At 41.1% G+C, this 144,179-nt stretch overlaps 4 protein-coding genes across 4 annotated transcripts; 3 read left to right on the forward strand and 1 right to left on the reverse strand.

Annotated features, from left to right (window-relative positions):
* The first annotated feature begins 19,286 nt into the window (after nt 1–19,286).
* Nucleotides 19,287–34,961, forward strand: LOC134671804 (phosphopantothenate--cysteine ligase). The gene is made up of 6 exons (XM_063529630.1): nt 19,287–19,553; nt 22,500–22,777; nt 30,576–30,888; nt 32,192–32,377; nt 34,621–34,723; nt 34,813–34,961. Exons 2-6 carry the CDS (start codon nt 22,512–22,514, stop codon nt 34,959–34,961), a joined length of 1,017 nt encoding a protein of 338 aa, XP_063385700.1. The 5' UTR covers nt 19,287–19,553; nt 22,500–22,511.
* On the reverse strand, nt 25,703–29,114 carry LOC134673176 (uncharacterized). The gene is made up of 3 exons (XM_063531134.1): nt 28,982–29,114; nt 27,642–28,598; nt 25,703–25,836 (listed from the first exon to the last, which is right to left on the reverse strand). The coding sequence occupies exons 1-3, from the start codon at nt 29,097–29,099 to the stop codon at nt 25,718–25,720; spliced, it is 1,194 nt and encodes a 397-aa protein (XP_063387204.1). The 5' UTR covers nt 29,100–29,114; the 3' UTR covers nt 25,703–25,717.
* Nucleotides 34,962–44,390: 9,429 nt separating the features above from the next.
* Nucleotides 44,391–77,975, forward strand: LOC134671812 (uncharacterized). Its single transcript, XM_063529641.1, has 10 exons — nt 44,391–44,497; nt 46,959–48,291; nt 48,549–48,747; nt 49,901–50,059; nt 51,566–51,637; nt 55,364–55,460; nt 71,324–71,422; nt 76,657–76,805; nt 76,889–77,062; nt 77,367–77,975. Exons 1-10 carry the CDS (start codon nt 44,495–44,497, stop codon nt 77,539–77,541), a joined length of 2,460 nt encoding a protein of 819 aa, XP_063385711.1. The 5' UTR covers nt 44,391–44,494; the 3' UTR covers nt 77,542–77,975.
* A 62,307-nt stretch (nt 77,976–140,282) lies between these two features.
* LOC134673187 (uncharacterized) lies at nt 140,283–144,068 on the forward strand. The gene is made up of 2 exons (XM_063531142.1): nt 140,283–140,848; nt 143,809–144,068. Exons 1-2 carry the CDS (start codon nt 140,356–140,358, stop codon nt 143,997–143,999), a joined length of 684 nt encoding a protein of 227 aa, XP_063387212.1. The 5' UTR covers nt 140,283–140,355; the 3' UTR covers nt 144,000–144,068.
* The last annotated feature ends 111 nt before the right edge of the window (nt 144,069–144,179 follow it).

The raw sequence follows: 144,179 nt of genomic DNA on the forward strand, positions 1-144,179 counted from the left end.
TGCCGTAGCGGATGCGCATCAGCTCTGGCCTCGCGCGCCCGCTCCGCTTCTTCTTTTTTTCGCATAACTTTTTCGCAAAAGTTGTGGAACGCCGCCCAGGATCTCTCGCTGACCAGGATTTTTGCTACTATATTGTGCAGCGAGAGATCATCCACGTTTAGGACCATTTCTAGCTCCCATCTCTCAGGAGCCCAGGTTGGGCATTCCACCATCGTGTGGTAGGCAGTGTCGTCTTCGTACCCGCAGTGGTGACAAACCGGCGAAGGTTCCCTCCTTATTGTGTACAGGTAATGACCGAAGCAGCCGTGTCCAGTCATTACCTGCACTTGTCTGTACGTAAGGGTACCAGTTTTTCGGTCTAGCCAGCTGTCAAAAGATGTGAGGAGCGCCGCTATGGTATACGTACCATAGGGTTCGTCCTCCAGCTGGCTTTTCCAACGATCCCTCGCTCTCTTCTTTTCCGCATCAAGCCGAGCCTCCAACTCCCTGGGAGCCAGACGCTCATCGGCGATGCGTAACTCCGTCCGCTGGTTGTACCTCTCGGCCAGGAGTCGGGCGTCAAGCTCCCACGGTATGGTGCCGGCGAGGGCGCAAGCGGCTGCGTGCCCTACGGTCTTATACCCTCTTATGATGCGTTGCGCAATCACTCTTTGCGGCCTTCGGAGGAGGGCCCTCGTTTTGCTGTTAAGCCTCCCGGCCCATATAGGTGCCCCGTATAGTGCCATGCTGCGAACGACGTTCGCATATAGGCGTCGGCATGGAGCTTGGGGGCCTCCTACATTGGGCAATAGACGGCTCAGCGCCGAGGCGGCACCAACGAGCCGAGGAACCAGGTTGGTAAAATGTTCCTCGAACTCCCACTTGCTGTCCAAGACTAGGCCCAAGTATTTGATGTGGGCCCTCAGGGGGACCGCCTCACCCCCTACTGGGATCACATCGTTGGGTCCTAGTCTCCAGCCTCTTCTTTTGAAGACCACGGCGTCGGTCTTATTGAGGGACACGGCAAGCCCTAGGAGGTTGATGCGTCCCACCGTGAGTTCGGTTGCGACAGCGGCTCTCCTCAAGGTCTCCTGGAACTGTTTTCCCCTCACGGCCACCATTGTGTCATCGGCATAACAAATGGTGACCATGCGGGGAAGCTGCTCTCCTCGTATTGCCCAGTCGAATCCGATGTTCCAGAGAAGGGGCCCCAGAACCGACCCCTGTGGAACACCACATTCCATCCGTCTTTCAAGGCGTCCGCCTCCCGATTCATAGAACACAACCCTATCAGTAAGGTAGTGCTCTATGATCGTCCTCAGATAGAGAGGGACGCCGTGGTACCGGAGCGCCTCTTTTATAACACCGTAGGGGAGAGAGCCAAATGCATTGGCAATGTCTAGAGACACTGCTATGGCTCCCTCCTTTTTCTCTGCTGCCAGAACGCTGAATTTCTTCAACGTGCCTACTGCGTCTATTGTAGACCGCCCCTCGCGGAACCCAAATTGATGGTCACTAATGTTTGGGCCCGTGTCCTCCAGATGCTTAGTGATACGCCTTGCTATGATACGCTCCAGCATCTTTCCAGTTTCATCTAGGAGGACGATGGGGCGGTATCCTGAAGGAGAGTCAGCTGGACGACCCTCCTTTCGCAGCAGGCACAGCCTACCCTCCTTCCAGCAACGAGGGAAAATTCCCTCTTTGAGGCAGTCATCGAATAGCCCGCGAAGTCGGACTCCGAGGTGTTTCAATGCCAGGGAGAGGACTCTCCCTGACACACCATCCGGCCCAGGAGCCTTTTTGCCGGCTCTCATTCTGAAGACTGCTCCCGTGATTTCCACGTCCGAGATTAAAGGGACATCCGGGAGGCCCTCCGATTGTTCCACTGGGAGAGCCATGACGGGAGGTGTAAAGTCCGGTGCCACCGGGAAGAGGCCCTCAACAACTCTTCTTAGTAGTTCCGGCCCTAAGGAATCCATGGGTGGAGCATGTTTCATTTTGTTCCTCACAATTTTATAGGGTCGCCCCCATGGGTCCCTGTCTAAGGTTCTCAGGAATTCCTCTCGGGCCTCATCCTTCCGTTTGGCTATGGCCGTTCTCAATGCCCCTTTGGCAGCTACTAGGGCCTCCCGGAGTATCTCTTCCTCTGCCGCTGTGTGTTGTCGGCGCCTGCACCTTATGAATTTACGGCGTGCAGCATTGGCGGTTACTCGGAGGGCCGCAATTTCCTCCGACCACCAGTAGACCTGTTTTCTGCCAGTTGGTTTCTTTACCCTCGACATGCCAGCATCGCACACCGTGGTGAGCGAGGTACGAAAGCGGGCTGCCCGTTCTTCAACCCCGAGGTCTACTGGCGGGGGAGCGCACCAAGCCTGTATCAATGCAGCCTCCTCAATCATCTCTTTATCTAGGCTAGCCAAGGACCACCTAGGGAAGCGGCCATTGGGACGACGCCTACCCGCTGTATGCGGTAGACCCTGTTGTGGAGCCGCTGGAGATGGAGAGATCCTCATCCTGATATAGACGTGATCGGAGAGGGTCTCTACATTCTCTAGTACACGCCAGTCCTCAATGCGATTGGCGATAACAGGGGTTGCAAGAGTGACGTCTACAATGGACCCTCCCTGCTGTCGCACACATGTGTAAGCGTGACCTTGGTTTGAAACCACAAGCCCCATCGCTAGCACCCAATCCCTAAGGGTTTCGCCCCTCACGTCTGTAACAGGGGAACCCCAGGCTGCGCTTTTAGCATTGAGATCTCCCATTACGAGTACCGGGGTTGGCGCTAACCTCCTTATCAGCCCCCCCAGATCGTCTAAGTAACCCTCGAATTGCCATAGTGGCCTATTGGGGGAAAAATAAGTGCCGATTATTATAATATTTCCCCATTTGGCTGCCGCAATTCCTGGACCTTTATGAACGGCGATCAGGGGAGGATAGTCCCCGATAGCCGGTACCATTATGGCCACTTTCCGATCAGTTGCTCCTACCCAGTTGGGCTGAGGAGGAACACAATATGGTTCCGCTGCCACAGCCGCGCCAATGCCCCACTCTGCTATTACCTGCATAAGCAGGTCTTGGGCACGGGCGCAGTTGTTCAAGTTGGTCTGTAGGAGTTCGTAAGGGCGTGGCAACATTACACATCCATGTCTTGTCCCTCGTCAGCCCCATTGGCGGATCTCTGATCGGGCCCCTGGGGCCGGATGGGGTCTTGTCTACCCTTAGTCGGTGGAGGGCAGCACGCTTGGCCTCCCATGTAGTGTCCGGCTGGTTTTTTGGCCTGATGACATACCGCGCAGAATGGCGCCTCGGTACAGCCGGACGCCTTATGTCCCGGCTTGCTGCACCGGAAGCACGTGTTCCCTCTGTCTATTTGTGAGGGGCAAGTAGCGCGAGTGTGTCCCGTCCCCATGCACTTATAACAGCGGAACGGTGCTGGATCTAGAATCCGTACTTGTGCACTCGACCACCCCACAAGCAAACGCCCTCCCTCTACTATCTTTTTGGCGGCTGTCACCGGGCATTTAATGAGGGTCGATCCTGCCCCATTAAATCCGGTACGGATTGCACCGACCTTCACTTCGTCAAGTCTGCAATCACCCTTCGCTGATATTGCCTCGGCTACTGCCTCCGTGGTTGCAGATTCCATGAGTCCTGATATCCTCAAGCCCGCCATTTTAGTTGGCCGGTACACCCTCGCGTCGTTGCCAATAAGGCCCTCCAATTTGTCGCGCAGGATATCGGCTGCCCTGCCATTGTCGGTACCAGAAACCTCGATGATACGCGCCCCATCGGCCGTTTTTCTAACTTTCACGTGGTCTATCCCCACCTCGGCTAGACCAAACGAGGTCGTCACCTTGGTTAGGATTCCCGCATATGTAGCCTCAGATTCTGGTTTGAGAGCTACTACTATGCCCGCCGTTGATGGAGCCACCAATTTACGTGGCTTCGGCTTTGGATTAACAGCCGATTGGCCTGCTGCAGCTGTTGGTTTTTTAGTTTTCCTCTTTGCCTTACGGCCTACTACTTCCGTCCACGTCGGAGCAGCAGTCGTCGATGGTGGGGGCGGCACCGTCTGAGGGACCCTCTTCGCTCGGGGAGCGGGGGTGGGTTTTGTCGACCTTTCCGCAGGAAGGGGAGGTGCCACCCGGGGTACCTGCTTGGTAGCCGCTTGTTTGTTCTGCGGCAATTTTGGTCCTGGTGCAGTTCTGGCAGGAGGCATCAGCGTTGACCCCGACGATGCTACAGATTTATCTGCCGTTTTCCTGGGCCTTGCGGCAGGAACAGGGGCGGGGGCAGGCAACGGGGTCCAGGGATCATCCGGCAAATCAACCACGGGGGCTGATGGAGAAACCGTCGCATCGGCAACCTCAGATGCCTTTCTTCGGTCCGCCGCCAGTGGCGGGCGGACGATCGGCGCCGGAGGGAGGCGGCTCTTTATGTCGTCTAAGCGGGCATTAACCATATCCCCAATCGACTTGAATAGACTCGCCTCTAGCTCCTCCCTAAACTCAGACAAGGCATCCGTTACCGACCCCAGGATCTGATTAGGCCTTGCACTGTCTGCTGGAGTATCCTTCTTATTCCGTTCTGAAAAGGCCTTTCTAAGCGCTTTCATCTCAGTCGTCGCATGAGCTAGCTCTTCCTTCAGTCTTTTGTTATTCGCCCGAAGGACATGGACCTCTTCATTTTCCTCTCTTGAGTCCATGTTATCCATAGCCGTTACTATCTCCCGGCACGCCTTGTTAATGCGGCCGCGGATTGTTCCTTTTAAATTCATACATTTGCTGACTTCTGCCAACACCCTCTTGGCTGCCTTGCGGGCCACATCCGCCTCGTCTCCGTCAGCAGCCGGAGACTGAGGGCCTTCCGGCACCAGGCTGTACTCCATTTCCAGCTCCTCATCAGAAATGACCTGTTCGGATGTTTGGTCCTTCATCCAGCAGGAGGCTGGCCCGCGAGATTGGGACGCATTTCCGGTATCTTTTTCACTAGTATTCATTTCGACCCTTCTTTTAAACAAAGTTTTGGTCTTGGCCTTGGAAATACCCGTGCACGCTCCGCGAGTCTTGCCCTTTCCGTTTTTCCCGCCTCTACGTGCTGTATTGACTTTTGGCAAGGTCCCCAGCCACGTATCCTCATCCGATCCAGTATGGTACCGTTTTTGGGCCAGCTGTTTTTCCCCCGATTTCTCGCCAGCATTATCTATAAGGATAACCTCTGGAAGGTCGTCGGAGTCCGTCGCATCAGACAGTCGGCGCATCCTCTCTGACCGTTCAGTCCTGATTTCCTTCTGACTGTCAGCCATATTTGATTTGGTCCCTGATCCCTCTCCTCTTTCGTATGGGCTCTGATCCCTGCTATTTGCATTTGAGTCCATCGCTTCGTCTGGACGTAGCGACACTCGGCAGCCCCGCAGCCGTAGCTGTGCTGGCGTCGTGTTAAGTTCTAAAACGACGCCGTCCCTCTCATTTTCGGCGCCAGAAGCACCCACCATATCTTCAAGATTTGTTGTTTTTGTGTTGTTTTTATTTAGATTATCCATTCAATTCCCACGAGTAGGGGAGACTAAATTTCCACAGGGGCAGAGATCCCCGTACCCAAGCTGTGGCCCTATATACTCTGTGAGGTCGGGCGGTGTCACAGGTTGGCCACTAATGGCTGATGCACACCCCAGCCGCTCTAAAGAGAGCACCCCCGCACGGTGAACCGCCATGCGAGGGATTGTGGTTTTTTATTGAGGTTATCTCCTCTTGACCCGGCCGACCAAGGCAAGGCCCTCGGTCCCATCAAAGGCTGCTAGACATGACAACGACACCTTATCATTTGGGATAACGAGTTTGGGACGGTGGCCGAAGCCTGTCCACCCGGTTTCTACACTGAAAGCGGGCAAACCCGTCCTGCTCTTGATAGTGTCCCTCACTCTTCGCCTGCCCGGTATGGGTAGCCCTGTCCGGTATAGCCTAGGAGATCACAGAGACACTCCAAGAACCCCCCCCCCCCCCCCCCCCGGATAACCCCGGGTGTCGGGTTATTGGCAGCACCAGTAAGCAATCCCACGCGCAGGAGATCACTTACCGTTGCCCCCAGGGCGCACCAGCCATAAACCATTCCCTTGACTGCGAATCCGCAAGGATTAACAGAAATTGGAATGGCCCAGACCCTCGTGGAGGTTACCCGACCTAGCGCCCCAACCTAACTCAATACCTAACCTAACTCAATACCTAACCTAACTCAATACCTAACCTAACTCAATACCTAACCTAACTCAATACCTAACCTAACTCAATACCTAACCTAACTCAATACCTAACCTAACTCAATACCTAACCTAACTCAATACCTAACCTAACTCAATACCTAACCTAACTCAATACCTAACTTTTTTTACGTGGAGTAATGCATTTAGGCATTCCGCCTAGCCGGGGAACTAGGACGGATATGTCGGACTCGTGGCCAAGGGGCCAAATACCGACTAAACCCTCCACGGTATGCCCGTCTCGCAGCAATAGTGACGGTGAACACGGAATCGCAGAGCATTCTACCGCGAACACCGCCTGCTGCCGACAGCCGAGGCTGTCCCCTCCTTGGACCCGAAGGCCCTGGAGCCGAAGCTCCCCCTCTCGAAGGTAGTATGCAGGGCGACACCACACACTGATCCCTCATGACAACCTCCACGCCGGGAGGAGATGGAAAAACCCCGGGTTCCACCTCCTCAGGTTGTCTTAGCGATTTTTTATAGAGGTGGTCATCCTCGTGGCCACCATGCCGGCGCCGGCCAGCAGTGGCAACCCCCCCGGCCGTCATCATAGGCCCTCTGCCTAGACGGTTACGGGGACCGCAGTTTTATACAGGTCAGCGGCATTCCTGTGCCCTCACGCGCCCGGCCCGAAGGCCCCATCCGCGACCGTAGCCGCCCGGCCCGAAGGCCCCCTCCAGCACACACTCGGGTGAACTCTCCCTAATTGAGAGGACACCCTGTGCGGAACCCCCTCAACCCCCCCACGACAGGACATTGGCAGCACCGGTAAGGAATCACTTGAAAATCAAGAGATTATTTACCGTTGCCCCCGGGGTGCACCGTCCAAGAACCCTTCCCTTACCCCCGGATCAATTAGATCAAGAGGAATGAGAAGGGACCTGGCGCTCTGGGAGGTTTCCTGTCCGTAGCACCCCAACCTAACTCAATACCTAACCTAACTCAATACCTAACCTAACTCAATACCTAACCTAACTCAATACCTAACCTAACTCAATACCTAACCTAACTCACTCAATACCTAACCTAACTCAATACCTAACCTAACTCAATACCTAACCTAACTCAATACCTAACCTAACTCAATACCTAACCTAACTCAATACCTAACCTAACTCAATACCTAACCTAACTCAATACCTAACCTAACTCAATACCTAACCTAACTCAATACCTAACCTAACTCAATACCTAACCTAACTCAATACCTAACCTAACTCAATACCTAACCTAACTCAATACCTAACCTAACTCCGAACCTTACCTAACCATCCCATTTGTAAAGCGTGTAGGTGTTCCATAGAAAAATTTTAACAGCGTGATCTATGTCCAACGTCTTGGTTGAAAAGCGCCATCTCTGGGTTTTTTTTTTCCTTTATAACATTTTATATATAAAGTTTTAGTTCTGTTGTTAGGGTTCCGTAGCCAAATGGCAAAAAAACGGAACCTCTATAGATTCGTCATGTCTGTCTGTCTGTCCGCATTAAGATTTTGACACAAAAATACCAAAAAAAAAAAAAAAAAATTTTGGGGGTTTCCTATACTTAGAACGGAAACTCAAAAATTATAAATATTTTTATGCGTGTGGGGTGTCTATGGATAGGTCTTCAAAAATGATATTGAGGTTACTAATATTTTTTTTTTCTAAACTGAATAGTTTGCGCGAGAGACACTTCCAAAGTGGTAAAATGTGTCCCCCCCCCCCCTGTAACTTCTAAAATAAGAGAATGATATATCTAAAACAAATATATCATGCACATTACCATGCAAACTTCCACCGAAAATTGGTTTGAACGATATCTGGTAAGTAGTTTTTTTCTTAATACGTCATAAATCGTAACCCTGGTACGGAACCCTTCATGGGCGAGTTTTTTATTCACGTGGCATTGAGACATTGCACTCTTTACTTCTTTTTACTCAGGGTAGGTTCACTGGCTATATTAACAGGAATAAGAAAGTTAAGCGGTTAGGGTCGGGCGTCGTACCAATAAACCATACGGAGATATGTTGCTCTAACTAACCAGAACAAGAAAATAATAGTCGTTTTGGTACCAAGGTTTTGTATGTTGTAAGTTGTAAGTTAACAGTTTTTTTCTCTCTATGATACAAACATAGGGGTCTCCTTTTTTAAGGCGGTTAACAACCTTCATAAACAAAATCTGTCTTAATTTCTATTGATATTTTTATTAAAATACATTTTTGTAACGCGAACTTTTCGAATTTCATCGATAAGACTATGTTTAGTTTACAATAAGCCTTCTAGATGGCGCTAGTAGTCCTCGGTACCGATGTAAACATAAATAAACAATATTTTACCTTTCCTGTAGCTTTGAAATTCCGAAACCTAGTGTTTTGTGTAGCCTATAGATTTTTATGAAAACGAAACGAATGTGTAAATCAAAATTAGTGAAACTTAGTCAACGTAATATACAAATTTCATCAATAACTAACTAGATGGCGCTAATAGGCCCATTTTTACTATTTTCTGAAACTACTAGATTATCGCACGCGCTGATTTAGTAAGATAATGTTTGTATTGTTTGTACAGTAACGTGTAGATAAAGGATATAGAATTACGATCACTCAACTGTATATAAGTACGTAGTTAATACGGAATAAATTATGTAGTTGATATTGTAGTCAACGGTAGCTTTACTCACCTAGCCGCATTCCTCTAAACTCCCCGTTCAAGACAGCCTATAAGGCAGATGGATAACTACGGACCTTACAGTCCACACACTGAGCGTGCACCAGTCATGTTCAAAATAATTTCAGTTGACCTGTTTATTAACAACTATGACGACCGGGCCTAATTTTATAAAGCTACAAGTTACAATTTACAAGCGGAAGTCTCTTTCTGACCCTATGTGTTAGAAAGAGACTTCCGCTTGTAAATTGTAACTTGTAGCTTTATAAAATAGGCCACTGTCTGGCCTAGTGGGTAGTGACCCTACCTGTGAAGCCGATGGTCCTGGGTTCGAATCCCAGTAAGGGCATTTATTTGTGTGATGACACAGATATTTGTTCCTGAGTCATGGTTGTTTGCCACCATTAAACCATTAAATATTACATATTCCACTAATAAAATCAGCTCATTATGGTTGCTCGGACAAGACTTGTTTATTCAACTCAATTTCATTCAAAAAACTAAAAAATAAATGCATTAATTCAATTTCATAATAGTAAACTATCAACATAAATATGTATTAGTTTTGCTCTATTTAGCTGTAGAAAACTGCTGCTGCTATTAGCTATTAGTGCTATTAGTTAGTTGTGTTAGTGTTAGTTAATAGTTAGGTATTGCCATAGACAAAGGAAAGCATTTTTCATTTCACTTTTTTCCATTCATTAATTTTATTTTCAAGCGATAATGTTTTTTTTTACAGGTCTTACAGTACCTATTGAAGAAAAAGAGCTGGACTTTATCTTGGCGTAGAACATATTAGTCTATTGTAGATTTGTTTAGTGGTGTCAAGGCGACGCCACCAGGATCTGCCGGCTCATGTGCCACTCGCGGGCGCCGGTCGCTCGGCAGCAGGCGCAACAGCAGCGCGGAACCTGCAAGTCGAATAAGTATAACAACAATATGTGGGAACACACTTGGATGGCTAATCCCACAACGCAGCAAAATAGAATCGACGCGCGGGACGCGCGGGGGGTTAGCGTCCATGTATGTTCTCACGGGCCCCGCCACTTCTTTCTGTACCTTTATTGTGGAAACACGCCAATAAATAATATATTAGTAATAACATCGGAGTTTTCAATGGGTCACCACCTCTCCTAGACCTTGAGTGTGCGACACCTAGACCTAAGTCGCACATTTCTAATTATTAGGAGCTGTAATAGCAGGTGCTACTTGCACGTAGTTCAGGGGCTTCAAAGCAGCAGGCCGAGCCGGCAATGGCGCCCGAGCAAGTGGCTGGCGAGCTGGATGGTGAAGAAGCCGCACAGCCGCCCGCCCGTTATCGTCAGCCCCACCGCTAGGCTCCTGAAACGTTTATTCGATTTTATAATCTAAGCATTCATTTTTGGTAGTTTGCTGCTTAAAACCGACTGAAAACCGGTTACACGCATTTGGACATCCAGATAGTTTAAATATGTACTCTATGTAGGAAGGGACACATTTTCGGTGATTAAGCCTTTATAAGGCAAAGGGAACATATTTCCCACCTGATTTCGAACTTTATTTCCAAGTGGTAAGGTTCAATTTTGCACAATTCCCGACACTCTAATGCCTTATAAAGGGTTAATATACTAGTTACAGATTACAAAAATGACTATCGTTTGCGCCGTGGCGAACAAAATCCTGCTGTCTCTCTATCACTCACCATATTCGTGCGATAGAGAGCGAGAGGCGTTTCGTTCGCTACGGCGCAAAGGATTGTCATCCTGGCTAGGCCTCCAGGAGTGGGTATTAAAGGAAAAGGTGTTTAACGATTTCGGAACGGTCGAGGTAGCGCACGGAGCTAGACGTCTTATCTTACCATCCGTTAAAGAGTCTGGGGCTACCTCAAGTGTGTTGGGAAGAGCGAGACGGCGATGGCGGTGTAGGGCCCGACGACGATGATGCCGACGACGAGGCCGGCGTAGAGCGCGAGGCCGACGGCCGCCGGCGGGCCCGCCGCCGCCAGCGCACCGCTCGCGCCGCACGCCACCACCAACCCCGTCACCGAGTTGCGCCGCCCGAAGCGCCCCACCGCCTGCACAGTGCATGGTGCACGTTACAACATTTTACCTGAGGGTCACGCAACGCACGCGCGTGTCAGGTGCGTACACGTTTGTTGCTGATGCCACAAATTATAGCGATTGTCGAGCGTGCACGCTCATGACGCTCGAAGTGTTCGTTACGTGGCCGGGGCTAACGCGCACGTAGGTAGTAATGTAAAAAGCTTTTAAAATAATATAAATGGATTTAAAAGCTGGGCAGTAAGTATATTGTAGTTACCAGACTGAGCACACCGTTAGCGATTAACTGCAGACTGCACGCCGCCAGCAGTATCAGCAGTGCCGACACGTTAATGGAGCAGGAGGCACCACTCGCGGCGGGCTGTCAATTATAACAAAGCAATAGTCAAAGCACTTTTCTGTTGGCTGCTGTAGAGATGTGTGTATCATGTCGCAGGTTTTTAAAAACTCACCTCGGAGAGTGCTCTTGTCTCGGTGTGCAGGCTTCTCTCGATGATAGCGCAGAGCGTCATATCGGAGCCCTCGCCCGTCTGCAGCAACTTCGTCAACTGGTTCGATATCTTCGGCAGCCAAATTAGAAAAGCTCCGACACTAAAACAGCGACTCTTCAATCTCAATAGACTTATAAGTATATCAATTTGTTAGGGCTATGATCTGTTACCATCTACCTATAATTTCAAGATTTTCAAGTCAACTTAACGGGTGTCAACGCCAGTTATTGTCTAATATGGCGATGAAGCTATCATCACCCCAAGAACTCTAACAGTTTACAATGCAACGAGCCGATTACCGAGTGATATGTGTAACGTACAACTGCATGCCGATGAAGAGCAGCGTGCAGATGGCGGTGTACTTGCGCAGCGGCGCGCGGAACAGCGCCGTGACCCGCCCGCGCCCCGCCGCCGCACCCGCCCCTGCCTCCGCCTCCGCCATCTTCAGCTCCTGGGAATCTAGAAAGACCCCCTGCACCTGCAACCAAAAAGTGTTGGGTAAACCAACCAAAAAGTGGTTGATAGTTGGTTTCGAGTCAGCGAGCGAGTAACAGATAGATAGCGGTTTGATCTAGATGATCAATTTGGACTTTTTATAAGAACATTGCCACGCTGCCTTGCATCAACTGCGCAAGCGTGCTTCAAGGACTCACCTGAAACTTCTCGTCCACTTTATTTATTTTATGAATTAATTCCAGAATTTTCATGGCACCATCCTCGTCGCCTTTGGTGAGTACGAACTTGGGACTCTCTTGGATAAAGAGCCATATTCCCAGCCCGGCGACGATGGCCGGCAGCGAGTACGCCAACATGAGCGTCCGCCACGAGTTCCAGTAGATGCCCAGGGCTGGGAGGTGGTAGGAGAACGTCAGGGGTACGATGGGGATCGCTAAACCTGCCGTAACCAATAACAAAAGGGAGCGAGTTTAAGATTAGCAGGTGATCAATTGATGTATTCTGATCACAGCAGGGTTCGACACTGTATTTTTCAAAACCCCAAAATAGCTTAATATTTTCAATTATTTTACATAGGACTGAATCATAAATTTAGTCCTACCTACTTAGCTGTTAACAGTATTATTAGATTGTCCCATTAAAAATAAATAATAAACCAAACAACGAAAAAGAACGCATAAATACCGGTATTTTTGTATGGAGAAAATACTGGTTGCCGACCCCTGAATCACATTATATCTACAGAGAAATATCTGCGCAAGCGTACAACTACAAACACAACTACAACTGCGTACAAACTAGAGGTCGTTAGCCTTATCAGTTACCTACTCTACACATGACATTATTAGCAGCAGTGCGGCCAGTGTGGCGGCGGAGTAGTGCGCTTACCTGCCATGACGCCCTGCGAGCACAGCATGGCGGTGGCGACGGCGAGCAGCGCGCGGTCGCGGCTCGCGCGCGGCACGGTCTCGCTCAACAGCGTCATCACCAGCGGATACACTCCCGACCCTCTGAACGAAAATTATACTACATATGTATTGAATTGTTTTGGCACAAGTTTCATCATTTAAGAGCTCAGAGTACTTACAGAAAGCTGGTAGCGCACTGCAGCAGCAGTAGCAGCTGCCAGGAGGGCGCGAGGCTGGCGGCCGCGTTGGTCAGCGCCGCGCCGCTCAGCGTGCCCAGCAGCGCGCGCCGCCGCCCGCGACGGTCGCCCAGCCAGCCCCACACCACCGACCCCACCACGCCCGCTGGCAAATAACGCAATCACTTCTTGGTCTTCAGTTCTTCACCAGCCACAGACTGACATTTATTCAGATGTAAAAAAAATTACATATATTTTGGTTTTTATTGATCCAATATAAGTTTTTCCGTATGAAATACCCTTGGAAGACTATATATGCTAATTAATGGTTGAAAATCTTCAATATTGACAAGGAATTTTGTGGAATTGTACAATAGTACATAGTACGGTTATATTACAGTAGGTAGTTAGTGCACTAGTAGAGTAGTAGTAGAGTACACTCACCGACGAAGGGTGTGGCCAGCATGGCGGCCTGGTGGCGGGGCGCGGCGCGCACCTCGCAGGCGCCGGGCGGCACGAGGATGGCGCCGCCGTAGCACACGCACGAGTACGCCAGCGCCGCCGCGCTGCCCAGCCCCGAGCTAGGCTCACTCACCGACGAAGGGTGCGGCCAGCATGGCGGCCTGGTGGCGGGGCGCGGCGCGCAGCTCGCAGGCGCCGGCCGGCACGAGGATGGCGCCGCCGTAGCACACGCACGAGTACGCCAGCGCCGCCGCGCTGCCCAGCCCCGAGCTAGGCTCACTCGCCGACGAAGGGTGCGGCCAGCATGGCGGCCTGGTGGCGGGGCGCGGCGCGCAGCTCGCAGGCGCCGGCCGGCACGAGGATGGCGCCGCCGTAGCACACGCACGAGTACGTCAGCGCCGCTGCGCTGCCCAGCCCCGAGCTAGGCTCACTCACCGACGAAGGGTGCGGCCAGCATGGCGGCCTGGTGGCGGGGCGCGGCGCGCAGCTCGCTGGCGCCGGCCGGCACGAGGATGGCGCCGCCGTAGCACACGCACGAGTACGCCAGCGCCGCCGCGCTGCCCAGCCCCGAGCTAGGCTCACTCACCGACGAAGGGTGCGGCCAGCACGGCGGCCTGGTGGCGGGGCGCGGCGCGCAGCTCGCAGGCGCCGGCCGGCACGAGGATGGCGCCGCCGTAGCACACGCACGAGTACCCCAGCGCCGCCGCGCTGCCCAGCCCCGAGCTAGGCTCACTCACCGACGAAGGGTGCGGCCAGCATGGCGGCCTGGTGGCGGGGCGCGGCGCGCAGCTCGCAGGCGCCGGCCGGCACGAGGATGGCGCCGCCGTAGCACACGCACGAGTACGCCAGCGCCGCCGCGCTGCCCAGCCCCGAGCTAGGCTCACTCGCCGACGAAGGGTGCGGCCAGCATGGCGGCCTGGTGGCGGGGCGCGGCGCGCAGCTCGCAGGCGCCGGCCGGCACGAGGATGGCGCCGCCGTAGCACACGCACGAGTACGTCAGCGCCGCTGCGCTGCCCAGCCCCGAGCTAGGCTCACTCACCGACGAAGGGTGCGGCCAGCATGGCGGCCTGGTGGCGGGGCGCGGCGCGCAGCTCGCTGGCGCCGGCCGGCACGAGGATGGCGCCGCCGTAGCACACGCACGAGTACGCCAGCGCCGCCGCGCTGCCCAGCCCCGAGCTAGGCTCACTCACCGACGAAGGGTGCGGCCAGCACGGCGGCCTGGTGGCGGGGCGCGGCGCGCAGCTCGCAGGCGCCGGCCGGCACGAGGATGGCGCCGCCGTAGCACACGCACGAGTACCCCAGCGCCGCCGCGCTGCCCAGCCCCGAGCTAGGCTCACTCACCGACGAAGGGTGCGGCCAGCATGGCGGCCTGGTGGCGGGGCGCGGCGCGCAGCTCGCAGGCGCCGGCCGGCACGAGGATGGCGCCGCCGTAGCACACGCACGAGTACCCCAGCGCCGCCGCGCTGCCCAGCCCCGAGCTAGGCTCACTCACCGACGAAGGGTGCGGCCAGCATGGCGGCCTGGTGGCGGGGCGCGGCGCGCAGCTCGCAGGCGCCGGCCGGCACGAGGATGGCGCCGCCGTAGCACACGCACGAGTACCCCAGCGCCGCCGCGCTGCCCAGCCCCGAGCTAGGCTCACTCACCGACGAAGGGTGCGGCCAGCATGGCGGCCTGGTGGCGGGGCGCGGCGCGCAGCTCGCAGGCGCCGGCCGGCACGAGGATGGCGCCGCCGTAGCACACGCACGAGTACGCCAGCGCCGCCGCGCTGCCCAGCCCCGAGCTAGGCTCACTCGCCGACGAAGGGTGCGGCCAGCATGGCGGCCTGGTGGCGGGGCGCGGCGCGCAGCTCGCAGGCGCCGGCCGGCACGAGGATGGCGCCGCCGTAGCACACGCACGAGTACGTCAGCGCCGCTGCGCTGCCCAGCCCCGAGCTAGGCTCACTCACCGACGAAGGGTGCGGCCAGCATGGCGGCCTGGTGGCGGGGCGCGGCGCGCAGCTCGCTGGCGCCGGCAGGCACGAGGATGGCGCCGCCGTAGCACACGCACGAGTACGCCAGCGCCGCCGCGCTGCCCAGCCCCGAGCTAGGCTCACTCACCGACGAAGGGTGCGGCCAGCACGGCGGCCTGGTGGCGGGGCGCGGCGCGCAGCTCGCAGGCGCCGGCCGGCACGAGGATGGCGCCGCCGTAGCACACGCACGAGTACCCCAGCGCCGCCGCGCTGCCCAGCCCCGAGCTAGGCTCACTCACCGACGAAGGGTGCGGCCAGCATGGCGGCCTGGTGGCGGGGCGCGGCGCGCAGCTCGCAGGCGCCGGCCGGCACGAGGATGGCGCCGCCGTAGCACACGCACGAGTACCCCAGCGCCGCCGCGCTGCCCAGCCCCGAGCTAGGCTCACTCACCGACGAAGGGTGCGGCCAGCATGGCGGCCTGGTGGCGGGGCGCGGCGCGCAGCTCGCAGGCGCCGGCCGGCACGAGGATGGCGCCGCCGTAGCACACGCACGAGTACGCCAGCGCCGCCGCGCCGCTCAGCCCCAAGCACCGGTACTTGTAAGCGCCAACACCTGTACATTCTCATTTAATACTAGGCTCTTATTCAATTATGGGAGTTCCAAAAAGAAACAAGGGTACCTACTGACTCGAATGCCAAGAGGATAAGTCAAGTTATTATGTTAGTGATAACTGATAACTTCAACCTCGTGCGGTCTACTATGGCTACACTAGTAGTGCGGCTCCCTTCGGTCGTGTTTTAATTTATAGCCTCTTGTTGCGAACTCCCTACTTTTTGCACTTGTACCTATTGTGAATCGTGATATACCTCATGTACCTACTATTACCGTTGTAAACCCTTTTTGAAACCGTATGTTACAATTTTACAAATAATTTATGTATCTTCATTTTACTTACTTTATAGTTTGACCTAATGCACCGATAGGCGGCGTTAGTAGTAGCGGTCTTGTATAGTAGATTGTTAACCAAGGGTTGAAAGGCACCCATTTCTGTCGAGGTAGTTTGGCGCTCGAACGCAGTGAAAGCGCCAATAGTCCGAGATAGAAATGGTGCCTTTCACCCGAGTTAAACACTCTACTTTTCATATCGAATGCGAGGAAACCAAACAAGACAAGGCAATTTCGCAAAATCAGTAATGGAAGTACCTAATAGATCTACGGCCATGATTTATTGTCCTTAGGACTTACTTGCAATCGGAGACTTTACATGTATTGTGTGAAGATTAATAACCCCTAGCGAAAATCATTTAGATTGCAATATTTACGAAAATACACATTTTTTAACAAACTGCAGTAATTTTAAAATGATTTGTTCATTATAGTATGAAAATCAGTGGGATTGCCTCTTACTTTTTAATTTTATACTTTTTCGTTCTAAAAGCCGCAACAGACTATCAGACCGCACCGCGACCTTGGTGCACCGCACCACGTAATAACATAATAAAAGTATTTTAAATATGAAATAACAATTTAATTACTAATATAAGTAATTTTTATCTTGTATTTTATTTATTTTCATGAATATAGTGCTAAATAACTTTAAAAATCAATTTAACATCGTACACACGTTTAACTGTGGCTGTATAAGATTCTGCCTTTGCTCATTTACGCAAGTGTAAAGCCCCCTCCAGACTATGCGCGTGAATCGCGGGCGAAGCCGCGAACGCGAGTGTGGAGTCGATTTTCGCAGACAAAAAAAAGGATCAACGTGGGATTAGTAAAATTAATCAATTACCAATTGTTCCAGGCGAGGAAACAAAGACACTATTTTTCCATTTTGTTTCCGCCCAGTTGTTCGTAGGATGGGGACGCAGAGGAGTACACCACTTTTCTGCACTAGAGCATAAACGTATCACTTTCTGCGCACCTTTTAGAACAACAACGACCCACTTTCAGAGCATGAGATATGAAAAATTTATTTCGTTTGATGTGGTTGGCAATTAGCACTAAAATATGTGTGTAGGTACAGTGTGTTGTGTTACTTTAGGACCTCGTCCAACCCTACTTACCAGTGCTATCGAGTGCTTCTTCGAAAGGTACTTTAAGGATTTTGTCGTGAGCCATCATATAAACTTCAAGGATTCAATCAGTTAAAACAGCTTCACGCGGCATTCATATTTAAGTTGTTATTTTTTATATAATTATATTATAATATATTATGAATCACTATGAAATGCGAATACTATCGACAGGGGCTTAGGCCGGGCGTGTATTTTGTGTTCATTCGAACATCAAACGCTCTTTAAACGGATAAGTAAATTTATTACAGATTACAGTATCGGCTTGATATGACGCGGTATCTGATGGGGGATTAAAGGCGCCAGCTTACTGTACGTGTCTTGTGTACCTATAGAGCTGGTCAAACCAATTTGTCAGTCAGTAAGAACCAAGAAAACTATAGGTACTCATCCTTTTCTTTTGCATGCTAGTACTAGTGTTTTTTTTTTATGTAATAGTCAGCAAACGAGCAGACGAGCCGCCTGATGGGAAGCGGTCATCGTCGCCCATGGACATAAGCAACACCACAGGAGCCACTTAAGCGTTGCCGACCCTTGAGAACCCTAAATACCCTCTTCTTGAAGAATCCCATGTCGTAGCGCAAAGGAAATACCTCGGGAGGCAAGTCATTCCACATTCTGTACGTTCTGGGAAGAAACGAGCGAGATGCCCGCTTATTCTTGGTGTGCCATGTATCTAAGAAGTGGGGATGAACTTTGCTCCTTTGGCGGGAGATGCGGTGATAAAATCGAGACGATGGCACCAAATGTATAGTGTATGACAAAGATAGTATGATTCTCTCTGTCTATGATTGAAATGAGACAGTCCTTTGACAAACTTACATATACTGATGAGTGAATTGCCGCCGAGAAGGCATGAAGCTGTAGGTAAGTATAAGAAATTAAAATGACGTGTAGTGAATGAGGCGCTCCTATTATTTTAACTTGTAAACGAATTATAAACGAATCAAGTGATGACCAATAGCAAGGAACGTAGTAGTGTCGAGGTGGACGGGCAGATCATACACTATGTTGACGAGTACATCTACTTGGGCCAGCTAGTCTCTTTCAGTAACAGGCAAGACAAGGAAGTTGAGCGCCGTGTTCAAAATGCCTGGAAGAGCTACTGGTCCATGAAGGAGCTGATGAAGGGCGACCTTCCTATGTCACTGAAGCGCAAACTCGTTGACATATGTATTCTGCCTGTTCTAACCTACGGCGCTCAAACTTGGTCACTCACAGAGATTCAGAAGTCCAAACTGAAGGTTTGCCAACGCGCCATGGAGCGCAGTATTCTAGGTGTTAAACTAACTGATCACATAAGAAACACCACGCTGCGCTTCAAAACCCGCATTGCTGACGTAGGCGAGAAAACCGCTAGGCTCAAATGGGACTGGGCCGGTCACGTCTACCGCATGCATCCGGAGAGGTGGGCTAGCTTAGCCACCAAGTGGATGCCGGTAGAGGGACGTGGCCGCGGCAGGCCCAAACGGAGATGGCGAGATGACCTGGACAGCTTCCTGAACAACTGGCCGGAGGAAGCACCAAATCGGGAGTCGTGGAAATTAAGGGGAGAGGCCTTTGCCCAGCAGTGGGACACTGAAATAGGCTAGGAAAAAAAAAAAAAAAAACGAATTAGAACCAATGGGATTACTGAACTCTTCAATAAATTTACATGCTAATGTCGATCATTCAGGCGTTCAAAGACAAAAGTTGTTTTATTGACCGAAGCCTTTGTGAACGTCTCCGTTTTTTAATATAAAGTAAAATAAAAATCAGCAACGGAATTCCGTTTAAACTTAAACACTATCATTTTATGAAGATTGCTTCACATTAATGTAATGGTATCTTACCCCGTAAACGCGTCAGCAGCTGTCAAACAAGTGTCAGGTAATCGTGATAACGATTGATAGCGCTTTCTTCCAACATCTCTTATTAAAAGCGGAGTGTAAAGGTCGGGCTGCCGGCCGACGCCGAGCGACGTCCAAGGACACCGCAGTCGCAGTCGCTATCTGCCGTAAGTCGCGTAGGCCGTGCTCTGCTCGGCTGCTCGCGCCCCTCGGAACGCCTCGCGTGAACAGGTGTCGGTCGGCGCCTGCATTGATTTTTCTATAAAAGCAGCTGGTAAATATTAGTTTTTGCTCACTTAACTAAATGATACACCGCTTCGTAGAGGTTATTCTGAAGAGTTCGTGACGTCAACACGTCTCACGTCTCCTCGGTTTGCCAAGGTATATTGTAAAAGGTGTTGCATAAAATAATGTTGAACATTTTTGAATAAATGTTCATGAACACTTTTGACTGAATGTTGATGTGTAAACAAGACATAGGTTCGTTCATAAGCTTATCAATATTTTCTTTAGCAGGTGGTGTAATGTTTTGAATTTGGTTGCCAATCGGTATTCAGTTTAACACTTTCACAACCTGGCAAAAAACGGCGCACTACCCCAGAAACTGGTCGTCTATATCTGTGTACAAAACAACCCGCTCGGTGGGTTGTCCGGCATCTGTGCAAACATTAGTGCCTACCAGGCGGGTTCTCGGTAGTCAAAGTGTTAAAGATGGACTAGTAGTATGTAGGTATGAAGTAAGTATTAGTAAAGGCGCGATATGGGGAACATGAACCTATTATTACCTTTGTAAACCCATAACCATGCAATAATATTCAACTTTGCAAAATACATACAGTCAGTTAGTATGCAATGTAAGTATATTGGGACACTTGTTACATTACATTGCATAACTAATTAATTTTTCCCTTGGCCTTTAGATATTATTACAATCATTGAAATACAAAAGGGAAGTCTTGCTTTATACAAGCATAGAGACTGCCTCATGGTAAGCGGTTACCAAAGCCTATGGACACTTGCAAGTTTAATGATATTATATTACTACCGCATTGCTGACCCTTGACCTCTTTTTTTTAAAACCCCATATTGTTCAAAGTCAAGCTTGTCATAAACATTACACTTATTAGTCTTGTCACTTTCAATTATCTAGCTTCACTGCATACATGCTAATTAACATGGAAGTGCAGTCATAAGTTAGTATGTATAATGATTAATGGTAGACATATACAAACATATTGAGTGTAGGCGTGGTTCAGTCTGATTGATTGCAAAGTAATTGCTCAGTAGAAAAATCTCGACTCTAGAAGTACTTCCTCTCCATTGCATGTATACGCAAGCAAGAGGAAGTACAGTCAGTAGGTAGTTAAAGTGTGTATAACTAGTAAATATGTTTGGCAGTAACTTGTTTTATAATAATCCTGAGGAAGCTAATACTGTTAACGAAAATGGCGTCAGGTGTCTTCTTCTTTCCATCCTGTTACCCCCTGCTGGGGTGTAGGGCTCGAATCTTTTTCTTCCACTGACTCCGGTCCTGGGCAGCCTGGGTAGCCTCCTCCCACCCCATCCCCAATACACCCAGCTCTTGCTCCACAGAACGGCGCCAAGTCGATTTAGGGCGACCATGTTTCCGTTTGCCGGGCATCTTCCAGGTCAGGGCCACTTTGGATAGGTGGGTGTCAGGTTTCTTGAGGATATGTCCAATCCAATGCCATTTCCGCGTCTGGATCTCCTTGTGTACGGGGGCTTGTCCGGTTATTCTCCATAAGTGAGCGTTTGTGATCCAGTTAGGCCAAAAGATATGTAGGATTTGCCTTAAGCATTTGTTCACAAATACTTGGAGTTTTGTCATTAGGTCTTTGCGGACAAACCAGGTTTCGCACCCGTACAGTAGCACGGCCTTTACATTGGAGTTGAAGATCCTCACTTTAGTTCTTCTCGTTAGGATAGAGGAGTGCCACATAGATTTAAGCTGGCTGATTGCAGCTCGGGCTTTGTTTATTCGAGTTTCAATGTCAGCCTCCGTTCCTCCACTCTGGTCGACAATACTGCCCAAATAGCAAAAGCTCGCCACTTGTTCGATCTGGTTTCCCTTAATCAGCAGCGTAGTTGAATCGGTGGTATTCTGGCGCATTTCCTTTGTTTTCTTGTAGTTAACGCGCAACCCTTCCTTTTCAGCCTCCTCTGCTAGATCTTCCGCTTTATCTTGGAGTTGCTCACGCGTGGTTGCTATAAGACAGAGGTCATCTGCAAAGTCGATATCCTCGAGGTCTTTTTCAGATGTCCAAGGCAAGCCTCTTCGACCTTTGCTGGTAATACTGCACATCACGTCGTCGAGCACCATCAAAAATAGCAGTGGGGAGAGCAAACAACCCTGTTTGACGCCTGCTGTGACATCTATATTCTCAGTGAGTTTACCCTTGTGGAGCACTCTACATGACGATCCATGATAGAGTGCTTTGATAATGTTGATCAGCTTATCTGGCACACCGTTAAGCTTCAGGACCCTCCATATGCTTGCCCATTTTACCCTATCAAATGCTTTTTCAAAGTCCACGAATAGGGTAAAAACCTCACACTGCATCTCCAGACATTGTTCTAGGACCATTCGCAAGAGGTTGATCTGGTCCGCACATGAACACCAATCCACTGGCGTCAGGTGTAATGATACAAATCAAAAGGCAATTAATCATGATTGTATTGAAAAGCAAAATCATTGAAGGGCTAACGGACGAGAACACCTTTATAACCGACCCTAATTGTGCGTGAAACGTGCTCAAGGAGGGCCAAGTCGAATAACAGAGGCCCTATGACGGCAAATCCCTGTAATGCCCTATTGGGTTACAACCGGATTATTATTATACGTCACACTCACTCCATCGCTACCGCGCCGCGTCGCGCCACTTTTCGGCGCTCCTACCTCCATAGCAGACCCGCTCTTATCCGTTTGTTTAATTACGCGAGTGCAAGGACCAATTGCAATATAAGGCAGCAAGGGATGTGAATGCCCACTATTGCCCTAATCAAAATTGAACAAAATATTGGCATCAGTCTGCTGCACTAATTTTGAAACAAGGCCAACACCAATCCACTGTTGTATCGCTTCGTGCTAGCCATATGTGACGTCCCACGAGTAAAGCGCCAGCCGCCATAAGGTATCTTTTTCCGTGGACCGTCACAGTGCCCTTGTGCAGTGCTCTTGTGCGTGTTGTTGCAGAGTGCGGTGCATGCAGTAGCGCGGCGCGATGGCGCACGGCAGCAGCTGGGAGGAGTTCTTCGCGCTGCACCTGCCGCCGACGGACTTCGAGGACAACCGGTCGCTGCTGAAGGAGTTCTGCTCTAGGCACTTGCGGCAGGGCACGCGCGTCGCGCTGGTCACGTCGGGCGGGACCACCGTGCCGCTGGAGCACAACACAGTGCGCTTCGTGGACAACTTCAGCGCCGGCACGCGCGGCGCCGCCTCCGCCGAGTACTTCCTGGAGCATGGCTACGCGGTCATCTTCATGCACAGGTACCTACGACAACTACCCGCGTTTCATCTATTAAGCTCCATCCCACCAAAAACATTTCATGTACATTTGGTGGCCAACACTCACTTGCTTTTACTGTAAACAAGTTATCAGATCTCAGCAAAAGCCAAGCCCCTAAGCCCTGACTTTAGTGACTTTACTAGGTTTGGCCGTTTCATATCATTATCTTCTATTCTATTATGTTTAGAACATTTATCTTGTCAATTATCTGACGAATCTATATCTGAATTCCTAAAATCTTTTCTCCTATCTTTGCATTCCCTTATCTTATTTGTCATAATGATCAGTTGTCCTAACACTAAAAACCCTAATTTTATTATATTGATAAAATAAGGGTTTTATTGATTACTTAATTATTGATTACTTATCCTAATAGTATTCAGCAATTTTTTTTTTGTTTTTTGCGAGGGTCGCAGTTCTAACCCTAACCTAATTCACTTTTGTGGCAGCAAGTTCTAAAACCTAACCATTTTTCAGAACCTTACATACATTATGGATAAAAATCGTTAGGGCATTTGCCCATTAGGACAAACCAGTTAGGGCAAGCGACTTGGACAACGTTGTTAGGGATTCAGAATGACACCCTATCCTATCTAACAACAACCCCCCAAGCTCGTGGAGCTCGCAAACTCTATCTATAGGTAGGTAGTGCCACGCCTTTTTCGTTTGTTCTTCTCTGTTTTGACGGGGGGACTGCCGTGCTCCCAGATCTATTTCAAGAGTTTCTCACATAGGTACCTAGGTCTACCATGTGTGCAAACGGATCAAGAATGAATTATATGGGATAAGGAAAAAAAAAAAAATAATTTATTCAGGTGAAATAAACCCTATTTTACAGACGTTTTTCTTCTGCCAAACTGCAGGGCAGTTTGTTGGCAGAGATCTCTCTTCAGTCGTTCCCTCATTCCTGAGGATCGTGATCACTAGGTTTCACATCCTTGATCAGCTGTCTCCATCGGTCTCGATCCATTGCTGCCCTCACTGCTTGATGGAATTTGCTCGAGGAAGTGGCTTCTCTAACTTGGTCAGTCCACCTGGTTGGCGAGTGACCGCGACCTCTCTTGCCTTTCACTCCACCAATCACGACCAGTTTCGCGAGACTCTCAGCACCTCTTCGCATTACATGGCCAAAGTATGCCAGCAATCGATGTCGGCAGATGGTGGACAAACGTGTTTTGATGCCCAGTTGGGAAAGAATAGACGCATTTGTGCGCTTGGCCGTCCACGGTATCCTAAGCATTCGCCTCCAGCACCACATTTCGAATGCGTCGATTATTTGTCTCTCTCTTGCCAGTATTGTCCATGTCTCTACTCCGTACATGAAGATGGGAAAGACCAAGGCTCTGACCAGGCGGGTTTTCGTATGAAAGCTTATACTACGGTTTTTCCAAATAACCTGAAGGCGCGTCATGGCGTCTTTAGCCATTGCGATTCGGCGCTTGATCTCGGGAACGCAGCTTCCATCATTGTTTATCTGAGATCCCAGATAAGTAAAGCTATTTACCCTATCAATACCCTGGATTTCATGGGAACCTGTCAGCTTGCCAGCCCGATCTACCACCATGACTTTTGTCTTCTGCATGTTCACTGCCAGCTCCAGTCTGCCGCTTTCTACCTCTAGTCTATCCAGTATCATCCTCATGTCCTCGATGGTTGTGGTGAGTAAGACTGTATCGTCAGCATAGCACAAGTTGGAGATACATTTACCGCCGACCATAAACCCTTTCTGCCAGTCTTCAAGGGTTTTTCGCATTATGTATTCTCCATATACATTGAAGAGTAGAGGGGATAATATGCAGGCTTGCCTCACACCGCGTTGCGTTTGGAACACATCAGAACAGTCGGTGTCTATTTTGACGAAAGAGCGATTATTGACATAGAGGCTTTTTACTAGGCCTATGAGGTGATCAGGCGTACCCATGTCGGCAAGCACCTCCCACAATTTGTCCCACCGCACAAAATCAAAGGCCTTATTGTAGTCTATAAAACAAAGAACCACCGGACTATTGAATTCACGACTTTTCTCAATGATTTGTCGGACATTTAGGATTTGTTCTCTCGTCCCCTTCCCTTTGACGAATCCCGCCTGTTCCTCTGGAATTTGAAAATTGAGAAAGCTCTTGAGCCTTGAATTTATTATATACAGTATTATCTTACTGACATGAGGAATGAGTGCCAAGGTTCTATAATAGATGATCAAACGAACTTCTCGAGCGAAGTTCGATCACTATTATATGAGTCGTTTCATTCGAAGATATAACATTTACCAGGTAGTCCTTTAAACCTACAGGCGACTTTTGCACTATATTAAGAGACAGTCATTTGACTATTGAACTGATTTTAGTTCATTCATTCATTCTCCTACCCTTCCCGTTCGTTCCACCCTCATGGTTGCTCATTATCTTTAGAGAAAATGCAAAACTTTAACATTTGGGGTCACATTAGGGTGGGGAGGGTTATTATATCTTCGAATGAAACGACTCATATAATAGTGATCGAACTTCGCTCGAGAAGTTCGTTTGATCATCTATTATATTTCGTTCGTTTCATTCTTCAGATATAACATTTACCAGGTAGATGTTTAGAGTCTTAAAGTTTTGCTTAGGTGGAATGAAACTATAGATAGGTACAAAATCGTATTTTTATTAAATTTTTTGACGTGACCCTATTAGTCAGTCATCTAATATTAACATTTATTCATAATAATAAATCATCTAATGATGATCAATAATCTTATTATCTAAGGATTGTCACTTGTACTGGCAAGCAAACAGATCTCGCAAAGAGTCCTTCATCCGATAGAGGTCTATTATAGAACCGCGCAAACGACGTAGTAGATGCCGCGGTCCAGCCCGCGGTGCGGGATTTCGGGGAATTTAAAATTTCAATAAAATTAACGATGCAAAATTATGTAACTTCGTTTATGTATAGTTTTGTCGGAGAGTGATGCCAACATCAGTGGGAAGCCTCTTCGACTGAAGGACTGTTGCAGAGCTTCGCGACCCCCAGGGTAAGCCCCTTGTGTAGGGGGTGGCAGTCCCTGTAATGGGAATGAAGCAAGTTTTTATTCGGGTTGAGAAACATTATCTCCGAACTAAGGAGGCTCCGCATTAGGGGAAACCACGGTTGCGATGGCCAATAAGGAAACACTAGGATTCCATTTGCTTGATCGTCTACGATCTTTCTAAGGCATTTTAAAATTAACGAAAAAGGGGGAAAGGCGTAGAAATATTTTTCACCCCAGTTAATCGTAAATGCGTCGACCGCTATCGCATCTGGGTCGGGTTTCCATGAAACGAAATTTTGGCATTTGGCATTGGAACGAGAAGCGAATAAATCTATTGTTGGTTTACCAAACCGTTGTACTATAGACTCAAACGCTCTGTCTGACAGTTCCCATTCGGTATCAGGGTTAACTATTTTTCTAGACTCTGGATCCGCAATGTTTTCTTTTGTATTTATATATGATGCGAAGATCAATATATTACGCTTCTCGCACCATTGCCAAATTATACGAGACAAATCGTTTAGGTGTGGAAACTGTATGCCCTCCATGCGGTTTATATAGCTTATGGCGGTAGTGTTATCCACTCGCAACAAAATTGCACAGTTAGTCATATTTTTAGCAAAGCTCTTTAATCCAAGGTAAACAGCCAGCAATTCCAAATAATTTATATGAGAGTCCCGTTCCGAACTTTTCCACACGCCATTAACCTTATTTTTCCCGCAAACCGCACCCCAACCGGAGTTGGATGCGTCACTGTAAATTTCGAGTTGAAAACTAGGATATCTCATGTAATTATTTGATGTTATAATATTGTTTAACCACCAGTTAAGATCGTCCAATATGGAACAAGATGGTTTCATTTTGGCGTCAAAATTATTATTATTTTTTAATAACTCGACATATTTTAGCCTTTCTAAGGTTTGCGTATAAACCCAACCATATTTAACAGCGGGGCAGGCTGACACTAAAACTCCGATGAGTTGTGAAAAGTCTCTAATGGTACATTTAGGCAGCCCTAGGAATTTACGAACCATTTGTGCAATTTTATTTCGTTTATCATCGGGTAAGGTAATGGTCAAATTTTGGGTGTGAAAGTTAAACCCTAAAAATTTACAAGTTTGTTCTGGATGTAAGGAACTCTTATCATAATTGATAACAAATCCTAAACATTGTAATAGCTTTAAGGTTTCCTTAACATTATTTAGACATTCTTGAAAGGTATCTCCTATGCACAGAATATCGTCCAAATAAATGACAGACTTACAGCCTCGAGATCTCAAATTAGATATCACTTCTTTCATTATCTTTGTGAATACTCTAGGAGCTACAGATAAACCATACGGCATTGATGTAAATTCGTATGTCAGATTATTAAATTGAAATCTCAAGTACTTTCTGTCATTTATATTTATAGGTATAAGCAAATATGCTTCTGACAAATCTATTGAGGCTAAAAAACCATTTTGAGGAATGAGTTTTGAGGCCGTGCGATAATCCTCCATCTTGAAATGACAGGGAGCAATAAATTTATTGAGACCTTTCAAATTTAGGATAAAACGCTTTCCTCCGTTAGGTTTTGGGGCAAGAAAAACCTTAGATATATATTGGTTTTTAACTTTAGGGCACTCAGATATGGCTCCTAAATCTAACAGCTTTTGTATTGTTAATTTCATATCAGCTACTTCACTTTGTTCGAGCATGTTTGATGGAACAAATGTTTGTTTTACGTCCGAGTTAAATGGGATTGAGTAGCCATATCTGACCCAATCTAAAACCATGTCGTTCGATGTTATTTTTAGCCAACAGTTATAAAAATGACTTATTCGACCGGCATGTACCTGCGTTACGGTGCCTGGGCACGTGTCTTGGTCGCGGGGGGTGTCTTGGCTGGTTGCGGAGCTGGAAACGTCCGCCGGGTGTAATTCGTCTGCCTGCGAGCACCTCTCCGCCCCCCCTGTTCGACGCGTAACGAGGAGGCGCTGACCAGTTTCCCGAGTACGACGCTCGACTTGTTGACGGCTGTGCAGGCGCGGGTTTCTTTGGGGACGTTTTCTTGATTTGGAGACCTTGTTTTTCAATGGTGTTCGCTGCCTTGATTTTCTCGGACAATTTATTACCAAACAGGGTATCATCACGTTCTGTGTCTTGAATAACTTGCAAGAACGTCTTATCGAGACTAGGTGTGATGAGTTTTATGCGGCTTTGAGTAGATGACGCATGAAGGTCACACAGAATAAGGCAGCCGTTGCTGAGGTGTTTCATAGCTTCGATTCCGTTGGAATCTACACCTTTAATTAGAATATCCATGGCCTTATTGACGGCAGCGATCCCGTGGCCAAGTTGTTGCTGCGCTGCAGCTAGGTCTTTGTCTTGGTTCCGGACCATATCGGGTACGGCTGCTGAAACCTCCACGTTTAATTTTGGTGCTTGTAGCAATCGACAGTTGTCGGGAACCAAATAGTCTTTTCGGATTTTATCTTTGGCTTCATTTGTCATACCTTTTTTGAGTAACGGTAACCAAAGTTTCGATAAATTATCGTGGATTTTTTCACCATACTCGGGGATATCCTCGGTCGATTCCCCGAGAGCCAGCAGCATGTCCGGGTCAAGCTCGGGTTGAGCTGACGACATGGGTAAATCTGCCTGATTTTCATGAGCAGGAATCTCGTTATTATGGTCCGATATCGGTACATCACTATGCTGTTCCGGTACGAGATTTTCGATGTTTAGCTGTGGTTCCTGTATAATAGGGTCATGAGCCGGTACGGAACCATCTGGATTTTCCATTACAACATCTAAAACAAAAAAGAAGTGAAAAAAGTGAAGTGAGAAGTGTAATGTCTTCTCCGAGACCACGGGGACAACGCCGTCCTCGAAACGTCGGAGGTAAATCTTAAAACTTAAATACGCGATTAAGTCCCGTTGTGCAGTTTGATAAGAAGTGATTATTACATTTTATGGAAAATATTTTCTCTTGGGGGTAGGTTGAGAAAATATTTGTGTCGCAGAGTAGCGCGCATCTACTGAAGATTGCGCGCATTGTTCTGCTTATTTGCATCGTTGGAGACTCGCGGTCAACCCCGATGTTATATGATCATAGTTAGAGACTCGCAGTCAATCCCTATGTCGGCTCATTTTAATCACTTCTTACACTAAATAATAAAAAAAAACAACTTACCTTCATCCTCCGATGAAGACGAATCATAAATGATCCTGTATCGTCTTTTATGATCTTCAAGACGTTTAATTTTCTCACGGTAATATTTTAACTTGTCTTTAGCTGTGCGCTTCGACATTTTTGTAGGTAATAATGTCGTAGCCGAGGAGCTAAAGGGCGCGTGCGCTCGTCGCCGTGCACGAAAAAAGAATGAGCAACCATGAGGGTGGAACGAACGGGAAGGGTAGGAGAATGAATGAATGAACTAAAATCAATAGTCAAATGACTGTCTCTTAATATAGTGCAAAAGTCGCCTGTAGGTTTAAAGGACTACCTGGTAAATGTTATATCTGAAGAATGAAACGAACGAAATATAATTGCTGCATTCCTTTGTAGAACCTTTTTTGTGCAGAGGGACGAATACTGATTCCGTCCATGCGACGGGCCATCTTCTGGTCTTCCAGACTGCATCGCAGATGTCGTGAATGAGATGCGTGGCTCTGGGGCCCATGTTTTTAAGCTGTTCTGCAGGGATACCGTCTTTACCAGGCGACTTTCCGGGTTACAAAGTTTTTTATGGCTAATTCGATCTCTGACATTAAGATATTAGGTTCCTCCTGTGACAGGTGTTGAGTCGTTTCTGGCATAGATTGGTCAGTGTTATACAGCTCAGCGCAATACCTCCTCCAGCGATTCAATACTTGGTCCATCTCTGTAAGAACGTTCCCACTCTCATCCGCTATAGAACACGTTTTGACTGTGCGTGATCTGGTGAGTTCTTTCACTTTCCTAAAAAGATCTTTGGTCTCATTTCTACTGGAGTTTCTTTCCAGATCTGCACAAATGTTGTTGATATGCGTGTCATAGTCCTTACGGCATCTTTTTTGGACTTCCGCGCTTAGATGAGCATAGCGATCATTATTTTCCTTAGAAGTTAAGCCTTTTTGTTTTAACTCCCTCCTTTGAACAATGACATTGGCGGTCGCCGCTGAGATGTAATGCTTCATCGCCGATGTTGGGAGCACGTTCTCTTTAGCAGACTGCGTAATAATTGTCTGCAGTTTATTCCACGCAATACCTGGATCTGTTTCGTTTATAATTGGATGTTGGGTCAATTTGTGTTCTACAGCTCTCTCGAAGCAATGGGCATCAACTCGTCTTATGCTGGGTGCATTTTTGGTTTTCACTAACTTCTTTAACCGAAGTCGACAAGTAGCCACCAGAAGTTGTTGGTCGGTTCCACAATCAGCTCCTGGGTACGTCAAGGCATTCATAACTGACGATCGCCATCGGATTCCTGTAAGGATGTAGTCTATTTGATTTCTGTACCGGTCACCAGGCGAGATCCAGGTATATAGGCGTCTAATGTGATGCTTGAAACAGGTATTAGCGATAATAAAATTCTCTTCACTGCAGAATTGTAGTAGACGTTCCCCCCTGTCGTTTCTTTCTCCAATGCCGTATTTACCGACTACTCTTCTCAGATGTGCATCGTCCTCAGTTGAGCCAACCTTGGCGTTGAAGTCATGGGATAAGGATAAGAATTATAATAACGTTTTGAAGTCGATCGGCGCACATACACGTACCTACACTACATGTATAGATTGTGTGACAGACACAAGAGCCTGGAGCCGTTCACGCGGCGCTTCAGCGCGCAGAAGCTGCTGGACATGCTGGAGCTGACGGAGCGCGGACCCAGCACGTCCATCAGCGTGCGCGCGGACTCGGTGGACGTGCTGGCGCCGGTGCTGGCGCGGCACCAGGCGGCGCGCGCGGCCGGCGCGCTGCTGGCCGTGCACTTCACCACCGTCTCCGACTACTTCTGGCTGCTGCGCGCCGCCTGCGAGTGCCTCGCGCCGAGGGGGCCCCACGCGCTGCTCTACCTCGCCGCCGCCGTCTCCGACTTCTACATCCCCAAGGAGGTCATGGTGAGACCGCTTTCCTTTTGTTTATCACCTAGCTGAACAGAGATTGAAGGAACTTGACAAACAATCTTAGAGCATGTAGTAATTGGAGACGCCTTGGCTGTCATTTTCTGTACAAAGCAGTATGCCGATTTTTGCGGGGGAGCGGCACATCAAATGTATGGCTAGCTATTTGTACATGATTTGAACGTAACGTACAAATAGCCATGTCAGATAAACGTCAATCCATACACAAGTTTGGTTTTCGGCAGAGGGGTAATAAGCTCTTAACTTCGAGCAACACCGGCTTCCGACACATCGGAAGGGAGGGGCCCAAGCGATATCTTACCGTACAAAATATCTTTCAGCCATTTTAAAAATTTTTTCGGGGGGAAAGTTGCACACAGTCGCACTTCTCACACACTTACATACAAAATCCAATCTGTAATGACGACACAAATACATAGAAAATGACACTCGTCAAAGACAAATCTTGCAAACCTCGATCTCTTTTTGTGTACGGACGAGTGACAAGTGTCACAACACGCAAACTAACTCATTTTCGTCGATGTATTCTGAGAGATAAGAAGTCGGATTTGTCGCTCGACCGATCCGCATTTTGTATTGGGCGAGCAAAATCAATAAATACAACAATTACACGAGACTAAAATATAATAATTGTGTTTAAATGTAATTAAACGTATGATATGTAAAATAAATATCACATGTGAAAAGTAACATCTTCTTTTTGTACTCGTAAATTTGTTGCCCCAGACCTCTTTTTACGACAAAAAACCGAGCACTTAGCCATTTTTCTGCTGCTGTGTTCACGCGCGCATCTGGACTCGGTCTAGTGAAAAATCCGAGCGCAACTAGTTTTATTACCCGCGCTAGATCAGTTGATCTTGTACCTAGGCAGAGGGGAAATAGTGCGAATGCCGCCTCCCTTCCGTGTTGCTCGAAGGTTCTTAACGATTGACACTTAAAACCGATGGATCGCTCTGATGATCTAAAATTTGAATAGAGATCCAAAGATTAAGGATTGGCTTGAAATTCCATTAATCGCATTTCAAGTAGGCTTGTTAAACACGTAAATGCCCTGGAAACCAGCGCATCCTATTAGGTGTACATTTCTTTATTTAATTTGCTGTACCTAATGTATATTTTTACGCCTAATAAATATTTTCTACTTAATAGGTACGTTTCCATCGTCGTTATAGGCACATGTTGTTAGGTATGGTGCCGCCGCCGCCGCCGCCGCTATAGACCGACCGACGGGGCGGGACGACGTGCGGGTGTAGTGTAGTATAATGTTTGTGTTGCGCAGCCGACGCACAAGATGCAGTCGGAGGGCGGCGCGCCGGTGATCCAGCTGCAGCTGGTGCCGAAGATGCTGGCGCCGCTGGTGTCGCTGTGGGTGCCGCGCGCCTTCGTCGTCTCCTTCAAGCTCGAGACCGACGAGGCGCTGCTGGTGCCCAAGGCCAAGGCCGCGCTAGACAAGTACAAGCACAAGGTACTATATAATACATACATACAATAAAACTTCATTTTATATAATTTAAATTACGAGTACTTACAGAATTATGGCCCGCCAAGTGCAAGCAGTATTATTTTGTCAGTGTCTTAGGGATCATAAAGATCTAAGGTAAATAAATGGGGATCACTTCAGACATGAACTGGGTCACGCTAAAGCTATACATATTCGCAGGCATTTTGTAAGAATTCGCCGTTAACAAACGGCGTCGGCATTTCACAAACGTGTCGCCGTTTGCAAATTGCAATATGTTAGTGCGCTCAATAACGTCAACGTCAAACGTTGTGGGTTTCGCTAGGGTGAGCATGGATTACAAAAAAAACTTAAAGCAGGGGGAGGGATGCTCATTTTTTGGCAATTTTCTTAAATAACTTCGAACCTATGTATTTTAAAATTATAAAAAAAAATGTCCATCTTTGGGTCACTAATTTACATATGTGTACCAAATTTCAACTTAATTGGTCCAGTAGTTTCCGAGAAAATAGGCTGTGATAGACGGTCAGACAGACAGACGCACGAGTGATTCTATAAGGGTTCCGTTTTTTCCTTTTGAGGTACGGAACCCTAAAAATGATATTAGAAATCTCACGCTTATTCTTTCTTCCGTGAGAAACCTCAATATCATTTTTAAGGACCTATCCATAGATATCCCACACGTATGGGTTTGATGAAAAAAAAATAGAGTTTCAGTTCAGTATGGGGAACCCCCGAAAATTTATTGTTTTTTTTTTATATTTTTGTGTGAAAATCTTAATGCGGTTCACAGAATACATCTACTTACCAAGTTTCAACAGTATATTTCTTATAGTTTCGGAAAAAAGTGACTGTGACTTACGGACGGACAGACAGACAGACATGATGAATCCATAAGGGTTCCGTTTTTTGCCATTTGGCTACGGAACCCTAAAAACGCTGGGGTGTCCATCAAATTGGAGTTCTTGGATGGTCCCATAGCACTGTTTCTTTTCAAAAAATATTTCCTTCACAACTTAATTCTAGGCGGTTTGCCCTTCGGGCATCTGAAGCTACCTAACAAACCTAACCTACCTCCGCAGGGCTCCGTCTAGTTAAGTTGTGAAGGAAATGTTTTTTGAAAAGAAACAGTGCGGTGGGACCATCCAAGAACTCCAGATTTGATGGACACCCCAGCGATTTTCATTGTTTTGATGTGCAGCGCCACGCGTGGTAAAATAAAGAACTAATTAGACCAAAATGCCGCAGCAAATCACAAACGTTTGTAAACGGCGGATGTCTTACATTTTGCCAGCGACATATACATTTAAATGACAGGGATACGAGGTGGGACCGTTCGCTTGGAGAGTGGTTTTCCTCTTTCTTGTTTACACACAGTCAATTTCACCAGTAGGTACGCAGACCAGGCAACATAGGATGATGATGGTTCGGCTTATCATATAAGACCCGGAATTTGCTGGTCCTTTAACTTACGGAGCATGTCTTCATGGAGGTCACTAGCACGTGTGTATCATGGATCTTCATCAAGCATCTCCCAAATGCTTTCTGAACTCGTGTTACGCGGAAAATTAGCAGCTGTTTTCAATGCCATGTGTCATTGTCTCTCTAATTCAGGCAACCTAGATTTACTCACCCTATTAGGGTGGAGTTGAACTATGCCATAACATACCTAATCTATTATTAATAACAGAGTCGCTTTTATCACTTTAATTTTTGTCTCCAGCAAGACCTTACTATACCATCCTATAATTGACGCCAGCATTCCGCGAGTATATTAACCTATTTAACAGTATTTTTTAAATGTTCTTTTATAACTAATCTTTGGTGTGCTTCAAGGTGTACTCCAAGCACATGGTAGCAGGCTCCCAGTACCACGTCATACTAGTAGCTTGTTCTGTCCCCTTTATTATCACCGAACCGGTCATTCTCATCTCATTCCCCGCTCTTTACTAGCTATTGATAACTAATTAACCTACGAAATAGATAGCTTTTAAAAACGTAATTAATTAGAGAATGAGCCAAGTAGAGGTCGAACTAAATACAGTGAAGGGCTCTACACATATCTTCGTACATAACGAAAAAGGCAGGACAAAAAAAGGAGCGTGAGCGTATGGGGGTTTTGTTTTCATCATATATTTTAGCTTCAGAATTTGCGGGGTGCGCCGTTTCAAACAGGTTTAGAGATATCGACAACAGTTGTACCTAAGTAAACGGCAAGGCGATCTTATATGCTTGTCGCGTTGTCGCAGATCGTGGTGGCCAACCTGCTGCAGACGCGGCAGACGCGCGTGCTGCTCGTCACCAAGAGCGACACGCAGGAGATCGTGCTCAGCCGCAGCGACCTGCTCGCCGGTGAGTGCACAACGATCATTAGAGTCGTCCCGTTCCGTCCGAACGATGAACTCGGCAACCGTTGACCGCCGCGTCGTCGCGTGTTGCAGGCGCGGACATCGAGATGGCGATAGTGGGCGCGATCGTGGCGGCGCACGACGAGCACCTGGAGGCGGGCGGCGGGGCGGGGGTTGCGGGGGTGGCGGGGGTCGGGGTGGCGCTGCCCGCCAGCGCGGCGCCGACGCCGCCGGTGCGCTGAGCCTCGCGCGGCCGCACCCGCCGCCTCTACCTCACCGCGGACTAGCGGCCGCCACGAGCCACGCCACTCCACATTGTGCACACGATGACACTTGACTGCTCTTTCTCTTGACGCTAAACTTTAGATCGTTTAAAACGAATGTAAACTATGGTGATCAAAATTTTACAAACATTTCGGAAATTTGAATTTAAAATTGGTGGTGTTCGTATTGATGATAAATGATAATATATGCGGTGTATTCGTGTCCCAAATGTAATCGTCTGTGTTATATGTATTTAATAGAGTACCTATCGTTAGTGCGTGTTGATGAATTTCAGTAGTGTAGGTATCGTGTCAAATTGCAACAGACGATATGTACACCTACACGTACCGTATGTGTACCTACACGTTAGCGCTTAGAGCATTACGATCAGGACGACCTCTGTTGTCAAAAAAACAAAACAGAACCTCGACGTTGCTTGTGCTCGAAGTTAATGGAGGTAACTATAGCGTCCGCATTCGCTTTTGAAATTCATCGACGCGGCGCTCTGTAGTAATGGTGACAGTGAATATGTATCAAACCTTTTATTGTATTATTTATATAGAATAGAATAATGAGTAGGTAATGTAACATTTGTGACGTCACCAATGTATAGGAACCTTCTCGATCGTATACCTATCTTTAATACGTTCCTCCTGATGACGTCGCGCGCCTTCACATATACATGATCAATAGAGTTAGTGCATATATTGGAGGGAGACTGCCGGTGGTCGGAGCCGGGTCTAGTTGTAAGCGTATTTATTACAATGTATTTACAATATTTCCTAACCTAATCCGATCTGCGTCTTGCATTCTTCAATACGGAACATAAAGGGTAAATACACCGGACGGTTGAAACACTCATCGTCCGAACCACTTGCAGATACAATGTGCGATAGTATCATAAAACTGTTTTCAGCTGATGTCAAAAGTGCTTTATTCTTACCAAATTCCTTTTCCTTTCGTTTTAATTGCGCTTTCACAGACAGAACATTGTATTGTGGATATGAAGCCTTATTGCGAACGCGAACAAATTTTCGGGAATATTTGCACGGGTTGCGCGCCATCTTGACTAGAATTCGATCGCTGTTTATAGCATTCGCTTGATTTTGCTGATTGTCACTGGCGAACACCTGTGACCAGACTTGAGAGCGACTAGAACATGTTACTGTTTTCCTGAACCGGTAACAACACTACCGTGACCGAGACGCTTTACGTCGGCTAGAAACCATATGCTTCTTGCAAACTATCGATTTGAGTGACTGGCTAGATTGCACGTCTGAGAGAGGTGGTATCGAGCGATGTGTATACAATAGGTACTCGTATTCGAACAAACCTCCACTAATAATAAAGTTGGGTAGAGTGTGACGCGGCACGTGTGTCGTGTATTAAGGAGAAGGCTGTAGGTGCGAGGCCAAGCGATGTCAGGGAAGTATTGTCCCGGCGGCCTCGTGGGGCCCATTCCGTTGACTAAGTACCTAGAAACCCTGTGGGGCAAATCCTCTCACACTCACGTACCTCGCCTGCAAGTTCGTAATCTTTTTGAACTAACACACGCGCACTTTACATTATACATAGCTAGAAATACATATATAGGTATACCGGAATGCCAGATCCAACAGAGGTTTTCAATGGTTTCTGTTTTGTACGAACTCGAATAGGCCTGGTGTCCGGTGCGGGCCGCACTCGGCGCGGGACTCTGACTGTTAGTGGTTTTATATACATTTTTTGATGTTGTGTTAGTGTAGATATCATATTGTTCTCCACTATATACGGAATTATTATGAAAGTCGTTTGGACCAGGTATAGAATTTGTAGGAGCTCCGTTGCGCGGCCGACTAATGCGGCTTTGTGTGATCGAGGTTGTGTTGACAGAGGACGCGGGCCGCGGGCCTCTCGCCACTCGGACTCCGTTACTACAAAGCTGTATTAGTTATCCAACAAGCACGAGGCTTAATGATAAATTATACTACTTATGTACTTGTACTATAATTTTATATAATCGACTATGGATTAGAATTACCTATACTATTGTTCTTAAAAAGAACTCATATTTGTTGAATTTTCTCTCGTTTCCATTATTTTATAAATTTTAACATATCATGAACGAATCGATCATACACAATTTATGGTTTCCATTTTTCTTCTCTTTAAAGAATCGTTGTTGATAGTGTTTATAAATATAATATGTTTTAAAACAGGATGCCAGAGAGTAAACAATGGAATAAGATGTTAATTCACATAATATCACTGTGCCCCTGCCCCGGCCCGGCCATACATACAATACCGGCTTAGCTATCGTCAACTCTAATTATCAACTTTGTTATCTATATACGAGTAGGCACCTAGTTTGCCAACTATTATGTATGGTTGCTCTAATTGCTATTGTTTATACTTTGGCGAGTCGTTCTGTTGTTATTCTCGCAGTTGTTCATATAATATACTTAAATGAACAACTGCGTGGATAACAAATATGTACAATAATAAAATTAATAATGTTTAATTCGACCTTTTCTATAAAACTATAAGGCGAATAAATAATGTTAATCTTTAATTTTGTGTTGGGTGTATCGCAGGTATGTAGCGTTATTTATTAGGTAAGTACCTACTATTTAAGTAGCCTGTTAGCATATACGTTATTGTATGGGGTCATCGGAATCAAATGTAGGTATTTTACGATTATGCTGTTAAGTTTTATTTGAATGTATCGGATGTTAAGATTTTATTGCAATAGTCGTGTAGTGTCTGCTCCGAGACGAGCTAGGCCTCGTGATCGCGCTCGGGGCGCCGGCGCCGCCTAACATCCCAGACTTCCAGACCAGACCGACACAATACAAACGATTATTCGTGTAGGTACACTGGCGTTCAAAAGTGTATGGAGATGTTTCAACAGTAATGTTAAGGCAACGGTCGATATCTATCCAGCATGCACTTTTGAACGCCACTGAAAGTACATTGAGAAAATAAGCGGAAACAACACGTTATGTTAGGAGTACCTATAATATATGAATTGCCAGTATATAGTGTTCCGCTGCGGGATTGTGCGCTGAAATGAAACATACCTACCGCCCGCACTTACCTATACCGGGTGTGACCTGTCGAGCAAATAATTAAAACATAGATTGTACTCCTCAAACGATGACACTTTTGTTCAACAACTTTTAGAAATTATGAAAAATTTAGAGTCCCTATTTTTCATACAAAATAAATATTATCTTCAATGGACGCCATCGCCCCGCCATATCATTGCGGGCATATCATGTACAGCCTACAGTTAAATTTTTTGCTCGTATTACAGGCCACCCCCGGTATATAGTATGAGTGGTGGGTAAAGATAAAACATGTTATGGCTGGCAGCCCGATCTAAGCGTGTCAACTTTACCGCGCGTTTCACAAAAAACATAAAATTGAACACTGCTTATGACTTCTTCCATCTTGCGGCGTCTTTGAGGTTGGTGGGTCGCTATTTCCAACGTGCATAGGTATACACTTACTTACTATGACATAAATACCGAAACAGTATAACTATGTAAAATACCAATATACACAAGAATTGTATACCTACATGTTTTATTATATTAGTTAAACTAAATGTGCCCGCGGCCGCGCCCGCGTGGATTTCGGTCTGTGTCAGTAAGCGGCTAATTCACCCCTAATTTCTTTACCTTTCTCCTCGAGGCGGAACTTAAAGTAAAATTGGCAGATGGAATGTAGTCCAGCTAAAATATTTTACATTAGGTACCTACCACTAAAAATACCTACACTCCAAAATCAATAGTTTTTTTCACCCTTATCCAAGTTTTTTATAAGATAAGATAAGAGTGATTTGATAGAGTAAGTAAGTAGTAGGTGTATATCGGAGGATACAGTAAGGTATAACTACCCGGGTAAGACCGGACTATTTTCCGGCGAATTGGAAGGACGTTAATACAAAAAACTATATGTGACGTTCCACGGCAAAAGGTACCTTACGGCGGCTGGCGCTTACGTCGCATAGCGCCGCAATAATATTGGAGCGGCGTTAATAATAGCGTAAGCGCCACCCGCCATAAGGTACCTTTACCCGTGGGACGTCATATATTTACTTATTTCTCACTAACTTTTACGTCCGAATGTTTATTGCAAATGATACAAAAGAAAACAAACTTTTATTCTTAATTCACTTTCTACCCTTAACAATTTATAGTAAGTAATAATAATAATAGAAGTAATAATCTACACTCAGTGTTGAATTACATTTATTTCAAGACATCAAACCGGAAAACCCTCTTGGACTAAGATCGGACTAATTGCTAATTAGAACTCTAAAGCAAGGAGAATACTGTTTTCATCTATGCTGGGCAGGGGCACCCCAATACCCAGCTTCTCCCTCTGGACCACATCCAACGAAGAGCGATTCGAATTGTCGACTGCCAGCGTACCTATTTCGGTTCGGCTTACATACCTATATGTATTTCTGCGCGCAAACCCACCGGGAAACGAGTGAAATGAAATGTAGGTATTTACCGAAGTAGGCCAGTCAAATTAGATTGTTTTCCAGGAATTAATTCCCAGCAAGCTGGAAATCGTCTTAATACCTTAATTTGGTCCTTAATTAGTGTAATCCGAGTTTGCTCCAATCCAGGAGTTGTGGAATTTTTTTTGTTCTTTTTCAGTTTTTGCTTGTAGTTCAAAAACGGTACGTCCGACGGAAAATTCGCTCTAATCATGACACAGACAAAACATCCTCCAGACTGAGCATAGTCGCGCTACCCCCCTCTGCCACGCATACGGTAATTTTACTCCATGTTCGAGTCGAAAGTGTCTTTGTGTGACGTCCGTGTCTTTGAACGGACCAATCACGGCACGGGACTTCGCTCACCTCGTCCCGCGGACCCCCGCATTTTTGGCATCACCGGTTGCATGAAATAATTGCTCTAAACTCGGTCTAGAGGATTCCTAGTCTATGAATCATGATAAAAATTTACATCTGAGGATCCGAAAAGTACCTTCTAATCATGAATTCGTAGTCAAATAGTGTAAAAATGGCCACCACTTTGATTTTCTTTTTTTCTTGGTATAATCATAGAGAAATATAGTAAGATAAGAGTGCTCACTCCATACATCAGTTTTGGTACCAAAAATATTAGTATTTTCATAGTCGACATCCAGCATCGAGTAGCGGAATTATCAGTACTGCTACTTGACAATAGATGTAGCGGCGACCGAAAAGTCTAATGCTCAACAATTTTCAGCTAATATTATAAACGGATTAACCGGAACTCTATTTACAACTCCTTCTGCTTCTGATATTAGTTGTAAATTGTTGTTTAATACAATTTTCGTTGGTCGCCACTTGAGAGACATCTAGTATCGAGTAGTGGTACTGATAATTCCGCTACTCGATGCTGGAAGTCGACTATGAAAATACTCATATTTTTGGTACCAAAACTGATGTATGGAGTGAGCACTCTTGTCTTACTATATTTCTCTATGGTATAATGGTGCTAAAACCATTGTTTACAACCACCTTGCTGGTAATGCCATTGATTTTGACGGTGGGTTCCTTCTACATCGAGTGGTTTTGTCAGTCCAAGGTAAAATATATCTCCCAAGGCTCCCAAAAATCAGATTATACGCATTTAGGAGCAAATGAAGGGGACATATTCATTAAACAAAATTACATACATATATATTCATTAAGTAACGCCTGATTCTATTCACTATTTGGGGGCATATTCCTCAAAACGCCTTTTTAGGGTTCCGTGCCTCAAAAGGAAAAAACGGAACCCTTATTAGGATCACTCGTGCGTCTGTCTGTCCGTCTGTCACAGCTTATTTTCTCCGAAACTACTGGACCAATTAAATTGAAATTTGGTACACATATGTAAGTTTGTGACCCAAAGACGGACATGTAACGTAAACAAATGAATTTTAAATATGGGGGCCCCTTTTGGGGGAAAAATAAGAAAATTAAAACTTATAGTTTTTTAAACTATATTGTGTTACATATCAAATGAAAGAGTTGTGAGAATCCCAAATATTTTTTTTATAATTTTAGAATAAACAGTTTAGAAGTAATTCAAGAAAATAGGCAAAAAATTACCATTCCCCCCACCCTTTATCTCTGAAAGTACTAGATCAAACATTTTGAAAAAAAAATAGCATACCTATAGATGACAGGAAAATCTATTAGAAATATGTGTGTATGTATGTATGCATGAGTCGGACTAATTATACTTAGTTTTTAATCCGACCCCTACGGGTTTTTTAAAGGCAATTCAATCACGTTTCACATATAAAAAATACATTTTTAAAAATTGAGTAATGTACGGAACCCTTGGAACGCGAGTCCGACTCGCACTTGGCCGGTTTTTTGGATCTAATTTGATTGGCCTAAAGTGCGTGTGGTTTAGAAATAATCTGTCAGTATCTTCTTCACCCTATCGCTAACACAATAGAGCTCAATATAATACCTACTTCATGTTTATGTAATGGAAATAGTTCAATGGTGATACTCATATTCATATCCGTATAGCAATTATCGAAGGAACGAGCGAAGCGAAGCGAAGTTCTTACATTCAACTTGGAACACGGGCAACACGCGGCTGGCTAGGGGCACGTCCCGGCATTTCGATGTTTTTAAGCTGAACTGTCAGAGGATAGTTTGATGGACAATTGGACAAAAACTTAAGTAAATTTGTTCTAATTTAAATGAAATTGGGTAAACATGTAGTTGAGGACATTATATTTTAATCATTAAATTATGAGCAGGCTCGATAAAGGGGTTATTAAGCTAGAAGAGTCTAGAAGGCTAAAAAGCTATTTGTGAGGGATCTTGCTATTCTGCTCATCTTAGGGCCCCCCCACATCTGGCGTCTTTCGAGCGTCGGCGTCTACAATTCTATGGCCGACGTCGACGCAACGTCGACACAGCGTCGACGCAACTGCGCAGCGACGTCATTTTCCATAGCGCTGGACCGACGCCGACAGACGCCGACGCTCGAAAGACGCCAGATGGGGGGGGCCCTTATTTGCAAGAGAGTATGGTCGTGTTTGGTATCAAATGAAAGCTCTTACACATTTATAATATTCTTTTTAAATAATTAGCAAGATAAAACGAACTAAAATAAACATAATATAGGTATAAATTTAACATTTGACAAGAAACATTAGGGCCCCCCCACATCTGGCATCTTTCGAGCGTCGGCGTCTACAATTCTATGGCCGCTGCTCGACGCAACGTCGACGCAGCGTCGACGCTACTGCGCAGCGACGTCATTTTCCATAGCGCTGACCAGACGCCGACAGACGCCGACGCTCGAAAGACGCTAGATGTGGGGGGCCCTTACACACAAACTTTGATCTTAGCCAAAAGGCCGAGAAGACAGTGACTTAAATATATCAGTTAAGGACTCCACACTCCACAGACCTTGCAATAAATAGCACGCGATTTTCGATGCATTGCCGACAGGTGCATTATCGCTATATACAGTTTTTGGCAAACCGCGAGTTCTACTAGTGTAAATATGAAGCACTGTAAAAGTACTGCAGCACAGTAAAGAATATTCTTTGCACTGTACCACCTGCGGTAATACTAAAATAGAGCCACACGAATTTAAGAATTTAAGGCAGAGGGGGTGGGGGGTCCTCTATAACCAAATTCAAAACATAAAAAGTCTATTTTCGTAATTTTTTACATCGACGGTTCTGGCTGACGCAGTTTTTGGACCGTTCTCCTATACTTCTCTTCTCGCTCTCGAACTATCACCATGGTGCAATTTCCAACTGTCGCCGAACCAGTCGCCGGGGATGGTACCTAGTATACATACATACTTACTCTACTTATAGTATTAAGTCGCGGCCACTATTTTATTAAAATAGTGAACCTATGTTTACAAATCACTGAAACCATGGAGTATAGAGTACTTAAAACATCTACCTTCCATAGTTAAAATGCAGTCAAATGATAATGTCCATTTAACATTTGACGATTTTGACGCCTACTGTTGAACATGCGACCAAAGAGAATATAATATGCGGCAGAAAGGGAGGTTGCTTCGTGGCACATCTGACCGAAAGGGCCATCCAGCCCCCCGGCCCCGGCTTTCCCCGGCCCTGGTGAGGAGTCCTAGGTATGTTCATGTATTGTCTAGGTACTGTATGTTAGCACTCGTGGGTGATGGGTATCTCGTTGTGATATTGCCGCCCGCCGCCGCCGTGCGCCGAGGGCGAGTATTTTACTACACGTGAATAAATACTTTGACATATTTTAATGTATAATATTGTTTCATTGCTATATATTCCAAAAAAGAACCCTTTGATTGATATAAGCAGCTCGGCAGTCAGCGTATCCCGCATGTCTGGACGCACCCTTTATACCTATCGTAAGTGGTCGTAAGTACCTATTATATATAATAGGGTGTCATTTAATCGATCTGCAGAATTTTCATATTTTGATGAACAAAAATATACTATATTTGGTCAGGCGAAATTGATAGGTACTTGGTAAGCAAGTATTTCTAAACCAGTTCGCAATTAATAATGTCATACTGAGCGGCTTAAATTTTGATTTGGTTAGAAAATTTGAAATTTGAGCGGTAGTAATAGTAAGCGATCCACCATTAATCAAATATTGATAAGCAATCAATGGGTAAGCGAATTATTTCATTTTGGATTAACTGATTCGCATAAATTGGTTAGCTGGAAAATCTGTTAATCAGCATAGGTATGTCTAACTATATAACCTAACCTACGCTTTGCGGATCAGTTGATTTTTTAAACAAAATAATATTAAATGTTGGTTTTCTTAAAGGCCGCAGTTATAACCTAACCTAACCCACTTTTCGAGTAGCAGTTGATTTCTGTGAAGGTCGCAGTTCTAACCTAACCCAACCCACTTTTCTAGTAGGTACCTACCTACTAGTCCAGTTGTGGTGGCAAATAAGTAATCATCGAATGAAAAATGTACGCTCACGATTGGCTGCTCGCATCACGTGGACTGATTTCGCTCCGCCTGCAACTCTGCCAATTTTTCAAATCAAACGTAACCCACCATATTATATCATAACCATTACTTTAAGTAATATGCATACCTCTCATCAACTAAACTGCCTAAAGACATGTTTTTTCTGCCAAGCAATTTTTAAATCTTGCTGATCAAATTATAATCTTGCAGCTCAACTATTTATTAAGCTGATAATTAAGTAATGTGGACCGTTTGTTATAATAATGTTTAATTTTTTTTTAAACGGCTGACCATTTATTTACTTCCCTATTGCCTATAAAAAATACACAAAGAGATATTATATATCATAATATCATCTATGAAGCTCGTATCGCAAAAGAAAAAAAAACGCCTTGACGTTCTCTCGTTTCAAAGTCGTTATGTTGCGTCAAAATTGCACTTAGTTATAATAAAACGGCTGCGACGAGCATGTTGGCTCGCGCCTGCCACTCGCGCCGCTAACAACATGTTTGTGTCGCGCGAGCCGTGCCAAGCTCTCCCGCTACAATCACTTCTAGTAGTTGGATCATGGTAAGTTGGCCCCTTAGGCCTCGGACTAAACTCAATTCATACATATATTCTGTCATATAAAGCGCTCGACCAAACCCGTGTCACGGATTAATAATTAATAGTATTAATACGGTACCCGTGTCTTAAATTGCCGCTCGAGCGCGCGCTCGTCGCATCAATTGCGTCCAATACACGGCCTTACATCTGTAGGTACCTATCTATATAGCACAATCCATACTGAAATGTAAATAACCCGTTGGCGCGATTCGGGCAATGAATTAGAGATTAACTAGATACGATATAGTAAAGATATGTGACGTCCCACGGGTAAAGGTACCATAAGGCGATTGGTGCTTATACATAGTTCGTTTTTTTAGCATTAAAAAGAACTTGCAAGAAGGTAAGCGATCTTGACATGTCTTTTAATTAAAAAACTCTTTTTAAAATTCAAAAACTATTAGGTACTTATGAAAGCAGAAGAATATAAATGATCGTATTAGATTCATAATTGTGTATTTGCCGTAACTTATTTTTAAAATGTGTTTTTCAATTAAAAGACACATCAAGATTGTTTACCTAATTTCTAATGCTAAAAAAAACGAACAATTTTTACGTTGGTCCAATATTATTGCGCCAAGCGCCAGCCGCCTTACCTTTTGCTGTGTAACGTCACATACTTAACTTTACTATTTCGTATCTAGTCAATCTCTAATATCCATCGCGGCGCCAGCCGGTTGGGGTTAGGACTTAGAAAATTCACGACCATAATTTCGTCACAATAACATTGCCACTTTATATGTTATTGCTATTGCATATTATTATATTAGCGCTGTCGCATGATGACATAGGCTTGTGTCAGTCACGTGAGAGAGTACCAGTAGACCGGGAGATAGTGACACATTTTACTGGGTCATTTGTACCAGTATGGCGGTTCGTCAGGGGTCTAAGCATGTAATGAAGGAAAGAAAAATGATGGTCATAGCGCTGGTACCGGCGGCCCAATCGCGTGGGCGTTAGTCGAACGTGTCGGATAAAATACGAGTGTCGAACGATTTGTTCCACAAAAATCCTCGTGTTATTCGATAGTCCATAAAAAAGAAGTAGACGGTAGCGTAATGCCATACTTCTCCGGTGTGACTTACAGCCCGCCATACTGAGGCGAACACGTTAATTTAAAAACAACAATTCAATCATTTGTGCCAAGCTAATTTTTGCACAGGTGATCATAGTCGAGCAGCCATTCATGGACATCACCATGCCATACTTTTCGGATGGTTCCAAATGGCCGCCATACCGCCGCAAAGGAGTTAATTTTTTTTTATTGCTAAACGATTTGTACCAGTATTGCATTTAAATTTTTGGAAAGTATTTGATAAAATGTGACCGTTATTATAATTGCCATACTTATAGTAGGGGGAAAAAGTGCTGCCATACTTGAAAAACTTATTTAATCGACACGTTTCAAAAATACGACTATGTATACGTAAAATAATTTTTTACAGCATGGCATCGTCATATTCTGTTTGTTTGGATACAATTATACCTAAAAAAAAATATTTCAGATTATAACTACGGGGCGGACGACTGTGAGACTTAAGCCAAGACTTAAAACAAAAAACAATTTTTTGACGATTTGTACCAGTATGGCATTTGGATTTTTGGAAATTGTATGATGCAATGTGACCATTATTATATTTGCCATACTTCTAATAGGGGGAAAAAGGGGCACCATACTTGAAATAAAATAAAAATATTGTACACATTTGCCACCTCCTACAGGTATGGCATTATGAGATTTCCATTTATGATCACACAGAAAGTCTTGAAAAAAAATTACAAGATGGTACAAATCGTTTAGCAATAAAAAAAAATTAACTCCTTTGCGGCGGTATGGCGGCCATTTGGAACCATCCGAAAAGTATGGCATGGTGATGTCCATGAATGGCTGCTCGACGATGATCACCTGTGGAAAAATTAGCTTGGCACACAAATGATTGAATTGTTGTTTTTAAATTAACGTGTTCGCCTCAGTATGGCGGGCTGTAAGTCACACCGGAGAAGTATGGCATTACGCTACCGTCTACTTCTTTTTTATGGACTATCGAATAATACGAGGATTTTTGTGGAACAAATCGTTCGACACACGTATTTTATCCGACACGTTCGACTAACGCCCACGCGATTGGGCCGCCGGTACCAGTGCTATGACCATCATTTTTATTTCGTTCATTACGTACTTAGACCCCTGACAAACCGCCATACTGGTACAAATGACCCAGTAAAATGTGTCACTATCTCCCGGTCTACAGGCGAAGTATATTATTATAAGTACCACATGATCTATGGATAATTTTCGTTTAGGTTTGTATAATAAATAGACGACAGACAATAGACATATGAGGCATTTACGGCGTAGAAATTGTAGTAAACCGTATCCCGAAAAGTTTAGTTTGTTGAGAGAATGTCCTTCCTTCCATTTCAGGAGGAAGAATGCTTGGGTGGTGAATTGATTTGCGTCGTAAACAAAACAGATTCCGAGAAAAGCATCGCGACGACGAATGCGGACTTTCAAGAGTGTACGGAGGAGTCGCAGGCCTGGGATAAGGAGTCGCGGTCGTCGGATAAGGGGTCGCGGTCCTCGGACAAGGAATCGCGGTCCTCAGACAAAGAGTCGCTGTCCTCGGATAAGCAGTCGCGGCGCACATATGTGCTAGCGGCCGACAGCGAGAGTGACCCAGCCTCCCCCTCCCCTTCTCCCTCACCCACCCGCGCCCGTCCCGCCCTCCTCTACGATGCCATCTCTCTCAGGAGTACATCCATTGTTAGCCAGAACAAGAAATTCACCATTAACGCCGCGGAGCCCATTCAAGAGGAACGGTTCGCAGACGCGAAAGACCTGCTACCCAACTGCCAAGTCGTCGATGATGACCCGGACGCCTCGCAACTACTTATAGAATACTCATTGCACGCCCAGGAGACCTGTACTCAGACGAGCAAAACTATACTCGAACTAGCTCAGACAAATTGCGTAAAATGTTATACGGACAGCAATGTCATTGAAACACAAACCTCCCGCGTATCCATTGTCGAGAACAAAACTATAGAATATAGGATAGAAGTAACGGGGTCGCAGACGCGATTCACGAGAAATGAAATTCCTTCGAGAGTGAGCGGCCGCGCCGGCGTCCGGCACCCGCTCGTCGGACTCAGCCCCTCGCGATGCGGCTCCGATGATTCCGGCACACTGAGGATAATCGACGACGAATCGGAAACTAAATCGACAGAGGAAATTGAACAATCCGACCTTAGTGACAATAATACTTCTAAATACGATACTTACTTCACTGATTCACTCGAAGACGACCACACCCGGCACGATGACAACAGCGACGCGAGCATCCCGAAATCCGTAGACCGAGACGTCGAGGAGCTGTACACAAATCTAAAAACAAGTTTCGGTTTGCGTTCGTTTGACAGGCCTCAATTTGATACGCCTCGGTACGTCGCTCTGTCCACTTTGTCCGAAGAAACGACGAAGGAGAGCTCAGTGTCACGGCGAAACAATACAAGAACCCAACCGAGAGAAAGCCCACACAGAAATAGTGTCACAGCGTCTGAGCTGAGGACGATCCAGCCGTCCACAGAGGGTGAGAGTAAAGAGCAATGGAGACTGCCTCCTATCGGCCGGTGCGAGCACGGCGGCAGCCCGGGGCGGCGCCCCCACAGCCCCGCCGCCAGGGCACCAGCGCGTGATCGCGCCGACACCGCCAGCAACCTGGCAGCTGGGGAACACGCCAATCTTGCTACGAGGATTGGTAAGAAGTTCAATTTTGTCCCTATTCTACAGTATTTGAGACATTTATAACACGTATGGAAGAATAAAAATCAAACATAAGGGGTAAAAAAAGGTAAATCAAATTTGGTTACAGAAAACACTATACCTGACAACAGGAATGTGTTCAGTCATATCATAATGGTAAGGTAGGCAACTCTATCACGAATAGCCATCGTTTAACGGCGGTGCTGTAAGAAGAAACTATTTGGCAGAGAGATGAACACAACATTGTTGTAGGATTCGTGGCTCCCGTGAACCCGCACCGCTTGCCGTCGCTCGTGAAGCGCGCGCCGGCGCCGGCGCCGGCCAGCCGCGGGGACGGCGCGCCCGCCCGCTCGCTGCGCGCCTCCTCCCCCGCTACCATCAGCATCGGCGCCAAGATCCAGCAGCTCAAGATGCCAACAGCTGACAACAAGCGCCTGCTCCACCAGTTCTCGTAAGACTCGGTTAAGGTTGAGTTTTTGAATTAGGTACATTTGTTTTATATAGAGCTTTTTAATTTTTTTCTCAAAAATGGACGGCAAAGTCGACTTTGTCGTCTAAAAAATAGGTCGCGAAGCGCGTAGTTTATGGTCAATCAAAAATTGAAAAGTTAAAAACATTGCAGTCTCGATTTTGGGACTGCAATGTTGCATACAAATTCCATTATTTGTCGAGTTCCAAACTTTTTAAAAGTCGAAATGACCATATCAAATGAAGGCACAGGCCCATTAAACAGCCAAACAGATGATTAGTACCGCGACTATTTAGCTGTCTCAAATAGGTTGGCGTATTTTCGGCAGAAAAATACACTTCTATTTTTTTTTATTAAAAAAATAAAAAGGCGGCAAGGGCTTTTTTCTGTGTAAATATATACGTAAGAACGTTGGTTTTATAAAATATTTCTATGATATTTATATTTCTTGCACCATTTTTGAGAAAAGCACTATACATGACTCGGCTGGAAGGCTACTTGCTGGTTTCGGATTCAATTAAACGGACTCCCAAGGTCGTCCGTTTAAAACGAATCCTCAGCCTGAAAGTAGCTACTTCCGAGCCTCGACAATAATGTACTATTTTTCACCACACCAGCTCGGAAAGAATTACTTTGCACTTCAAAAACGAATAGCAAAGTTGCATTTTATCCACATGTGAGGCAAAGTAATCAAATGCAAATTTTGAGTTGGTTTCTTATGTTTGCTGGTAGAATTGACTTTTAATGATGATTTTGGATGATAAATATTTAATAACATTCATTTGGATTTGATTTGGTTTGATTTTGTTTGATATTTTACATTTAATATTTGCTTCGGTGTGGTGAAAAATTTTGTGTTTCACTCGGGGGCAAATTTTGTTTAACCCTCGTGCTTTGAAACCCTCGCAACGCTCAATATTCCATTTTTCGAACCACTCGCTACGCTCGTGGTTCAATTTTGGAATCTTTCGCTTGCTCGGGTATCAATATTAGCACGAGCGGTTAAACAACAACTTTGCCCCCTTGTAAAACAAATAACTATTGTTTTATTGGGCAAAATTGACGATTGCTTGTTCGTGTAAGTACATATATTGATTTATGATGGTGGCTGATGGTAGATACCGTTGCGCAACAGCACCTGGAGCCCGGAGTGCCGCAGCTCGTCGCCGGACAGCGCTCGCTCGCGCTCGGCCGGCGCGGGCGCGGGCGCGGGCGCGGCGGGCGCGGACGTGGCGGCGCGCGGCTGCGACGCGCTGTGCGCCGACGTCATCGCGCGCCTAAGGCAAGCCTGCAGGTCAGTCGACCGAGCCAGCACTCGATGAAGGAAATTTACTTAACACTTATTCCTAAAATAAATACTATGGTGTTAAACGTGAGAAAACGATGGAATGCTCTGATTAGTGTCCGACCGAAGGTTCGGTTTCGGTTTCGGTTTCGGCCAGTTTCGGCCAAAAAATCATGTTTCGGCTGTAGTTTCGGTTTCGGCCAAAAAACGGCCGAACCTTTCGGCCGGGCCGAAACTTACGAAGTGGTACTTCGTACTATGAAAGTAAACATTTGAGAAAGATCATAAGTTGGGGAACAAGTAGGACAACAATATTGATATACTGATTTATATATGTACATATACATAAATTAATTGGTTTATTATAAAACACAATTCCCCTAATCAAGGCGCCACTGGACGGGCAGGACGCAGTCTCAATGTGTAAACAAGTGGAGTGGCCAAGTTGAAGAATAGCAACTTTCGTATGACAAAAAAAAGGTTTATACCGACCCGTGGTATTGTTGGAATCAGCATGGTCTACTGATTTTCAAAATGCATATTGTGGCTTCATAAAGTGCTGGAATGAGTTTATATGACGTCATAAAGTCAGCAGTATAAGTTGTAAAATTTTTGACCGAAAGTGCAAAATATATAGAAATCGTAAAAGACAGAAAAAATTCAATCAAAACGCTATAATAAGCATGTTTTGTAGGAAAAACTTTTCTCTAAAATCGAAAATGGGCAAGATATTTGACCCGAAAGTTGGAAAAATCTAGGACAGTAAAAATTTCGATGAATGTTGTGTCATTATAACACCTATTTTTTTTTATTGTGTTATCGCAGAGAATACGCTAAAATAAGCATGTTTTGTAGGAATCATTTTTCACTAAAATCAAAAATGGTGCTTGCTGATGATAATTTTAGCATATTCTCTAGGATAACATCATGAAAAATAAGCGTCATAATAACATCACTCTGATGAATTTTTTTCAAAGTGCTGCACCCCCTTTGCTTTAGTCCAACCCGGTATAAACCTTTTCGGTTCTACGAAAATCGTTAATAAGGTAATTTCTACGAATTGGCCTCTCCTCTAAAAAAGCGGTTTTGTGAGATATTTTCAACGATTTTCACAAGTCTACAAAAGGTTCGGTTTCGGTTTCGGCCAAAACTGGGGCCAATGCCGAACCTTGGGTTTCGGTTTCGGTTTCGGCAGAAAAACATGTTTCGGTCGGACACTAGCTCTGATTTGTATATGCTGACTATATAATGAGGTTACCGCAATTAAAGTACATATATATCAGTGGCGGCGCGTCAAACATATCCATAATAGGCAAGCCGGGGCTAAATTGGCTTACATATTTCCTTTACAACTGTGCTCAAACGTCCAAACTTAGTATATATATATACTAAGTAGGTATGTACATACTGCAGATAAATACAACAATATTAATTTTATAATCACTATTTTTATTTTATTTAAATTCAAATGATAAGTAATGAATGAAGTAAACGTGTAAGTACTCACTACTTTAGCAGTTGCGCGCGGATGACGTTCGAGCAGCAAGTGAGCCGGTACGAGAGCAGCGACACCTGCGGAGCTAAGTGGTACTCAAACTCTATTCTTTTTCAACAACTTTTCACCAACTCATCCTTTGACAATCTTTGATTTATATATTTTACTAATCAAGTATAGTTAGTGTTTTACTTTTTGGCATTAGAAAAAAGGTAAATAATCTTGATGTGCCTTTTAAATGAAAAACACGTTTTGAAAATAAGTCACTGCAAATAATAATACGAGTATGTAGGTAGTTAACGATTATGAATCTGATCATTTATATTCTTCTGCTTTCATACGTAATAATTATAAATTTTTAAAAAGCGTTTTTCAATTAAAAGACATATCAAGATCGTTTACCTTCTTTCTAATGCTAAAAAGCGATAATTATGTTTATGTCACACTTACACTAAGTATAAGTATTACAATCACATCACATGTCAATGTTATACAGATAAATAACCAAATTCAATTAAATTAGGCTATGTCAATAATATAAATTAATAGTTTAGGTTTATTTTTATTCAAACAAGAAATACATGTAATATAAACAAAATAAAAACAACTATAAACTAAAATTAAAACTACATAAAGCTACAAGTAAAATAACTACTAAACTAAAATAACCTATAAATAAATAAAAAACCGGGCAAGTGCGAGTCGGACTCGCGCACGAAGGGTTCCGTACCATAAAACAAAAAAAACGGAAAAAATGCAAGAAGAAAACGGTCACCCATCCAAGTACTGACCACGCCCGACGTTGCTTAACTTTGGTCAAAAATCACGTTTGCTGTATGGGAGCCCCACTTAAATCTTTATTTTATTCTGTTTTTAGTATTTGTTGTTATAGTGGCAACAGAAATACATCATCTGTGAAAATTTCAACTGTCTAGCTATCACGGTTCGTGAGATACAGCCTGGTGACAGACAGACGGACGGACGGACGGACGGGCGGACGGACGGACGGACGGACGGACGGACAGCGAAGTCTTAGTAATAGGGTCCCGTTTTACCCTTTGGGTACGGAACCCTAAAAACTGGCTCCAGTTCAGTGCCTTGGGGCAGGGTGCCAAGAAGGCTGGCGGCATTGCCGCGCTGGACGGCAATACCAATGCGTTGCGCAAGGTATGAGCCAGCCCTCTTGTGACCCGTCGCCTCCACGAGGCGCTTCGCCAGCTCGGCGAATATGCCGTGGGCGCCAGAGCCCCACGGCCCTAGGGTTTCCACCCCAAACGGCTCAAACATGCAGCCAGAATCAATGGCTGCATATTTGCGCCGCTTGAGGTGTTCAGCCGCGTTGGCGGCCGCACCAGCTCTGTTAGATGTTCTTGGAAGATGGGACTGCGCAAGGGTGTCCACGCATGTGGCATCCCAAACCAAAGGCAGTCCCATCTTCCAGGGAACGAGGGTCATGCCGTCCGGTCTTTTCCCGTCATCGCGGGCCAAACCAGACGGTTCCAGAACCGCCGGCACCCCAGCCGTGACAAGAGCTCGGCGGAGGATGTCGTTTTTTTTTTTTTTTTTTTTATTATGAATGGGCTTACTCATGGCCACAGACTAGCCGAGGCGTAGACGTGGCCTACGATGGAGCGAGCTCGTTTAATTAATAGTTGTAATAAAATAAATAATATTCAAAAACTAGACGGGCCCGCAGCTCCGCTCGCGTAAATGAAATAAAGAGTTTGTCTTATGTTTAGTTAAATACCGACATTATTATGTATTCAACCCTGCTATGGTTTAGAACTGTGATAGGGATTTGTTATTTGTAGCCGTTATTTGGATAACTCAATTCGCAAATTTGTCAAAAAATGATGTGATTTGATAAAAGGCAAGATTGTATTTTTTCATCTACACGTATTTAATTAAAACTTGTTTCAAGATAAAATTATTATTTGTTCTTATAAGCCTAGTTGCAAAAACGTTCATTAGATTAATTTTCGCCTTAAGACGAATATGGACGACCACCGCCTTTGAATCGCCTTTTCATACAAACGTAGGTAGTCTAGTCCCCATTTCCCTTTCTGGATATTAACATTACTTACTACGGCTACGGTGACGCAACGACCCAAAATGAGTCCTGGCCTCCGACACCAGATCACGCCATGTTTCTCGGTCTTGCGATTGCTCTCGCCAGTCGCCATGGCCGAGGTTGAGCAGGTCTTGAGCAACTACGTCGTTTCAGCTGTACCTAGGACGTCCACTCGGCTGTCTCCCATTTCGTTGTCCCAGGTAGGTACGCTCTCTTCACGGCACGATCATCTCCCATTCTCTCTAAGTGTCCAAGACACCACTGAATTTAGCCGCTTTTGTCTCTCAATATTTCGTCACTATATCGGACCACATCCTTATTTCTATGGCAACAAAATTATATTACGATATTTGGCTGACTGCTGACTGTACATTTGCTTATTTTCATCAGGTCGCTCAATAATATCTGAACATGCACTTTAATCTACCTACATAACTTACTATCAACTTTGTATTTTTGGCCCATCTCAGCATTCTCAGCCCGTTCCCCGGACGAATGGCAATGTTTGCCGAAGCCGTGAAAGTCAATCTGAATAATAAACTCAAAAAGAAATTTAAAACAACAAAATACAAATTATTAATAATATGATAATATTACTTTGATTGATAAGTCATATATGGCATAAGTCATCTCGTACTCAGGTTGAGGTTGACAGCACATTTTATTTTACTTCGTGTAAAAAAACGCCGAAATAACTGTATACCAACATGACAAACATAATTTACGTCACTTTAACTTACGAATAATTTGGTCTAGTCTGTACGTATAGCACCACCGAAACGAAAGCAACCGAGAGTTGCCGAAAATGGCCGATAATCGTAAAAAGAAAATTGTTATGAAAATTTCTTTTGCTTATTGTAAATTAAATACGCATCGAAGGCGATAGTTTTTATGCTCTAGTCTATTCTCATATTTAGATAATACATTGGAACAGTTTTTTCTTATCATACGCTTGTCGTATTCGAGAAACTTGTCAAAAAATTTGTAGAAACTTGTAAGGCGCCATCCCGCTTTTTCCCTCGTTTTTAGGGTTCCGTACCCAAAGGGTAAAACGGGACCCTATTACTAAGACTTCGCTGTCCGTCCGTCCGTCTGTCACCAGGCTGTATCTCACGAACCGTGATAGCTAGACAGTTGAAATTTTCACAGATTATGTATTTCTGTTGCCGCTATAACAACAAATACTAAAAACAGAATAAAATAAAGATTTGAATGGGGCTCCCATACAACAAACGTGATTTTTGACCAAAGTTAAGCAACGTCGGGCGGGGTCAGTACTTGGATGGGTGACCGTTTTTTTTGCTTTTTTTTGTTTTTTTTTTTTGCATTGTGGTGCGGAACCCTTCGTGCGCGAGTCCGACTCGTACTTGCCCGGTTTTTTTATCCCGTTCTGGTTTTTCAATTTTATATATATGATGATTCGTACATGGCTCTAATAATTCGGCAAGGCGCATGATCGCAACATCATGTTGATATGTTATTATAATAGGTACTTACTTACTTCACTCAGTCCGAAATGGCTCAAATTGTATAAATTGTAAATAAAATAGAAAACAAGATGTGCCGTGATAGGTACGTCAGCAGTAGAAGTTGCTAAGCGCGCCAGGTGTTCAAAATGATCTTGACGCGACGTTATTGTTAAGAGAATAAGGGCGTTTCAAGGTCATTTTGAACACCTCGCCCGCTTAACAACTTCTACTGCTGACTGTATTGTGGATGTGTGTGTGTGTGCGTGTGGTGTCGGCAGGGCGGCGGCGGCGGAGGTGCTGGAGGAGATCCCTCGGCTGTTCCGCGGCTTCTGGCCCGCGCTGCCCGAGCGCCGCCTCGCAGACCTGCTGCGACTGGTACCTAGCTACGCTATCCTTATAATCAACATCACCATTCATAAACACACCACCCCATCGAATCTTATTACCTATGTGGCTTTCATTTTAAAGCCGTTTGATAGAAACGCACTCCTCTTTTCCTCAACCCCTTTTCATCCGACGTGTGTGAGTTTGCGCAAACACTTGTGTTAGATGGGTGGTTCACCGTAGGTACGATCATTCATACTCGTATACGGTTGTATTAGGTACCATCGCCCACACTCTTAACTGGTACTTCGTAGTAAAAGTAAACCTTATTCTTACTAAAGGCATAAGGTCCACCAAACGACAGTTAATAGTAGAAGAGCCGGCCGCAAATTTTCTAACCGACTTGATACCACGATGAAATGCACAATGGTTTCCCATAAAAGTGATGCTAAGTCCGAATTCGATAGTCTGCCACGGCGGAACTTGCCGAAAGTACGAAAAAGAAGGCCACTTCCGGTGCGAAAAAAGGGGGCTGATTTAACCCATCTGATACCGAAATAATAGTTATGGCAGCAGTTAGAAATTTACATGTAGACACATAAAAGCGAAGTCTGCCAGTATTTTTTTTGCCGGAAGTGCTTGGCAGACGCTCTCAAAGGTGGCCAACGGGACCCCTAATTTAACCCATCTGATACCACCATGAAACCAATTCCAGTCGGTAGGTATGAACCCTCATGTCAGGAATATATAAGTCTGCCAAGGCTTTTCCTGCCGAAACACCTTGGCAGACGAGATTATGTAAGCAAGGTCGGCATCGGTTACCCTACACTAACCCATCTGATACCACCATGAAACCAATTCCAGTCGGTAGGTACGAACCCCCATTTTAGGAATATATAAGTCTGCCAAGGTTTTTCCTGCCGAAACACCTTGGCAGACGAGATTATAAACAAGATGACCATCGGTTACCGTACACTAACCCATCTGATACCACCATGAAACCAATTCCAGTCGGTAGGTATGAACCCTAATTTCAGGAATTTATAAGTCTGCCAAGGCCTTTCCTGCCGAAACACCTTGACAGACGAGATTATGTAAGCAGCATCCACATACGAGGGATCCGTATTTTGGGATTATACAGATTACGGACATTATTAATAGCTGTAGGCTTATTTATTACTTTATGCTTATACATATTTGTATATTATTATGTTATTAATAAAATATATTTATAATTTATTAAACCTAAACTTAATACATTGGGAATTCATTACCTGCTTACGGCAGTAGTAGGGATAAGTGGGTGAGTTCTGGCTCACTGAGCCAGGCCAACAGTCCCTCCCCCTTTTTTCCCTTGTTGAGGCCCTGCAACCTTGCCTTGAACCCAAACTAATGTCATTGTAGCTCGAATCTAACCTAATCTATTTTTATTGCTTTTAGAATATTTCAATTATCTACTTTTGCAAAGTTAAATGTTGAAATCTCTATTTCGAAAAATGGAATTTTAATGTGACTTTAACACGTTCACTGCGTTACGGGGGCTTTAAGCCCCGTACGATGTCATCATTCAGTGCGAAGTTAAATTTATTTTAGAAGTTAAAGGGGGGGGGGTTGCACACATTTTACCACTTTGGAAGTGTCTCTCGCGCAAACTATTCAGTTTAGAAATAAATGATATTAGAAACCTCAATATCATAAGCGATAAGACCGCCTGTTGTTACCTCTATTGTCTTTGTTTATGTTATTGTCCATTTATTGTAAACTAAGTGTATGTGAGGCGTGCAATAAAGAGTATTGTATTGTATTGTATCATTTTTGAAGACCTATCCATAGATACCCCACACGTATGGGTTTAATGAAAAAGACATTTTAAGTTTCAGTTCCAAGTATGGGGGACCCCCAAAATTTATTGTTTTTTTTGGTGTACTTTCACAAAATAGATAAGTACAGAAGTCAATCACATGTATGTACTTTACTTTTCATACCTACGCTCGGCGGTCGCTCTAGGGTTGCGATTGTTGCGAACTATGACTTATGCACAAAAAACTATCGTGGTAGTGGCACTCGTATCTATCGTATCGTATCTCGTATTTAGTTGTTTGATTTATTGTTGAGGATGAAACGGGAAGAATGGAAATAATAATTAATAATAACATTAATAACTCAAATAGGTATTTTAATTTTAATGTCATTTTTATATTACAAATTTGTTACAGAAAATATCTTGCGATGATTCCGAGATTGGCGAAATACACGATTATTATATTTTTAAGTGTAATAAATTCGCATTCTCATGTACAATGTAATAAATTCGCATACGCATTCTCTCTGAAACCACTGGTAGCTTAAAAAACGACAATTCACCGTTTAATGTTGAATTTAAACAACCGTCCACTGTACAGTTATAATAACTTTTTGTTTGTTTCTCCATTATTGCACAAAAAAGTTCACAGACGCGTGTCTCAAGCGGATGGCACTCGCGCTCGCACTGGTCCCAACTGGTCCGAGATATCGTGTCCGTGAGCAGTGTCTATGTGTGCGTTGCTTGAGCGCGCTTTGTATGTAGGTTGATTTCTGTACCTATCTGTTTTGTGGTACTTTCGTTTCGGCCAAATACATTTCGCCAAATTTCACTTCCCAACAAACTTATCGCAATAGTTTCATTTCCCAAAGGAACCTTTAGCAAAGTTACACTTCGCATATAATTTATTTGGTCAAATTATCATTTGGCATGACTACAGAAACGAAATACTATGTACTAGAAAAAGGTCATCGAAGTGGAATAATTAATTTAATAGAATAACGAGATGTTAAAAAATTTGCTTGACATTTTAAACTAAAATGTGGTTTAAATATTGGTAGTTTTTTACTATTTTTGGGTTATAATGATTACTTTGGTGTTATTTGCTTTAATAGAATAGCAAGATGTAACAAATTTGGTTGTCATTTTATATTAAAATGGAGTTTTAATTTTAGTGATCATTTACTACATATTTTTGGCAGTAAGAATGTTTTTTTTGACGTTACATTTTACTATGTATATGTAATGATCAGTTAAATACTAGACAAATAAAATTCTGCAACCTCCACTTTATTGGTATGTAAATTGTATGCCATGCAATATTTTGGGACATGTAAGTTATGCTTAATGATACATTTGACTAAATAATATTTGGTAAAATGAAACTTGTCCAAGTAATTATTTGCTAAACAATAACTTGCCAAAAAAGACTATTGCTAACTGAAAATTTGCAATAAGTTGTTTTGCCAAACATTTTTTGGGAAATGATAATTTGGGAAACATAGTTTGGGATGTGATACTTTGGGAAACGATTTTGGCCCATTCGTTAGTAAACCTTTTTTTTTCTATTTTTGTGTTGAAATCTTAATGCGGTTCACAGAATACATCTACTTACCAAGTTTCAACAGTTCTTATAGTTTCGGAAAAAAGTGGCTGTGACATACGGACGGACAGACAGACAGACATGACGAATCTATAAGGGTTCCGTTTTTTGCCATTTGGCTACGGAACCCTAAAAAGGAGGTATTAATTCGGTTTTTTAATGTTTGATATCTCCGTCATTTCGGGATCGATTTTGAAAATTATTTTTTAATTGAGTTGTAACTTGTAAGTATATACATACAGATTGGTTCCGTCTTTGTCAAAACCCAGTTCTGATGGTGAGATTTATGAGGAATCGAGGGCACTCTTCAAATCTTGTAAGGGTGGTTCACGTTTGTATGGGAAAAATTCAAACTCTAGCTAGAAGAAGCGGCACCCCCTCATTTTGTTACACATATTATGACAAAATACGCCAAGTTTGTAATCTTACAATCTTAACTACAAGGGGGTGCCTAAACACTTTAAAATTTTTCAAATTATATGAAAAAAAAAAGTTACTATTTTTTTGATTTTTATGTAAGTAGTAGTTTTAACATTATTTGAAAGTGTGATTTAAAAGATATTATTTTGAAAGAAAATGTTTTTCTACTTCAAAACTTATACATCACATGTGCAAATAGTGTGAAACCAGATATTTAAATAAAATTCTGAATCATAAATACTCTTTTTGTTGGGTTTCAAACAACATACAAAATTTCAACGTGGTTAAGCACCCCCTTGTATAGTTCGTTTTTTTTAGCATTAGAAAGAGCTTGCAAGAAGGTAAGCGATCTTAGCATGTCTTTTAATTGAAAAACGCTTTTCAAAATTCAAAAACTATAACTTATGAAAGCAGACGAATATAAATGATCGTACTAAATTAATAATTGTTACATATTTGCCGTAACTTATTTTTAAAATGTGTTTTTCAATTAAAAGACACATCAAGATTGTTTACCTAATTTCTAATGCTAAAAAAAACGAAGTATAGTTGAGATAAATTAAGAAACTTGGTGTATTTTATCAACATAATAAGTGTAACAAAATAAGGGGGTGCCCCTTAGGAAAAAAAATGTTTTTTGAACCACCCTAACGTCCCTAACATATATAGTGATACTGGTGTATTTTAAACAAACCAAGCATTTACATTCAGAATTGTGACATTTGATGAAGTGAAACTGCTGATGATGATCAGAATGGAATTCTTCAACGACGCATAGCTCATGTTTGGGGATTTGTCCTCTTCGTTATGTATGTTAAGCACGTTAGATTTTTAAGTCATATTTTCGTGAAGCTCAAGTTCTGATGATGGGATCCATAAGGAATCGAGGGAACTCTACAAATATTAATGGCATTGTATAGTGACTCTTGTATTTTCATCAGGCAAACAAGGATTTACATTAAGAACAGTGGCATTTGATGAAGTGGTATTGCTGATGGTGATCAGAACGGAACTCCTCGACGACTTGTCTTTTTCTAATTGATTGTTAAGCAAGTTACGGCAAAACAAGCAAGATTTTGAATTCGACTTCTACCTGAACCTGGACCCGGACGCGGACCCGGACTCGAGATCGCGAATTCGGACACGGACCCGTTTTCTATTTGGTTGGTGTAAATGGAGTTGGTGAATTTTTTGATTAATTCGGGCGAAAACTGGAAGGTTAGGTATCATAAAATGTTCATGAAGAGAAATTGTAAGAGATGGTATCATTACCAACAACTGTGGAAAATACTGTTTAGTTACTCTTTATTTAAAAATAGCAAAATCAAATTGCATGATTTCATTAGTTTTCTCCACTGTACACAGAATAAGTAATGATATTTAGACTAGACAAAAAAATTCAAAATAGCTCTCCTTCTTGATGCGACTGGCAAATCATATTACTTTTTGGCAACCGGGTTTTTTAACCTAATTAGACCCCGCTGAATCCGAATTCGGTTGCTCGATCGAAATCTTGACCGGAAGTGAGATATTTGACATTAAAGGTCCGTTTTTTTCGTTTTTCGTAAATAACTCTTAAACGGTGGTGCATAGTAAAAAATGTTCTATTACATAAGTAATATGCATAAAATTGCCTACAAGAAAGATACAGTACAATTTTTCGCTAGGATCAATATTAAAAGAGATTTTAACGCGGGAAATTTAATTATAATCACTTCTAAGGTCCCGTTTTTTAGGTTTTCGTAAATAACTCATAAACGGTGGCCAGTATCAAAAAATGTTGTTAGACGTTAATAATCTATACAAAATTTTGAACAAAAAAGATTCAATACACTTTTTGCAGGGATCAATATTTCAAGAGATAATAAAGAGGGAAGGTTAATTATAATAAATTCTAAGGTTCCTTGTTTTTATTTTTTCGTTAATAATTTGAAAAGTATGACTCATAGCAAAAAAAATCTTATACATAAATAATAAACGTAAAATTTCCTACAAGAAACATGTAGAATACTTTTCGCTAGGATCAATATTTAAAAAGACAAAGCAGCGGGTAAGTTAATTATAATCAATTTTAAAGTCCCTTTTTTAGTTTTTTGTAAATAACTCGTAAACGGTGTCCCATAGCGAAATAGGTTTTTAAGAATAAATTATCTACATAAAATTTCCTCCAAAAAACATCTAGAACACTTTTCTCTAGGATCCATATTTCAAGCGATATTAAAGGAAGAAAGTTAATTACAATCAGTTCACAGGTCACTTTTTTTTAGTTTTTCGTAAATAACTCGTAAACGGTGGCCCGTTGCAAAACAATATTCTACATAAATATTAAACATAAAATTGTCCACAAAAAAGGTTCTGTACACTTTTTCGCTACGATCAATATTTAAAGAGGTATTAAAGGGGGTAAGTTAATTATAATCAATTTCCAGGTCCCTATTTTTACCCGCTGCTTTGTCTTTTTAAATATTGATCCTAGCGAAAAGTGTTCTGCATGTTTCTTGTAGGAAATTTTACGTTTATTATTTATGTATGTATAAGATTTTTTTTTTCAAATTCAAATTCAAATAATTTATTTCGGAATAATTTATGTCCATAGTTGTTAGTAACAAAATAAAATAACTTAGAGCTAGCGTTAGTACAATTAATTAATACACACATAACTATTATCACAGACAAAACACAATTATACATAACCTAGTGAGCAATGCAAACGGTTCCAGTGCTCCTGGAAGCGCCCCTGCCATCTCTCTGCAATGGTGTTCAGTATGCTGTTTGGGCTGCCACTCAACCTCTTCACTAAGGATGCCACTCTTTTGCGCAAAATAGCGGCGAAGCTGTCCGTGTGAGCATCAGTAAACATCTGCGATGCACTACAAAATCGCGGCAACCCCAACAGCATCCTAAAACCATTGTTGTACTGGACTCTAAGGGCCCTGAGCGCCTTCTGCGTGTAGTTAACCCACAGGCTGCAGGTGTAAAAGGTCTGACAATATGCTTTAAAGAGCGTCACTTTAACATTCTTAGAACACCTTGCAAACCTGCGAGCTACCATATTGCATCTGACCGCCAGGGCCCTACGCTCCCGTTCTATGTCCAGGTCATCACTCATGGACTCAGAGACCCAGTGTCCGAGGTATTTAAAACGCGTGACTTGCTTCAAAGGAACGCCATTCAGCTTTACCTGTGGAACTGAGTATGTTTTGCTACCCGCCTTGAACACGAGCAGTTCGCTTTTTGTGACATTGTACCTCAGACCATGGGCCTCCGCGTACCTCTTACAAATGCGCAGCAGTTGGTTGAGGGCGCTGACAGATGGGGCCAGCAGTACCATGTCATCTGCGTAGCTGATGTTATTGACCATTTTTCCGTCAATTGAGCATCCGCCCAAGTAGCACAGATTAGCTGTATAGCAGCCGCATAATGAAGTACGAATACGCTTGAAGCTGTAATAAAAAAGCTGCATAAGAGCTGTATAATCCTCTTTTCAGCTTTTATAACTCTTAAATGGGCACAAATTATGCAGCCTTAAGTTCACATAGCTGTTTAAGAGCATTGTAGCAGCAATTTAATGGAATTATAAGGGGTAACAGGAGTTATAAGAGGTGTATATTGACTGGGTAAGAGACCACCAGTTACCCTTTATTCAGTTAATATGTCACATGTGCGTCCTAATACCGGGAAAGATTGACGTTGGGCTGAATAAAAGATAATTTATTAACATACTTTTACACCTCTGCCTTAAAAAACATATTTATATTGAAGCAAAAACCTTTAGCGCAACAACACCATAAGTCATTTTGTTAAAGTGTTTAGTTAAATGTTAGTATATGATCTTTTATATATTAATGTGAGAAAGATGTTTGGGAATGCAAGTTTATTGACATTATATATATACATTATCTAAGAAAATTTCAATGCGCCACGAGAATAATCAGGATTTATCTAAATTAATGATATAAATAAGCTATTGTGTAAAAACTATTTTAGTGGTTTGGACGGAATTATGAGATAAAAAGTTAATAATACGTTATAGGAAGTGCTAAACTAGTGATTTAGGTTAAGAACTCATGCACGAAACGTTATTGTTGCCCCTAAAAGTTGGAAAAGTAATTTAAATTTTGTAGGTTATATACAATAAAATGGCGGTCAATGTTAAAAAGCAACGTGAACCGTTAAAATTCTAATATGCAGCATACGACTGTTATATATCTGATTAAGATACTTAAATGAACCACTATAAAGTCCAAATCGTTCTTTCGATACACTAGTGAACCTCTAAACAGTTATAAGGTATCTTGTGAACGTTTAAATAGCCGCTATACACACACTCTATGGTAGTATAATAGGCTGCTTAGCGGTAAACATGTTCAGCGCTAAGCCGTATTATGCGCCACATGTGTTCGATTATACGTCTATTGGTTTCATAACAGTTCACTCGTTCTCCCTTATAATAAGTCAGCAAAATAAAAGCTGCTTTAGCGGCAAACATCTTCAGTGATAAGCAGTATTATGCGCCACATGTGTTTCATTTATAGGTCTATTGGCTTCATATTAGTTCACTCGTGCTCCCTTAAAAGTCAGCGTAATAAAAGCTTCTTAGCGGTAAACATGTTCAGCGATAAGCTGTATTATGCGCCACGTATGTTCCATTATACGTCTATTGGCTTCATAATAGTTCATTCGTGCTTCCTTAAAAAGTCAGCGTAATAAAAGCTGCTTAGCGGTAAACACGTTCAGCGATAAGCTGTATTATGCGCCACAGGTGTTCCATTATGCGTCTATTGGCTTCATATTAGTTCACTCGTGGTCCCTTAAAAGTCAGCGTAATAAAAGCTGCTTAGCGGTAAACATGTTAAGCGAAAAGCTGTATAATGTGCCACATGTTTTCCATTATACGTCTATTAGCTTCATAATAGTTCACTTGTGCTCCCTTAATAAGTCAACGTAATAAAAGTCCACAATTACCTCCTTATACAGCACATGGCGTAATTTTATCCACTAAACAGACCTTATAACGGTTAAAGCATTTGATAACCCTTAAAGCTGTATAGGTTCGTAGCAAATATACCTTTATATCACTCTTTGCGTATTAATGGTAGTTTTCAGAGCCGTAATGCAGCTTTTAATCAGCCCTAAGCTATATAAATATCACTGAAATCTATTATACAGCTGTAGGACCACGAGTGTGCTGTTATAAGTGTCTTAATACGCACAGAGCATTAGATAGAACTAAAAGTGAGTAGTTATAGAGCTATCTGTGCTACTTGGGCGACCATGGCACTGCTGAGCTCATCCATCAGGCTGTTCACATACAGGTTAAAAAGACAGGGCGAGCTAAGCCCGCCCTGTCTTACTCCACACTCAAGCTTGTACATTTTTGGGAGCGAACCGGCCCATTTAACACAATTGCTCTGGTTTTCATACCAGTACCTAAGCACACTAATAAGCTCCCTAGGAACACTCGTTTCGGTCTCCAGTTTTGCCCACAATCTATCATATGACACAAGGTCGAAAGCCTTGGACAGGTCCAGGAAGCATGCGAATACCGGTGTACTCCTTTCATTATAGTATTGAACAGTATGCTTGAGACTCAATATTGCAGTTTCAGTGGATAAGCCTGCCCTAAAACCAAATTGAGCATCGTGCAGTTTGAGGTGCATCTTCAGTTGTTTTTCAAGCATACTGTCCAATACCTTACCAATAATAGTTCCTAAGGAGATAGGCCTATAGTTTCCGATGCTAGAGGCATCGCCACCCTTATTCTTCATAACCGGCACTACCACCGTTTTCATTAAATCACTAGGTAAGTATGAGTGACCTATACATAGAGAAAAGAACATGGCGAGTACCCTAGGAAAGTGTACACCAGCGCACTGGAGGTGTTCAATGCTCAGTGAGTCATGTCCTGGAGACTTTCCTCGAGTCATGTTCCTTATGACCTTTTCGACTTCCTTAGCCGAGAAAAGAATGTGCTGCTCATGTAACCTAGTTTGGCAGTGGTATGGTTTGCTCGCAGCTGGCCCCAGTACGGATTGCACTCTAAAGTTATCCTTAAACAATTCTGCTATCAGGGCCGGCTCGCTAACACCCTCAACGCTAAGCGGTAAGCTCGGCCTAGTATTCAACCTGTTGTTTTCCTTTCAAAAACTAGAAAAGTCCTTTTTTGAATGATGAGAAGCAATCATATCCATTTTTATCTGATCCTTATTGTCTTGACACCATTTTAGTTTAGCTTTAAACACTTTTCTAGTTTCACACATTTTTTGGTATATAGGCCCAGATTTAGGCTTACCACATGAGAACCAATATTGAAAGCTAAGCCGAGCCTCTCGGTGAGACTCCCTTACGTGTTTGTTCCAACCTGTAACGTATCGCTTTTTTAAATGATTTCTTCCAACCCCAGAATGTTGTTTAACACTCAAACGCGACGCTTCGACTAGAACATTTACAATAGACCCATATAGATCATCCAATATCTTTCTACAAGTACTTTTGTTACATAATTTATCGCTACACTCAGTTAAAGCGGATGGAAAATCAATATTTTTTAATTTAATGTTACAATAATCACTATAAATGGATATTTGATTTGAATTTCTTTCCCCCCATGTTGTATCACTACGGAGGTCACTAACCATTACACTAGGCTTTAAGATATCAAGATTACAGCGTAATTGCAATGGAAAATGGTCGGACCATAGTACGTCATAAAGGACATTTACACTGACTACAGACTGTCGCGCAGCCTGTGAACCTACACAGTGATCCAACCATCTTCCAATGCCATGAGTATCACTTACGTAGGTATGCACGTCAGAAGACAATCCAAGCAATTCTATGTCAATACAGACCCAATCATGTTCACTACAAAAATTCAAAACTTCGGAACCAAAACGAGCGCTCGGGTGCGCATTAAAATCACCTAGAATAAACACCGCAGCCGCGTCACATTCATCGGTAATAGCACGAATTTCACTTAAGCACTCAACAAAATCCGCTAAGATATCTAATGAGTCTGTTGGCACGTAAACACAGAACACTAAAAACGACCTGTTTAGTTGTACTACTTTTATAGCCGTTAGCCGCACGTTCTTACACTCTATAACTGACACCGTTTTGAATTTTGATTTACGCCACAAGATCGCCACCCCCCCATATGGCCTTTTTGCTATGAGTCATACTTTTCAAATTATTAACGAAAAAATAAAAACAAGGAACCTTAGAATTTATTATAATTAACTTTCCCTCTTTATTATCTTTTTAAATATTGATCTCTGCGAAAAGTATATTGAATCTTTTTTGTTCAAAATTTTGTGTAGATTATTAACGTCTAACAATATTTTTTGATATTGGCCACCGTTTATGAGTTATTTACGAAAATCTAAAAAACGGGACCTTAGAAGTGATTATAATTAAATTTCCCGCGTTAAAATCTCTTTGAATATTGATCCTAGCGAAAAATTGAACTGAATCTTTCTTGTAGGCAATTTTACGCAGAATACTTATGTAATAGAACATTTTTTGCTATGTGCCACCGTTTACGAGTTATTTACAAAAAACGAAAAAAAGGGACCTTTAATGTCAAATATCTCACTTCCGGTCAAGATTTCGATCGAGCAACCGGCAAATTCGGATTCAGCGGGGTCTAATTAAGTTAAAAAACCCGGTTGCCAAAAAGTAATATGCTTTGCCAGTCGAAATCGATTTTATGAAAAATATGACCAGTCTAATTACTATATATGTTCAGAATATTATTTGAATAAACTTAGGATAGGATACTTAGGATAGGAAATAAAATGTGTGTTTTTATATCTTAAAACCCAATTACTAAGTAGACTGCACATACATTAAAGTCACATTAAAATTCCATTTTGCGAAATAGAGATTTCAACCTTTAACTTTGCAAAAGTAGATAATTGAAATATTCTAAAAGCAATAAAAATAGATTAGGTTAGATTCGAGCTACAATGACATTTTGCTACAGTTGGCCTGGCTCAGTGAGCCAGAACTCACCCACTTATCCCTACTACTGCCATAAGCAGGTAATGAATTCCCAATGTATTAAGTTTAGGTTTAATAAATTATAAATATATTTTATTAATAACATAATAATATACAAATATGTATAAGCATAAAGTAATAAATAAGCCTACAGCTATTAATAATGTCCGTAATCTGTATAATCCCAAAATACGGATCCCTCGTATGTGGATGCTGCTTACATAATCTCGTCTGTCAAGGTGTTTCGGCAGGAAAGGCCTTGGCAGACTTATAAATTCCTGAAATTAGGGTTCATACCTACCGACTAGAATTGGTTTCATGGTGGTATCAGATGGGTTAGTGTACGGTAACCGATGGTCATCTTGTTTATAATCTCGTCTGCCAAGGTGTTTCGGCAGGAGAGGCCTTGGCAGACTTATAAATTCCTGAAATTAGGGTTCATACCTACCGACTAGAATTGGTTTCATGGTGGTATCAGATGGGTTAGTGTACGGTAACCGATGGTCATCTTGCTTATAATCTCGTCTGTCAAGGTGTTTCGGCAGGAAAAACCTTGGCAGACTTATATATTTCCAAAAGGGGGGTCCATACCTACCAACTGGAATTGGTTTCATGGTGGTATCAGATGGGTTAGTGTAGGGTAACCGATGCCGACCTTGCTTACATAATTTCGTCTGCCAAGGTGTTACGGCAGGAAAAGCCTTGGCAGACTTATATATTCCTGAAATGAGGGTTCATACCTAGCGACTGGAATTGGTTTCATGGCGGTATCAGATGGGTTAGTGTACGGTAACCGATGGTCATCTTGCTTATAATCTCGTCTGCCAAGGTGTTTCGGCAGGAAAAACCTTGGCAGACTTATATATTCCTAAAATGGGGGTTCGTACCTACCGACTGGAATTGGTTTCATGGTGGTATCAGATGGGTTAGTGTAGGGTAACCGATGCCGACCTTGCTTACATAATCTCGTCTGCCAAGGTGTTTCGGCAGGAAAAGCCTTGGCAGACTTATATATTCCTGACATGAGGGTTCATACCTACCGACTGGAATTGGTTTCATGGTGGTATCAGATGGGTTAAATTAGGGGTCCCGTTGGCCACCTTTGAGAGCGTCTGCCAAGCACTTCCGGCAAAAAAAATACTGGCAGACTTCGCTTTTATGTGTCTACATGTAAATTTCTAACTGCTGCCATAACTATTATTTCGGTATCAGCACCTCTAGCACAACTGGCCGCGACAGGCGCGAGAAGTGACAGATCGGCGCGACTTGGCGGCTTGTCGCGTGTTGGCAGCACAACTCACGCGCGAGAGCCGCGACAAACTCGCGATCAGGTGTCACTGTCAGAAAATGACAACGATCGCGACTTTGAACTAAAACCCGTAGCACAACTGCCTATTTTGAGACAAAATATTCTCTCGTCTTTATGTCAATCCGCGAGTCGAAGTCTACGCGACTTTATAACGCGACTCGCTCTCGCGGGTAGTTTGCTTGTACTTTTTTAACTAAACTCATGATAATTATAACTTAAAAACAAGTTTCATATATTATGTAGGTAATAATATAATTTGTATAATTACTTATTGGCCTAAGGAATAAGGAAGTATGGAACAATCACTAAATGCGCTTTACGCACTCTTATATCGATTATGCACGGTGATACCTACAAGTACCACAACACACTCATGTTTACAACTTTAATTTCAAACAGCTAGCTTGTAGGTACTCAATTAAGTAAATAGGCACATATGTAGGATTTTTAATTTCAATTCAGGTTCGTAAGTTTGTGAAAGTAATCCTAAGACTTCCTTACTCAAAAATTTCATCAACCTAACAACGGAGCCCGCTTGCTTGTACATTAACGGAGCCGATGGTACGGTAGGTACAAAACAAACTATCCAACTTATTAAGTAAGCCATAGTCTTAGTAGTAATATTTAGGATCACGGTTAGATGTCTAATTTCAACAATCTCTTACTATTTAGGTACCGTTTGGAACCTTCCCAACCACCAACAATATTTTGAAGGAGTCGTTACGCTCATGTCATAGTCTGCGTAGCATAGGTACGGTTATCATATGGTCTACCATATTGAGACTCCTCTAGATTATACCCGTGTTCTAGATGTTTCACTTCATGTTTGACAGGGTCTGATACGATCATGCTATGATACGTTGCTGTCAGCATTAGGTATGAAGTGGGCCTTGGGGAGCTAATCATGGCTTCTAGGAGTTCTAGGTACCTACCTACTTTATTTTTGTTTCTTTTCAGGTAAAAATACAGGAGAGAAAAAAAAACTATTTAATATTTAAATTAATAGTATATTGCTTTGCCTTATATATTCTTGTAATAGTCGACTTCTAATTATTAAACCTAATATATATTGACATTATTGACCTCTAGAACCACAATAGAGAAATTGTAAGAATCTTCTTTATTACCCTTGAAAAGTATTTTCCCTCTTCCTTATTCTTCGACATGCGGCGTAGGAGAATTAAATATCACCCTGGAAAGAAAATTGGTTTGTAAACAAAACAATAAAATATGGTCATGACTTCATCGAGGACTATGAAATAAGCTTTTCATATAAATTTGTCAAATCATAAACAGTGACACAGTCACACACATGCCATCCATTATTGGCACAAGAAAAACTTATGAAACTTATCTGAGAGTTACTGCGGCAGCTTAGATAGGTACGCCATGACCATTAGGGTTCTTATTAATAGTTCACTTCCTCGGTGGTGTTCTTAAAGCTAAAGCGCTTCTCATTCTCACATCTTAGTTAATTTAGAAAAGGGGACAGCTGCGCGTTTGAAACCTACAAGCTTGCCTAGTGTGTTTCTTTTCCTGACTCTCACCTTCGGGTCCCGTTGGCACGTTCCGTTAAAAATATCAATCGTGTCTAGGATAATGCTGAACTTATTCTGAAAAAAAAAACACTATTTACAACAGGAATATGAGAACAAAACCAATAATAGCAATTCCATTATTTATAGTTACTTACAAAAATATTTTATATAAAAGGTTTATTAAACAGAAATGTTTAAACAATATATAATTTAAGGAATATTATCAATATTAAGTATATAAGGCTCTATTACTTACATTTTTTTCATATTTTTTCCCGTAATTAAATATTGACAAAATTTGAAAGTTCCTTGACTTTGACAGGAAAAACTTAACCATCGACAAAAAACTAGATTTTTTACCACCAAAGAACGAATGATTTAGCGCATCCCTGGTTTCCGATTCAGTGTTGCCACTTGCAAATATCGATTTGTTTAGACTTTGATTTCGCCGGGTAACACTGACGAGTCGCGCCGCGACTTTGAGTTCTCTACGCGGCTGTTGCAGTCGCGGGTACAAGTTATGCTACGGAAATCGACAGATTTGACAGCCGCGGGAATGGCGACTCGAGTCGCGGTCTAAGTCGCGGATGCAAGATGTGCTAGAGGTGCAGATGGGTTAAATCACCCCCCTTTTTTCGCACCGGAAGTGGCCTTCTTTTTCGTACTTTCGGCAAGTTCCGCCGTGGCAGACTATCGAATTCGGACTTAGCATCACTTTTATGGGAAACCATTGTGCATTTCATCGTGGTATCAAGTCGGTTAGAAAATTTGCGGCCGGCTCTTCTACTATAACAATGTTGCTGTTTGAAGGTAGGTATATTCATTGCTACCGCAAATGCGCTAAGTGCGTTAACAACATGTAGGTAAGCGATCTTGACACGTCTTTTAGTTTTAATTGAAAAACGCTTTTTAAAAATCAGAAGAATTATGAAAGCAGAAGAATATACATAAATGTTACATACGATTTGCCGTGACTTATTTTTAAAACATGTTTTTCAATTGAAAGACACATCAAAATTTATTTACCTTTATTATAATGTTAAAAAAACGAACTATAGTTTAGTCAAATCCTTTATGATTTCAGGATTTCCTACACAGCACAGAAGTTGGCACCCATATAGACCTCAATTATTTTATCGGCGAGTCAAGAACGACACAAGATTCATAACAGTTATTGAACTTGTCTCTCATTTGACAGTGATGTCTTTGTTGTGATGATAATAACAGTGAATATGAACGCAGGTGACGGCGCAGGTGGAGTCCCCGCGCACGCGCCTGGCGCGCACCGCGTGCGCCGCGCTGGCCGCGCTGCTCAGCCACACCGGCTACACCAAGAGACCGGTGAGTTAAGTACTCACTACTCTACCATCGCAACTAGAGCCCATAAACAAGTAGTCAGTCCTAAAGGACCCCGTAGCAAACATAGGGAAAAAGTGGTTTCTGTTAAATCTCACGAAATTTTAGTATGATGTTAAATTGGCCCTCCTGATTATTTTTTTGTATGGGCACAACTCTCTCAGAAGTATACTTTCAGAAATAATCAATATAATTGTTTCATACAAAATATGTGTTTGTTAACCATTATTTACGTAATTCCTTCTCTTGACAGTTGTTGGCTGCACCTTATACGTCAATAACTGTCAGTGCGTGTCATAACAAAAATACATCGATTTTAGAAAACATGTCGCGTAAATAGAAAAATATATACTTGATTATTTCTGAAAGTATACTTCTGAGAGAATTATGTCCATACAAAAAAATAATCAGGAGAGCCAAATTAACATCATACTAAAATTTCGTGAGATTTAACTAAAACCACTTTTTCCCTATGTTTGCTGCGGGGTCCTTTTAGATAGGTGGAAACCGGCCTGTATTGAAAAAAGTCGTCGACATCTCTTCTAAATACCTAAAACTGGTATGAATGTGTTCCTCGTGATCTCTAGAATACGAATTGACCGGTTTTAGTTTATGGAGGGGGGGACGGGTCGAAAAAAAGGGGGGCAAAGATCGCGGCCGACCATCATTGATAATTGTTCACATCTTGAGTCCTATGGGACCGATCGGTTCGTGTGAGGTGCTGTTTGAAAGAGTATTAAACGTGCTATTATTGCTTCATAATAACCGTAGTCATAACTGTAGTCGTTTACAAAATATTTTAAAATACTTGATTTTTTACCGTGCATGGATGGCATAAGTACTGATTAAATATTCGTCGAACTTAATAAATTATAACTATACCGCATTTTTTTTATTGCAAAATATACGAGACATTTCATTAGCTTACCAAAAACATAAGTTTTATTGGTGTATGATATTATATAACCAAGTAACAACGAATTTTGTTCAGCATGGGTCACTACGCACAGTCACGTAAATGGCGGGCGACCGACGTCAACTTTTCATTATTTCTCGGGTTCTAATTTATTGATCAATTGGTGATAGGCACCATTTGAAAGGTTATTAAACGTACTATAATTGGTTTTTATTAACTGTAGTCATAACTTTAGTAATTTACAAAATATTTTAAAATATATGGTTTTTTTACCGTGCATGGATGTCATAAGTACTGATAAAATATGCGACTAACTCAATACATTATATCTTTACTCCAATAATATTCATACAAAATGACGTAAAATTTTATTAGCTTTCCAAAAATATAAGTTTTATCGGTATATGATATTACATTACCAAGTAATTAAGTCATTAAGTCCGCCTGTTGTACTTTTTTGTATGTGCAATCAAGTTTAAAATAAATAAATAAATAAATAATTACGAATTTTGTCCAGCATGGGTCACTAAGCGCTGTCACGTAAACGGCGGGTGACCGGCGTCAACTTTTTGTTATTTCTCGGGTTCTATTTTATTGATCAGTTGGTGATAGATACCATTTGAAAGAATATTAAACGTACTATAATTAGTTTCAATAACTGTAGTCATAACTTTAGTCATTTTCAAAATAATTGAAAACATATGATTTTTTACCGTGCATGCACATGAGTATTGCTAAAATATGCTCAACTCAATCAATTATAACTTTACCGCTATTAATGTACTACAAAATATACGAGACATTTCATAAGCTTCCCAGGACCATAAGTTTAATTGGTGTATGATATTATATAATCAAGTAATAATGAATTTTGTTCAGCATGGGTCACTGCGCACTGTCATATATATCCCAACAAACAATTAGGCGACACTAAGCACCTATTTTATTACCTAAAGACATTCTAGCCTGGCTCTAGAATAGCCACATATTTAGTCTTAGTTTACAGTTTACAGGCTCTGGTGACATAAAAGTTTTTAAAAGGTTCATCTAAAGATTTAAGATCTACAGTAGCTGTTTTGGGCGCTATAATGTATGTTAAGCTGCTAGTGTTATAGCTTATAGCTCAAAGTGAATTGAACAACCTTAACATCTATATGAGTAATAATCTGCAATTTGCACTTAAGGTTCTAAACGTGTAATAAAGTCGTCTACTTATAGCTTTTTATATCGAAATCGCTACTTAACTCTCTTGTATGACTTACAGTCGAACAGAGAAGTTATGAGTCGCTATTATAGATCTAAGATCATGTACCTAGTTACAGACGAGCGTTATTTAAAAACCGTAGTACTCTCTAATCTCATGAGGCCCGGGTCTCCTATAAACGCCATCGGCAGCTTACAGCGTCTGCGTCACGATGCTTACTATAGAGATGTACTGTTGTGGTCTGTTTTAGACGTCGACGTCAGCGTCTTTTTTGTTCAAAAACGTTGACGCTGACGCCAGACGCCGCGTACAGCATGAAATAGGAGACCTGGGCCTAACTGTCAATAGAGTCATACTTATAAGCTAAAACTACAATGCCAAACGCTAATGAATCAATAAGTAGGTAAGCAAAAACTATAAATTAGACCGCAAAATAAAATAGTAAATAAATATAGATATTTTACTCAATATTAACCTAATGTTACTATTACTATACTTAAAACCGGAATTCACGGATACTTATTGTTCACTGTTTCCAAAATTAATTGTGGTAGACCATAAATAAAAATATATTGCATTGAAATGCATTTGCAAAGAATCAGAGGCCCTTTAAAATTTTGTATTAATAATACATATATGTTATACCTATGTACCTTCTTGAGTACCTATTACAAATGTTGACCATAAATGCTAATTACCATCTAAAGCTGAAACTATCACCTATGTGGACCTACGCTGCTACTCAAATAGTAGGTAGTCACTAAACTTACATAATATTTAATTACTGAATTTTTATGTACAAATTGGACACAATACAAAATACATCTTAAATAATTACGAAAGTAACTATCCGTCAAAACCCGTTCCTTATCGCTTCCGGTGCAAAAGTGCCCATAACACTCACGGCATTACCCCGCTGAATGGCTATGGACAGCCTCTGCACCAGAAATGATTCGGAGCGGGGATCCTCTCCCTTTTGCCTGAGTCGACGGCCTATGTCACGCACAAATTGTTTCGCGTCAGCACCCCAGCAGCCCGCCGTTTCCACCGCAAAAGGGACGAAAATATAACCCGAGCCCAAGGGAACATACTTTTGGCGCTTCACCGCCGCCGGTAGTCACTTATTTTGCATCCGAGCGTGCGGCGACAAATATCCCTTTAAAGCGCTACAAGCAAGCCTTAGATGTCAAGGTGATTTTAAATTATTAATTACGGAGTGGGGTTGAACCAATATCAGCGGTCGAAAGAAACGTGTAGACGTGAGTCAAATAACAACACAGATATTAAGTACTTTATATGCACTGATCTTGCAATCATGAAAGCTACGAACTGAACGATGTTATGAACCTAGAACTGGGCTTTTGACAAAACATACTTAAGTTTCCTGTGATAAAAGACAAAACAAACAAACCATCATTTATATCGATATTTTATAACAGAACCTCACGTTTCGGAAACTTAGATTATAAAATGTACTGTCAAACAATAATAGAATGCTGCTGGTCTACCAGGCGCTCTAGGTAAAAATTAAACATTTTTTTTAATATTATTAAAATGGTTCAATTTGGGCCTCAGACTTCAAACAATCGAGTATTCACAGAAAATTTAATATGGTTTCAAATGGTATCCACCAAGTATCCGAAAAATAGAACCGGAAAAATAATGAAAACTCAACGATGGCCGGGCTCCATTTACGTGATGGTGCACAGTACCCATGCTGAACAAAATTCATGATTAGAATCAGAATCAGAATCAGAAAAATATTTATTGCCACAAAAAATACCTTATCAACTAAGTACAATATATAAAACTTAAATACTAAAATAGGTACAAATTAATTAGAAAGATAGGTAATTATAATAATATACGAATGATTGGGCAATGGGCTCCAATCTCAGCATATGCCAAGCACTCCAAGCAGAGGGCCTAGCGCTGGTTTTCAGACTGGACCCTTGAGATCGGTCGGTCGCAGTTTAACAAAATTACCGTGCTTTGCTAGGCTTAACAATTACAATTACACTTATCTTAGTTATGCAACATTATACAGCAATAAAACTTATATTTTTGGATAGCTCATAAAATTTCCCGTATATTTCGAAAACATTTATTGCGGCAATGTTATAATCTATTGAGTTAGAAGCATGTTTTACCAGTACTTATGTCCATGCACGGTTAAAATCATATATTTTCAATTATTTTGTAAACGACTACAGTTATGACTACGATTATTAGAAACCATTTATAGTACGTTTAATATTCTTTCTAATAGTATCCATCACCAATTGATCAGTAAAATAGAACCCGAGAAATAATGAACAGTTGAGGTCGGTCGCCCGCCATTTACGTGATGGTGCGTGACCCATGCTGAACAAAATTCATTATTATTTGGTTATATAATATCTTATAGCAATAAAACTTATGTTTTTGGAAAGCTAATGAAATTTCTCGTATATTTTGTAATAACATTAATTGCGGTAAAGTTATAATATATTGAGTTAGACGCATGTTTTGTCAGTACTTATGCCATTCATGCACGGTAAAAAATCAAATATTTTAAAATATTTTGTAAACGACTACAGTTAAGACTATAGTTATTATGAACCAATAATAGCACGTTTAATACTCTTTCAAACGACACCTCACATGAACCGATCGGTCCCATAGGACTCAAGATGTGAACAAATATCAATGCTGGTCGGCCGCCCCCTTCCCCCTCTTTTTTTCGACACGTCCCCCCCTCCATAAACTAAAACCGGTCAATTCGTATTCTAGAGACCACGAGGAACACATCCATACCAGGTTTAGGTATTTAGAAGAGATGTCGACGAAAATCGTGAAGGAGAGGACTTTTGTTTAAAATTCCTACACACTATTTGTCTAAAATTCTTCTAGAAATCGATTTTCGCTCTAGTAATCTCGGTTATCACTACACCTTATAAAACAAAGTCCCCCGCCGCGTCCGTCTGTTTGTGTGTACCTATCTATGTTCGTGATAAACTCAAAAACTACTGAACGGATTTGTATACGGTTTTTACCTATCGATAGAGTACTTCGGTCAATAAAAGGCGAGAGTTAGATCAGTTGGATTGTTGTGGGCAGGACTTCGACGAGGCGTTGGCGGCGCTGCTGGGCAAGACGGGCAGCATGGCGTCGGCGCTGCGCCGCGCCGCCAACCTCGCGCTCGACCAGGTAGTCGCCGCCGCCGCCACCGCGCCCGCGGTCACCTCGCTCTGCCTCTACGGCGCCGAGTGAGTGTTAACCTTCAACGTGTTTCAGTAGGTAGTGGGAGGAAGTGAGGAGGCTACTAGTTGTTGTGTTTGGTTGTCGTCAGTCACAAGAGCGGGCTGGTGCGGTGCGCGGCGGCGCGGCTGCTGGTGGTGGCGGCGGCGCTGGCGGCGGGCGGGCGCGGCTTGCTGCGCGCGCGGCCGCGCTCCGCCGCCGACGCGCGCCGGCTGGTGCTGCGCTCGCTGGCGGCGCTGCTGGATGATCGCAACCAGGACACCAGGTCGGTCGGTGCGCTTCTTTGCCAATAAACGAGAAAAATAAATGCACTATAATCTGAGCCTTAAACTGTGTATCATTTCAGTTAGCTCCTGGTTAGGTGTGAGTAGGTAGGCATTAAAAGTGGCGTTTTTGGGTGCATTTTTCTAGGGCAAGGTCCAGACCATAGTAACCCAGCATTTTATTTCCTTAAGCAATTTTGTTGATGCATGTACCTAATCGTAGCCTAACCTTTTTAGTCATGTTGATGACGGCGCTCTGACCATGAACACACATGATGATGTTTGTATGTTTAATGCATGTGGCAGAAAGTACGCAGAGCGGCTGTACGCGCTGTTGCGGCCGCTACCGGGGTTCGAGGCGTTCTTCCTGGCGGACGTGGACGCGCGCGCCGCCTGCCGGCTCATGAAGAAGCTGGACCCGCTGCTGGCGGCCGCGCCGCCGCCGCCGCCGCCGCCGCCGCCGCCGCCGCCGCGCCGGTGACCGACCGACCGACCCACGCAATACAACACAACCATGTCATTATTGTTACTCAATATCGGCCTTCGGTGCATGTTGTGATAGTTCAGTGTTTTCGTCGATACAGTTGATAACGGTGATAAATTTAGCTGTGTTTTGAGCAATAGGAGAATAACAAAGCAATTATACCTCCTGATATCGCAATAGGTTTTGATATGGATTTATTGTAGGTACCTACATTTTTTAAAATTCGTTGGCTATCTATGCGTATGCGTTGGTTGGGTACCTATCTACTTTCATTCATTTTCATCTCGATGATGAATTAGCGGATGTTTGTGAAGTGTGAACATCTTAATAGTACAGTGTTAATATACATCGAATGTCTAATGTAAGGATTTATTAATGTTCCAGTGCATTCAGAGCTTGAGGTCTTAAGGGGACATCGGAGATACGTACAGAGAGAGGAGATATGTACAGAATGTACCCACTATCCCAACACGACCTGTAACTTTTTGTTATTAATAAAATATTTGTATTTGTATTTGTACGTACCTAACACATTGTTGAATAAAGATTGTTACTAGCAATAACACTGTGTACAGGTTTTCATGTAAGTCGTGTCGTGTATATTTCACGTTTATGTAAGTTTGAGTGTATATTTCATGTTGGTGTAAAATCATGAATAAAGGATTTAAATGGATGGATAATTGTATTATTGTAAACTTGTACCTACGGTGTATGGTTAGTACGGTGTTGCGCAGTTCACGAACCCGATAAATCAGATGTAACTAGTAGTATATACCGGGTGTGGCCTGTAATACGAGCAAAAAATTAAACTGTAGGCTGTACTTCTCATACTGACCAACATTTGTTCAACAACTTTAAAAAATAACTTGTAGTTTGATTTTTAATACACTTTAAAGTTAATTCTAAGATGCATTGTATTGCGAATTTTGTTATGTTTATAGCTTGACAAGCAAAGTCAATCAGAATGATATGGCATGGCGATGGCGTTCATTGAAGATAATATTTATTTTGTATGAACATTATTTTAAAAAGTTGTTGAACAATAGTGTCACCTTTTGAGGAGTACAATCTATGTTTTAATTATTTGCTCATGTTACAGGCCACACCCGGTATACTTGTAGCGACTGAACATGAAAGGCAAGGTGACACATACTGCTATCACGTATTGACTGTAAATGACGGTAGTAGTAGGTGTCCTGCGGGTTTGCGTCAGCGGGTGGCGCGAGCGATCCGCTGTGCTCTGCATTGTCGTACATATTGTTTATAATTAGTCCGTAATATTTAATCATTATTGTCGTCGTCACCCGTCACCCGTAACGTAACGACGCTAATGTCGCCGTTAAGCATAACAATTCATGTTATTTTCCATACCAGATAAATATTATCATATTTATCATCGTTATTTCTAGATATTTTTAACGCGTGCATGTAGTTATGTTTGCGTCAAAGTTGTAGTGGAAGACGCTAGTTGTAACTCTGTCTGTAGGTATTTACACTCAACACTTGTATTAGATTTTGCTCGTAACTTTGTCAGGTAACATGGAGTATTTCTGTAATGCCGGCGCGGCGTCGCATGGTTGGCAAACAATGGCGAACAGCAACCGCCTGCTGAGTCGCCGTAGATACCTACCTATACCTAAGTATTGAACCATAGAGATAAAGAGTGGTTTCAGGGCTTCACACACAAAGACACGCACTACACATACCGACACAATAACGAAACAGTCCATTCTACGTATACGTAGGTACTAGATAGTTTTCCTTGTATATGTGGTTTATTTAGGTATTCATCATAGTCGCATTCCCCTCTTTGGAAATTGCGAGATAAAATCATTTGCACGTTGAATAGATACAAGACGGATAAAATCCCCAATGTCAGAGAGTTGTGGCGACAATATATTTTCAGCTACCGACTTCGAGTATACACCCTGCCAAAGATATCTATAACTCCGCATAAGCAAAGAGAATTTGAAATAGAGATAGGCCAAAGGTATGGTGCCACCTTTTCGAGCGATGGCGCCATAAGTACCTTTGGCCTCCTCTCGAGTAAATGGCGATTTTGGAGATACATTTTGACATTTAACAAATTTAACACATATCAAATTAAGGATCAAATGTAAAATGGCGTTCTAAAAAGTGTTAATTATTTGTGTCGAAAGGTGGCAGTAAATTCACCGAATACATAATTTACTTTGACAATATTCCTCTAGTCTAAATTCTCTTTGGTATAAGATAAATAAAGTCTTAGAAAAAAACGTGCCACCGTAAATCAATAAAAATGTATACTTACACGAAAAGATTAGATGGCGTCATACCTTTGGCCTTTGGCCTGATGTACTCGGGTAGATGGCGAGACCATATGATATATGTATAACAATTTTAACACTTATCAGTGAAAGAACAAGGATCAAAGTCAAATGGCGTTCTAAAAGTTTTAATCCTGTGTCAAAAGATGGCAGTACTGTGACTACAAAATTTACTTTGACAAACGCATCTACAGGGTTTCCCAAGACTATGGGACATCAAGGGAAACTAACTTAAATATCGTAGATAGGGTATTTTGCTGAAAGAAGACATTATTTTAATTTAACAAACAATTTAAACTGCATTCATAGATTTTTAAATAATTAAATGGTTGAACCGGGAATCGAACCCGCTACACGAGAAAAAAATTACCCTATATATATATATATATATATATATAGCTTTATCATACCGATCGAAAGGCTTCATCATAAGGATTATTTTTTGCTAAATAGCATAGTGTCAGAAATAATCGGAACACCATAATTCTAACATTTGATGTGAAATTTAGCGAAATAATCAAAAAAAGTGCGACTTTGTATTCAACAGAATGGGACTCGTTTTGAGCATTTCATAATTAAATTGAAAATTCATGGTCTTCCTTGTATTTCTGACACTATGTTATTTAGCAAAAAATAATCCTTATGATGAAGCCTTTCAATAGGTATGATAAAGCTACAGGGTATTTTTTTCTCGTGTAGCGGGTTCGATTCCCGGTTCAACCATGTAATTATTTAAAAATCTATGAATGCAGTTTAAATTGTTTTTAATATTAAAATAATGTCTTCTTTCAGTAAAATATCCTAACTACGATATTTAAGGTACTTTCCCTTGATGTCCCATAGTTTTGGGGCGGCCTGTATACTAAATTCTCTTTGACCCTACTTGACCCTCCTAATTGTATGAATGTAAATGTTGACGAATTGAAGCGGTCGGTAAAAATAACCGGTCAAGTGCGAGTTCGTTTAACTCGCGCACCGAGGGTTACGTACAAACTTTCTATTTTCTCAATGTAAGTATGTGTGTGTTGTTGTTTTTGTAATGACGAAAAACTTCACCAGAGCCAAAGAGAATAGAGTGCATAGAGACGAATTGTCGAAGTATTATGTAGCCACTGTAAATTTATAGATAAATTTACAGTGGCCTATTGGCAATTTACCTAGCACACATATTTAATAATTCTTAATATGTGTGCTAGGTGTTAATCAGTGAAAGGATTAGGATCAAAATCAAATGGTGTTCTAACAGTTTTAATCGTGTGTCGAAAGATGGCAGAAAATGTAGGTATTGTAGGTACATACCTACTCGTAATTTACCATAACAGTAACTCTCTATTTCAAATTCTCTTTGGCCAGAAGTAGTTAACTTATTGTACCTAATTGTGTTCAGCGCCATCTATCAGCAAATGGCTTATCTAATTTGCGCGACTTGTAAGTATGTTGGTCTTGGAGGATAGCCTGACAAGTTCTTTTTTAGCCCTGATATAATGTCGCTACAAACAGCTTACATATAGCAACAATACGTGTACGTCATGAATAGTCGGGACAGTGTGTATTGGCATCGTGCAAGAGCGAGTGAGGTATACAATTATGTACATGTGAGTTGTAGAAGTATGTTTCCCAATCGAAACCCAATCGAAAGAGCATGTTTAGTTGATAATTAAGTATGAATAATTTACCTATCCGCCATAATTTGATTCTAAATATTCGACCTCCGTATATATATTTACCAGATTCAGTCACTCGTGGTGGTAATGGCTCATTCTTATAATAAATATTTTTGATTATAGCACTAAAGACGCCTTAAATGAGAAAAATAATAATTTAATAATTAATATTCATATTTAGTACAAAACTAACCAGTTTATTACAAACTCACTATGAAAATCAGGGGGCCGATTTTTGAATTTCGATCACTCGATTTCGTCACTCGAAAATCGGTGGAAAACGGCGAAAACCTAATTTTTGAAATACGGACGCTCGATATTTGAAATGTAGTGGTATTGGCCACTCGATTTCAATTCTATTAGTAGAATTTAAACGCCTAGTAGTGGAGATATCATTTAACAAAATACACGAAATCGAGTGGTCGAATTTCAAAAATCGGCCCCCAGTACCCGTCATGTCAACAAATAATTTCACAACATTGTTTAATGGAATGCTACTGAATCCCGTATCCTTTTTCTGTCGCAAGTATTTTAATGTATTTAAAATTATTTGTTTAGCATCGGTGTGAATTTTTTTGGGCATTTTGATTGCAAAATCTATTATTATCCTGAAATATTTACAATCATTTTCGATTTGTTTACATCGGTGACATTCAATGACTTTCAATGTCGGATGTCAAACAAAATAATTGCCATTAAAATAAATTAGTTCCATCGAAAATCCGCAACGTGGCGAGGGCTAAAAAGGAACTTGTTAGGCTTTTTATATTAATTATTTATCGTGTGAACCAATTTTAAACAATTTTTATAATTGTAAACATTTTTTTGTTTTGTTTTTTGTGTATAAGTATTTCAATTCATTCCTTTTCACTAATCTATCTATATATATAAATGCAAGTGTCCTGACTGACTGACTGACTGACTGACTGACTGACTGACTGATTCATCAACGCAGAGCCGAAACTACAAAAGCCAGAAAGTTGAAATTTGCACACCAGATTGCATTTATAAAGTGTACAAGAGATAAGAAGCGATTTTGAGAAATTCAACCCCTAAGGGGGTTAAAAAGGGGATGAAAGTTTGTATGGGGTTAAAGTTTTCTTTTAAGCTAGAAATTTGAAACTTCGTAAAAAGATATATTATTAAAATACAAGAAAACTAATTTCAGCGTTTTTGAAAATTCATCCCCTAAGGTGGTGAAAAAGGGGTTGAAAGTTTGTATGGATATCAAAAAAAATTTCAAGTGGTGGACTTGAATCTTTGTATTTAGGGATATTATTAGAAGAAGGGAAAAGTAATTTCAGCGTTTTGTAAAATTCATCCCCTAACAGGGTTAAAAAGGGGTTGAAAATTTTAATCCATTACAAATGCTTTGAAACTTCGTAGAAAGGCATAATAACCGATTACAAAAAAAGTGATTGCAACGTTTTTGGAAATTCAACCCCTAAGGGGGTTAAAAAGGGGATGAAAGTCCGTCTTCGGGTGTAAATTTTATTTTAAGCTAGGAACTTGAAACTTTGTAAAAAAGTATCAAATTTAAATACAAGAAAACTAATTTCAGCGTTTTAGAAAATTCATCCCCCAAGGTGGTGAAAAGGGGGTTGAAAGTTTGTATGGATATCAAAAAAATTTTCGAGCGCGGGACTTGAATCTTTGTATTTGGGGATACTATTAGAAGACAATAAAAGTAATTTCAGCGTTTTGTAAAATTCATCCCCTAACAGGGTTAAAAAGGGGATGAAAGTTTGTATGGGGTTAAAGTTTTCTTTTGAGCTACGAATTTGAAACTTCGTTAAAAGATATATTATTAAAATACAAGAAAATAAATTTCAGCGTTTTTGAAAATTCAACCCCTAAAATGGTGAAAAAGGGGTTGAAAGTTTGTATGGATATCAAACATTTTTTCGAGTGTGGGACTTGAATCTTTGTATTTAGGGATATTATTAGAAGAAGGGAAAAGCAATTTCAGCGTTTTGTAAAATTCATCCCCTAACAGGGTTAAAAAGGGGTTGAAAGTTTGAATCCATTACAAATGGTTTTGAAACTTCTTAGAAAGGCATAATAGCCGATTACAAAAAAAAATTATTGCAACATTTTTGGAATTTCAACCCCTAAGGGGGTTAAAAAGGGGATGGAAGTTCGTCTGCGGGTGCAAATTTTATTTTAAGCAAGGAACTTGAAACTTTGTAAAAACGTTTTAAATTAAAATACAAGAAAACTCATTTCAGCGTTTTTGAAAATTCATCCCCTAAGGTGGTGAAAAAGGGGTTGAAAGTTTGTATGGATAGCCAACATTTTTTCGGGCGCGGGACTTGAATCTTTGTATTTGGGGATACTATTAGAAGACAATAAAAGTAATTTCAGCTTTTTGTAAAATTCATCCTCTAACAGGGTTAAAATGGGTTTCAAAGTTTAAATCCATTACAAATGCTTTGAAAATTCTTAGGAAGGCATAATAGCCGATTACAAAAAAAAAAGTAATTGCAACGTTCTTGGAAATTCAACCCCTAAAGGGGTTAAAAAGGGGATGAAAGTTCGTCTTCAGGTGCAATTTTTATTTGAAGCTAATAGGAACTTGAAACTTTTTAAAAAGGTATTATATTAAAATACAAGAAAACTAAATTCAGCGTTTTTGAAAATTCATCCCTATGGTGGTGAAAACGGGTTTGAAAGTTTGTATGGATATCATGCATTTTTTCGAGCGCGGGATTTGAATCTTTGTATTTGGGGATATTTTTAGAATACAATAAAAGTGATTTCAGCGATTTGTAAAATTCATTCCCTAACAGGGTTAAAATGGGGTTCAAAGTTTGAATCCATTACAAATGCTTTGAAACTTCTTAGAAAGAAATAATAGCCGATTACAAAAAAAAGTAATTGCAACGTTTTTGGAAATTCAATCCCTAAGGGGGCTAAAAAGGGGATGAAAATTCGTCTTGAGGTGTAAATTTAATTTGAAGCTAGGAACTTTAACTTTTTGGAAAAAAGGTAATAAATTAAAAAACATGAAAACTAATTCAAGCATTTTTGAAAATCATCTCCCAAGGTGGTGAGAAAGGGGTTGAAAGTTTGTATGGAGATATTTTGTAAGTGCGGAATGCGGAACTTGAATCTTTGTATAAGGGCATAGGTACCTATTATGAAAATACAAGAAAAGTAATTTCAGCAACCAACATCAAAATCCACTTGACTTAAAACTTCATACAACTTGCTAAAAAAGAAAAGTACTTAATTTCAACATTGCTTGGATATGAAAATTATAGGTACTAAAGATGTAAAATGTTGAAGATAAGATTCCACGCGGACGAAGTCGCGGGCAACAGCTAGTGAATAATAAAAATTGTTTTGTAATGTTCAATTTGAGCTCTTTCAAATGATACCCCACCTAGTACTCGACCTAGTAACTAGATTTTACAATTTTACCCTCTCTTCTCTTTATATTGGGCAATTTAACTTCCATAATTAATTAAAATAAAATAAAATACACTTCCAATGTGTTTATAGCGTTGTTCATATGAACAACGCTATAAACAAATTTCAAATTCCAAATTGATAGCTAAGTAAGTAAGCGCGCCAAGTACTCCGAGTTGCAGGGGCGTACGATGTTATGCCGGTTGCTGTGGAAACGGCCGGAGCCTGGTGCAGCGAGGCGGGCGAATTGTTCAGGGAACTGGGTCGGCGGCTGAGGGAGAGGGGTAGCGACCCCCGTTCTGGGTCTTGGCTGGTCCAACAGGTCTCAGGTCAGTCAACAGCGCGGCAACGCTGCAAGTGTGATAGGGACTTTTGGACCGGGCATAACACAGAACGGGTTTTAGGTTAGGTAGTTTTAAGTATGTGTATAGTGTGTCTATTTGGGTGTAATAATATGTAGTATAAAATGTAAGAATTTTTGTTAGTTTGTAATTTTATGTGTAAATTTTGTGTCTTCTTTTGTATTATATACCTTCTTCTTTTGTATTGTCCCATTATAAATAAATTCATATTATTTAAATAAGAATTTATATCTTTAGTAGTTCTCGAGATATTTAGCAACGTGATAGACAGACGGACGGGCGGACAGAGTCGCACCATGAAGCTTCCTTTTGTACCTTTGTGGTACGGAACCCTAAAAAACGTATTAGGTACCACACTGAGATTGCCTGGCTGAACATGAGAGTTAATTTTCCCGAAAACTGCTACGAGAAGTACGAGATGTAGAGTTTTTTCTTTAGGGATAGTTCTATCAGTTCACAGGTGTGCTACGGCTACTATAAGTGCTACGCCGTAGCCCGTAGCATATTGTTTTCCCGCCATTTCGTTGTAACTGGTTTGATAGTGCACGACACCTTGCACTTTGTGACTATGCGCTGAAGCTAGGCACATTTGATTCTTAGCTGGTCTTGAGCAGATACAGAAAGGGAGCCGTCGAGAGCCACCTCTCATTTAGTGGGGGGGGAGGGGGGAAGTTCGACGCTGCGGCGCTTCACTTGGAGCAACATTTCTCTAAAACTATACCTATTAGGGCATGTAATATATCATTTTCGGATAAATTAAGGACGAGGAATCTATTTTTAGAACAAAACGCATGTACTTTCTAGCAAAAAAAAGAATAAAGTAGAAAAGACTAAAAAACGTATTTTTGTTTTTTTATAATAACCAATGATTTTTTTAAAGTGTAGCACGAATCTGTCGAATCTGAAAACAAAAAATTTAGTCGTAAAGCTAGAGTTATTAAGTTTAAAAAAATATATAGTTAATTATACAAATCTATTGATAAATGGGAGATAAAAAATTATATTAAGCGTGGGTCAGAGTGATCTCAATGCATGATCGTGCGTGAAGTAAATAGATAACGGGTAGGGGGGGGTTTTTAAGGTCTCTTTCTATCTTCTTCTTCTTCTTCTTCGTATTCTTCATTACTGAAGGTCGTGCCTGTCTTGAAATGCCTTCACCGAGGCCTCGACGAGCTGCTTCCATTTCACCCTGTCTTCGGCTTGTCTAAGGGCAGTAGTGACAGTAAGTCCTGTAATGTTCCTTACTTGATCGGACCAACGGGTGGGTGACCGTCCTCTCGGCCTCTTGCCATCCACTTTTCCACAAACAACCAGTTTCTCCAGGTTATCTGGCTGCCTTCGAGCAATATGTCCAAAATAGCCCAGGACTCGTTGGTAACAGATTGTGGACAGTCTGGATTTGATCCTGAGTTGGTTGAGAATGGATTTGTTGGTTCGTTTTGCTGTCCACGGTATGCGCAACATTCTCCTCCAACACCACATCTCAAATGCCTCAATTCTTTTCCTGTCTATTGCCCGTATTGACCATGACTCCGAGCCGTAGAGAAAAATTGAAAACACTAAAGACCGCACAAGTCTCATCTTGGTATCATTGGAGACGTTTCTGTTCCGCCAAATTGTGTTCAATTTGCTCATGGCGCCTTTTGCCATCTGTGCGCGTCTTCGAATTTCTTTCTCACAGCCGCCCTCATTGTTGATGAGTGAGCCCAGGTAGACAAACTCTTGTACACATTCGAGGTCTGACTGTTCACCAGTCCGTACAAGCAATCCAGCTCGATCAATGACCATGATTTTGGTCTTCGATTTGTTAACCGAGAGCCCTACCATTTTGCTTTCACGCTCTACCCTCCTAAACAATTCGGCTAGTTCCTGTTCTGAAGAAGCAAACAATGTTGTGTCGTCTGCATAGCGAAGGTTGCTGATCTTGTGACCACCTATTGAGATGCCTCCCTCCCAGTCCTCTAGGGCTCTTCGCATTATATATTCGCCGTAGATGTTGAAAAGAAGCAGTGATAGAATGCATCCCTGGCGGACACCTTTTCCTGGTTTGAAAGCACCGGACACAACATTATTGATCTTGATGCTCGATTCTCCATCTTCGTACAAACTACTAATCAATGCTATCAGATCCAGAGGGACGCCCATTTCTTGCAAGATTCTCCACATACAACTCCATCTTACACAATCAAATGCCTTTGTGTAGTCGATAAAACACATGAGCATTGGAACATTAAACTCTCGGCTCTTCTCTATCATCTGTCTAATGTTCACAATTTGCTCCCTGGTGCCTCGGCCTTTGACAAAACCAGCTTGTTCGTTTGGTATTTGGTGTTGCAGGTACGATTGTAGCCGTCCGCTGATGACGTAGAGCATTATTTTGCTAGCATGAGATATGAGCGCTACTGTTCGGTAATTTCCACAAGACTTCGTTGAACCCTTTTTATGCAACGGTATCAAAAGAGACGAGAGAGAGAGAAACGGAGAGACGAGAGAAACGGTATCAAGAGAGAGAGAAAGATCTCTTTCTATAGTTTGTCGTAAATAACTCTTAAACGGTGGCCCGTAGTAAAAAAATTTCTATTACATAAGTAATCTACATAAAATGTTCTACAAAAAAGAAAAGATTCAGTACACTTTTTCGCTAGGATCAATATTTCAAACTTAAGGTGAGAAAGTTACTTATAATTGGTTCGGTTTTCTTTTTAGTTTTTCGTAAACAACTCGTAAACGGTAGCCCACAGCAAAAAAATAACTTTTACGTAAATAATTTATCTCGGATTTGTCATAAAATAAGTACAAAACAAACAAGTACAAATAATAAGTACACAAAGATTCAGTACACTTTTTCGCGAGGATCAATACTAAAAAATATTATTATTAAAAATGAATTCTACGGTCCCCATTTATATTGATTCTAGCGAAAAAGTATGAATAACCTTTTTGATAGGAAATTGAAAAACTAAAAAAAAAAACGATTGTAGAACAAATTAGGGGTTGTGCACAAATCACAAGAGGTGTTTACTTTTTGACCCTCCCCTCCGTAATATTTGGTGAGATTTTGGCACCGTATAATAAACTATATATTTTTTTAAACTTAATAAGTGTAGCTTTACGACCATATTTTTTATATTCAGATTTCTTTTAAATTGGTAATTATAAAAAAGTCAATAATACATTTTTAGTCTTTTCTACTTTTTTTTTTTGAAAGTGCATTGTTTTTGTTCTAAAAATAGATTCCTCATCCTTAAAAATTTATCCGAAAATGATATATCACATGCCCTAATATGTATAGCTTTAGAGAAATGTTGCTCCAAGTGAAGCGCGGCAGCGTCGAACTTCCCCCCTCCCCCCACTAAATGAGAGGTGGCTCTCGACGGCTCCCTTTCTGTATCTGCTCAAGACCAGCTAAGAACCAACTGTGCCAAGTTTCAGCGCATAGTCACAAAGTGCAAGGTTCCATACAACGGCGTGCAGTATCAAACCAGCTATTGATATACGTATGTCGTAGCAAAGTCGCAGCATGTGCGTCGCGTCGTAGGGGGAAGATCCCCAAAGATTATATTGATAAGGGTAGTCGCGAGTCCCTCTGTCCAATAAGTGTAGGTACGCGACACGGATGCACTGCAGATATGGGGTCATCCATTAATTACATCACACGTTTAGGGGGAGGGAGGGGGTCAAGAAAATGTGACATATTGTGACATGGGGGAGGGGGGAGACACAAACTTTGTGACGTCACTTTAACTTCATCGGTAACCGAAAATTTATTTAAATTATTTTATTCGCTGTACATTTAAATAACAAGTTTTTAAAACGATAATCGTTTTAATTCGTTTAATTTTCTTTCCTAAGCAGTTTTGGGTTATAAAATTACTAATATTTATATCGTCAAAAATATTTTGATAAAATATTAATAACACTTAGGTACTTACTTAATTCGATTTGGCGATTTCGTAGAAAAAATGTGACGTCACACTAGGGGGGAGGGGTTTGCTAAATGTGACAAAGTGTGACAAGGAGGGGGGGAGGGGTCAAAAAAACCTAGAAATTCGTGTGACGTAATTAATGGATGACCCCTATTCAAGTTTATATAATCGAATAATACCCATTATTTCCATTAATAAAATATTGCCAAAAATAAAAGTATGTATACCAGCATGATAAGCCAGCTGACCCGCGATACCCTCGCGATAAGCGCCATTGTTTTACTCGTGTAGGTACTGAATCCGCAGATAGCGCGTCACAAGGGGACCGCAACCTTCTGGAAAACACGCCAAAATATGTTTATATATGTTTATACGCACATATATTTCAGTCGGATTCAAGAAAGAGTTGTTCGGAACTGTCAAAATTTTGTTCTAACTGACAGACCGATACCGTCCGGCGGACTGCTAATCAGTGAGCCCCTTAAGATATTATCACCGTGTTTTTTTTTTATTTCCGTTAATTTCAAGGACATATTCCTGAGCTTAAATCAAGTAACATTCTCAAAGATACCGATATTCTAATTATTAATTAACTCCATTTCGGAGATATTCCATAATTTATTTTGTTCCTATAAGGCCTCTACAACCGTGTACACTTGCCTTAGGGCCGGCCGGTTTACACATTGATTAGTGTTTAAAATTAGTTCATACATTTGCTACTAAACTTAAGTAGTACAATCTCGGTCGATCGATGTTCGAAATGACAATGAAATGATTTCAACTGTTTGGTTGAGTTAAATGTAATGCCCGTGTTACGTTACAACAACGCAACATGCTAAATTTAAGAGCCCTTCAACGTGCACACTAGCGCCACAGCTAAATAATCGTGATTGTTTAAATTTAACGAAATATATTGAAAAAAGGGGGCCGCTACGGACTGTATTGTGTACTTAATTACCTTTTGAATACATCAAACTAGTTTTTATGTTGCTGGATTCGTCAATCTATGCGTCCAAAGTTAAAACGGCCGTTTTTGTTTTGAGTTCCTAGATCGACGAAACCAGCAACATCAAAACTAGTTTGATGTATTCAAAAGGTACTTAAGTACTCAATACAGTCCGTAGCGGCCCCCTTTTTTCAATATCTTTCGTTAAATTTAAATAATCACGATTATTTAGCTGTGGTAACTTTTTTTTAAATTAACTATGTCATTTAGTTTTCTCAAACATTTCGGAATTCAATAAAAACACGGCAATTGAAACTAAAGTTGAACCTAGGAACAAAATTAATAGTAAAGTAATAACAAATAGACACAAATTGTAGAAATATCTCAATGGGCTACCACTACCACTTAAATATTTATTATATTATTCTGTTTTTAATATTTGTTGTTATAGCGGCAACAGAAACACATCATATGTGAAAAGTTCAACTGCCTAGGTTACTATTTATTAATCTGTGTCACGGTTCATGAGAACAGCCTGGTGAAAGACAGACTGACAGACAGCGGAGTCTAGTAATAGGGTCCCGTTTTTGCCCTTTGGGTACGGAATCCTAAAAAGTACATAATAGGTAGTTATTGCCTGAACACAACATAAGTAACACTAAATATGAATGTGGAGTTATTCCGACGGAGCAACGTGGCGGAGGAGGCGTGCTAGATGCGGCTCACCTAACCGCCGTTAATCAAGCCTCGCGATAACTTATTAATAAGCCGTGAGTAAGTTAATTGGCTCGTCTAGCCAATGGCCTACATAGTGCCGACGTCGTTACTTATCACCACTATACCTAGTCTAGCCTACACTACACGTTAAGAGGTACATGTAGTTATGTATGTATGTATTTACTTTTTTGTACATAGAAATATAAACACGAGAAACACAGTTACAGAGTCAATTAAATACAACAAAGGCGAACTTATCCCTGAATGGGATATCTTCCAGTTAACCTTTGAGGAAATGGGTAGGACAGAAGTAACGATGAATGACAAACAAAAGCAAAAGTGTACAATCCCTAAAATAAATAAAATGCACGTTTAAAATACACATTACTTCAAATATACATAAATAGAAATATAACAATACAAGAATATATGTATATATATATATATATATATATATACATATATTCATACATACATACATACATATATATTTTTAGATAATTCTGTGTTTCCTGATTAAGTACCTACTTCTTTAATTTCCTTTACTTTTCTGGTTCGAATTAATATCTATATATCTATTTATATTATAGGTTGAGTATTTATTTATTTATTATTATTTAGCTTCGGACAGACAGACAGATAGACATGGCGAAACCATAAGGGTTTCAAGAGGTAACTACGAAACCCTAAATACATGATAATAAGGAGAGGCTTAGAAAATTGTGGCTTTCCGATACTTAGATAATTCTGTGTTTCCTGATTAAGTACCTACTTCTTTAATTTCCTTTACTTTTCTGGTTCGAATTAATATCTATATATCTATTTATATTATAGGTTGAGTATTTATTTATTTATTTATTTATATAATAAATAAATACTCAACCTATAATAACCTATAATATAAATAGATATATATATATATATATATATATATATATATATATATATAAATAAATAAATAAATACTCAACCTATAATATAAATAGATATATAGATATTAATTCGAACCAGAAAAGTAAAGGAAATTAAAGAAGTAGGTACTTAATCAGGAAACACAGAATTATCTAAGTATCGGAAAGCCACAATTTTCTAAGCCTCTCCTTATTATCATGTATTTAGGGTTTCGTAGTTACCTCTTGAAACCCTTATGGTTTCGCCATGTCTATCTGTCTGTCTGTCCGAAGCTTTGCTCCGTGATCGTAAGTGCTAGAGAGCTGCAATTTGGCATGGATACATAAATCATGCATTGCAACAGAAGAGTAAAATAAAAACATGAAAAAAAATTTTTGAAGGTACCTCCCATACCTACAAAATGTTTTATTTTATTTGTTTTTTTTTGTTTTGTTTCTATAGTGTGGGGTATCACTGGATAGGTCTTACAAAACGAATACGCGTCTCCGAAATACATTTTTTTATATAGTTATTATTTCCTCCGAAAGACAAAAATATATGTGTCATCCCCCTCCTTCTCTAGCTTTTTGAACCATGGGTCCGAAAAACATGAAAACAAATCGTGAAATTAAAGCTTAATAAATATTTTCAATGAAACCTATAGCGAACATGATCGGTGCAGTCGTTTTTGAGTTATTGCAAAAAAACTTCTTTTCTTAGTAAAAAGTTGCAAAGTTGCTCTGCAAAGGTACTCCTTTGCTTGAAATGTACATGATACTTACTAATAGTTCTCGTTTGGCCTATTTTGACAGAATGGTAAATACGAAACCCTACACTGAGCATGACCCGACATACTCTTGGCCAATTTTTTCTCAATGATTAAGTATCTATGTGTAGAAGCGTAATTTTTGGCAGCATTAAGATAATTTTACATCTAAACGGAACTATTATAGCATAGCCAAAGGGCTACAAATATAATGACCACCAAAAAATACTTTGGTACCCTAAATAAAAAAATCATGCTTACCAAAAAAAATTAATGAACACCAAAAAAATAAGCCCTAAAATTACAAGAGTACCACCGTTTTAATTACGACTACACTTCAAATTGTATTCGAATACCAAATATATTGAATGATTACCAAAAATCATTAATGATCACCAAATCTTGAACACCAAATTAATGCGATATTTTCACCTAAATAAACCACTATGATTACCAAAAAATGTATACATATTACCAAATAAAGTAAAATGATGCCAAAATTACTAGCCCCTCCCGCTCAACCCCCCGTACCCCGCACCGCATACCTACCTAACCTAACCTACTTTTCTAGTAGCATACTGAAATGCTACTAGAAAAGTAGGTTAGGTTAGGTTTGTACTGCTATCCAGTTATAAGTGGGCTAGGTTAGCACTGCGACCCTTACAGAAACGAATTGCTACTAAAAAAGTGGGTTAGGTTAGGTTTGAACTGCGGCCCTTACAGAAAAGAAATGCTACTAGAAAAGTGGGATAGGTTAGGTTTGAACTGCGACCCTTACAGAAACGAAATGCTACTAGAAAAGTGGGTTAGGTTAGGTTTGAACTGTGACCCTTACACAAACGAAATGCTACTAGAAAAGTGGGTTAGGTTGGGTTTGAACTGCGACCCACACAGAAACGAAATTCTACTAGAAAAGTGGGTTAGGTTAGGTTTGAACTGCGAACCATACAGAAACGAAATGCTATTAGAAAAGTGGGTTAGGTTAGGTTTGAATTGCAACCCATACAGAAACGAAATGCTACTAGAAAAGTGGGTTAGGTTAGGTTTGAACTGTGACCCACACAGAAACGAAATTCTACTAGAAAAGTGGGTTAGGTTAGGTTTGAACTGCGAACCATACAGAAACGAAATGCTATTAGAAAAGTGGGTTAGGTTAGGTTTGAATTGCAACCCATACAGAAACGAAATGCTACTAGAAAAGTGGGTTAGGTTAGGTTTGATCTGTGACCCGTACAGAAACGAAATGCTACTAGAAAAGTGGGTTATGTTAAGTTTGATCTGTGACCCATACAGAAACGAAATTCTATTAGAAAAGTGGGTTAGGTTAGGTTTGAACTGTGACCCATACAGAAACAATTGTGGTTACAATTTAGGTGGTCATTTACTATTTTCGGGTTTACAATGATTATTTTGGAGTCATTTTATTTAATAGGATAGTACGATGTAAAAATTTGGTTATCAATTGACATTAAAATGGGGTTTGAAATTTGGTACTCATTTACAATTTTTGGGTTAATAATGATTAGTTTGGTGTCATTTCCTTTAAAAGGATAGTAAAATGTAATAAAATTGGTAATCATTTCACATTAAAATGGTGTTATAATTTTGGTGATCATTCATTATTTTAGGGTGGTAAAGTAGATTTTTTTGGTATGAAATTTTATTAAATCTGGTGATCAGTTAAATAGCAGCCTTAACAAAGTCCAGATGTAAAAGTAAACCTTAGGATATCTACTTTTCCCACACACCATACGCTTTTGTTGGCGACACAAATAATGGATTTATTTATATCCAACTCAGAGCGAGGTTTGGTACACACCTATACAAATTTATCTCTCCGATGCATTTTTACTAATAATTCGCTTTCCAAGAACATACAATTTAGCGTGTGTGATACAGTAACTTGGCTAGGTACCTAAACCTGAACCGTTTTAATTGGAACAAGGCCTGAAAATCGGTGGAAAACGGCTAAATGCAAATTTTTGAAATAATTTGAATCTAGTGGTATTGACCACTCGATTTCAATTCTATTAGTACAATTTAAAGGCCTAGTAGTGGAGATCTAGACACGCGGCAGCGTGTCAAGCCAAGTTCAAGCAAAGGAACTGGCTAGCCAGCGCCGAGTGTAATATTACACGAACCACTTGGTGCCACTTTTGACCCTCCTATAACTCAAAACATATTTGACGTAAACACATAAAACTACGTGTGTTTAATTATATCTATAAGGATATCTAGAAGCCCAAATTTCATGCTAGCTTCATGAAATTTGGGCTTCTAGATATTTGGCTTGGCCAGGTTTTATCAGAATTACAATATATATAAAATGATTGATATAATGAAAACTGGCCAAGTCAAATCTAACCTACTTTAAGATCTCACATTTTTTTAAATAACAGCAATTGTTATAGGTATCCAATAAAGCAAAGAAATAGAGTTTAATACTTGTTTATAATGTTATTTTGTTCCTATAAATACATATTTGGATTTTGCATAGAACTTGGCAGTGGCACTCATTTAGATCTCCATTCTTTTTGCGGCGAGCCCCACAGCCAAGCATAATTTTTGTATTGAACTTGGCTCTCCTTTTTTACATTTATGTTTTTGGTGGGATATCATTTAACGAAATACACGAAATCTAGTGGTCGAATTTCAAAAATCGGCCCCCTAGTCCCTTCAACAGCGGATGCTGACCCCGGATACGGCGCCGCGCCGTGCTTCCGTGCATGTACGTACACGTGTACGTACGTGTACGTACCTACCTACTTATAGCCGCACACATCAACGTTATCTTATGTTATCGCACGTGCCGTCTATCTCAAGTGATTCACACATTCGGTAACTCAGTAATCAGATTATGCATTATCTTAATCTACGCAACGCATGTGTTCATATACTTAATCCTACAGGTGGGTTTATGAGCTGAGAGCGAAGTAAGATGTTCGATAATCTTCTGTTATAACTTCTCTTTTTAACAAATTAAATGACTCATTGAAGTAGGCAGATTTCACTCATTCACTACCCAAATATTAACGAGTCGGTATCTCTGATAAAAACTTTTGTAGGTTACCGACGTTCCAGTAAAGATATGGTGCATAATTATTTTCCATCGCGTAATTTCACGGAAAATTACATTAGTCAGTCTCGATGCAAAAAGTACTAACATTGACTGAACTAGCTTGACAAATACGAACGATTACGAAAACATGCGATGGAAAACAATTTGTGCACTACATCTTTAGTTGTTAGAAGTGTATGTTAGGGTGGAGCGAAATCTAAAATTCTTGAATACTTACCTACAGTAATGGAACCCCACTAAAAGGATGTCTAATTTTTTATTATTTAAGGAAAAAATTACAAAAAAGGTCTTGGTAGATACTTTTAGCCCTCTATTCGATTAAATATAGATTATACATTATACATATATATAATATAATATAATGTATATTTTTAATAAATTAATTTTATGCTTATTTTTTATAACAAGTTTTATTCATTAAATAACACCTTTTTTCTTACAGATATACTCGATTCCTATACTTATTTTTGTTTATACTAACGTATATTTTTATGACACGATAAAACCACGTAAATAGGGGTTTTATGGAATAGACATAGAAAAATGCCCTTGAACCCTGCCCTTGAATATGCCCTTGAACCCTGATATTGTGCAAAAAAACAACAGAACTGTGAAAACTATTTTTAACTTCGACAGGTTAAAGTGAATGAAAACATTTTTTTTGATATTTCTTTACTTTTAAGAATGAAAAATATGTTTTACTACTTCAAGTACCCCAAATTTTCAAAAGGGAACGGAAAATGAAGAAGTTATTTTCAGGACTTACAATAACCTATACATCGAATACAGGCACAGAATAAATAATAGTACTAGGTACAGAAGACTCACTCTCTAACAAAACGCGTCTGTCACGATCAGCACAGATATGTCCGCTAGGTGGCGACAGCGCCACGCGCGGCTTATGGCAGTTATGGCAAACCCCAAAATTGGGGTCGAACGGATGTACTTTTAGCTACCTGTAGCAAAGCGACGAAATCGCGGAGTGAGCCACGCCTGATACAGGTTAAAGTTAAGCAGGTTACAGTGAAAAATACATTCATTTTTATTTTTTCCCTTGAACGGATAATAATACGAATGTCTCATTTTTAGCATAGATGAATAAACCTTCATAAATACAATATTAAAACGATATTATTAGATTAGGCCCCATACCAAATTTAAAAAAAAATCGAGACAAGTTAAGATAACATTCCGTTACAAAACCCCAGATGTCTGCCTTTAACCACTTGTCTCTACGAAACTACGACACTTGGGTCATGATGGTACGGTGGTTAGCTTCATACTTACCTAATATTTTGCCATAGCTATGATCTAAATATTTTTTTCTGTATTATGAGTAAGATGCAATACCGCGCATGTACAGTTTGGTACAGGTTAACAGTGAAAATATCCTTGGACAAACTTCGTGCGTGAATATTGTTGTAAAAAAATATATATATAAGGCCTGTGCAAAGTACATTTTAAAGTATTGTTTATGTTATTATATAGCATGATATCTAGACACGCGGCAGCGTGTCAAGCCAAGTTCAAGCAAAGGAACTGGCTAGCCAGCGCCAAGTGTAATATTACACGAACCACTTGGTGCCACTTTTGACCCTTCTATAACTCAAAACATCTTTAACGTAAACACATAAAACTACGTGTGTTTAATTATATCCATAAGGACATCTAGAAGCCCAAATTTCATGAAGCTAGCTCAAACGGTTATAAAGATATGAAGGTCAAAAAGTCGTAAATTTTAAGACTGACTGACATACCTATAGTACCTAAACCTAACCTACTTCCAGATGACCTAGAAGGATGAAATTTGGAATCCAGCTCGGTTATTGTGTGAAAGCGTAGGAAAAAATCTAAAAACAAAAAAAAGTTAATAAATAGGGGGGGTTCCCATACAAATTTCTTTTTTATTGTGACTGGCATATAGTACCTAAACCTAACCTACTTCCAGATGACCTAGAAGGATGAAATTTGGAATCCAGTTCGGTAATTGTGTGTAAGCGTAGGAAAAAATCTAAAAATAAAAAAAGTTAAAAAATAGGGGGGGTCCCCATACAAAAAACCTGTAATACGCGCTAAACAACCAGCCAACGGTGTGTCGTTGGCGGCGCGCGGCACCACATAATTAATACAAAGAACAGAAGTAAAAAACATGCAGCGGAAACACAAGAAAAAACATTAAATCTCAATACCTGCCTAGTTTTCTTTACAAAAAGTATTGATATCCCATCAAAAACATAAATGTAAAAAAGGAGAGCCAAGTTCAATACAAAAATTATGCTTGGCTGTGGGGTTCGCCGCAAAAAGAATGGAGATTTAAATGAGTGCCAAGTTCTATGCAAAATCCAAATATGTATTTATAGGAACAAAATAACATTATAAACAAGTATTAAACTCTATTTCTTTGCTTTATTGGATACCTATAACAATTGCTGTTATTTAAAAAAAATGTGAGATCTTAAAGTAGGTTAGATTTGGCTTGGCCAGTTTTTATCAGAATAACAAAATATATATGTTGAATAACTTTATAAAATGATTGATGTAATGAAAACTGGCCAAGTCAAATCTAACCTGCTTTAAGATCTCGCATTTTTTTTAAATAACAGCAATTGTTATAGGTATCCAATAAAGCAAAGAAATAGAGTTTAATACTTGTTTATAATGTTATTATGTTCCTATAAATACATATTTGGATTTTGCATAGAACTTGGCACTCATTTAAATCTCCATTCTTTTTACGGCGAACCCCACAGCCAAGCATAATTTTTGTATTGAACTTGGCTCTCCTTTTTTACATTTATGTTTTTGATGGGATTTTATTTACATAAATTGGTGCTTATAAAATCTAAATAACTAAAACTGGAAGAGCGATGCTTTTGGACAAGACCTAGGTTACAGTGAAAAGTGCTACTCTTTATTTTTTATAGATACAAGTATTAAATTTAAATAAAAATAATGACTTGGCCTCGATAAACATTGTTTTAGTTTATCTAAATACATTTTTGTTTCATATGAAAAAGAGCAAATCAAGATACATTCAATTCAAAAACTCGATGACAGGTTATTAAGATGCCACTATTTCGAGAATCACTCTTAAACATATAAGTAACCCTTTGTTGCAGTAAAATGCTATTTTTCGTAATCAATGACATCGTTACTTTGACACAAGAATGTCTAAAAAAAATTACTCATATATTTTTTTACACTGTAGCATTTTCCTTCTTTTGCATGAAATTGCTGTTTAAATATGAAATTTTGAAATTATATTATTTCATAAATATTGAAAAATGCTTTAAAATTTTGGTAATTACTTATTATACGCTTATTAAGTATATAATTTCAATAAAATGTACATTTATTAGTGAAATACAGTAGAGTCCGGTTATAACGACGCTCAAGGGACCGCAGATATGATATTACATCGTACTAACCGGATGTCGCACTAAACGAACTGCCAATTTAAATATATTTTTTAAACAAAATAATTACATCATTTTGTATTTATTAATACATATGCGATAATCAAAGACAAAAAAAACATTTCAATTAAAATATTTATTTACGTTAGTATTAAGTACAAGTATTACAACCTTTGTGTGTGTGAGACTTTTGTGTGTTTAGAAGAAGGTACTTTTGTAGGCAACGCGTAAGACTCATCATCCACAAATTACTCGAATCCCGTAAAACAAAAAGTCGTAATTCTTGGGAATCTAATCAAGATGACAATCGTACATCGACAATCAAAAAAGTAAAAAAAAAACATTTCAATTTTCACTCAAGCTTTTATCGCTGACTGTTTGTTTGAACAAGCAACTTATAGGTACTCAATTGAGTCAATTGTTACAAACCCAAAGTCAATTAGTTCCTATGATCACCTCCTGAGTCCATCATCAGATCAGCTCGAAGGTACAGAAATATTGCATTGTCACCCAACTAAGATAATTGTGTATATGAAGTTTAAGCTCAATAGAATAATGGGATTTAGGTTTTATTTTGTTTGCAAGATTACGAAAAGTCGCATGACTATTTCATCTTGCTGCATGCGTATAGGTAAAGGGGGAGAGGAATTAAGTGCGCGGGATGCGGGACGGAGTAAGTTTCTTACCAACAATTTATTTGTAAAAACCGTCGCTCGTCGTCAGTGTGTAGATAAAGTACCTACTAACGACTGCTGCAGAGCAGTAAATAGTTAAAACAGTAATTATATCTAAAGCTGCCGTAATCGCCATCCGAATTTTTTCAACACTTTCGCAACTAATATGGTTAAAGCATACGATAAAAACGGTAGGGACGCTTACGGTGCGTCACTGCGATTCCGTACCATCACTGTATGTGTTTAATTAGCGGTGAGTATGGTCGCAAGAAAGGACGCACTTGGTTCTCCAAACATAACAGTTGACCTCATGTTGATGAGATGCTATGTGATATAATACCAATATGCAGACCATCGTCTGAACCTGTGCTCTCAACCAAATGATAAAGCCACAGAGTTAATACAGTTATACCGCATAATTAAGTGTTCGGTCACCGTTCTTTGTCCGTCGCTATATTGAGTTCTGACGCAATATCACGTAAAGTTGGGAGACGCTGCCATTCATTACATAAGTACCTAATATATCACACAAAAGAATACCTATCGAATAAGATTAATTACAAAAGTTTAAGTAGGTATACCGAACTTTACACCCTTGGGTGGCCTCATTACAAAGCGGGCAGTCATTGTCTTATCGGAGTGATCAAATTAAAAGAGATCTTGCAGTGGTGAGCAGTTATGCCATTTTTACATATTATTCTGTGTAAAAAATATTGACTACAATAACTGACTATCTCAATGAAGGACGTAAGCGCCTCCTGCCGTATGGTTTAATTAGTCTGAAGAGGCGAGATTGTTATAATTAGCTTAGCGGAAAAAAACGTTAAGTAAAATCTGGCTGAATCCGGTTTTCGTGTGATAAGGCCCAGCGGTGCGCGTGTGCGCGCGCGCATGTCGCGTGCCGCCGCGCCGCGCCGCATGACCACGCCGCGCCGTCGCCGTGCGTACCTACACCGGCACGTAGCCCTCTACGGGCTACGAATACCTAATTCCTAATTTGGATTTCAACCTTGAGTATAAATAGATTTTACAGTAAAGACATTTTGTAACGAATTTAAGTTACCATATTACATGACACTATCGGCGTGATTCGGGAAATGAATTAGAGATGCACTAGATAAGAAATAGTAAAGATATGCGACGTTCCACGGCAAAAGGTACCATTATTCCGACTGAATATTGGAGAGGCGTTAATAATAAGCGTAAGCGCCAGCCGCCATAAGGTACCTTTTGCCGTGGAACGTCACATATCTTTACTATTTCATATCTAGTGAATGTCTAAGGGCGCGATATCTTAAAGTTTGATTCGTGCCGTATGTTATTCTGTAAATATAAATAACTGAGAAAATAATGAAGGCCTTCTGTTAAAAATATTAATCCTGAATTATCACGTTTACCTTCTTATTACTTCCAACTGAAAATATATAGATACGTATAATTATGATTGCTGCGCCTACGTGCTCGTCCTCATGTGTGTCAAAACCACTGATCGTTTCCGGCATCGTTGTTGACAACGCAACGGTACCTACTTAGAATCCTTGCCCCGACTCGGATATTGCCTTCCGTCTGCCTTCGGTCTCGATAACCTCGCTTAACCGAGCAAAAATGGTCTTTTTGCCGCAGTGTTAGGAGCCCAGTCCATTCAGGGTCCAGTGCAGTAAAGTAACCCACTTAGATAAGGCGCGTCGCGAGGGGCTCGTAGCAACAGTGCGCACGGAGCAAGGTTCCCGGTCGTCACTGACCCAGTTGCGGTGTTTACTGGAGGTAAACAGAGACACTGATGTCGGGTCGGGAACGTATCCTAAACGTGCGCGTGCACCGAGCAAGGATGTCGCGTCTACGGCGCGCCCGCGCCCGCGGCCAGGTTCAGCCAGCAGAGTTTCTGAAAAATCGTAGCGCTTTTTTCATCCCAATACGGTTGCCAAAAATATGAATAGAAATCTTGACTTTTTAACTAACTTTCGATTCGAAACCTGACTAATAATTTTAGTTCAATATAAAAATATTCATGAACATAAATGTAGGTCTAAAACGCACCATAACAATCTGTAATTATTTTTGCACAAAAGCTCTGTTAACATGACATGAAATAGCTTCTAAATAATGATTAATTATTTTTGATCGAACTCATAGATTATTTTTCACCACACCAGTACGGATAATATGATGGTCGTTTTTGTCTACGTCACAGCGTGATAAAACGGTGTCCGTCACTTTCTATCCCACGGTGTTAAAAAGTGACAGTTATTTTATCACGTAGATAAAGATGGATAAAGCTATCCATAATACGCCGGCAGCTCGGAAAGGCTTACTTTGCACTTCAAAAACTGATAGCAAAGTTGCATTTTATTCACATGCAAAGTAATCAAATGCAAATTTTGAGTTGTTTTCTTATGTTTGCTGGTAGAATTGACTTTTATATGGTGATTTTGGATGATAAATATTTAATAACATTCATTTGGATTTCATTTGGTTTGATTTTGTTTGATATTTTATATTTAATATTGGCTTCGGGTTGGTGTCTGTGGTGAAAAATGTTGTGTTTCTCTCGGGGGCAAATTTTGTTTAACCCTCGTGCTTTGAAACCCTCGCAACGCTCTAGATTCCATTTATCGAACCACTCGCTACGCTCGTGGCTCAATTTTGGAATCTTTCGCTTGCTCGGGTATCAACATTAGCACGAGCGGTTAAACAACAACTTTGCCCCCTTGTAAAACAAATAACTCTTTTTGTTAAAATGAACTAAACATAACAATGATATCCGCTAATATCCCAGAGGCACACGGGCTTAGCGTCCTGCATCCTGGAGGGGTCTAGCCAAGATACCAATGGTATGGCCGTGGAGAACGAAACGCTAATAATGTCTCTCTGTGGCACACGACGGAAGAGTGATAGAGAGACATTACCTGGACATACCGTTTCGTTAGCTAGGCGCAAACGATTAGCGTCTGGGCTAAGCCCTCTGAACTCCCGGCGCCTTAAGTAGCTAGTTTGTAACCCGCTGATTATTAATTAATGCGGCTGGCGGGAATTACCACTCTCGTTTCCAAAATTTCACTTATATACCTCCCTCGTTGCACAATGTACTTACTATTATTTCAATCGCAAAATAAATGTCAATTTAAATACATATTACAATTTTATGAAGTTATGGATATTTTTTATGTATTTATATTTATTTTGATCATTTAGAGAAACGAAACATACAGCTTATAAAATGCAGTCTTTACGATATAGTGTACTTATCGTTTTTTCGCGGATGATTTCCGTGACTATCGGCCCTATCTTATGTGATCAGATTGATAAAATTCCATCACATATGAGCTGGATATGGTTGTCAATATCATTTATACTAATGAATTTGAGGCTTATATTTGTCACGCTCGCGGCGCGTGCCCTTCATTATTGTGAGTTACCCAATGTGATGTTTATATATATTAAGTAGGTAGGTATCCCACCAAAAACATAAATGTAAAAAAGGAGAGCCAAGTTCAATACAAAAATTATGCTTGGCTGTGGGGCTCGCCGCAAAAAGAATGGAGATCTAAATGAGTGCCACTGCCAAGTTCTATGCAAAATCCAAATATGTATTTATAGGAACAAAATAACATTATAAACAAGTATTAAACTCTATTTCTTTGCTTTATTGGATACCTATAACAATTGCTGTTATTTAAAAAAATGTGAGATCTTAAAGCAGGTTAGATTTGACTTGGCCAGTTTTCATTATATCAATCATTTTATATATATTGTAATTCTGATAAAACCTGGCCAAGCCAAATCTAACCTACTTTAAGATCTCACATTTTTTTAAATAACAGCAATTGTTATAGGTATCCAATAAAGCAAAGAAATAGAGTTTAATACTTGTTTATAATGTTATTTTGTTCCTATAAATACATATTTGGATTTTGCATAGAACTTGGCAGTGGCACTCATTTAGATCTCCATTCTTTTTGCGGCGAGCCCCACAGCCAAGCATAATTTTTGTATAGAACTTGGCTCTCCTTTTTTACATTTATGTTTTTGGTGGGATATCAATACTTTTTGTAAAGAAAACTAGGCAGGTATTGAGATTTAATGTTTTTTCTTGTGTTTCCGCTGTATGGTTTTTACTTCTGTTCTTTGTATAATTATGTGGTGCCGCGCGCCGCCGACGACACACCGTTGGCCGGTTGTTTAGAGCGTATTACAAGTTTTTTGTATGGGGACACCACTTATTTTTTGACTTAACTTTATTTTAATATAGCAAATATAATAATACATATATTGGGGTAGTTTCAAATATCTGCTTGTAACGGTTCCAACGCTACAATAAAAAAATATTTTTTTGTATGGGGACCCCCCCTATTTTTTAACTTTTTTTTATTTTTAGATTTTTTCCTACGCTTACACACAATAACCGAGCTGGATTCCAAATTTCATCCTTCTAGGTCATCTGGAAGTAGGTTAGGTTTAGGTACTTATATGTCAGTCCCAATAAAAAATGTTTTTTTTGTATGGGGACCCCCCCTATTTTTAAACTTTATTTTATTTTTAGATTTTTTCGTACGGTTACACACAATAACCGAGCTGGATTCCAAATTTCATCCTTCTAGGTCATCTGGAAGTAGGTTAGGTTTAGGTACTTATATGTCAGTCCCAATAAAAAGTGGTTTTTTTGTATGGGGACCCCCCCTATATTTTAACTTTATTTTATTTTTAGATTTTTTCCTACGGTTGCACACAATAACCAAGCTGGATTCCAAATTTCATCCTTCTAGGTCATCTGGAAGTAGGTTAGGTTTAGGTACTATAAGTCATAAGTCAGTCTTAAAATTTACGACTTTTTGACCTTCATACCTTTATAACCGTTTGAGCTAGCTTCATGAAATTTGGGCTTCTAGATATCCTTATGGATATAATTAAACACACGTAGTTTTATGTGTTTACGTCAAAGATGTTTTGAGTTATAGAAGGGTCAAAAGTGGCACCAAGTGGTTCGTGTAATATTACACTCGGCGCTGGCTAGCCAGTTCCTTTGCTTGAACTTGGCTTGACACGCTGCCGCGTGTCTAGATATGTATGTCGTAAAGGCTTAGACCGGAGGGGATAAAGTAGAGTAGGTAGCAGCATAAGAGGTTAAAAAGAAATGAACTGCATACTAATACTACTGCATCAATCGGTTGAAGCCGCCGCGGCCGCGCCGGCGCCGTTCTCTCTCTGTGCATATCTAACTGTTACGTGACATCGCATGTAAACTTTGCGAACGCGTAGATAACGTTAACGAGTTATGCCTATATTTAGACAGCGTTTGTTTGATAACATACCTGGCCTTCGCGCCTCGCGCGCGTATGCTGCCACTGACGAAATGAACACTTTAACTACATCACTTAGATGGATAAGGTTTGCCGAACCTGGTCTGGGGAACGTAACTTAATAAGTTACTACCTCTTGCAATAATTAATTAATGAATTATACTTGAATAATTGCCGAGGTGCTGTCGTCTACCTACTCGTGTCTTCGGAAATGGCATGACTTGTTGTATGGGTGATATACCTGTCTTGTCTGTAGCAGAGTGTAGCATCGGTTTTCAGACAGCAACGTCGACAGCGGTTTTAGAGCATACACAAGTTACCGGTTACTGGTTTGCTCATTTTATTTTATATTTTCAGATCTGCTCATCTGCCAATCCAGTACTAGGTATAGTACAGTCATTATATCCAAAAAACCGACCCTACCCGTGAATAATTAGTTCTTGGATTTTTTTTTCGTAGGTCCCTCGGGGGGGTCACTGGGAGTGTAAATTCAAAAAGTAGGCTGAATCAGGCTCCTGCGTATATTCGAAAAATGGTTTTTTTTCCAAAAAAACTGTTTTTCTTCAATAACTCGGCCATTTTTGATTTTACAGTAAAACCGTAAGGACAAAAATTGTAGGAAATTTGATTCTCTACAAGTTAGTCCAGTCATTATATCCAAAAACCCGTCCCTTCCCGTGAATAATCAGTTCTTGAATTTTTTTTCGTACGTCCCTCGGGGGAATCACTGGGAGTATAAATTCAAAAAGTAGACTAAATCAGGGTCCTGTGTATATTCGAAAAACGGTTTTTCTTGAATAACTCGGTCATTTTTGATTTTACAGTAAAAAAAATTAGAAAATTTGATTCTCTACAAGTTTTGTCCTCACAATTTTTCTTCTAGGATCGATAGTTTGGAAATAAAATTTGAAAAAAGCGACAAATTTAAAATATTTTCAGCATCTCGTTTATTTTCAACTTTACGACATAAATGAAGAGGACTAAACTTGTAGAGAATCAAATTCTGAACAATTTTGGTTCCCACCTTTTTTCCCCCAAAATCGATATTTTAGAAATTAAACCTGAAAAAGGCGACAAATTCAAAATATTATCATTACCTCCTATGTCCCACGCTTTACGGCATAAATGAAGGGAAACAAACTTGTAGAGACTCAAATTTTCTAAAATTATTGTCCTCACGGTTTTACCGTAAAATCAAAAATGACCGAGTTATTCAAGAAAAACCGTTTTTCGAATATACACAGGACCCTGATTCAGTCTACTTTTTGAATTTACACTCCCAGTGATTCCCCCGAGGGACGTACGAAAAAAAATCCAAGAACTGATTATTCACGGGAAGGGTCGGCTTTTTGGATGTAATGACTGGACTAACTTGTAGAGAATCAAATTTCCTACAATTTTTGTCCTTACGGTTTCACTGTAAAATCAAAAATGGCCGTGTTATTGAAGAAAAACCGTTTTTTCGGAAAAAAACAATTTTTCGAATATACGCAGGAGCCTGATTCAGCCTACTTTTTGAATTTACACTCCCAGTGACCCCCCCGAGGGACCTACGAAAAAAAAATCCAAGAACTAATTATTCACGGGTCAAAATCTATAATGACTGTACTAGTACCATTGTAATTTCTATTCTTTAACAATTATGCTAAGCTAAAGTGGGCGTAGCCAACTTGCAATCGTTAACGCTCCGTAGCGAACGAAACACAACTGTCACTGTAAAGCTTTTTCTGGCTGAGGAATTACTGCGGGGTCCACTACCTTTATTTACTACACTATGTCGCACTAGTGGGGAAGAGTGATAGAGAAAGATGACTACTATACGCTACGAAGCGTTAACGATTGGCACGTTTGAGATCCTCAAGAAAGACTAGGTAAGGTGGTGGACTAGTGCTCCACATACCAATAGATGACACCCTGCTGTCACATCTATTGACAATAACACAGCATGTACTGGGGACCGCGGACCGCGTCAAGCACAGTATCACCAACCTTACCACGGAGTTATACTCGTATGCTATAGCCGACGAAATTTAATTTTCATTGATATTCAATTTAATATTCGCTGACGAAATTTAATATTCAATAGCACCGTACAAATTAAATAAATTAATAGCTCAGCTTTACTCATTTTTAGAGCACCGTACAAAACTTTGTTCACGGTGCTCTTATGGGATCACTTCGGTCTTGCAAATCGGTTAAATGCGTTTTTCTCAAAGACCGTTTGATGTAGGTACCTGAAATTTGGAATAGTTATGGCAAATACCATCACTAACACTGTGAATAAATCGAAACTGCTTATTTCTGATTTTAGGGGGAAATTTAGGGGTTAAGAGGGGTAGGCTGAATTTTATTTTCAATTGTAAGAATCGTGTGAGGTACCATTAGAAAGCTTGCAAAAAATTGAGTCGATGGACTGATTTTGACTTCATTTTAGAATGCAATAGTTTCGATAAAAAATGCATTTAAAGTTGCAAGTTTTCATACAAAAATTTTCACCTCTGTCCTGGCGATTTTCGGGAAAACTATAGCTAACAGGCAGCTGACCAGTCAATAACCAACTAAAACGAGTATGGAGACGGCGGGAAAATTATCAGGTTAACTCTAACTTTATTAGTTTTTAAACTGCAGCCTGATCTTTGGTTGCTTAGGGCTAGCTAACTGATGCTTACACTGGTCATTCATATTAAGAAGTAATTTAGCAAGAAAGATCCTTACTTAAAACTTTGACATTGAAATTTATGACTTATGTCTTTGATACAAAGTTTAATTCTACTTACTTACTTTTGTGAGATATTTCTTTTTTTTCTGAATAGCCTACTATAAGTATGAGAGAGTAAAAGATCTGCAAAATGCAACCTTATTATAAAGCAAATAAGTTTAAATTTCGAACGGGCTTTCCAACCAATGGACTATCGCCACAAAACAGATAAGTACAGAAGTCAATCACATGTATGTACTTTACTTTTCATACCTACGGTCGGCGGTCGCTCTAGGGTTGCGATTGTTGCGAACTATGACTTATGCACAAAAAACTATCGTGGTAGTGGCACTCGTATCCATCGTATCGTATCTCGTATCTAGTTGTTTGATTTATTGTTGAGGATAAAACGGGAAGAATGGAAATATAAATTAATAATGACATTAATAACTCAAATAGCTATTTTCATTTTAATGTCATTGTTATATTACAGATTTGCCACAGAAAATATCTTGCGATGATTTCGAGTTTGGCGAAATGCACGATTATTATAATTTTAAAGTGTAATAAATTCGCATTCTCATGTACAATGTAATAAATTCGCATACGCATTCTCTCTGAAACCACTGGTAGCTTAAAAAACGACAATTCACCGGTTAATGTTGAATTTAAACAACCGTCCACTGTACAGGCCGCGTAGCCAAGATGCCAATCGCTAACGCTCCGTAGCGATCGAAACGCAACTGTCACTGTCACACTAATGGGGAAGAGTGATAGAGATACATAATGCTTTTCGTTGTCGAAGCGATAGCGATTGTAACCTTGGCTAGGGGGCCTGTTATAATAACTTTTTGTTTTGTTTCTCCATTATTGCACAAAAAAGTTCACAGACGCGTGTCTCAAGCGGATGGCACTCGCGCTCGCACTGGTCCCAACTGGTCCGAGATATCGTGTCCGTGAGCAGTGTCTATGTGTGCGTTGCTCGAGCGCGCTTTGTATGTAGATTGATTTCTGTACCTATCTCTTTTGTGCTATCGCAGTGTGCTCAGTAAGAATCATATTTATTATTGGAGTTTATCAGTTCAAATTTAAATTAGGAATTCCGTTCTTCACTGTCGTTGTGTTTTTTTTTTTCACATTAGAGCACATAGAGTTAGTAAAGCGATAGAATAGAGATAATAAAGTCATTCAATATTTATTAACAGCTATGGCGTCATCTACCTATAGATTTTACTGAGAGTATCTGATTCGTCGAAACAGTACCTATTCCTTTTCATTAAGTACCATTACATTTGTGTATTAATTGTATAAAGTATCTATATTTTTGAACCGATCGGTGAGAGCAGCAACTACTGTTACGAAAAAAAAAATAATTGGCCAAGCACGAAGTCAAGACTACGGTGTTCAGAGCACCGTACGACACATCCCTAGGTGGTTTTAAGTTTGGATACTAATACTAATTTATCCCATAAGTACATTTTATTGAAATAAGAAGGTAATGTCTGTGAGCTCTGGGACCTTGGAGTTTGGACTTTTGTTAAAGTCCTCTGGGCTAGTATAGGTAATGTAGAAGTTACAAAGCTTCTACCTTAGATATATTTTTTAGAGATTAAAGATTTTATTTACCACCTTGTCGGCTTGATTGTATTTCCATACCAAATTACAGCTTTCTAACACTAACAATCAACCTCATCTTGGAGGTGAAAAGAGGAAAAATCGTAAGTCCCATTTCGGCTAACCGAAATCAAGAACGTTTATATAATATAGGCCTAATACCGTTTATCTAAAACGTTTGGTGAAGGCACATTTCTATTAGTAGAAACAAATTATTATGAATTTCTCTGTAATTTGTACAAACCATTTCGTAAACTGACATTCCGCTAAACTGTTGTTTTTACATCTGACTAGCATCCATAACATATTGAAATATGATATTCTTCCACTTGTCTGAACATTTTCATTATTATTGATTCTTTTTTGTGAGAATGGCTTTTTCTGCCAGTGCCACGGCACTTTGCCAATTATTGATTCTTTCAAACACCAAAATAGTTGACAATTTAATATACGTCAGAGTTGACAGGCAACTTCGAGCATGAAAAACTTAATCCGTCAAAAATACTGGGTATACATACAACCTCATAATCTTTGATATAGTCGCAATTGTTGTATTTTAAACTTGTAGACTGGGCAGGCACGACTCAAAAAGGAATAATATTACAATTAAGTCTGTGATTCGGCATTTCTCGGTTTTTGACGTTAGGCTTGTTTCTGACTCAAAATATAATTAACGTAAAGTATTAATCAATTTGCTCATGTTTCATATAAGTCACAGAAATAAGTACCTAATAATAAATGTCTAAGTTTTAGTACAAGTAGGGTAACTGCGTCAGGTTACCAAATCTTAACTGACATTTTTGTCACTCAAACAAGTTTGATCAAGATCGGCTTACTTTATATTTCGTCAACTTTACCTTTGTTTCCAAAAACTGTGAATTGTGAACTTTAATTTTTTTTTTCGTAACAGTAGTTGCTGCTCTCACCGATCGGTTCAAAAATATAGATACTTTATACAATTAATACACAAATGTAATGGTACTTAATGAAAAGGAATAGGTACTGTTTCGACGAATCAGATACTCTCAGTAAAATCTATAGGTAGATGACGCCATAGCTGTTAATAAATATTGAATGACTTTATTATCTCTATTCTATCGCTTTACTAACTCTATGTGCTCTAATGTGAAAAAAAAAAACACAACGACAGTGAAGAACGGAATTCCTAATTTAAATTTGAACTGATAAACTCCAATAATAAATATGATTCTTACTGAGCACACTGCGATAGCACAAAAGAGATAGGTACAGAAATCAATCTACATACAAAGCGCGCTCGAGCAACGCACACATAGACACTGCTCACGGACACGATATCTCGGACCAGTTGGGACCAGTGCGAGCGCGAGTGCCATCCGCTTGAGACACGCGTCTGTGAACTTTTTTGTGCAATAATGGAGAAACAAAACAAAAAGTTATTATAACAGGCCCCCTAGCCAAGGTTACAATCGCTATCGCTTCGACAACGAAAAGCATTATGTATCTCTATCACTCTTCCCCATTAGTGTGACAGTGACAGTTGCGTTTCGATCGCTACGGAGCGTTAGCGATTGGCATCTTGGCTACGCGGCCTGTACAGTGGACGGTTGTTTAAATTCAACATTAACCGGTGAATTGTCGTTTTTTAAGCTACCAGTGGTTTCAGAGAGAATGCGTATGCGAATTTATTACATTGTACATGAGAATGCGAATTTATTACACTTTAAAATTATAATAATCGTGCATTTCGCCAAACTCGAAATCATCGCAAGATATTTTCTGTGGCAAATCTGTAATATAACAATGACATTAAAATGAAAATAGCTATTTGAGTTATTAATGTCATTATTAATTTATATTTCCATTCTTCCCGTTTTATCCTCAACAATAAATCAAACAACTAGATACGAGATACGATACGATGGATACGAGTGCCACTACCACGATAGTTTTTTGTGCATAAGTCATAGTTCGCAACAATCGCAACCCTAGAGCGACCGCCGACCGTAGGTATGAAAAGTAAAGTACATACATGTGATTGACTTCTGTACTTATCTGTTTTGTGGCGATAGTCCATTGGTTGGAAAGCCCGTTCGAAATTTAAACTTATTTGCTTTATAATAAGGTTGCATTTTGCAGATCTTTTACTCTCTCATACTTATAGTAGGCTATTCAGAAAAAAAAGAAATATCTCACAAAAGTAAGTAAGTAGAATTAAACTTTGTATCAAAGACATAAGTCATAAATTTCAATGTCAAAGTTTTAAGTAAGGATCTTTCTTGCTAAATTACTTCTTAATATGAATGACCAGTGTAAGCATCAGTTAGCTAGCCCTAAGCAACCAAAGATCAGGCTGCAGTTTAAAAACTAATAAAGTTAGAGTTAACCTGATAATTTTCCCGCCGTCTCCATACTCGTTTTAGTTGGTTATTGACTGGTCAGCTGCCTGTTAGCTATAGTTTTCCCGAAAATCGCCAGGACAGAGGTGAAAATTTTTGTATGAAAACTTGCAACTTTAAATGCATTTTTTATCGAAACTATTGCATTCTAAAATGAAGTCAAAATCAGTCCATCGACTCAATTTTTTGCAAGCTTTCTAATGGTACCTCACACGATTCTTACAATTGAAAATAAAATTCAGCCTACCCCTCTTAACCCCTAAATTTCCCCCTAAAATCAGAAATAAGCAGTTTCGATTTATTCACAGTGTTAGTGATGGTATTTGCCATAACTATTCCAAATTTCAGGTACCTACATCAAACGGTCTTTGAGAAAAACGCATTTAACCGATTTGCAAGACCGAAGTGATCCCATAAGAGCACCGTGAACAAAGTTTTGTACGGTGCTCTAAAAAGTTCACAATTCACAGTTTTTGGAAACAAAGGTAAAGTTGACGAAATATAAAGTAAGCCGATCTTGATCAAACTTGTTTGAGTGACAAAAATGTCAGTTAAGATTTGGTAACCTGACGCAGTTACCCTACTTGTACTAAAACTTAGACATTTATTATTAGGTACTTATTTCTGTGACTTATATGAAACATGAGCAAATTGATTAATACTTTACGTTAATTATATTTTGAGTCAGAAACAAGCCTAACGTCAAAAACCGAGAAATGCCGAATCACAGACTTAATTGTAATATTATTCCTTTTTGAGTCGTGCCTGCCCAGTCTACAAGTTTAAAATACAACAATTGCGACTATATCAAAGATTATGAGGTTGTATGTATACCCAGTATTTTTGACGGATTAAGTTTTTCATGCTCGAAGTTGCCTGTCAACTCTGACGTATATTAAATTGTCAACTATTTTGGTGTTTGAAAGAATCAATAATTGGCAAAGTGCCGTGGCACTGGCAGAAAAAGCCATTCTCACAAAAAAGAATCAATAATAATGAAAATGTTCAGACAAGTGGAAGAATATCATATTTCAATATGTTATGGATGCTAGTCAGATGTAAAAACAACAGTTTAGCGGAATGTCAGTTTACGAAATGGTTTGTACAAATTACAGAGAAATTCATAATAATTTGTTTCTACTAATAGAAATGTGCCTTCACCAAACGTTTTAGATAAACGGTATTAGGCCTATATTATATAAACGTTCTTGATTTCGGTTAGCCGAAATGGGACTTACGATTTTTCCTCTTTTCACCTCCAAGATGAGGTTGATTGTTAGTGTTAGAAAGCTGTAATTTGGTATGGAAATACAATCAAGCCGACAAGGTGGTAAATAAAATCTTTAATCTCTAAAAAATATATCTAAGGTAGAAGCTTTGTAACTTCTACATTACCTATACTAGCCCAGAGGACTTTAACAAAAGTCCAAACTCCAAGGTCCCAGAGCTCACAGACATTACCTTCTTATTTCAATAAAATGTACTTATGGGATAAATTAGTATTAGTATCCAAACTTAAAACCACCTAGGGATGTGTCGTACGGTGCTCTGAACACCGTAGTCTTGACTTCGTGCTTGGCCAATTATTTTAAATAATATGTAGCGCTGAAGATTAACACTAAAAGGATTCGGTACAATACACACCGCAATCCTCTTAACTGTCCATGTGTGGACCGGGTCTCTATTGTTTCCCAAAAAGTTTTAAGTCATAATGTATTGTTTGTCTGCATTTTCGTTAGTCGTAATTTGTTTGGTTCAGAAATGCGTATCTTTTCAAGATTGCCATAAAACAAACCTAACTACCCTATCTATAGGATTAACCTTACGGAAATCCTGAAAAGTTAACGGTTGCAGTTTTTAGTGAATGTTCAGATATTTTTGACCGCCTTAGCCGCCCCGATATAGGATACCTACATACCTCAGCATTATGAATAAATACGAAGAACACTATAGGTATATAATTTTTCACCTCAGCAGCTCGAAAACGGGTACTTTGCTTCTTAAAAACAGTGAGCAAAATCGCATTTTGCTCACTGAGTGAGACAAAATGTCATTCAAGTGACCTTTATAGTCAAAAGTCATTTCAACATGCGCGGTCTAATACAAGTTCGATATATATACTTGGGTTCTATTATCTCTGACCCTCTAGGTAGGTATGTTCTCACTGCTTGGGGTGAAAATTTTTGTGTACTACACGAGATCAAAGTTATTTACATCTCGTGCGCTTTTGAATCCCTTAATTACTACGCTCAAGATGCTAAATTAGATATTATAGAATCTTTCGCTTGTACGGGACTCAAAATAAGCACTCGAAGAAATATCAAACTTTGATCTCTTGTTGTACAAATAACTATTATATTCTATTCAAAATTTATTTTTGGTATTATTTGCATTTTCTTCTTGTTATTCTACTGTATTTGACTTTGTTATTTATTTTGTAGGTATACCGTTATTGACATTACCTTCTATTCTTTCTACACGCATATTTACTATGTATGTATGTATTGATTTGCTTTTTATTTTTTATAAATTTTGAAGATGTAATTTGAATTCTTGAAAATTGACATACTTTAACAATTTATAATGTATATAATGCTATATTATGAAAATAAATCTAATCTAATCTATGAGTACCATATGGCTATATATTCTATAGCCGTTCTTATAGTTATCTTCCGATCTTCTTATCGAGCTAACGCCTCTCTATAACAGCAATCAAATGCACCACGTAGTCGTACGGCATATATCACCAGATGGCGAAAAATGATTATCAATTATTGGAATACTCTTAGGTACCTACTGCTAATGTGTTACCAAATCAGCCGAAAATTAGCGTAAACTATTTTTGTAACAGACTGACGCAATATAGGTGCTGCTCATGTCAGCAGGTCAGCACGCTGGAAAAGGAGTAGTCCGCGGGGCGGGGGGCGGGGAAGGGTGCTTTACTATGATGGCGGGCTGACATTGAGCAGTCATCGAACCTGGCTTATCGAATTGGGAGGCTATCGGCCACGCGCGAGATAACCCCCGCACCTATATAAGGCGAGATGCTCGCCCACATCTCTAGTACTCATCTGAGAGCCACACTGTTGCAATCACAGCTCAATCGTGCATTCGGCAGATTACCTCAGTGTGTAGGTACATTTACAATCCTGCAGCGGATTGCTTTCATCACCAAAGCGTGTCAACAATAAACAGTATGCGTGTCCTGCATTTCCTCCTGGTGGTGGTGGCGGCCTTGGTGCTGGCGGCGCCGGCCGCGGCGCGCCCCCCCCGCCCCGCCCCGCCGGCCGACCCCCACCACGTCCACAAGCGGTCGTCCCTCTGCCTCCTGAAGCTGTGCAGCTTCTCGCTGCCCACCACGAGCAGGAGGGTCTACAAGGTCGGGAAACTACGGTAGGAGCCGCGGGAGCGAGCCCGAGCTTTCCAGGAGCGGCGGCTGAGAAGAAAGTACCTACTGCCGACATCATGACTATCGCCAAAGATACATCACGCCAGATCTGCGGTAGCAGCCTCCGGCGAGCAAGCTAGTGCCGCGTCGCCGCTTGAGAGGCTACACTGGAAAATTGTCAATCAGCAAGATTGACCAAAAACGCGTCGCGTCGCGTCGCAAGGGTGATGTTGTAGAAGATGCGACGCCGACCTGCTGCTAAATTTATACTTATGGAACTTTTATTGTTTTGAAGATAAGAAATAGCATATTGTGCTAGTAGAATATTCTCCGCAGCACGGGCTTGCATTAGGCTGTCACCTAGCAGAAGTACTTGTGCTGCATTCATTAGGAAACGTCTAGAGTTGAGCGACACTACGTCACCGTGGAGCTGTTGTGACATCAAGATGCGTCCGCAAGGGCATAGCGCTCGTTATTGGTTACTCTTAAACAATGTATTAAAACAGCCAATAGTATTCTTATGGAATTAAGTGACTGTCATGGGTTAACATTGTTATAATATTTAAATTACACCAAAGAAAACTATTCTATAAGTACCTTACCCTACGGTTATTTCATTTGATCCCCAATGTTTCCCTGTAGGTGCTCAGTAAAAACTTTTTATTCACAGGCGAAGATGCAGATAATATATAACACTTACTTTTATAAATAAATGAAATCGTCTGATATAAACCAAAAAGGACTATGATGATTTATAAATAGTTATCAGTTTAAATTATATTATTATTTAAACATGCGAAGGATTGTGAAACGCCTAAATTATTACAATAAAGTACCTAATACCTATACAAATAAATTAGGGAAATTAAGGACATCCATAGTGCAGTTCAGAGAGCACCTAAATCTCGCAAAATGATTTTAGAATAACACACCGTGAATATAGCCAACTTTGCTCGCTTTTTTCGAAAAGACACGAACTTCTCAAAAAAAATATGTGACATCGTATGACTTTTTTTCGCTCAGCACGTCCATTGTAATCAACCGCGTCATTTTAGTACAAGTTTTTTTTTAAACCTGTTTTTATTCACTTTTTTGGCGTTTTAGAGGGCGGGCAAAGATATCCGGGGGTGACGGGGCCAACATTGCCCACGTCAATTTGGTGCTGAAATACAGCTCTTATGATGATGATGTCTAAGAATCTCAAAAAGTTTTTGGGAAATCCTACCATTCCCTGTTAATAACTTATCGATAAGTATATAAACTTTTGAATAAATCGGGTGGGCAATGTTGCCTACCCGTTTTTGCCCTTTTCGATACAAGACTCACGTAAGCATTTTACAAAGGCTAGGGTTGTCACTTTAGAGAAAACCTGTTACAGTCAGCAGCAGAAGTCGCTATACACTCCAGGTGCTCAAAGAGAGGTAAACGTTTAAACTGTCAAAAAGTTGTTGACTGTCATGGTAGTATTTACTTGTGAGCGCTCAACGTGTCACAAATATGTTAACAGTCGCTATTCATTAATTTCTACACTTACAACAAGTCATTGATACCTTAGCTGTCAAAAAACCAATGGTATCTAAGCGGTCAACGTGTCAAATATATCTGAACAATATGGAAAAATAGACTTTAAAGCATACAAGTATGGTCGAATATTGAATAAAAGATAGCCATGCTAATTTCAGGTAAAGCGTTTTGACAATCATCGAAAGCAGTACAGTCTTGTCATCACATACATCTATCTCACGTTTTGCCCTTCAACCATTTGACAGGAGCCTCTCGGTCAACTTACTGCAAACTATTTCTTTTAACAGAATCGTCAAGACGAATGACACATAGCAAAAGCTAACTGAAGCCGAATTTAGAGCCAATTGTCAAGGCACGTCGTGGTCTCAGTAACAGGCGTTTGCTTTTCAAAGCAGAGACCGCGGGTTCAAATCTCAGTCGTACGCACCTAGAGATTACAGCTTTTTGTTTTTTTTGGATTTCATATGTATTATTAATTTGTGTCTTCTGGTTTTATGTTAATTTCGCATTAGTTTATATAATTTTTGAAGATAATGTCACATGTAGCGTATGTACGACTTTCTATCAGGACGTTGTAGGTTTGAACCCGCAGTGGGCGTTACTTAGATTACTCCTGTGCGGAATGCCATTTGATATTTACTACTCAAAAATCACGTTTGTTGTATGGGAGCCCCACTTAAATCTTTATTTTATTCTGTTTTTAGTATTTCTTGTTACTTATAATAGCGTCAACAGAAATACATCATTTGTGAAAATTTGAACTGTCTAGCTATCACGGTTCCTGAGATACAGCCTAGTGACAGACGGACGGATGGATGGACAGACGGACGGACAGCAGAGTCTTAGTAATAGGGTCCCGTTTTACCCTTTGGGTACGGAACCCTAAAAATGCTGGTCTCTTCGAAAACTGACTAAATTAAATTAAAGGATATGAAAACAATGCATTTTATTAATTTCAGACATCATATTTCATAGTAACATTTATCGCTTAAGACCTACACAATCGATATCTAAATAGAAATAGTCTTAGTTTTATTTTTCAAAACGTTCGGGGTTCGATTCCCGAGCTGAGTACACATTTTTTTAAATGTATGAATGCAGTTTTTCGTGTTACTAAAATCGATGACATGATTCCTAAGAAGAGATCGGTGTATATCGTATAGTATCAGATTTTCCCATACTGGCCGATCTAAATGGGTATGGGTAAGTATATTTTACTACAATAAGTGGGCTAAATAAATATATTAACATAGGTATATAATATGATCAACGGTTTGGAAGAACAGCTGCATATGACAGTTAAAATAAAAAAAACCGATCATTCTAGTAGAACCTACTTATTTATTGTATAAGTTTGACACTTAATGATAAAATACTTCTTTAAGAAAGGAGGTGCCAATTCGTAGTGCTACAGTATTTATTTTAAAGTTAAACAGATAAAATGTTGATGCTTAGTTACCATTGAAATAACAACTGCTTAGCAACTGGTGGCACCCTGGCTGCTGACGTACGTGATTGGCAGTGCGTGAAGGTATTAATGACAGCAGCTTGAATATGATTGCTTAGTTACCACTGACTTTTTAACCGTTATTGTCATTGTGATTAAATAAGGGTGTATGTGTTAAAGAAAAACTCAGAAGTTAAGGTATTTGTGACGAACTGAAAGCCTACGTGAAAATGACATCTTAGATGTCTTTATTTTTGTGACGATTGAAGTGTATATGTTTTCTTGGACACCTTGCCCGCTCAAGTATATCTGCTGCTGACTGTACAATAGTTTAAAGGCCTAAAATATGAGTTTTGCTGTATTTTTCATGCGTAAAAGGGACAAAACATCTAAATAAAGGATAATAAGACCAATCAAATACAGTATATATTTATAAACTTACTTTAGTGTACAAACATAACCTTCTTTTACTTGTGGAGTTGGGTAAATTTATCAAAAGTGACAACCCTAAGCCGTTTTTGGTGGTGGGCAATGTAGGCAATTGGCATCCATAGGTCTGTAAATTACCGGATTACATTGCCCACCGCCAAAACTTTTGTGCCTTTAGGCCTTTTTAGATTAAACCTCAATGGACATAATCTATGCTTCATGTTTTATAACTGAAACCCGGAAATATTTGTCAAAGGATTCTCAATTTTTTTCTACATGCATTCATTTTTTAACAATTTTTTGCCCGCCGAAATATACCCTATATTTGACAACTCGCTGAAAATTCCCAAGTCAAGTTGTGCACATGTTTGGTGTATGGTTTTGTTACAAATTTAACCTATTTTCTGCTAAAAATAGCAGGGTGGCCATAAGTATTCTAAATTTTTCTACATTAACGAATTTGCTTAAAATTGTCGTTTTGGGCAAAGTTTCCCCTGGTTGCAAAGTTGGCTATATTCACGGTATGCTAGTGTCACTAGTGTGTTAATTACCATAGCCAGCAGCCTGCCACAGCCTACCCGCCAAAACCAGCCAAAGACTTTATAGAGCGATTTAATTTGTTGCATCTACACTGATCCCACTCACACCACAAACTGTAACTGGCCCCAGGCGCGGCCAAACAGTGTAAGTCATGTTAAAAAAAGCATCTATTAGTTAGTCGGTAATGGATCGGGAATTGCGTGCGATTTATTGCAAGGTCTGTGGAGTCCTTATCTGATGGATTTAAGTCACCATAGAGATTATAAATAAACTGTATTTGTGGTGCCTAAGCCAAAATGTTTTTTGTCAAATGTCAAATACCTTTAAGTAGGTATGTATTATGTTTATTTTATTTCGGTTTTATCTTAGCTAATTATTCAAAAATGGTAAATTTCAATATACATATTATAAATGTGTAAGCCGAGCACTTTCATTTGATACCAAAATAAATACCACTATACTTTCTTATAATTAAGATGACCAGAATAGCAAGACCCTTACAAATAGCTTTTTAGCCTTCTAAGCTCTTCTAGCTCAATAACCGGATTTTTATTCCGGATCACGTTCCATTGAACACAAAAATAGATATTTTAACAAATTTTAACGCAATTTTACCTAATATTTCCGTTCATTACAAAACATCTCTCACCCTTTTAGGCTCACCAATTTTTGAAGAATCAATTGCTCCCGTTATTAACTGTAAATTAAATTTATTCAATAATACATCAGACCTTCTATTTAAAATAAATCCCCATATGGCTCTTTTCATCATCCGTTTTTGCTTATTTACACCCAAATTCATGTATTTACTCCGCAGTTGCCCAGTTTGGAAATTTCCGTCCATCCTGTCTTCTATCGACTCCTCCCTTCAGGCAACCCTTTCCAAAACTCTCAACATTCATCTCGACACTTGTTCATGGACCCAAGCGGTTCTCCCCATAAGACTTGGTGGACTGGGCGTTCGCACTACGGCCAGTTCGGCTCTACCCGCTTTTCTGGCCTCTGTATACGGCTCGCTATCTCTCGTTGGTATTATTTTAAACCAGTCTTCGATACCTGACGATGAGATAACGAACCTGAAGGAGGCCAGGGAGGCCTGGTGTGAGTCATGCCCGAGTGCGGACATCCCAGTTGCCCGTCACTGTCAACGGGATTGGGACTCCCCACGTCTAAAGTTAGCCCACGCCGCACTCATCGAACAAAGCCCGGACGATTCTGAGCGTGCGCGCATCCTGGCAGTTTCGGTCCCCGAGTCAGGCCACTGGTTAAAAGCTCTACCATCTCGACAGGTCGGCACTGTTATGGATCCAAGTAGCTTAATAAGGATAGCAATATGCTTGAGGCTTGGATCCAGAATATGTGTTCCCCATACGTGCGTCTGCGGCAAGGATGTGGACAAGTTGGGCCGCCATGGCCTCTCTGGTTCAAGAAGCGCCGGCCGAATATTCCGCCACAGCACGATTAACGATCTGGTCCGTCGCGCGCTTGCCACCGTGTCTGTGCCTGCGGTTTTAGAACCCGTGGGCATGGCGAGGGACGACGGCAAGCGTCCCGACGGAGCCACGTTGGTGCCGTGGAAGTTAGGAAGGGCCCTGGTGTGGGACGCAACATGTGTCGACACTTTTGCACAATCCCACATACAGGGGACCCGCATTCGGGCCGGCGCTGCGGCTGACCAGGCCCAAGTTCTCAAGCGCCGCAAATACTCGACGTTGCTGAACGACTATGAGTTGGGGCGCTCGCGATTGAGACTTTGGGTCCCTGGTCAGCCGACATGAAAACATTTATAGGAGCACTATCGGCGCGGCTGGTTGACACAACAGGGGACCCCAGGGCTGGTGCGTACCTCTCTCAACGTATTTCCCTTGCGATACAGAGAGGTAACGCCGCCAGTGTCATGGGGTCCATGCCGCAGTCCGACCTGTTAGACGGGGTGTTCTTTTTATAGTTTGTTTTTTTTGTAGGTAAGTATATTTTATAGTTTGTATTTTTATTTTATTTCTAGTTTTAACTTTAGTTTTAATATTGTATCTGTTGTATGTTTTTTCTTCACTTAAATAAAATTAATATGTCTGTACAGGTGGCTTAATAACCCCTTGATCGAGTTTGCTCATAATTTAATGACTCAAATATAATGCCCTCAACTACACGTTTGTTTAGGCAATTTCATTGAAATTAGAACAAATTTACTTAAGTTATTGTCCATCAAACTATCCTCTGATAGTTCAGCTTTGAATGAATGAATTCAATGAACAGTGTAATATAAATGCCATACGATAAATAAAAAGCTTAAAAACATCGAAATGCCGGGACGTGCTGCTCCTAGCCAGACGCGTCTTCCAAGTTGAATATAAGAACTTCGCTTCGCTTCGCTTCGCTCGCTCGTTCGATAACTAAGTATCAATACTCAAATCACTTTAGCTTGTCACTACTATCCATGTTTGTAATAACCTTTGCTTCAGTACATACATATACAGGGTGTCCCAGAATTCGACGTCAAGCCGTAAACGGATGATAGACCAAGTCATAACAGTTATCATAAAATAACAAAAAAAAATCCAACTCATGTTTTTTAAAAATTATGGTCACTTTAAAAATGCACTAAAAAATCCACATCCTGTAATGGTTCTTTAACTCTTGTTACTACAAATTCCATAATTTATTCTAATTTTTTTATTATTGTGTAATTATATATATATTTTTTATTATGTGATTTTTTAGTGAATTTTTAAAGTGACCATAATATTTAAAGAACATGAGTTGGATTTTTTTTTGTATTTTTATGATAACTGTTATGACTTGGTCTATCATCCGTTTACGGCTTGACGTCGAATTCTGGGACACCCTGTATAAATAAAATAAACAGAACATCTAATCTGAAACAATAAAACATCAGTCATCATCGACATCTAATCGTACGATACGCAAAACGTGCTTTGATTTCGCCTTCTGCACAATCGGAAAACGCGCGATCTAATTACAAATGCAAAAAGTCGAAACTTAATTGTTGACACTTAAAGCAAAGATCAAGATGACTTGTATAGAGTTGGAGTGCAATGCAAACCTATTAACCTTGAACTGAATGCACTCAGGAACCACAAATAGCTTTTCGGTGAAGGAAAACATCGTGAGGAATCCGGACCAATCCCAATAAGGCCTAATAGTATACCCTCTGGGTTGGAAGGTCAGATATACCGGGTGTGGCCTGTAATATGAGCAAAAATTTAACTGTAGGCTGTATTCCTCATACTGATCAACATTTTTTCAGCGACTTTTAAAAATAACTTGTAGTTTGATTTTTAATACACTTTAAAAGTTATTCAAAGACACAATGTATTGCGAATTTTATGTTTAAAGCTTGACAAGCAACGTCAATCACAATGATATATATGGCGTGGCGATGGCGTCCACTGAAGATAATATTTATTTTGTATGTAAAATAGGGAGTCTAAATACTTAATAATTTTTAAAAGTTGTTGAACAAAAGTGTCACCGTTTGAGGAGTACAATCTATGTTTTAATTATTTGCTCATGTTACAGGCCACACCCGGTATAATATGGCAGTCGCTTTCGTAAAAACTAGTGCCTACCTACGCCAATTATTGGAATTAGTTGCCAAGCGGACTCCAGGCTCCCATGAGCCATGGCAAAATGCCGGGACAAAGCGAGGAAGAAGAATCACAAATAGCTCCATGATATGACGTACATAAATGGCATTTAAATATTACTTTAACAAGTGTGCCCGCGCATCCTAATATGCACGACTACAGAAAAGACACAACAAGGATTTTTGTACATTAAGTAATTGACCCGCCAGTTGTTATCTCTATTGCACGCGCATAATTTTATTGCTGTCATGCTCACATAGTGACATTGACTGCCAACATCATGGGCGGAGTTGTGCCGTTCTCGAGAACGTTCTCCGATTCCTATGGGAAATAGTTTCGAGCGAGAATATTTCCCATATATACAAAACAGGGAACGTTCTCAAGAAAGGCACTACTCTACTTAGCTAGGCCTACACTATAGAGAGTGCAGACGCAGGTTGGCGGGTGCGCGCGCCCCGGGCCTGCGCCATCTGCGCCGGTGCACGCGCACTGCGCTTCGGTTCTAAATAAGTAGGTACAGTTAGACCAGTGCAAACGAACTCGTGTGTTATTATAATTCCAGAGGACGTCATACAACAATAATAATAATACTCATTTTGACTTACATTTCACAGAACGTAATGAATGTACATACTCGTATACTTACCTACATTTACTTCGTAATCTAAGTATAATCTAGAAATGGCATTTCCATCCATTAATGAACTTGCGTAATAGGTACCTACATAATTACATGATACGTCAAGGCAGCGTTATTGTTTATGCCAAACATGCAAATTTCACATTTATAACATTTATTGGTGCATATTTGAAAAGTTCGCGGTTATCAAAAAGCAGGATTTGTAACGGTTGCTTGTATTTATTTTGTGTTTAAATATACCTATTGTTTTTGTCGACCTGTTTTGTTTTTGGATTTTTTAATATCTTTCAACCTCACGTTAAGGTAGTGCATTATATCGCACGACATACTTTACAATAAGGTTCGGTATAACATTCATCGGGTATTGTGTATTAAAGACAATACTTATCTGGGAGACCGAGCTTTGCTCGGGAAACATATTATAGCTGACTATTAAAAACTTAACAATGCGTATTTTCCCAGAGATAAGACCTAGCTAGATCGATTTTTCGCCCCCGAAAACCTCTATATAGCTAATTTCGTCGAAATCGTTAAAGCCGTTTCCGAGATATATAAATAAATATACAAGAATTGCTCGTTTAAGGGTGTTATTTACAAACAAATTACGCCTTTTGTACGTCTTTCCTATCACGGAACAATGGTGTTCCGGACCTATGGGAGGCGTGCGCGGAGCCGAAGCCAACACGTAGAAACCCTTTTGACACTTTAATTAAATGTAAGGGGTAAGTATATCGAGCGGATGCTGCCCTTGCCCGTGTCATGGGACGCACGCAGAGGCAGCTGCGGGTGGAGCCGCCAGGGTGTAAGAGCTATTGAGAGTTGATGAAATCTAAAATGAACTAGGTTATTGGGTGAAAGCGATGGACTAAGTACTGGGCTATGGGGTAAAAAACCTGAAGCCTGCTTAATAAAATGTATGCAATTTTATTAACGCTACGCCTTATTATTTGCGACACTAGGTAAAAATCATCACTTTGTTTAGCCAGTGATGATTTCTACCGACTGTCATTATAAGTAATTGTATTACTTACTTAGCTATATTTTAAATATCGTAAGCCGGAAAGGTACATCATAGCTGCTGCATTAAAAAAACACCCTATCGCCTGTACTAATGTATTTATTTACACCTATGATGACGAAATAAATTGATGATGATGATGCTCTCCTGACCGATTTCGGCCACAGTGACTGCGTGCTCTGGAGTAGGCAATTTTTAACTCGTGTTATTAGAGTGTAATAGCTAATCCACCCTCTGGTGCGCCCTTAAGTGGCTCACGTACCTACTAAATACGTTCTTGCTAAATACTCGAGTGCATTTTGAAATTATTGATTGATTGATTGATGGAGCAGTCCGCGCGCTCAGCGACCATGCTCAGGGTAGTGGTGGAGCCTGCGCACTCTGTCCAGCAGACACGCTACTCTCTTCCTTCTGTCGGCGGCGGCGCTGCCACCTGCAGTGCGCGCCTCTAGCTCTGCTGCGAGCAGCACCCGACGCACTGCAGCGTCGCGTCGCGGCCTCTTCATCGGCATCCTGAATTGCAATTTCTTTCGAAAAATGTTTAAAAGGCATAAGCAGTAAACAAATTATTAATAAAAAAACAATTAAATATTATTCTTTTAATTTCTTTTTATAATTTCCTAAAAGTTGGTATCCAAAGGTTATCTCGAAGAGCTGAATATGTTATTATATTGAACCCTGAGCGTTTATGTATGTGCCCTGCGTATGACTCCCACACATGCTGCCAGTGTAGGTTTAGCAAGAAGCCCTTATATAATAATGTTATTAGCATGTCGCATTACGGAAATTACAGTACGAGTAGGTATTAGTAAAATTCTACTTTATTTCTAGCACTTATAGTTCAGTCTTTAAAATAAGCTTCATTATCGAACTAAGGTTACAATACTACTTAATTCACGTAGGCTGATATTTGCTTGTAATTTCATACAAAATGTTAAACGATACGAAAAAAAGTTTCATTTGCATCGTGGTTGCATAAAACCACACTATTAATTACTTTTTTAGGGTTCCGTACCTCAAAAAGAAAAAACGGAACCCTTATAGGATCACTCGTGCGTCTGTCTGTCCGTCTGTCACAGCCTAATATTTTCACCAATTAAGTTGAAATTTGGTATATGTGTGTAAGTTTGTGACCCAAAGACGGACATGTAACAAATGAATTTTAAACATGGGGCCACTTTTGGGGGGTAAATAAGAAAATTAAAAAATAAAGTTTTTCAAACTATATCGTGTTACATATCAAATAAAAGAGCTCATTGTTAGATGTACGAGTACTACTACATATTATTTATTCTGACGTGGTATGGAATAGGTTTAAAAAGTAGGCATAGGTAATCCCCTTGTTAAAGAGAAAGGCGCGAAGGGGGCTCGGCGGGCTCGCAGAACAAAGAAGAGCAGCCTTACAACCGCTATTAGGTAGGTAGTCACCTATTAAATTAATTTTTCTGACATCTAACAAACCCAATCGCCTCTACCATGTTTAAGCAAATAAATATTTATATTTCTATATTGATAGTCTATCTATGCGGAAAGAGAAGAGTCGTGAAATATATATGGGATCCAATACATTCTACGACTCTTCTCTTTCCGCATAGACTCTAAGTATCGGGAGGTATCAAAAGGGTATTTGGTTTGAATAAATATAAGCATTTATAGTTGTTAAAAAACATGTTTTATGAAAACAATAAAATTTAAAACATACAATATAATTTATATTCTTGGTTATCACCAATACACAGGTAAAACAAGATCTTCAGAAAGTACTAAGTTTTATCATGTACTCAACTTGGCAGCAAACTTCAGAAATGGTGGAGAGTGCATTTGGTCGCGTGCGTCGCGTGCTGTGCCCTTCAGCCGCGGAATGTCACACAACGCGTGTGCGTGACGTCTGCGGTGACGACTCTACATGCACCCTACTTTTACTATAATACCTAACACTACCTATCAATAATACTACATTAATTACAACTTTTTAAGTACGAATAATATGTGCCGTTAGTATAAATACTACAATAAATAATACATCTTGTAGATATTTCTTAAATAAATACTATTGAACAAAAAACACTTCTCAGCTCTAGCTAAACAGCTCAAGAAGATCAGCAAACTCTGTTGTATCACTAGTACGCCCCAACCACTGTTGTTTTGATGTTTTGCAAAATATTGCAGCTTGCAGCTCGTTCGCCACACGTTGACACGACGTCGTTATTTCTTATTATCTCTCTCCGCCGTGATGTTGTCAAAGGTACTTGTTCCGCCGGACGCAGAGCTCGGGATGGCGCGGCAGCCTCGCTACCTGAGCCGCTGCACCTTCGGCTCCCAGTTCCAGGTGGGCCAGGAGAAGCCGCACAGCTTGAAGAAGCACGGAGAGGACCGCTTGCGAATGGGGCCCCCGTCCGCCGGGCGCGCCGCCGCCGACCCGGCCAGCAGCACCATCGACACCAACACCACCAGCAAATGCAGGAGACGCATTGTGACTTAGGTCCTGTTGCACAAATTGACTAAAGTGAATGTGTGTACACAAAAGTCGTGTTTGATAAAAGCTTAGGCTTGGGAGTAGTTATTGATTGTTTGACGCTCCGACGTATACTGGAGGGTTCGTTGACGTTGTTCGGCTTATATAGAGCCGCGAGATAATCGCGCGCGTGCGATAGCCCCCGAAATTGATAAGGCGCTCGCAGTTCGATGACTGGTCAATGTCAGGTCCTTGCGGCGGAGCCGCAGCGCCGGCCGGCGAGTTGTCCGCTTCGCTGTTGCGTCAGGCGCCGGGTAGGGTCCGCTCTTTTGGGACTCGACCACACCTTCGGCAGATGATACAGTCGTCTTGCCTTACCCAACTGAAAAATCACTGGATATCTTATCACGGAAATTCACAAAGAGGCAATCCAGATTACCGAAAAGCAGGGCAAATAGGGCTGTCTTCTGAATTATCCTCAATGCTTGAACTGGTGGAACATAATTTTAACGATATAATCATATAATTATAAATATTAATACTTACTAACTAGCAAGAGCAGCGGAAACACAATCCGTTTGCCGCTTTGTAGCCGAAAGGACTGTATATACTTGTATGTTAAACACTTTATTGTACATAAGACAGGTTAAGATACAATTAAAAGAAAGTATACAAAGCACAACGGCGAACTTATCCCTATAAGGGATCTCTTCCAGTCAACCTTTGAGCAATTGAGAGTAGACAAATGAAAATGACAGACAAACGAACACATGTACAGAAAAGTAAATTATGGTTCAATTATTACCCAAGTAAATAATTAAAACCTAAACCTGAAAGCCTATATTAGCCTTTCATACACTCCGTATATTTCTGTTTCTATAATCACTAATAACGCCGTTTTCGGCTACAGCGACTGCTTTTCTACCGCTGAGAGCGTTGCTGGTGCGCTCTCAGGTGACTGACGTAGGCAATCTTTGCAGCAAATGTGCGGCCACACTCGCTGCAGGTCAGCACCCCTCCGACGTAATTATACGTGAGGGCCACAGGTGTTCTGGCCTTCAGCTCGTCACGCTTAACGTCGAGCTCTGTGCCCTGTGAACCTGCATTGCACAATATGCCTCCACTGTGGACGGTCACCAGCTAGAGAGCCAACAACATGCATGTTGTTGGCTCTATATGAGCTCTTTTCGTATGCCGCTTCAACACATCTTTGAACCGCAGAAACATACATGTGTATCTATGATTCGATCCGTAAAATGGGGTGAGTAGGGATTACGAGGGCAGTTGGGCTATGAATGGGGTGAGGAGGGATGACAGAGGGGTGAGTTGGTTTTTTCAGGCAACTGCTACGTAAATTATATATTCTAATAACAAATCAAGCTATTATAATGTTCATAATCCCAAAATGTCGATCCAACAATTTTCAAAACTCACCTTAGTAGGAAATCCCTCGTCACCCCAACTACGGGGTGAGCTAGGATTTCCTACTATTTCGTGTTTATCTCTAAAGTTATGAAATGAAACAACAAATTATCACTGACAAACTAAAATTCATACACCCGGAACACTTTTTTTGTATATATATAATATGTAAATCAATGTGAAACATATAAAAATAAAGAGTCTAGCCACAATCCTATAGTGAAACTACCCCTGGCTGAAATGTATACCTTTCTTTCTTTCTTAGGCGCGTTTATTTGTCTTATTATAAGATATCGTTTTACCAAATTTCAAGCCTAGAATCCCCTTGGTTTGGCAATTTTTTTTTACCGTTTTTATTTTTTTGTAGCTAAACTAGTGGTTCGATTGTTTTGAAATTCGGATGTTACATGCACCTAATAGTAGTTCATTTTCAAAAAAAATCAAGATTGTAACTTTTTATAAAGGCTTAAAAATATATTTTTAATTTTTTAATCTTTTTTTTAATACTTGTGAGATAGCGACAACCCTAATTTTTTGTTATTGAATGCAGAATATACTATTGCATAAAATATATTTTTTGTAAAAAAATACATTTGACGCAACAAGGTAAAAATGTCTTACTAATGCATACAGGCCGTCCTTCTTACGTACTTTAGGGTGGTTCACGTTTGTATGGGAAAAATTCAAACTCTTGCTAGAAGAAGCGGCACCCGCTTATTTCGTTACACTTATCATACAGTTGATAATGTACACCAAGTTTTGTAAATTTATCTCAACCAAAAGGGGGTGCTTAACCACTTTGAAAATTTTCAACGTTGTATGAAATCCAAAAATAAACAAATTGTGTTTCACCACACCAGCTCGGAAAAGCTTACTTTGCACTTCAAAAACTGATAGAGTCAGACCGTGAAAAATCTGCAGCCATTTTGATAGGTAGCCCACGCAGTGCAAGTGACATTTTAAACGTCAAACTTCTATGAAATTATGACGTATAAATAACACTTACACTGCGTGGGCTATCAAATCCGCTGCAGACTTTTCTTGGTCTATAGCAAAGTTGCATTTTATTCACATGTGAGGCAAAGTAATCAAATGCAAATTTTGAGTGTTTTCTTATGTTTGCTGGTAGAATTGACTTTTAAATAATGATTTTGGATGATAAACATTCATTTGTATTTGATTTTGTTTGATATTGTGTGGTGAAAAATTTTGTGTTTCACTCAGGGGCAGATTTTGATTAACCCTCATGCTTTGAAACCCTCGCAACGCTCAAGATTCCATCTATAAAAATAATTCATATATGTCAGCAAAAATATAGGTACTTAAAATTAATAAAAATACAATTATTAATAATTATGAATAATAATTCAATCAGATTCAGTTAATACATTGGAATATAAATTAAATACAGTGAAACCTGGTTAAGTGGGACCTGGATAAGTGAGAAACCTCTATAGCTGGGACTCATGGTGCGGTCCCGACACTTTAGCAATGAATTACCTCTGTTACTGAGAAAAAACGAACCTCTATAACTGGGATTCGTTGTTGTTATTTTATAGTCACATTGACCTCTATAATTGAGACAGAGAGTGTATTTTACCTCTTTTACTGAGACTATATTTATAAGATTACATTTTCCTAATTGTTTTTTAGAATTTTATAGGGAATTGACTTCTGTATCTGAGATAACGTCAATCTATGACCTCTCTAACTTGGACTTCATTGAACAATTTCCGTATTCTTACTAACTCTTAGTCTATCCACAAAATTCCGCATTTGCCTAATTGTGTCTAAACAACTTCAAGTTTGATTTAGTTAATTTATGTAAGTACTTAAAACTATCGTAATGAAAGCTGAAATTTTGATAAATAACACGAAAAAATAAATTTTTATTTATTAAATTTCTAAGCCGCAATGAAGTCCGTATCAAAATTAATTGAAAAAAGCTATCCTTTCGAAAATCATTCAAATTAAATTCAAAGAAATATTTAAACAGACTTAAAAAATATTTAGGAATAAGGATTATTTTACCTAAACATTTAAAGATATTTACAAAATACCTTATTAACCACCTCTATAACTGAGATATAATCCTCTATTCTCACCTCTATTAATGAGACCCTCTGTAAATGAGACAGAAATTTATTTGTACCTGGCTAACTGGGAGCCTGGGTAAGTGGAAAACCTCTTTAAGTGAGACAAATTTACTCGTCCCTTGAGATCTCACTTATCCAGGTTTCACTGTAACTGTTATTTACTATAATGAAAAAATAAAACAACATTAGTATTACAATTAAATTGTTCTGTGTCGTATCACTAACTGTCATAATTTACAAAGCTGGAGTGCAGACCGATCCATCTACGCATCATCGGTGCGTCCCACCTCCCGGCAAACACCTTCAGTAGCCGTACCACGAGTTGACACTTGCCGTTTACACTAGCGACTGCGTAAACTCGATCGCAGTCCATCTCTCTCGCACTGATGGATTGGTGTGATAGAGAGGAAATACGATCGCGTTCACGCAGACGCTAACGTAAATGCCATACGCCAACTCATGGTAGGTACACTAGAAGCTGTTCGGACTCCCTAGCAGCCTATCGAGCACGGAGGCACAGCGTTACTACCTTCCCAAAAAATCGTCAATCGGGACATATTTTATACTAAAAGAGAGGTTGCGTCAGGGAGAGGGGATGGGATGCTAGTGTACGAAAAGCACCATAATACTACTCGTACATTTATTTCAAGCTGGCTATAATTTGTTTTTCAAAAAATACAATTTGACCGAATCATGTAAGTAGTTAGCTAGCACAGCACAGTACATTTACATACTTACATACTAAATGACATTCGGATTACATCGAAACGAAAACATATTTCAAACATCAAACAACATTAATCTGATTCTATGATAGACCGGTACCCACCTACAATGATTTTATTTATTTTGCGATCGCTGTAGGTTTATCAAACACCAACTATTTTTATAACAGGATGATGCAATGTTGAAAAAAATGTCATATAATGAGCCAACAGTGATACCGATTGGTAGTGAATGTCACACCCTTGGCGGGCACCTGCTGACTATCACGGCCCTGGATATTCACATCAAGAGCCGCATCTACGCCCGCGGGCAGTTAAGCCTTTTCTAAGCTTTTTGCAAAGGTACCACCTACTCACTGTTTTACTGTTGCTTCCAATAATCCAATAGAATAATGAAGGACATAAGTGCTGCTGGTGTTACAGTTTATTTTAATTTGCACTCTTACATTTTATCCGTCGAAAAAAGAATAATGAGTTCAGAGGTCAGAAAATGTTCCGAGATTCGAGCTGGATCCGGCGCGCTAATTGCGCACTTACTGCGCGGTACTCGCATGTTTTAAATGTTGTCATTTTCGACCGCTAAAATAGGTACATTTTACTCGTAGGATCGCAAATTACTTACAGCTACCTTATTAACTTCTAACGCTGCTCCTTTTGTGGCAAAACAGCGTAGGTACCTTATTACATATTTCCTATCTAGAAATGCTGCTGTTTTGCCGTCCGTAACAGTAACAGGACGGACAATCCGGTATATAAACATTAAATGCAATACTTGTCTCACTCTCTCAATAAAGGGGGGGGGGGGTCATTTTTTGGCTATTTTCTTAAATAACTTTTAAACTATATATTTTAGAATTACAAAATAAAATTGATAAATATATTATAGATTCTCAAAATGAGATTTGATATGTACGTAAGTAACTCAATATAAGTAGTTTAAAAAACATTATTTTTTGATTTTCTCATTTACCTCCCAAAAGTGGCCTCCATGTTTAAAATTCATTTGTTTACGTTACACGTCCATCTTTGGGTCACTAATTTACATATGTGTACCAAATTTCAACTTAAATGGTCCAGTAGTTTCCGAGAAAATGCGCTGTGACAGACGGACATCGTATCGTTCCGTTTTTTCTTTTGAGGTACGGAACCCTAAAAATTACCAATATGAGATAGTAATTTAATAATTATTATTCAAATAATTAAATTGCCCGGGCATTTTACATAATACCTATTGGGCAATTTGATATTTACCATTCAAATAATTAAATTGCCCGAGCACTTACATTAATGCCTTCACCTATTGGGCAATTTGATAATTGCTATTCAAATTATTAAATTGCCCGGACATTTTACATAATGCCTATCACCTATTGGGCAATGCAATTTGATAAATACATGCAGTCAGCAGCAGAAGTTGCTAAGCGGGCGAGGTGTTCAAAATCGGGGGGCACGGCAGTGCCCCCGCCAAGTCGAGCGCGAAGCAAACACTGCCGTACCATCCTTTACAGGAACCATTTCGCCGCATTTTCAGGCCCCTATTTGAGAACCTTTGGATAAGACCAGAACGCAGAAATTTTGGTCATCCAGTAAGCTATAATCACATACTTAAAATCCAAAATTTCAAGTCTGTAGGTCATTTAGTTCCGAAGTTAAGCGAAAGCAAAGTTTCGCATTTATGAAACTCACTCATGATCATCAGAATAGAACTAGTACTTCCCATAAACTCAGAGAGCTGAAATTTGGTACAGAGTTAGGGTTTAATGGCCACATAAAGGGAAAACCTAAAAATATTGCAATATCAGTCACGTTTTAAAGATCTAAGAACTGCATAAGTAAGTTTGTAATCCCATATAAATATATGATATTACAAAGTTACTGATGCAGTTCCTACAAATAGTAGGTAAAGTAAAGGTACACTACGATGTACGATGTGAGTATGAATGAAGATATGTTTAGTTATGATATGTGTATACATAGTATGGGTATGAGTACCCGAAAAAAAGGAGGACTGCCTACAAAAAGAGATGAGATCCCATCAAAAACACTACATGTAAAAAGGTGCAAGTCTCGCAACGCTTTTACTACAAAAAAGTTTTGAGACGTAATATGAAACCAAGTCGGTTATTTTAATCAGTACCAAGGGGTGTTAAAACCGTATCAATAATTGGCCATCGCACGGCTGCATAATGACAAAAGGATCATCGTCACCTATTAAAAATAATTCTAATTGAACATAACGCTAGCGCTAATTGCAGTTTGAGCATTACACATATTTACGAGTACGGTACGAGTAAAGCATTATGTGCGATTGCCAAGTCATTATATGATGATTAGTGACGGATTACTGATTATTATTTAATTATTAGATTTAAAAGAAGTGTTAATTGAATACTTTATTTAATTGTTAGTTATTTAGTACTCTTAGTTTTCTAGGTTTAATTTACAGTTAGGCAGTACTTCGAATCGCGTTCGTGTTTATAAGTAAGTACTTTTCTAGTATTCTAGGTTGAGTTTATTTAGTTAGATATTACTTCGTTTCGTTTAAAAATATCACTAATTTAGCTGTATTTCAGTACTAGGTAGATATACCTTTGGTAGAAAGTTCATTGATAATTAATTATATTGACACTTGTCTAATAATTAAGAGTTAACGTTTTGTTTATAGTTTGTATAGATTGAGTAGGCTGAGTAATATTTTCTTTGAGTTTTTTTTTATTAAGACAAAAGAAGTCTTAAAGATATAGGTTATTATTGTTTTAGTCTAAATATTATCGGTATTTCTGATATCGGTATACTAAAGGTCGTTGAGTTTATTTGTGTTTGATTTCGCAAGATAATATCGTAAAAAATGTCGATAATATTAAAAGACGACGATGAACTTAGTGGCTACCAAGTAGTTGGTATGCCCAAAGACGGGTCTTGTCTCTTCCATTCAATATCTTTCTTGGTGTATGGTAGAACTGACTCAACTTGCAGTATCAGATCTGCTATAGTTGCATACGTTGCTGAACATTGGGACGAAATGCAAGTGTACACGTGTGATGCTGATGGTGACGTATACACGAGCGCGCAATCCTACACGAGCGATATGATGAAACCCACTACTTACGGCTCAGCTTCTGAGCTTATGGCTGCTGGAAAAATCTATCCCTTCACTTTTGAAGTGTATGAGAACGGTATACTAAGAGGTTCCTTTGGCGATGCTGGCCAAAAAAAGTGTTTACGTTTTACCGGTAGTTACTTAAGCGGCCACTACGATGTACTCATTCCTATACGAGATGCCTCTCCATCTTCTTCCCCCTTTGATCCCATAACATTAAATTCTGTAACATCAGATACTGCTATATGTACATTATATGACTTAAACTCTACGCAAAGTGAATTGAACATGAAGCATAAGGGAAAAGTAAAAGACGACGATGAACTTAGTGGCTACCAAGTAGTTGGTATGCCCAAAGACGGGTCTTGTCTCTTCCATTCAATATCTTTCTTAGTGTATGGTAGAACTGACTCAACTTGCAGTATCAGATCTGCTATAGTTGCATACGTTGCTGAACATTGGGACGAAATGCAAGTGTACACGTGTGATGCTGATGGTGACGTATACACGAGCGCGCAATCCTACACGAGCGATATGATGAAACCCACTACTTACGGCTCAGCTTCTGAGCTTATGGCTGCTGGAAAAATCTATCCCTTCACTTTTGAAGTGTATGAGAACGGTATACTAAGAGGTTCCTTTGGCGATGCTGGCCAAAAAAAGTGTTTACGTTTTACCGGTAGTTACTTAAGCGGCCACTACGATGTACTCATTCCTATACGAGATGCCTCTCCATCTTCTTCCCCCTTTGATCCCATAACATTAAATTCTGTAACATCAGATACTGCTATATGTACATTATATGACTTAAACTCTACGCAAAGTGAATTGAACATGAAGCATAAGGGAAAAGGCGGTAGACCGACTAGAACTAAAAAAGGAAGATCTAAGGTATCCGAACTGTCACGATCTGAACAACTTCGAGAAGCTGCGGCTCGTTACCGACAAAAACACCCTGAAAAACGTCGAGAAACCGTAGAACATTATAATTCTTTACATCCAGGCGCCAACCGGGCATCTGTAGCACAGTACAGTGCTTCACACCCTGAAGTAAACCGGGCCGCAGTATCTCGCTACCGTGCTTCACATCCGGAAGTAAACAGACAAAACTTAGCGCGAAAGAGATCTACTGACAAACTAAAGTTTAAGGGAAACACAGAAACAATCACTAGAGTTCTTACAACTAAACTTAAAGATAGATTAGAATCAGAAAAAATAGTTAAGTGGACTCTCCATAATAGGCAAAGAACTTTAGAAGATTTGAACAAGACTGCAAATAAATTAAAAGAAAAAATAATAGCGGCATTAGAGAAGTTAAAAATATGTCCTGAAAGCACGGATATTAAAGACAAATTTGAAGCATTTCTTGGTAAATCAGAACATCGCAGTAATCAGGAGCCATTTTATTCTGAACAAGCTTATAAGGTTTATGAAGATAAAGAAAAACCTATTGAGATTGATGATACTGGCAAAGCAAAAACCTTTACAAATGTTAAGGAAATGGCCAAAAGTCTGACATGGTCTTGTTCGGATTCATTGTGCGTATTAAATGATGGAATCTTACTAAAATTGAAAAACATTTTCGAAGTATTGAGCTTCCAAACTACTGCGCAAATTTACTCGATGTCTGTAGAAACAGGAAAACTGCAAGAAAATATCAACTTTATTAATAACGTTAAATCGCATTTCCCACATCTTCGGACTATTATCAGAGAGATTTATCAAATACACAGCGACTGTAAGTTATTGCTTGATATTGACGATTCTTTGGCGAGTGGTAATGTGGATAAGCTTATGGAGCTAGGAAAGCAACCGACGGTAGGAAGTGCCGTTGTAGAGCGTACACCTGATAGTGAAATCGTGGAAGATGAAATAATAAAAACTAATAAGGTTGCTTTTAAATTATTTTCCAAAAAAAGTGTAGACACACCGAAACTGGATTGTATGTCGTGCAATAAACTTTGTTATTCTAGGGATATTAGTTCCATAGAACGATTAAGAAAGCCCATATCAACAGATGTTTGGAATCAGCTTCTAAACTACTATAATTCTAGCCTAATAACTCACAGTCCGTACATATACCACACATGCCTTGCTAAGATTCGTGCTAACCAAATGCCTGCTGTCTGTATCCTCAATGACATGCACGTAAGCACTGTTCCACCAGAAATAGCTCAGCTGAACGACTATGAAAACATTTTAATCCAACGCGCTAAAGCGTTTCAGGTGGTTGTCACAATGAATCCTGTGGCTAATAAACGTCTACCCAATCGTCAGATGGTTAAAAAAGTAAAGGGCAGGACTTTTCATTTACCGCTTCCGATGGAAGAAACCTTAAATAAGCTCCCAAAACCTGAAGACGCAATAATTGAAAACCCAGAACTTTATATTATAGTCCGAAGTACGCCAAACAAAGCAAATATTATATGGCAAGACATTGTTGACGTTAATAAAGTGTACAAAGCATTACAATACTTAAAAAATGTAAACGAACATTATGCTCATATCAAATTACCAGATTTACCTAACCAGCTCATAAACATACATGAAAATATTCAACATAATGTTACAAATACACCAGATAATGCTGAAGAAGGTATTTTAGTAGATGGTACAGCAGCACTGTTGACCCAAATCACAAGAGAAAAGGAAACTGATTATGAGCATTACACCATATATCCTTTGAATGAACGGAGACAAAATGCACCAGCTTCAGAACTCTACCAAATGCTCAAAGTAAACACAGCACCGATTGATGCCCGAGATAAAGACCTCGATGTTAAATGTTTTCCACATTTATATGTAGAAGGAAAATACGGCCAATTTCATAATCGGCAGCAGAAAGTAACTTCTAGTGAATTTATTAAAGCCCGGCTTATGTCAAAACATCCTCAATTTAGACTTAACCAACAGTATCTATTTTTCTTATAGAATGATGCTAATATGCGCCAATTAAACTCGGGAATCTTTTATAAAATGAATTGTGCTAATCAGAGAGATAAAATTACGGCAGAACAGTATCTCCAAATGCTTAACAATGATGAGCTGGAAGGTGATTTGAGCGCAATATTTGGCCGACTGAGGAACACCGAACAGTTCTGGAAGAAACCAAGAAACGATGTAAATTGTATGACTCAAAATTACGGTCCAGCAACTTGGTTTCTTACCATGAGTCCCTCTGAGTGGATGTGGGAGGATTTGGGAGAGTACATCAGGCAAGTAAATGGCGTTGAAATGGCTAATAAAACAATCAGTGAATTGGTTGCTCTTGACCCCGTATCTACCTCACGTTTCATAGATAACAAGTTTCATGCCATGTTAGACTTTATAACTAGTTCAGATGAGCCTTTAGGTAAGATTATTCATTACTTTTGGCGTCGAGAGTACCAATCTAGGGGTGCTCAGCACTTCCATTTAATGTTATGGGTTAAGGGTGCACCTATTCTACATAAGTCATCTATAGACGAGGTAGCGTCATTTATTTCTAAATACGTGACATGTGCCATTCCAAAAAAAGATATTTCTCCTACTTTACATCAACGGGTCACTTCGTATCAAATGCATAAACATAACAGTTATTGCATGAGGAGAAAGAAAACGAAAAAAGGATTCGTTTCAGTTTGCCGTTTTGGATTTGCTCGAACTGTGACGGATTCTCTTATCATAAGAGACATTTTTCAAACTACCTATAGCGGCAAGAAAAACTCTCAGCTCTAATAATCGTCTCTACAGTATTGTCCGCTCAAAGGAGTCAGATATGATTAATGACTACAATCCCGCTTTGCTGTTGGCGTGGAATGGAAATATTGACATTCAATATGTTGGAGAGAAAACAGCCATTTTGAACTATTATGTGACCAAGTATACTACTAAAAGTGAAAAGACCCATGCAACCGACATGTTTAACGATATTAACTCTACAAAAAGTCTTAGAAGCCGGTTATATAATATTGGTCTCAGAGTATTATCGAATCGAGAATGCGGAGCTTTAGAAGCCAGCGATACATTATTGGGAATACCACTTTACGGCACGGACCCACAAACAACAATAAGATGGTTAGACGTAAACAGGGGTGGAGTGGTGTGATGACCTCCCCGAGCGGGAGACAGGGGGAAGTTTGGGTGGGCTTCGGCCCGCCCAAAGGTCCGTCTGTCACCCCCGGTCCACCCTGGGCAACGTCACTAGCGACTGGCATTCGTGCCTCTTTCTAGTGGCGGCTAACATCCACACTGGTGTTGTCAGTAGGTGTAGGTTACTACTGACGACCTATACATAACCTGCCTGTGCTAGGACCTGCACAGTTGAGCGCCGTACGCAAGGATGACGGGATCCTGGGGATTGAGCCATTGCCAACCCGCGTGGCAACACGTCTGCTTCGGCCCTAATTTCGGGCAAAACGGTGGCCCGGGCTACTAGCCACAGTCCGGGAAATGGTCTAGTGAGGAACCGTAGGTGGGCTCACGGCGAGAAGTGAGAGGGCCGCAGAGGCAGTTTCGGCTGCTGATGCGGTGGTGAAAGGCCATGCTGACGAAGTACGTTTAGGTGAATCGGGCGGAGGGCGTCTGACCTGGACGACCCGACGCCCCACCTTCACACATTTCCGATGTCGCGCAACTAGCCAACTTCTCACTTCTATACCCGAGTCGGTGTCCTAACGACTGAAAGCACCTTTTATATGTGTGAGTAGGCGTTCCCAAAGGTGTGGGCCCTTGTAGGGTGGGAGCCGATGAGGATGAAGCAAATCGTTACGCACTATGGATACCAGGTCGAACGAAAACCCCCAAGCTGATCCAGCAGCGTCCATCGCTAATGGTGAAGCCACACAGGCGAGACAAGCTGTTCCTGTGACAGTGCGTCAGACCGGAAACCCAGCCTGTCCGCAACCCAGTTCATCTGGGGTGCAGACCGGCCCAAACCCCTTCCAGGACTGGCAGGTAGTGGACCGTAGGTCCAAGAAGCGACCCCCTGCTGGGAAGCCTCACCCTGCCAGACCTGTGAATCCTTCTTCTAACCCACCCCCCCCTGTTAAATGTCAAGGTGGGGTGGCTAAGAAGAAGAAGAAGAACAAGAACCAGAGGCGTGCAGCTCGCCTAGCGCGAGAGCAGCAGCTGGGCAACACACCAACACCGACACACTCTGCAACCGGTGTGGGTGTGCAGGCTTCCCAGAAGCCGGCACCCAAACCGGCGCCGAACAAGCAGGCTGCTGCTGCCAGGCCTCCGCCGAAGGGAACAGGTTCCACCCTACCCCCTAAGGCTGGAACGTCGGGCGGCAGCCCTACGGGTTCGACCGCAGATCCACCCAAACGACGACCTGGTAAGCTTGCACGAGCCGCTGCTAAAAGGATGCGAGACGAGTCCTTCTCCCCGCAAGGAGATAACAAAAAGCAGCGACTAGTGAGCCCAAGCCAACCGTTGTCGTATGCACAAGCAGCGGTATCCGACCTGACAATCGTCATCACTGACGCGAAGTCGGGGAAGATAACCGCTGACCACTCCAACGCCATCCTCCGCGGGTTGCACCAAGCAATCGTGGAGGAGGCTAGGAGAAACCTCCCAGGAGCCAGGCCACCCAAATTCAAGGGCAAGCCCATCTTCGCTGAGGGGCAGCTGAGGGTCTTCGCAGAAGACGAATACTCGGCCGCCTGGTCTCAGCGATGTGTCCAGGCCCTAACCTTGCCAGATATCTCCCTTAAGGCGGTACGCCAGTCGGAGATGGCAAGGAGAATTAAGTGCGGGCTCCTGATACCGAACATCAACAACTCGTCCTGGGAAGACGTCCGTCAGGCAGCTGACGGACTAAGGTACCAGAACGAATGGGCCAAGGTTGGATCTTGGTCCATTATACAAATACTGCGGCAAGACCAGGGGTGGTTTGTCGAGTTTACAATCCCCGAAGACCTCGTCCCCGCCTTCATGGAGAGGGGGAGATCCCTGAACTGTGGGGTGGGCAATGTCTACCTCAGGTTCAGGGGTCCCGGAGGCAAATACCTGGACCAGCCTCCCACCCTGCAAGGTTCCACCCTAAAGGTAACGGGAGCACAGGTCCCCACTGAACAAGCCGCGGGCACCTCCGAGCAGAGCAAGTCTGTCTCCGGGGAGAAAGTTGCCCCCCTGCATCTACCCAAGCCGACGATACCCGAACTCTCGGAAGATGAGCTACTTGGCACTGGTGAGGGACCAGCCGGGACATCATCCGAGGGTGAGGACTTGTCGGCTTGGATAGAGTCGGGGTTGGCTGACATGTTTAAGGAGGGAGGGGAGATGCAAGATGCTGCCCCCACCACCGACAACATGGACACTAACTAGTGTCATCCAAGCAAACCTCCAGCACAGCGTGGCCGCTACGGCCCAGCTCAGACGCTGCCTGGTAGGTTTGCCAACAGCCATTGCCCTCCTACAAGAACCATGGGCGGGCAATGGATACATACGCGGGCTGTCCGACACTAAAGGTAAGCTCTACTACTCCACGGTACATGCCGTCCCTAGGGCATGCATCCTAACTACTAACAATATTATTGCACAACCGCTCACTGAATTCTGTTCCAGAGACCTGTGTGCGATTAAACTACAAGTTCCACTGCCAACAGGCTGTCGCGACCTAGTCCTTGCCTCGGTGTACATGCCCGGAGAGGACGAGCCACCGCCTGCCGAACTACTACGACTGGTCAACCACTGCGAGAGATCAGGCCTCGCAATAATCATCGGGGCCGACTCCAACGCACACCACCCGCTGTGGGGAATGGAGACCAGCAACAACAGGGGTAAGACACTTGTTGAATATCTTGTGACTACTAATCTAAACATTCTAAATATAGGCGCTGAACCAACATTTGTAAACAAACGATGCAGAACGATTATCGACCTGACTCTGGCTTCGGAGGAGGTCAGTGAACTAATTATGGGATGGCATGTCTCCCAGGAGGCCTCCTGCTCAGACCATAGATGGATTCGCTTCAATCTACTAGCATCTAGAGACACACCAACCGCCCGGAGGAATCCCAGGAAAACGGACCGAGCCACTTTTAGGAAGGTCCTAGGGGAAAGCCTTGACCGGCTTCCACCGAGGGATGACCTTCGGGAACCGGCTCAGATAGAACAGCAGGTAAATATCTTCTAACTGATACCCTCGTAGACAGCTACCACAAGGCGTGCCCCTTAAAACCACCGGCAAGGTCTGCCATAAAGGGTCACCAGTGGTGGGGCCCTGAACTGGAGAGACTCCGGGGGAAAACCAGAAGACTCTTCAACAGGGCCATGAACACAACGGCTGAGGTGGACTGGGATAACTACTACGAAGCCAAGGCCAGGTACAAAAAAAGATTGCGGTACTGGAGATCCCTGTCATGGAGGAACTTCTGCAGCAGCATTGAAACACTTGACCACGCCAACCGGGTAAGGAAAACCTTAGCGCACAAGCCCACATCACAATTGGGCTCACTGCGTAAACCCGATGGCACATACACATCTACCCCTGCAGAGACCCAACGCCTTCTCCTGGTAACTCACTTCCCAGGATGCGTAAGTCTCGCCGATGCAGATCAGCAGGACGAGGAATACAGTACAACGGACAACAACTGGCAAATGGCGCATAGAGTCGTCACCGCTGAGAAACTCAGGTGGGCCATAGACAGCTTCCATCCCTTCAAGGCAGCTGGTCCGGATGGGATCTTCCCCGCTCTCCTACAGTGGGGTCTAGGACTCATCCAGGAAACCCTGACTGATATCATGGCAGCCTGCCTAGCCTGGGGGTACGTGCCCAGGAGATGGAGAGATGTGAATGTGGTATTCATACCTAAACCAGGTAAGAACGACTACACAGCTGCCAAATCCTTTAGGCCCATCAGTCTCACATCATTCCTGCTGAAAACCTTGGAAAAACTGTGCGACAGGGACCTGAGGGACCGAGCGCTAAAGAACATACCGATGCACAACAACCAGCACGCGTACAGCTCAGGTAAATCTACGGAGTCGGCTCTACACATGGTCGTAAGCCGCATTGAGAGAGCCATCCATGGCAAAGAAATGTGCCCCGGCACTTTCATTGACATAGAGGGCGCTTTCGACAAGATTCACTTTTCCAGTATAGGGAACGCCTTGGAAAGCCACGGCGCTGAACCCGGACTAATAAAGTGGATCATGAACATGCTAAATCAAAGGACAATAAGGTATGTAGGTGAACCGCAGGCCGTAGCGGCGGTGCGAGGATGCCCTCAAGGGGGAGTTCTGTCACCTCTGTTATGGAACCTAGTAGTCAACAACCTCATAACCAAACTGAACAAGGAACACTTCTACACAATAGGCTACGCTGATGATCTGGCAATATTAATATCAGGGAAATTTGCCAGTACACTATGCGACCTCACCCAGGCAGCTCTTCGGATCGTTGAACGCTGGTGTAGAGAATTTGACCTATCAGTTAACCCCACCAAAACAGAAATGGTAATGTTCACCAATAAAAGGGTACTTGGCAACTTTACCAGACCAACACTTTTCCAGACTGAGCTACAGCTGACCGATGAAGTTAAGTACTTAGGGCTGACTCTCGACAGTAAACTCAACTGGAACAATCACATCAACAAACGCATAGACAAGGCGGGAGTAATCTTCTGGCAGTGCAGAAGGATGATTGGTAAGAGGTGGGGACTTAACCCGAAAATTACCCTCTGGCTCTATAAGACCATAATCCGCCCCCTACTCTGTTACGGTGCTCTGGTTTGGTGGCCAAGAACAAACCTAGGCAACGTGCGAGACAAGCTACAAAGACTCCAGAGGCTCGCATGCGCGGCCACCACTGGCTGCACGAGGTCCACTCCGACTGCAGCCATGGAGGTCATGCTAAACCTTTCACCGCTGCACTTACACATACAACAAGAGGCCAGTCTCTCAGCGGTAAGGTTACGAACCCTCAATATATGGTCTAACACCACAGGAGCTCTTCACACAACATGCCTGGAAAAGTTATACAGCGAGTTTCCGGTGCTCATGGCGGGTACGGATCGAACTCACAAACAAGCCATTTTTGACAAAAGGTACAAAATACAATTATTTGAGGACGACAACTGCGAAGGACTCAATCCCCGGGAGCTGAGAATCTTCACTGATGGGTCCAAAACAGACAGCGGATCAGGCTCTGGAACCTTCTCAGAAGACCTGAACATGTCAATCACCACTCCGCTAGGAGCCCATAACTCGGTATTCCAGGCTGAGTGCATGGGCATTATTAACGCGGCGGCTGCCATCACTGCAAGGAAGGTAGTAGGATCCTCCATCCGCATACTCTCCGACAGTAGAGCAGTCTTAATGGCCCTAAAAAGCCATATAATCACATCCAAACTTATACACGAATGCCACGAACGACTAATGGAGGTATGTCAGAACAATAAGATCACCTTACAATGGATCAAAGGACACAGTGGATCCCGAGGCAACGACGCCGCGGACGAGCTCGCCAGACAAGGATCGGGTGCGGGGCCTATTGGCCCGGAACCGATCCTCCCGATACCGTTTAGTAAGGTACGCTCAATGCTGCTGGCACGTACAGGGAAACTACACACAGAACACTGGCTGAACCAAGCTGGATGCAGACAGGCCAAGCAAGCCATGCCTAGCATGAACGGTAAGCTCACAAGGACGCTCCTTCAACTAGGAAAGGTTCGACTGAGTATGGTAACCAGTGTCATAACAGGTCATGGACTTTTTAACAAACATCTTTTTATAACAGGTGTCACAGACAGTCCCCTATGCCGTGGGTGCATGGAGAAAGAAGAAACAGCCTCTCACGTGGTGCTGGAGTGCAGCGGATTGGCCCCATACAGGGCAAAACATCTCGGATCCCCGAGAGACCTCCCCGAGGTCCTACTCAACATCAAAGGTCTGATAGGATTCCTCGAGGAGCTGGGCTGGCAAGACTAGCCCACCCCATATCACGCAAAATAGGCGCAAGACGTCGAGTTGCGGAAAATCGCCCGTACTACAATACAATACAATAGACGTAAACATTCATCGTAATCGCAGGGTTAAATCGAAATCTGAAATGACTGCACTGGACCCGAATTCCACTGACATATATTACGATTCTTGGATAGACAACGT

Source organism: Cydia fagiglandana, chromosome 2 (genome assembly GCF_963556715.1).
Source record: "Cydia fagiglandana chromosome 2, ilCydFagi1.1, whole genome shotgun sequence".
Classification (NCBI taxonomy): domain Eukaryota; kingdom Metazoa; phylum Arthropoda; class Insecta; order Lepidoptera; family Tortricidae; genus Cydia; species Cydia fagiglandana.

Coding starts and splice junctions, on each gene's coding strand:
- LOC134671804 (XM_063529630.1), top strand. CDS start 22,512: ATGGCGCACGGCAGCAGCTGGGAGGAGTTCTTCGCGCTGCACCTGCCG. Junction 32,378..34,620: donor TAGACAAGTACAAGCACAAG/GTACTATATAAT, acceptor GCGTTGTCGCAG/ATCGTGGTGGCCAACCTGCT. Junction 34,724..34,812: donor CCGCAGCGACCTGCTCGCCG/GTGAGTGCACAA, acceptor CGCGTGTTGCAG/GCGCGGACATCGAGATGGCG.
- LOC134673176 (XM_063531134.1), bottom strand. CDS start 29,099: ATGTCGAAGCGCACAGCTAAAGACAAGTTAAAATATTACCGTGAGAAA. Junction 28,599..28,981: donor GTCTTCATCGGAGGATGAAG/GTAAGTTGTTTT, acceptor TTTTTGTTTTAG/ATGTTGTAATGGAAAATCCA. Junction 25,837..27,641: donor GCCCAGGCACCGTAACGCAG/GTACATGCCGGT, acceptor TTCCCATTACAG/GGACTGCCACCCCCTACACA.
- LOC134671812 (XM_063529641.1), top strand. Junction 50,060..51,565: donor CGCCTAAGGCAAGCCTGCAG/GTCAGTCGACCG, acceptor TCACTACTTTAG/CAGTTGCGCGCGGATGACGT. Junction 76,806..76,888: donor CTCTGCCTCTACGGCGCCGA/GTGAGTGTTAAC, acceptor GGTTGTCGTCAG/TCACAAGAGCGGGCTGGTGC.
- LOC134673187 (XM_063531142.1), top strand. CDS start 140,356: ATGCTGCCCCCACCACCGACAACATGGACACTAACTAGTGTCATCCAA. Junction 140,849..143,808: donor GGAGACCAGCAACAACAGGG/GTAAGACACTTG, acceptor TTTTTATAACAG/GTGTCACAGACAGTCCCCTA.